The following is a 144,179-nucleotide window of genomic DNA, read 5'->3' on the forward strand; positions in this document are numbered from 1 at the left end:
GCTTATTTTGTTTGACTTGATAGCTATCTGTGCAAATATTGCCTCTACTTAGGTTTGTGTTTGTTTAAGGAATCACCTACTGCATCTTGTCAAGACTGCAGAAATGTATGCCACTGACCTGTGCTTAACTTGGGGATAAAATGAGAAGACTTGTGTTTAAGGTTAAATCCCTATGTAGGGTTGGGTTTGGTTGGTTTTGTTTTAGAATTGAGCAGAAACCATCTGGCAGAAAGTTAAAAAACCTTAGCAGCAAACCTTAGGCTGCTGATGGAAGTACACTTCTATCTTATGAGAAATTAATGATATGATGCAGGGAGAGGAATGACTAATGAAACTGGACACAAAATAACTGTATAATACATTAACATTCACTGGGCATTAAGCATGAAAAGTAGACTTCTTTTTGCCTTCTCAACACACACATATATCCCAACATGTGCAATGCCATGGACAAACCTAGTACCAGTTTGCTTGAAGAATCCTGTGGGTAAAAGCACTTATGTAAGGAACAAAGTTCTTTTCTTTTTTTTTTTTTAAAAAAAAAAAACTGAAACACTGTAATAGTTATGGAAGTTTGTACATAGCAAAATTTTGTAACTTTAAGTAAAATTAAGTAAGAGGCTGCTTTTCAGTAAAAGGGCTGAGAACCCAAGAGTTTTCAGTGAAAAAGACTGGCTGGGAAACACAGCTCTCAACTTCCTTCATGGGGCACAAAGCACACATATCTTCCTAAAGTACTGATATCTCTGGAAATGTAAATATCTATGAATGTTTGTACCATGCTGAAATCAGTAAGACTTCAGAGTTTCTAAAAACTACTGATTTCTGGTCGGGACTTGGTAACCTAACAACAACCTGTGAAAATCTTGACCATTGTGACTTGGTTGACATTTTAATGGCAGATAAAACTTCTAAAACATCATTAGCACATACACTTTCTAAAGTTGCCCACTGTAGAAATAGAATATGTACATATATGTACATGTACGACTTGTATTTCACAATCCGTATGTTGTGGGTTCACTGCTATTTAATTGCTTGAAAAGATTTTTATATTACAAGTCAAAACAGAAATTCTTGGCATCCATATGCTTCTTTCATGGTTCTGTTTCTAGCTCCTAGAATTTAAACCGCTAAAGAATACAGAATACATAAAGAACATAGTAGTAGAAGATACTGTTTGCAATTTTAGGGAGATGCAAAATAACACATAAACACAAGAACAAAATGAAAAATGGTATCAAATGAGATATCAAGCTTTTGCACTTGAATAATTGAAACTAATCTCCACAAAAAGCAGCAATTAAGGCTTTGATTTGAGGACTTCTGTGTGCAGAAAATGTGCAGGCCCTACATCATTCCTCTTTCTATGGCATAAAATATGTTTGATTTAAAGTGATTGTGTAGAACTGTCCCATCTCAAAGTCAGTTCTGTATAACATCTTCAAAAAAAAAAAAAAAATTCTGTTAAAGAATCACTTATTCCCCAAATGTTAAACCAAGTTAAACCATTTTTGAGAACCATGATTTTTAGTGATTTCTTCTGTTTCAGTTCTGGTAATGCTCTAACTCAGGAATAACAACTTTTACATAAGAATGTTTTATTTTTCACATGGGCTGAGAGAATCTCTAAGATTCTTTTAAGAACTCAGCTTGTATTATATTGATCTATTTCATTACTAACACAGATTAATTATATTTAAAATTAAAACAATTGGGTTTAATTGGAAAGCAGATTTCTACTCAGCCTTTAGAAGTAATAATTTCTGAACAGTACTAAATCAAGCATTTTTTGCTGGACCTGTAAGTTGACTACAAATCTTGCTATTTGAAATTTGGGTACGTAATGAAAAAGATGTTTCCCTGAAAATTAGATGATTATCTAGTGTCAAGTTCTGGCATATTGCTCTCCAGTAATTTAGTGTATTAATGTAATTAGTATCTGAGCTATTTGTTGCAGTCTTGCTGATTTAATGCTGCTAAAATGAAGAGAGGAACATGCAGTAATAGGTGCTACATTAAGGGCTCCATAAAATCTTCCATGCAATATAAAACCAACTTGCAACTTGCTCATGTATGTTTCTAAATGTAAGTTTTCAGTACCATTAGTCACAGCTTTCAAAAGGTTTCTCTGATAAACTAGCTGTTGCCTAGTCCTTTCTAAGTAGCAGTTTCCTGTGAGTATCATGAATGAGAAATCTTTCTCCAAAAATCCTCCTGTGCTAGGCAAGACCCAAGAACAGTTCCAGTTGTCAAACTATAGCAAGGACCTACCTGGAGGCTGCAGAATAGTCAAGGTACAATTTCTTATTTCCTCTGAAAAAAAGCAAAACAATAATTATCACAGGCTGTAAAAATATTAGATTATGTTTAAACATCAAATACGCATACCTTTCTACAGATATCGTGTATGAGATCTTACTGTCATTACAATTATTGATGACATAATTTTTATAAAGTGATGAGGCACCTAATTATGATACTTGAATAACTCTGGTATAATAATGCCTTCATTGTCAAAACCATATATGAATAACGGCAACTTAAAACCAATGCATTTTGACACTTCTGTGCTCTGTGCTACCCAGAATCATGAACCAAGATGTCCAAGTAGAGCGATCCTTGTCTAATGTCCTGTCAAATGATTTTCCAAAACTGCGTATTAAGTGAAAATCAAGATGGATGTCATATTCTTATGCAGTGATAAATATTAGTTCAGATCCCATGGCCTCGGGGACCCTCTGTAGCTGTGGTACCTGAAGCAAGCTCTTTGTTGCTTTAGCATCCGTTTTGAACAACTGGGCAAAACTACCCACACACAATACAAAATAGCTTTGTAACAGGGATTCAGAAGCAAGCCATACTGGAAATACTGTGGAGCCCACTGAAATTTGGGGATTTTTTTTTGTGTTAGGATGTTTTACCTACCTTTGAAGCACTGCGTATCTAGCTCCTTCTATGCCTTTAAGAATAAGGAAGCTTTACCAGGTAGCCCAAAGAGAATATTAGGAGAGTAATTATCAGAAACAAAGTGTCCTGGGTTCAGCAGTAGCAGTCATTTTTCCCCTTCTTGGTAGCTGGTGCAGTGCAATGTTTTGACTTTCAGCTCGGGAACAGAGCTGATAACAAGCGATGTTTTGGTTTGGCCAAGGACTTTGTGAGCCTCATGCTCTGCCAGGGAGGAGGGGAAGCCAGGAGGAAGCAGAGACAGGACACCTGACCCAAACTGACCAAAGAGGTATTCCATACCACAGCACGTCATGCCCAGGATGTAACTGGGAGTTAGCCGGAAGGGCTGGGAGACGGCAGGGTTGGAGGAAGTATCGGTCGGAGCTTGATCGGGCTTGGGGGGCGAGTTATCAGTCAGCTGGTGCTGAGGTGTTGTATTCTTTTCCCTTGTTATTTCCTTTATCATTATTATTATTGGTGGTAGCAGTAGTGATTTGTGTTATACCTTAGTTACTAAACTGTTCTTATCTCAACCCGTGGGAGTTGCATTCTTTTGATTCTCCTCTCCGTCCCTCCGGGAGCAGGGGGAGGGCAAGAAAAGGGGGGGAAGTGAGCGAACGAATTACCTGACTGGGTTTAAACCACGACACAAAGACATCTGCTGAAAGGAACTGTAATTTGGCTTCATGCTTCTGATCTATACTAAGACTAAATACTTACGAAATTCAAATTGTTAAATAATTTGCTTGACCTTGTTAAGAACATTTAACTTGTAAGTAAAAGTTCTTGACCATGTGATACTACATAAACAGTTTACTTTGAATACAGAAAGGTGCTAAGTACTACTCTCTTTAATTAAACTTATGAACACTGAATTTTAGTATTGTTTTATCATACTTGCATTCTTGAGAGGATTAAGTTTATAGCTATAGACGTTGTATTTTAAAACAAATTGTCATTAAATGGATTAAAAAGGGGTATATTCCTGCCTAGTCCTAAAACAGCTAGGTCCACAGCTGTGGATGTCAAGGTGTAAAGGGTGACTGGGCTGCCAGAACGGCACAGCTCAAGTGTCTTTCCCTGTGGCACTTCAAAGAAATAGTCCTGAGATGGATGGGCCACTGGTCTGGCTGAACAGAGCATTTCTTCCTTTCTTAACTGTAAATAAGAATAGCAACAACAATAATAATAAAAGATAAGTAAAAAAAAATATTACTTACCTATCTGTTCTTTTGTGCAAACTTGTCTTTCTCTTCTTACTGTAAAAATAGCTAAAGAAGAGGAATACTGAATAAGTATGTTTGTGACTAACACTGGTTCATAATGCAGGGTCAGAATTTAGCCCAAATGCTGCTTTTCTGTTTTCAAAAAAGCAGCAGCATTTTTTAAGGTGATTAGTAATTGCAGTGTCCTTTCACTTGACATTATGAATTATTCTTCACGTGGACAAATAAAGAGGAAAAATGCAACAGCAAAAAAGTAACACAATAGCTCTTTTGTGACCAGCACCATCTCACAAAAACATTATTTTCTTTTACTTCATTCATTTGCATATATATTTATTTGCAGAAGGCAAAACATGACTATGTAGAACATTTAAATTCCAAAAGATATGAAAGTTGGATGACTCAGTGGAAAATTCTCAGAAATAATCTTGATGAAGTGGTTTTATTCATCTCATTCTACTTTTCTTAAGGGCTGACATATGCATAAAAGGGGAACATGATCCCTTGCACATGTTCTCCATGAGGACTGAGTGTAGCACAGTCATTAACTTAAAACAAGCCTCGCTGACTCTTACTCAAAGGCATTGCTGAATCCAAGCCAAAGGAATTCAGGCTGGCATTTCTCCCTCTTCTCTGATCAGTGAATGGGGTGAAAGGACAATCCTTTTTCACTACCCAAGTACTACAGGGTTCCGGTGGACCTATGTGATCTGTCAGCGTGGGAAAGGAAGTGACCTTCCTTTCTTGTGCTGCTGCAGGCTGAGGATGCTCAAAGACAGAGGGATGGATGAGAAGGGGGACAGCTGGGACTGTGCTTCATTAGGCACTGCTAGCATGGTGAGGCCCTACCAACACCAACCACCAGCACTTGAGCAAGTCCCATTTTTTTTTGTTCATCCCTCAAACAGGAAACAACATTACAATTAGACCATATACAACATGTGCTATGTATGTGTGAAAGGCACTTGATTCTCTTCCTTGAGAAGCGGAAACCACAGGGTGGTCACATCAGCACTCAGAGCATCAGCATTATCTGAGAGCACAGAAATGTATCTGTGAGGAAAGCAGCTCTTGATAAAGAGAGGATTGACAGCAGAGGCCCTCACAATCATCCAGCTTTGCTCTAGTGCTCTCTCTGCTGCTTGAGTTTTCCAAGGGCTCTGCCTCCTATTCTTCCTTTAACCATTTTCCTCCTTTGTCAGTTCTACCATATGGTCCTAAACCTTTACAGGGAAGATCCACCTCCAGGTTGAAACAAGCCAAACATATGGAATGCTGTTTCAGAAGTCAGGGGTGTAAATCATCTTTAGATGATTAGTAACCCTGGTTACTGTGTTGTGCTCCTAGAGAAAGCCTTTTGCAGTGATCAATAAACTAACCTAACCAGCACATTTTGGGAAATGGAAAATACAAGCTCTACATAAAAGTTATTTCTGTAACAAAGCATGAGATTTGTTGATTCAAAACTAATTTGTCTGTTATAAAAATCATTTTGGGTCAAATCCAAGCCAAGCAGCTGATTTTTCAGAAAAGGAGTGTTTAGTTTTGAGTCAGTTCAACTTTCAGTAGCCACTGAAGCTTCCCATACTGTCCCATGGGAAGTGGACTGGAGTATTCTCCCTTAAGCTAGCTTTCCTTGGCTGATATTATCTCCCAAATGCTTCAATATGTTGCTTCAATATGTTGCCTCCAATTAAACCCCCAAAGTGAACTACAGAAGTAAATATAAAAATGGTACCTGATAGGATAAATGGAGTAAGGAGAGAGCCCAGCTTACTAGAAATGACAAATATTTTATAAAAACAAAAGAATAATTATACTGGGCAGATAAAATTTTTATTTAGTGTACATTTGTGGTTTTATAGTGGTCAGTAAAAGAGATAAGAAGATACAAGAAAATCAGAAATTAATTGATGCCTCTGACATATTGTCCCAGCTTTCAAAAATGTGCCATTTCTAAGACTTCCTGATCTGCAGACTGCACCCAAAGCATTGTAATATCAGCCTTATGCTTCTTCAAATGAATATCTCAATCTGTTTAAAGCCATCAACACTTCTGGCCTTCAGAAATTTCTGCAGCAATGAGAGCTTCAATTTAATTATGCATAGTAGTAAGAAAGGATTTCCTTGATTCATTTCAAAGCTTCTATTTTAAATTGGCATTGGGTGTCTTTCAGTCATTTCATTGAGACACAGTAAATAATGATTCGCTAGCTACCATGCCAATCATGATATTTCAAACATGTACCGTATCTTTTTCACTGCCTCTTCTGTCCACGTATCCTCTCTTACTGTGGAAATGGTCTCTATATGAGACCTCCTCAGTCCTCCCACATGCCACTTTAACTACAATTCCCATAAGTCTTTTGAAGCAGTTCAGGGTATGCAAAACACCACCAGATGAAAATTTCTAAGCAACGTTTGATTCTGTTCCTATGCATTCTGCATACTTTAGTACAGTCCCACAGAGGTAGGAAAATATTTATGTAGATATAATAATTTTTCAGGGAATTACTATTTCAATCAGTTTTATCAGACTTTTCCCTAACTTTTAAGGAGTTTAACCTTACACATATTTTTCTGATACATATTGACACCAAGATTAAAGCCCAGTTTGCCACAAAACATAAATAATCTCCATAAGAAACTCTCTGAATTAAGACACATCATGTTCTTTTTTTTTTAGGTTGAAATATTTTGTCACCAATCTGAAAGTCAAAGCGAGTGCAGGCAGATGTGGAACAGGCTTCCTTTTGAAGCCGAATGAAGTATAAGGCAGGAAAAATAACAAGAAGTAAATCTGACTTGTGTTTAATATTCTTTTTTAATAGAATAGGTCACCTTGGTAAAACAAAGCTATGACCTGCAAGTTTAAACAAACTCAATTGGTTTTAGTGAATTTGCTCTCACTGAAGAGAGAGAAGAATTTATCATCTGATGTTTTCCTTCAAACAATCCTTCTCCAAATGTCATGGTAGAGACAGATACTTTTTGGAGACTTCTAACATTGCCATACTAATACTTGACAGTTATGCACACATGGTAGGGCAGAGGTATTTTTTCTCAAAAGAAAAGTAAAATCACAAGCTGAAATGAAGTTGCTGAGGTCCAGTGCGGAGGCACTGGGGCTATAAGTCTTTCTCAGATAGCATTACTAAGATAACAAAAATGTGTATGCTTCTTTTCAAGCACTGCATCTGGAGAACAAGCACAGCACGGCTGTCATCTGAACAGCCTGCTCGCCTGCTCTGCAGACGGTTTTATATTCCAAGGCATCCCCCCCCTCTCTCCACCAGTCGTAGTCACTTGCCCCTTTTGCTCTGAAAATAAATCAATTTCATCTGCCGCAGTTCGATTTCTTTCTTCTCTCTGCCTCAGTTCCTAAGTCTCACTCTCTCTTTGAAAGCTTCTTTCCACTGCACCATATGGCAGCTGAGAGAAGGGCAGAGCCGTGATCTAGCTCATAACAAAGAGGCTGTGGTGTCAAAAAGCCTCATGAATGCATGAGACACATTCATGTACAGAGAAATGCCTCCAGCTCTGTCAGGGAGGACTAAAGAGGAGGCTGATAGGCCTGACATCGCTTTCGAGTTGAGAAAGGCAGCAGCTCTCTCTGCAGCTCATCCCTTCCTCCCCCCCATTTTGGTTTCATGCCAAAATCCTATTAGATCTATTAATGACATGAGACACAAAGTCAGAGTGTGTGGCAGAACAAGAAATTAAATCAGGCCACCTTATTTACACCCTATCACTGTTTCTGAGATAGAACCATACTACCAAAAGAAAAAAAAATAAAATAAAAGCTTTGATAGTGTGCCTAAGAATAAATAACCAAGCCCTATCCTCCAAAAAAAGGGGGATTTTGCATACTCCTGTATATTGCCTATGGCAGCAGATTTGCAGCAGAACTGCAAACTGAATGCTTGCAGGACAACCCTGAATACTGTTTAAAGTACGCTGTTGGGTTTATTTTGCTTTCTCAACTTTCTCAAGTTTCTGCTGTTGATACAAACAAAGGACTTAGAGGCTGGAAAATTAACTAGACCTCTTATCACATGTGCATGTTGAACTGTCACAGAACTACTCTTAATTTTTGAATATGAAAGAAGTGCAAACTGGCACTTACAAAGCATGCATTCCTTTGCCCTCCTCTCCCTTCTGTTTCGCTTCCTCTTTCTGTGTCTTGGCAATGTTTGGCATGCTTCAGGCCAGAAATGTCTACAAAATACATTCAGGACCTTTATACACAAAGTTAACAAACTGTACATTTATTACAAACTTTTGTCATGACTAGGGGAGAGGAAAAACCCACACTCTTGTGCAGCAGAATACAACAGTGTGCATTTTATGAATAACTTTGTTACTGAACTTAAATGGGGAAAATGTTGTTGCTTTATTTCTGTAAAATGAAGCACTAGTTAAACCATTAGAACTGCACTGCTATTGCTGTCTGTTCCCCAGAAAGACCTCAGAAATCACAAATCTCTGTGCCCCTGGGGTTATTTAAAGGTTATTTAAAGCTTCCAAATGCTGGTATCTGTGACCTTTACAAGTATTCAACAATAAGAGTCCCCTATGAAATAAATCCATTATTTATATATGTAATATATGGTAATTCAGTCATTCAGCAGTGGTGCGGATGTTTCAGGATGAACTTCTACCAGCACTGTTGAATCATGTCCCTACAATCTGTTTTGAAGATTTTAGTGAAGGCGTGGCATACATCCTTGTATATATACTTGTATATATACATGTATCCTTATAGAAAATATGTTTATAGTATCTCCCAAGTCTACCTTCTTGGAATGCGCTTAATGTAGCTATTGAACAGTAATATATATGTGTGTATATGTTAAAGATACTATTTATAGGTTCATTGTGAGTCACTCACTGAAAATGAGTTAGTTTCAAAAATAAGCTACAATTAATTGAGAAATGTAAAAATTCAAATGGAAATTATTTTGATGTTGTCTTTAAAATTAATTCTGCCATACACGGGGAAAGAGGCTGTTCTAAAAGCTGCTCTGGAATGCCTCTGAACCGGCTCTGGGGAGGTAAACTAGTGTTCAAGATATTTGATAGACTTAATAAAAACCCAGTGCACTCAGGGTTTCTTCAGTTGTAACACACAGAATTTAAGCTCTCATCTGTGAGTGCGACTTGCGCTTGGTCCCTGCTGGGAGGGCAGGAGGGGGGCCGAGAAGGGAAGGAACAATGCAACCATTCAGGCTCCCCCATTGAGCCCAGCCACATCTGTTTACATGGCCTGCACCCACCTCTGAAAAGGGTGGTCCTCCCACCTCCATTTCATCTCGCATGGCCCTGAATGGTGAAATGTCTGAACGCTTTTCTGCTGGAAATCTGCAGCTCCAAATTTATTTTGTGAGACCAGATCTGAAAGACAGGCTAACAATAATGTTTGCATGTTTCTGTAGTCTGGTTTGGATTTTATTGTAATCTGAGAACAACTGTAAAATTGTCCAAAACTACCCAGTTTCAAAATAAGTCTAGCACACAGGATATTCACACTGAACTTGTGGGCTGAATTTTGCATTTAGTCTTTCAGCTACATAGGTTTTTAAGGAGTTTTCCTGTAAAAATAATTTTATGGCTCAAACTTTTTTGAAACAACACTGACAGTGCTCAGAGAAGATCTAGAAGATAAATTTTACCCAAAACCATTTTTGCCTTACATGCAACCATGTTTAGAATCCACACCTTTACATTCTGCGCTTCACTAAATAGTTCATGTAGAAATACTGTGACTCCAATAAATTTCAATCTGTTTAGATACCCATTCTACAAATTTCAGACTGAACATTGCTTTGCACAGCAGATACTTCACAGAAAACAACATATTTAAGGAATTTTAAAATAGCTGAAGACCAACAAGCTGTCTCCGTGTTCTAATTTGAATTGAAATTTCAGCTGATAGTAAAATGGTGCATGTCCTTCAGAGAATCAGAGGAAGCCCATGTTAACCTGGGAAAGCAAGAGATGCTCAAAGCCCCTCAGGCCTACGGTTGGCAACTCTCAGTGTACCAGTTTTACACAGAAATGTATATGAACAAAAGGCAGACTTTGTGAATTCAATGTCAGCATGATTTGTCTCCATTGATTAACTGCATTCAATGAACTTACAGAAGTTTTGCCTGAATAAGATATGCAGGCTCATATGTCTGCCAAAGCCATCACAGTAATTGTACCGTAAAACTGCTAAGTCTGCAAGTGTCCTGAAATTCGTGTTGTAGCTGACGTGGTGGTATCACAATACATTGTATGTATAATACAGAGAAAATCTTGCAAGTTTCAAAGGAGATTACAGGGAGAAGTTAGTAAAGAAAAACAAGATGGTCTGATACTTACAAGGTATTAAATGACAGAAAATGAGATAGATAGAATATGAAAACCTGAAAGAGAGTCTCAGGAGAAGATTACTGAGATATGAACTCTTAGGTGAATTACTGTGAACTTGTGTAGTCGTTGGTGATGGGGTAGTGCTGCTGGGCAGACCTTGATGAACATCTAGTTCAGTTGGCATATCTCCTGCTTCCAGGTTCCAAACTGCATGCAAGACTAGCTTACACTATGTTATTTATTCTCCTGATATTATTCTTCTAGATTCAATCATTATCTTGATTAAGGAAAGATCTTGCAAGTGAGAAGATCTGAGCAAAACTTTGCCTATTCAACACTGAACTTGCTCAGTGATGGCTGTCACTGAGCCATCAAAACACTGTTTTGAACGTCTCTTCCATTAAGATATATAACCTAATGATTTCTTTATGCACAAAACAATAATTTATTGAAAGGTCCTGGCAGAACCAGGGACTTTTTTTTAAGTTGAGCATTCTCTTCTCTATTTTTGTTGAATACAAATATAAATGGAATTGCCTAAATATAAATGGACAAAGGAGAGAGAAATCCCATTTCTTGTTCTTCATGTTCCTATAGGGTACAAGAAAAGAGTAGCTCCTTCACTCTAGAGAATGCACTACAGTTAAGTAAGGAGAGACTGTCAAAGGGCCCCAGGGTTGCAGAGATTTGCCAGACTATGCCCATTTCACACTGTTTTTCTGCTCCAAATCTGCAACCACACCACCTACATCATGGGAAGTAAAGAAAGAGGGTGATGACCAGCACTAAGCTGTAAACTGAATCCTAATACTTTGTGACTTAATACAGTCAATATAGATCTACATCCCAAACTTTATCCTTCACATGTACAATTGTACCCAAACATCACAGCACAGCTGATGAATATATACTATTATCTGAGGTGCATCATTCCAGGAGAAGAGCATGTACTTGATCAAACTAAAAAACATACAGAGTGGAATCATAGGCAATATGAACCTAATCTGAATATAACCTAGAAGCATTACAGTTTTACCACAATGATACCCTTGAGGGTACCCTCCTCCCTGTTCAAGTTTGAAAAAGCTTTGCTAGTGACATCAGTGGGGCCAACATATTACCTTGAAGGGTAGAGATTTACAAAATAAACTGATATAATATTAGGAAAATGCCTGAACATACAAGAAAATAAATATTTTAGCATCTGAAGTATAAATCATGCACGGTACTGCAGCTGCCTGAAAGAAAAAAAAAGGCTACAAAAGGCAAGTAACTGAGCAAAAGGAGAAAAGTAGAGTTTTATCAAAGCTGCAGCATAAAATCAGGTCATTAAACTTAACTATTTTTTTTTCCCCTCTTCTGTATTTATCTTCCATAGAGGATAAAATGTTACTTCTACTGAAGAAAAGAGAGTAATTTAGGTCTATAGCTGAAAGTTAGCAGAGTATGACCAATTGAAAATTCAAGTTAAGACACATATTTTTTGAATAAATGAATTGCCACACAAGAATAAATGATACAGTATTCTGGATTACAGTTATACATAGGCTTCAGTGACCCCTCCCACTTTAGTTTGTTTTGGTTTGGCTTTTTTTACTGTATTCAATAGTGTTTATTTGAATGTAGATCAATACAATCAATGGTTTTGGTTACTGATTTTCATGATGTTGAAACATAGTTTATAGCCCTCATGACAAGGATTAAAGCCCTTTATCTATCTACAAAGCAAGCACTACAAATATAGGGGAAAAGATAACTCCTTGAAACATTTTACCCCACATTTCCTCATATGGTGACTTAAAAATTTGTTTTAAGTAGTATGTAGTCTACTAAAATTTCCTAAAGGATTTTCACTTATTAGCAGTCATGATCATACTTTGATGGTATTTGAATGTGTTCCCCTAAGAATATGACCAGAAGCAAACTTCAGAAACACTCTCTATACTGAAATGAAAAATCAGATCCCCCCTGCATGTTCACAGATTTATGGTTTACATCTATGGAACGAACATAAACATCATGATGTCTCTTGAAAGGACTTAAAAATAAACTGAAACTTTTCAAAGGGAAGATTTCAATTTAAACCAGATGAATGTTTTTCTTTTCATCAACAAAGAAATATTCACACAGCCCCAGCATATAATTCTTCTCACAGAGATAATGCTACTAGATAGCGACGACTTTCACCATGCTGCCTGTTGTAGATAAAGACCCTTTAAGCTGTGGCTGGCTGGATGCTTATGTTCCTTACTTGAACATTTGAACCTGTTGCTTGAAGGGGAGGGGACAGAGGAGGAAGGTGAAAGACTATATAGCATTGCTAATCCCTTGAGCCATCTGGTGACTCGAGGCCATGCTTTAGATTATGCTTATATTGAAAACCTATTCCTTTCATTCAGTTCCCTTCCCTGTGCCAATTTGTCATTGTTTTTTTTTGCTGTGTTAGGATTTCTTGCAGTTAATCATGGTGATAATCAACTGTCTTTTCATGCCACAGTAAATATTCACACTGGAAAGAGATTTTTACTCATTTCTTCCTCCCTTGCAGTGATTTGTAAAAGTTGTTGATACATTTTCACCAAACTGAGCTGAAAACAAGGATAAGCTTTAGAAAAGAAGAAAATAACTAATTCCATTGGTATTTCTGTTTAATCTGGAAGAGTTTCGCCAAATGGCAGGTACACTGACATGTCCATATTATGCAGGGTCTGAAACAACTGTACCTGGATACGACCTTATAATCCAGCTACCAGAGATAGCATTTGCATGTTTATCTAAGAACCAATCTGAATCTACACTTGTAAGTCTCTCAAACCTGCTAAATTTGCACCTATACCAATATATAGCATATTGCATATTAAGCCTGTCCAAAATGCTGATGACTTTTTAGACTGTAAATGAATTTTTGATCTATTGACAAGTGCAGTTCTGCATGAAGCCAAATCAATCATGTCTCTGCCATGAAGCAGATGTGAAATTTCACAGCTATTCAACTTTGTTAGCTTTCCTACACACTTGACAAAATTACTCTTCAGTACTTTGCAGTTAACTTTCAATAACGTGCAGCCTTTGCCACTGTTTCTCATTCTGCACGTAAGATTATTTTTTATATTGTGTTCCCTGAGGTAGCTGCAAAGCAATTCTGTCATAAATGTGCTGGTTCTGTGCACTCTAAATGAAATCATGTTCTGCTGCATGCTCTTTCCATATATTAATTAATTCTTTGCCTTCCTCTTCTGGCTAGATGGCAGATCTGATTTGTGAACCTTTCTTTCCCAGATAACCTTCTTTAAAAAAAAGGACCCTGTCCTTGTCACTGTTAGATCTATTTTTTGAAAAGCAAAATGAGAAAAGAAAGTCTTAAATCATAGAAAAGGTAGGAAAAAGCAGGCCAAAACATCTGAGAAATCAGCAGACTCTAAAAGACCTCTGAAAGCTAGGACCCTAAGTAATCTTTAAAAAGCGAGCCAAGGAAGTCAATAGCTCTTTGGGAAGGATACTCTAGTTTTTAAGCATTTATTGAGGGCTGACCCTGGTAGGGAGCTAAATTCCACACAGGTGCTCACTTAATCCCCTGTGGTGGGGTGAGGGAAAGGAATGAGAAGGGCAAAAGGGAAGAAACTCATGGGTTTAAATAAAGGCAGTTCAGCAGAGAAAGCAAATTAAAAAAAAAAAAAAGAAAAATTAATTCAGGACTTCCCATTGGTAGGCAAGTGTTTAGTTATTTTCATTATAAATAACAGTTACCTGGGAAGACAGACTCCAAAACGTCAAACATCCCCCTTTCCTTCCTTTTCCCCAAGCTTTTCTTGCTGAGCACGACATCATATGGTGTGGGATTTCCCTTGGGTCAGCTGGGGTCAGCTGTCCCACCTGTGTTCTCTCCCAACAACTTGTGCCCCCACAGCCTACTCGCTGATGGGGCAGAGTGAGAAGTAGTAAAGGCCTTGATGCTCTGGAAGTACTAGTGCACAACAGCTAAAACATCACTGCGTTATCAAAACAGCTTTCATTGCAAATCCAAACCATAATACCGGAAGAGCTGCTATGAAGAAAACAAGCCCTATGCCAGCCAAAACCAGTGCACCATTGTTTATGAACCTCATTCACACAGAGCCTGGTTGGAAAGGTGAAGTTGCACAGCCCTTGACTCTCCATCCCACACGTGTAATGGGAGCCTTAAACCAGAGACTCTGGTTTAAGGTTCTAGCTCAATCTTTCAGGTCTGAGACAACCAGTGAATCAAATTTCATCTTATGAGACACAAAGGTTCACCATTCTGGCATGAAATAGAAAACAAAGGATAAGTGATACACTTAAAAACTAAAAATAACCAGTTAAATATACAAACCATTACTGACTGAGAACTTCCCGCTACTTGGCCAACAACAGTGCATTGTATCTCATTAGTTGGAAGTAAGAGCCTGAAATAAACCCACTTTGTGCTTGTTGCTATTTATTAATGCAAAAACCTGCACACTAGAAACTATTATTAAACAGTTTGTACAGCAATACCTCCAAGAGACACTAATGAAGATAGCACTTTTGTGGCAAAGCCTGTAGGAGCGTGCAGTTAGACACAGATAAGATCAACAAAACTTTTGGGCTCTGAGGTACAAATTGGATTTAGTAAACCTGAATTACAAATTAGGATTAATTATTATTATGTCACGGTGCTCTTGTACACCCAGTTGTAGTATTTGTTCCAGTTTCTACTCTAATCAGTACAAATCTAAAATCCCACTGAACTAGGGTGTAACAAGTCAGAGCTGAAGAACAGGATGGCCACTGGAACAAATAACTATATTTCATTAACTTATCTGGCATGGCTATGCTGTGTTGAAAATTGCCTTTACATCATAAAATGTAAAATCCTTTGATCATCTATAGTCAATTTTAAAAGTGAAATAAATTTCTGAAAATGTGGAGGAGGATAAGAAATTTCCAGCATCAGTATTTCCAGAATACAAAACTAAAATTGTATTGAACAGTTATTGTTTAAGATTATTGGATAACAAAAAGTATAAGAAATAAAACATGCTCACTTTATAAAGCATGAGTGAGCCACTAATTGACAGAAGCTGAAAAAAACTTTCTCTTGTTGGCTGGTTATTCGGCTGTAGGTTCTGCTGCTCTGTCCTCTGAAGCATCTGGTACCGGCCATTACCAGAGATCAAATAGAGGACCAGATGGTCTGTTGGTTTCACTCATTACAATGGTATGACCGCTGAAATGTGAAAGCTCTTCACAGAACCAGAAGGAGAGCATTTACCTCTGAATGCCTGATCTCTTAAAAAAAAAAAGACTCGTCATACCTCTGTGAATGCAAGAGAATAGGAACCCAATTTACCTCAGTGACACTTTGGCGTGGAAGAAGTCAAATTACTTGGGAACCTTTCTCACTGAAGAGGAACTGGCCTTATAGCAAGCCTTTGTGGCTTCAGGCTTATATTATCACAAAATACTATACTGAGGATGATTTGGGAAGCTAAAGCTGAAGCAGAAAATATATGCTATACTGAGGATGATTTGGGAAGCTAAAGCTGAAGTGGTGTAGCCTGACAAGATGGCATTATATTAACCCTTTAGGGCTGTGCTGAATTCCTGTGTCCTAAGTCAAGGTGTCTGTAATTTAAAAGTGCTGCGTATGATCCTGTGCATTTGCTTCATACCAGAGGACTAAAGAATTAGTAGAGGTTAGATATTTGAAAATGTCATACTCAAGAGGGGGAAAAAAAAATCTCATCTTAGAGATAGGGAGTATGGGGAGTCTCAAAAAGAGCTGAATATGTGGTACTGTTTCCTCTGTGTTGGCTTCCAGAGTCTCTCTGATGTTGTAGGTATGTGGGCTCATCATTTTAATTTTCCGTCCTGAAAGTATAATCACAATAAAAAATGTGTACTTGATAGAAGCAGGATTGCTAAAATAAGTAAACCAGCCTCATATCTGGGCTGGCTTTATGACAATGAGCCTCCAGAACAGCATCTCCTCCTCTCCTAATCACAGTATCACAGTATGCTGGAGATTGGAAGGGACCTCAAAAGATCATCTAGTCCAATCCCCCTGCCAGAGCAGGAACACCTAGATAACGTTACACAGGAATGTGTCCAGGCGGGCTTTGAATGTCTCCAGGGAAGGAGACTCCACAACCTCCCTGGGCAGCCTGTTCCAGTGTTCCGTCACCCTCACTGAGAAGAAGTTCCTTCTCAAGTTTAAGTGGAACCTCTTGTGTTCCAGTTTGCACCCATTACCCCTTGTCCTATCATTGTTTGCCACTGAGTAGAGCCTGGCTCCATCCTCGTGACACTCCCCCTTTATATATTTATAGACACTATAAGGTCACCCCTCAGTCTCCTCTTCTCTAAACTATAAAGACCCAGCTCCCTCAGTCTTTCCTCATAAGGGAGATGCTCCACTCCCTTAATCATCTTGGTTGCCCTGCGCTGGACTCTCTCCAGCAGCTCCCTGTCCTTCTTGAACTGAGGGGCCCAGAACTGGACACAATATTCCAGATGGGGTCTCACCAGGGCAGAGTAGAGGGGAAGGAGGACCTCTCTCGACCTACTAACCACCGCCCTTCTAATACATCCCAGGATGCCATTGGCCTTCTTAGCCACAAGGGCACAGTGTTGGCTCATGGTCATCCTGTCGTCCACTAGGACCCCCAGGTACCTCTCCCCTACACTGCTCTCTAGCAGGTCGTTCCCCAACCTATACTGGAACCTGGGGTTGTTCCTGCCCAGATGCAGGACTCTACACTTTCCCTTGTTATATTTCATCCCGTTATTCCCTGCCCAACTCTCCAGCCTGTCCAGGTCTCGCTGGATGGCAGCACAGCCTTCTGGCGTGTCAGCCACCCCTCCCAGCTTAGTGTCATCAGCAAACTTGCTGATAGTACACTCAATTCCCTCATCTAAATCATTGATGAATATATTAAATAATACCGGTCCCAGTACTGACCCTTGAGGCACTCCACTAGTTACAGGCCTCCAACTAGACTCAGCCCCATAGACTACAACTCTCTGGCTTCTCTCCTTCAGCCAGTTCGCAGTCCACCTCACTACCTGGTCATCCAGTCCACACTTCCTCAATTTAGCCGTGAGGATGCTGTGGGAGACTGTGTCAAAGGCTTTGCTGAAGTCAAGGTAGACCACATCCACCGCTCTGCCATCATCCATCCGCCGTGTTATTTCCTCATAAAAGGCTAAGAGATTGGTCAAACATGATTTCCCCCTGGTGAAGCCATGTTGACTGCCCCTCATAACCCTCTTATCCTTGATATGCTTTAAGATGGCACCAAGGACAAGGTGTTCCATCACTTTCCCAGGGATGGAGGTGAGGCTGACCGGTCTATAGTTACCCGGGTCCTCCTTCTTGCCCTTTTTGAAGACCAGAGTGACATTTGCCTTCCTCCAGTCCTCAGGCACCTCTCCCGTTTCCCAGGACTTGGTAAAGATGATGGCGAGTGGTCTAGCAATGACTTCCGCCAGTTCCCTCAGCACCCGCGGGTGCATCCCATCTGGACCCATGGATTTATGGATGTCCAGATTGCTCAACTGGTCTCTAACCCATTCCTCATCGACTAAGGCAAGTCGCTCCGTCGACCTGACTTCATCTAAGGTCTCAGGGGTATAGGGCTCTTCAGGACTGCCTGCAGCAGAGTAGACAGAGACAAAGAAGGCATTCAGTAACTCTGCCATCTCTGCATCTTCTGTCACCAGGGCACCCATCCCGTTCATCAGTGGGTCTACATTGCCTCTGGTGTTAGTTTTGTCTGCCATGTACTTGAAAAAGCTCTTTTTGCTGTCCTTGACCCTTCTTGCCAGGTTTAATTCTAAGGAAGCCTTAGTCCTCCTAGCTGCCTTCCTACATCCCCTAGCAGCAGCCTTATATTCCTCCCAAGTGTCCAGCCCCTCCTTCCATGACCTGTAAACTCTCCTCTTCCACTTGAGCATACCCAGCAATTCCCTATTTAGCCACACAGGTCTCTTGGCCCTCTTCCTTGACTTCCTTAATGTCTCCATAAAGGTGGTTCTCAAGGAGCCTGGCCCTGGAAGCTTCACCCACCTTAGCAGCGGCAATGGCCGCTCTGACTTCTGCATGTTGGAGTTCAAACATATTCTTCTGAGGTTTTGCATTTTCATTTTTTAACCTCCTTTTTTTTTTTTAACTTCCTTCTTTAACCATCTCTTTGTAACCTCTATCTAAGAATTATTTGTGTTTTGGTTACTAATTTCTAAATTCATATACCAAAAGTTTTAAAAGTTTAAAAACAGAAGTTTGTTGAGGTCCATTTCAAGTTATTATATAGCCAGGGACTATGTATCTGGAAATATGTTTAGGGAAGAAAAAGAATTGTAGGTTTTCTTCCTTGAATTCAGGAACAGAACATGTGTTTTTCTTATCATCACAGTGATTCATAGTGGAGAGTTACTGTCCCATGCTATAAACCTTCGGTATGCCAAACATGCATAACTGGCTTGCCCCTTAACACTTTCTTCAGGGAGACATGCTGCCACCCTTGTCTTCCCTTACTCCCCTCTCCTTACTAACCCTAAACCCTCTGAGACCATTTTGTGTGCAAACCCAAAGCCTGAAAGCTACAGCATTGACTTACAGTGTAACTTCCACTGCGAGCTCCACAGATAACATCTTGTCTGTCTTGAGTCTTTTAGAAAGAGCTACATTCTAAAAATAGTATTGAAAAACACTGATTCTTACTAAAGAAAAGAAAATTACAAAATCACATCCTATCAACATAAGCAAAGGAAAATACACTCTTGCATATGACATCAACACTGATACTCCTAAGTTCAAACTAAACAAAACTGTGTAGAAAATAAAGTCTTCAGTAGTTGATTTATTTTCTTTTTCAAAATATTCCTGTGCAAGACAGGGTTTTCAGAACAGGAAAGCTGTTATTTAAATGGGAGGCAATAAGGACAGAGCTGTGAGGCTTGCCAACACTTGGAAAGTTGTAGTGATCCTGTGACAGGGTTGGAGCCAAATGTACTATGATGCATCCCATTTTCTTCAGGCAACAGAGGATGTTCATTTTTCCATTTCTGTTCAATTCGTACAAGGACGCTGGAGATTCACACTCAAATCCCATCACTCCATAATATGAGTTTAGGTGCCTAGTTTTCCACATGACCCAAGAAAAGCCTTAATCAAACACACAGCAAAGAGGATTTGTTCTGTGATTTTTCCTGTGGCTTCCCCTTCGCTTGTTTTTTCATTTATTAGATAGATCACATTTCCAATGCATGATTTGAAGATATAATCAGGACTGACTTGTGGAGTTCAAGCTTGAGCAAAGTGATAAAAGCAGTGAAATATGAAACAATAGATCTTAAAAATAGCTAGTACCTTGGATGGTAATGTTATCAAACTGCCTCGTACCGAATACCTTCTCACTGCATCATGTTTAATTTTCAGAAGGGATGAAAAGAGGAGAGACTGAGTTTAAAAAAAGGTTACCTAGGGAAAAATCTTTAGAAAAATCTCTGCTTGCATAATGGTGGGAAGGCAGAAGGCTATTTTAGAAATCTAAATAATACATAAATAAACAAATAAAGCCAGACACAGATTTTCCAATACATGAAAAATAAATCCCAAGAACTTAAGCTGGGATTGACAAGGAATTCAAATGTAGTGTCATATTCCTTATACAGAAAAATGAACCATCAAAAAGAAAGAAAAGGGAAAGCAGATAACATCTGCTTTTTCCAGGTAGCATTGAGAAGGAGACATGATTCTGCTTTTCATCATCAGTTTTCCATTTGTGGCTGAGTGCCAATCTACTAACAAATAGTAAGTGGTCTGAGTGCCAATCTATTTAGTCTATTTCAGTGATCCTGGGTTTAGCATTATATAAATAATGGGGAAACTGCATGAAGTTCCGTACTTCACATTCCACATCAGTTCCCAAGGCTTCTTCTTCAAGAACTTAGAAAGCCTAGCAGAAGACATACAAGGATACTTTGTGCCTTCCCAGTTACTCAGAGACAATTTTAAGAAGGAATATGTGCTGTGGAGATAACTCCTTCACCTCTTCAAATTAAGGAAGTTTACTTTCCCCCCCACCTAATAACAAAAGGGAGTATCTATCCCAAAGTTACTGTTTTGCTCGACTGCAATACCGTAGTGTTAAAATATCATCTGAGAAATAACATTACCAGCATGGGAGTTCAAAGACTGAAAGGTGTTTATATTCTTAACAAGATTTGTTTATTTTCACTAAGAAAATTAGTTCCATTGTATGTATTATAACATTTGCCACATTATTCTAAGTATTGTTTTCTGGTGTAGTCATGATTCCTTAATTAAGACATGATCAAAAAAACACTGGTTATTCACTCACATTCTTTGTGTATTCCTACTAACCTATATTTTGTGAGGCTTTATCTGGACACAGATTTTCTGTTTGTGCAGGAAAAACAATCACCCAAGATGTCTCACAGAGCAACCACAGAAAATATTTTCACTGCCAAATTTATCTGACAGCGCTCACTAGATTAAATAACAAAGTAAAACAAATCCCTACCCTTAACCAGTCCCTCTCTGTAGAAAGTATACGCTTCAAAAATGGCACATCAGATGCACAGTTGCTATTATTTGTATTCGGATCCAAGTGCATAATGTCTCGTGCAGAACCTGTATGTTTAATGTGCCCAGTTTTCCATGTGACTTAACATAAGGATCTTTCACTCGGTTTCCCTTTTACCTGTCTGTGCACTTCTGGAAAATGCCATGTTACTGGGACTGTGACTTTCAGAGGCAGTCAGTCAGATCAGCTTGTGAAATCCAGAGTTATAAGAGAAAAGAGAGGAAACTGAAGTTAAAAAACATAGCCGGTACTATACCATCATGCTGCTTCACACGGAGTTCTCCCAGTCAGTCAGGGTAATGCATTCAGAAGGCAGGAGGGAGTCATACATAGAATTCTTTTTAAAAAGGACTTCTCTTTCAATTATTAAAGTAGTGCTATCATAAAGAATGTCTATAGGGAATTGCATAATTTTATGCTTTTTCTTTGGTGATTGGGGACCACATTATAAAATATAAATGTGTTCTTTTATTTCTTGCGAGTGCCTTCTAAAGGACCCTTGAATTTCACATCTATTTCATTGTGCAGTCTTTTCTCTCTGTTTTTGTCCATGCTGGTAGGACTCGGGGGGGGGGGGGGGGGGGGGGAAATAATATTTTAATTATTTAGCGAGGCTTTTCTAGTATCCATTTCCTCAGAACTGTGCCAAATGTGTTATTAGTGGGGATCTCTCCTTTTTGAGTTCTCACAGGAAGATTCATAGGTAAGAAGCAACAATTCTGTTACCTGCCCTGATTCTGGGGGTCACAACAAATAGAGTTTTATAAAACTATATGTAATTTCCAGTTAAACTTCCTAATGGGATACATCTGCAGGCTGCTGTATTTTCTACACAACCTTTCAGAAACAGGAAATTTGTAAGATATCACATAAGAAAAGTGTCCCTACTTTTCTTATAACAATTTTAAGATTTATACAGTAGAAGCAATATAATTTTGTAGATTTCTCTGCCTAAAATACTGTTTCAACTTTCATCCATCTATAGCAATTCTTCCGGATTTGGGCAAAAGCTAGAAGGCTGAGATCATAAAGTTACTAATACTCTGACATCACTTAGCAACTGAAGCCCGCTTTTCAAAAGGGATCTGTGACATGCCTGGAGTATAGCATAAACTTGGATAATTGACACTGGGGCCAAAGCATCTGGGTTAGCTTAGCAGCAGATGTTCACAGACACTTTCTAAAGCCATCCTCGTGCTTCTGTGCTCTGCTGTTGCACTCCTGAGGGTATGCCACTAAATTTCTGAGGACATCTCCTGCATGTTGTAAAGCTCAGCTGCTCTCTGGTTAGTCCCTAAGCTATCCTTCTGGGGCTGCAGCAGGGAAGTGAGGATTTGCAGGAAGTGACTAGGGGATTATTAATACTTGCTATTTCAACATGCCTCAGCATTGCTGTGGGAGAAAGCACAAACAGGAGTGGAATCAAGGCAAGCTAGTCAGACCTGACATTATTATTTGTTGCTGACATGTACCTTGGTGTATGAGTGGGAACGTGGAAAGCAAGACAGAGAAAAAAAAAAAATGAGCCTGTTAATACTGTAGTGAGTATGTATCCCTAAGGATTTTTATCTTATTGAAAGTCAAAGTACTTTGGCTGCCATATCCTCTGAGGCAATGTCACCAATTACACTAAAATTCTCTAAAATTTAGAAAGGGTAGAAGCACTATTTATTCATTTGAGAAAATATAGCTGACAGGGCAGTAGAATGCTAAAGATGAGGTACAAGAACTAATTGCCTTCAGAGTTTTGGTTCAAACCAGAAGTGGGGACACGTGTATTTCCTTCTTACCCACCTTTTTTTATCTATGGAAGTCTCATTGCAGTAATTTTGTATCTCACTTGTGACAATCTCAGAGATATAACAAGAACAGGGAATTGAATCTACTCGTATTGTAAAATTCCACATCTGCTGACAGCTTGTTTCCTCCTCAGTCTCTGTGTTATCACTATTCAGGGGACCATCAAGTCAAAGATGCTCATACAGTAAAAATGCAACTTCTGTAATGTGTCAGTCATGAAACTATCTCAAAGGGAAAGCACAATTAAAAAACTAGAAATGTTTTAAAAGACAGTGACATTAAACAGAGATGACACCCAAAAGAATAAGGTGCAGAGCTACTGTGATTATTGACAAGGAAAACCATACCTCAGCTTCTGGGGGATGCTGCAGAACTGTGTGGTTTATAAAAACAACCGGATTTCTCCTGAAAGTCACCAACCATTAGGCCTGGCTATGTGAGCATGTCAGCTTATGAATGAACACAGATGCCACTGATTATGAAAGCTTCCAGCCAGCCATGAGCCTGTCTGCACGTAAAGCTGTGGGCAGTGCCTGTAAGACATCATGTGCTACCAAAAGCAATCGAGATAATTAAAAAAGAAAAAGATGAAAACTCAAAAAAAGGTCTCAATTAAGGCAGTATATTCTTTTTCAAAGGGATTTAGTTATAGCTTGACACATAGGCCCCTCCAAGTGATGGGACAGATACGTTTTGACAGCACAGTATTCAGAGAAAAAATAAAATATGCAGCCACATACAAGTTACTTGCTAGACTGCACATTTCTGTATGCACAGCAAGGACAAGGGGAACCCCCTTGGGTGACTGTATAATGTAACTTTGCAAGTCCATAGCTGGATTCATTACTTTGCACAGTATTCAGCAAAAATGAAATAGCCTCTGTCAGCACTGAAGACAGTGTGAGTTCATAACAAACTTACTTCAGAATAATGTATTTGTTGTGAGATTGTTGAGCCTACTAACTCTGCTATGCCTGGAATAATGTCTCTGCAGGTGAACATGGCATCAAGGCTAAAAGTTCAGAAAAGCTGGACCTACGTGTTTGGAGTGTTTTGGACATGTTCATAGGAGAAACCTGGACATCAACTACTTGTGATTCTCAATTATAGGGGGAAACTACTATCCTCAGCAACTAAGTATTTCCCCAAGCTGGAAAAAAAAAAAGTATAGAAAATCTCCAAGTTCCCTAAGAATTAATGTTGGGTTTAGTACTGAGTGGAGATCCTTAGATAAGATCTAAAGCTTTCATTTGCACCATGTGAAAGGGAAAAAAGAGAGCACCTTCTTGCGAATTAATCACTGTTTGAAGATAGGAAACAGGTTAAATATTCAGTTTTCACAACTGATGAAACACTTTTTCTGTCACAAATCCTACAGGGATCTGTTCTGACACCCACAGCGTTCAATAATGTCCTAAACCACAAAAAAAAAAAAAAAAAAAAATCAGCAAGGACAAGATAAAGTTTCGTGATAATACAAAACTGTTCAAGGCAGTCAACCTAAAAGTGAACTGTAAGACAGTCTCATGATTTTAAGCAGCTAGATAATAAAAATACATACATAGATAATACAAAAACCCCAAACACAAAACACACACACACCAAATACATATCAGCTCATAAACATATCAAATATGCAATTTGTGTGATGAGTTAACTCCTGCACAGGTGAACCACCTCCCTGCTCTGTGTGTATAGCTTCTGAAAGCACCCAATACTGGCTATTGTCAGTGGCAGAAAACTAGTACAGGATGGTTCAAGACAAAAAATAAAAGGTGATTCATACAGTATGTGTTTTAGAGAAAGAAGTAAGTTTCCTTACAAGTTTCTTTTTTAGCCTTCTATAATATGCAGTTTAGCAGAGTCTGACTGAAGAAGGGACTGTCAAAATCAACGATCTTATCTCTTCCAAGTGATCACTCGATAGTTGTCTTGCTGTCACACTTGGTCCTTCAGCAGGGTTTGAATCATCTTATGTTGTGGTACTCAGCTGTCATCACTCCACTTAAACGTGCCTACCTTTGAGTGCTGCTGGTCCAGATTACACATTACACTGGCACAGCACTTTGAGGTCTGGTAGAGTATCCAGTGTGATGTAAGAAAACATTTAATAAATATATCTACAATGAACTTAGTTGTGCCAAAGATGATGATTTCAGATTCTGCTATTCAGCCCACTATTCAGCTATGGAGGAAGTATTAGCTGTTTAAAATTTTTCTGTATTGCTATGGTAACCCTCATTCTCCAGCAGCCTCTTACAACAGGATCCAGAAATGCATTCACACTTTTCAGGCAAGCTGAATACCACTCCTGAGAACTGGAGATCTATCCCCCTAAGGAAATGCACACCTAACTCTCGTTACATTTGGCTCATGAGCACATACCAGTTTACTCCACAAAGTTTATTTAGGTCATTACCTCGCCTGTTGTTCAAGTCCACATCTCACAGACACATACACTCAAATCACATGGATTAAGTGCAGTTACAGACTGAGAAATAACTCTGGTAAGGACAGCACATAGGTGGTTGAGTGACTCCCACATCTGATTTTACTTAGTTTCATTGAAAATAATTTTCTCCTGCATCACAACCCTGGGGCAAGGTGCAGGGAGAAGGGAGGGGGGGAAATATCACACGTGCTGCTTTCACCAGTCATGCGGGGAACACTGGAAGAGAGAACTGGAAAGAATGCACCACCACTGCCCTTATCCTGCCACATTGATGGAGAGCAGAAAAATCTATACCCTTGAAATATCTGGGTATTTGCTAGGTGTGAATCCATGTGCAGAATTTAGGTATTTCAGGATCCCCAAAACTGGCCAGTGTCTAAATATAGCAAACTGCAAAGTGGCTCAATGTCAGTTAGCAGATTGTTTCTGCAACTGCCAGGTGTGCACCTCATCTGGGATCTGCAGGAAGCCAAGTTCTTGATGGCTGATGGTAAAGCATAAACCTAAATGTTTCTGCAAACCAAAAGTTGTCTCCCTGTTAAACTTGTGCCATTTCATGAAATGCTATGTAATAAATAGACAAAGATAAAACTCCTGTCTACATCTCAGGGATTTATATTCCTGCAGAGCATCATTCTTCATCTTTTCAGATACATGGAAAAGAGCTTGTGAAAACTGTTCTCCTAAGCAATTCCTATATCAATGAGGATATATCTTGACAAAAGAAATAATCCAATCTCTCTTACAAAGAAGAAAGAAGAAATGTTATTTACCAGTCACAGAAGGATGGAACTATTCCCCTACCATAACTATAATCATGTCTCCAAAGACACAATAATTGTTACTATTCTGTGGAGGTAAGGAATATCCATTTATCCACTGACTGCAACCTTTTTCTTAGGGACCTTATACATGCAATGAATTACAAAGCTGCTGTTTTCTGTGCCCTGCCCGAATTTTCTTCCCCACACTGAAGAGTTCTATGAGAACTTGTCTTTTAATAACCATAACCTGAAACAAATATTGTAGGTTCTTCCTCCTGCAACTCAAAAGGGAATGGCATATTCAGCCCATCATAAGCTTAGCTATTACACCTTCCTCCCTCCCGGCTGAAAATGTTTTGGTAGCTGTTTGAACTCAGTTTAAGCTCAGAACAATAAAGGCGAAGATAAAAAGCACTGCAAAAAGGTGTTGTTTGACATTAGGAAAATGTCATCAGTGAGCGTAGGCAGATGTGAGAAAGTATTCATCAGTTCATTCCCAGATATTGCTGAGTTAGTAAAAAAATCCCTCAATTTATATGGAACAAGCTGCTTAAAAAGACATCATCAAAACAGTTCTTGGAGATTAATAAAGTTAAATAGTTTTCCCCAGACCAGATTTTCATGCGCATTAAAAGCTATTGCATCCAGGGGTCTTGCTTGCCCTATGGATATCTGATCCTCTTCCCAAGCAAAGCTGTCTGTATAGTTTATTTCATTTTTTTGTTTGTTTTTTTTGTTCATAGTCATTTGAAAATGATCTATCTTCAATAATGGGAAAACATTGCAAGAAAAATGTGGGTTTTTTTCTTTCAAATGTTTTCATTATTGGCTATTTTGTAACCTAAAAAAAAATGCTCATAAAACATGCTTTTGAAAGGATTAGCTATTACAACAACTTTACTTCAATAAAAAATTGCTTTCAAAAAAAGAAAAACACTCCAGGACTATTAAAATAAATGATAAATGTGTCCCTTCTAAATACACCTTGATAAATACAAGCATATTTAGAAATCTGACTTGTTCTGTGTTAACACTTTAAAATTTCAGTGGCTGCATTTCCCAGGAGATCACTGTTAGCTATGATCCCTGAATCATGCTGCTGTCATCTTCTCTCTCCTAGGCTGAGATACCTAGAGTACCTATTAGCTGATGTCATGGGCAAGCTTTTTGCTGGTAACTGCAGTGGAACTGGCTGGAACTTGACTATGTCACAGAGAGAAGGTTTTCAACTTCTTGTCTTGATAGCACGAGGCCACTGTGGTGAGCAGCCTGCAAGGGGACCAGTTCTTGTTCTCGTGTACGTTGCTTCCTGCAAGAACCAAGCTACGAAATGCCAACATTGACAGCAACAGAAACAACAGTAAAGAGGAAGCATGAGGAAGGTTTAGCAGCAGCTTTACTCAGTGTCAATCTGCCTTTCCAGAGACCCTGACTTTCCCTTATAGTGATCACATAGCAAACACCTTTTCAACATACACATGTAAATACCCACCATATTCTCACCTGCATCTCATCTGCTCTAGTCGTATTTTCCAGTGTCTTGCCCACAGGCTGATGGGATTTGATCAAAGCAAATCATTAGAAATTATTATGCAAATTTACTCATCGGTGAATGTGTGTTGAATGATACTGAAAATTACACCAACCCTGGCAGCCAAGACACCTTGAACCCTGGCTAATGATGCACAACCCTGTTCACATTTCTCAAGTGAATGCACTCATTTTGAGTTTGAAAAGCTAAAATGGGACGAGAAGTTGGCATTGGACTTAAAGGGGGAGGTTACAAATTGCATCAGTCACAGGAAGCACTGAAGAAAAAAAGTGCCTCCCACTCAGAGCAAGGAATCTGATTCCCATTACTAAGAAGATTCATTTACTCCTTTTTGAACTGCAGAGATCATTCTTAAGTTACCCCATCCCCCTGTAAGACTAATGTACTGAGTTTATTACAGCACAAAGAGTTTTGCTGCAGAGATTTATTGGAGATGCAACAGCAGACAGGCAGACTCAAGACAGGAAATAGCATGCATCACCCACTCTTGAGTTTCCTCTCCACAGCTCCACTAAGTGTGGGTTTTGGCATGCACACTGGAAAAACAATATTTTCCATTAATAGTCTGGACTAGTGTATTAGACCAGTGAAGTGCCTTCCAAGAACTGTGAGATCCAAAGCATGTTTAATTTAGTGTAAATAGGGCCCCTATGATCCACAGTACTTCCTGGATATTTGTATATGCACGTCATTTTATAGAGACAGGTACAGACATATGGTTTACATTTTCCTTTAGCTAATTGTTTTTTCAGAGATTCAACACTAGAACTGATCAGAAAAACATTGACAGAGCCATGTTTTGTTGGGAAATGCAACTATCTTCAAATGGAAAAAAGTATTAAATTCATCATCAGAAAAATTTGCATCCAAACCTTCATTCTGATCCGGCGAGGGCGCAAACTCTGTGACCTGTGCTTCTAAAGGGAACAACTGGCATATCAAATACTTGTGACTGATGGAATGCTTGTGAACAAGCAAGAAACTGCAAATCATTCACAGAAGTTATTCAGCATGAGTGAATGAAGACATTGCCCAGCCCTATGATGTGATTGCAAGCAACTTGTGAACCAAAAGAAAGGCAAAAATCCTTAATAAATATCATCCCAGCCTATGAATATGGACTAAAGGAATGCACTGAGATTTGTATTCATTCCTCTCTTGCTTTTTGTTAGCTGAATATTGCCACAAGATGTATTTTCCTCTTTGGAGCTGTAGCCAGGTCTCACAGCATGCTTTTAGACTGCACATGAAACACAGCATGAAATAATCTGTCACCTTTCTTTAATAGGCATTATTTGCAGTCTTCTGGGCCAGCTTTGAGTCGGATCTGCCACTCTTGGCAAACTGAAATGTTAATATCCCTTTGATATTTAGCCGTGTTTTTGCCAGGCTGGATGAAATAAGTCATGCTGGAATCCCCGATAACAACTGTCTGCTGAGTATTAGAGTGTCCACATAAGACAGAAAAAAAGCTACAGCTGAAGAAGTTTCAGATCATTATAATCTCTAAATGGGAAAAACATAAAATTACATACTGTGCAGTTTTGTAATTTAGCTGACAAAAAAGCACAGCAATTCTTTAGACAGATGGGAAGAAATAAGTCTTAGGATGCAATCACTGAAATACAGTAGAAAACTGAGCCGAAAAGTGGCAATGCATTTTCTAATAAAAAAAAAAAAGTAGGAATGGTAAGTCTAAGCAATTCCTCACAAAAATATGGATATGCTTATTGGCCAGATTGAGTTTTATTGAATGAGAAAGAGCCATTCCCTGGGAGAAGACACAGAATAATCCTTTTAATATTTGAATACACAAGCAATATATATTGACATTTTCCCTCATTACATAGCTGGGGTATTTTTGTAATTGTTATGATGCTGAAGTATTAAAAATCATGCTGATTAGAATAGTTGAAAGTCTGTTGTTTGATGCCTTTTTTTTCCTGTTCAAGCCTGATTCAGATATCTCTTTATAGAGAGAAAAACTCTGACAACATAGCCCTGCTGGTGTGTTTTGCATGAAAGAAAAGAAAAAACTTCACTTCTCTGAAAAAAAAAATTCTATTTCCCAGCAAGCCCATCTACAAATGACTTTGCATTTACAATAACAAATAAATTATATAAGAGCCCAAGAGTGTTATCTAAAAAATCTTTTTATTCTACTTGTGTATGGCTAGAAGAGGCCAAATACAGGATCCCACAATTAACATTAGGACAAATTTTCTTTAACATACATACACCAGTTTTAAAATCTCAGCTATGTTTTTACAGCCACCTTTTTTTGTCTCTTTTGAAATATATTTAAAGAAAAAGGCATTATCTTCTTGCCTGTACTGAAAACTATGCAGAGATTTGCAGTTCAGGTTAGATGGTGGATTTTAAAGCACAGAAGCTATGTGGTTCAAAATAAGGCAAAAGTATCAAGCAAATTTAGAATTAAGTTATTAATCTTCAGAGCAGTAAGATCACACAGATCTCACCTATTTCTGTACTCCCAGCTGAGACCTAAACCATTGGTTCTGAAGGGTGGAGTTACATTCTGCAAAATGGTAGCAGAATGGCTTGAAGTATCTGATTTATTACTTATTGTTTGGATTAACTGGGCTGTAGTAAGGCATTAGCATAAAGTGGCTTGGAAGTCTGGGGAAGTTTTGCTCTTGGATCTCATAACAGTCCCACATGAGCCATGTGTAAATGATTAAAAGGCGTCAAGTAGCTGAAAGCAAGAGAAGCCTTCAGGAATTTGTTTAGCTCTTTGACTAAACAAAACTTTATCAAACTTGGAGTTCTCTTTTTCTTTAGATCTCCAAGACCTTTCTTCCTGCAATGAACAACTCACATTCCAGATCTGGTTATATGGACAACTGTAAACATCCGTCACATCCAGTCTGGCTCTGAATATGCAGCTAAGTTCTAAAAATGCATTTATAAACAAATATTTTCCAACATTCTCTAGACATTTAGAACTGAAGGCTTTCTGAGCAGGAAATGCTGGGAGGTCGATCCCTCTCCTTTCAAGATACTAATAAGGAACACATGGAAAGGATGTAAAATAATTCCTGCATTGTTTGAAGTAAAAGATTAAATACTGATGTGTACCAGCATAGAAGCTATACGTAGGGATAACTGCCAAGTCAAGGGGTAAAATATTAAGGGTAAAGGTAGATGAACAGAGAGTTTGATTTGAATAAGGCTACAAAATCCTGATGCTTTTTAAAAGATTATCCAATTTTGTCTGAACTTCCTGATGTCCTTGTGCCTTCCTCTATGCCAAGCTCGTCTCTGCTCATATTCAACTTTATCCATCCATTTTTAGAGGCTCACATCATCTGCCACTGACCAAATTTCAACAAAAAGAAATAAATAACAGACTTCTGGATTCTACTGTCCCACACTCCCTAGTTAGGATGCACAATTCAGTCATACTACTTTGTGCTTAATTTGGAAGTTAAAATTTCATCAGCAGATAAAGATGTGGGGTTTTTTCCTCCAATAATTCCCATTATGCTTTGTGTCTTTACAAATGAATGCCATACCCAGGGCTTTCAAAGCTATGATGACCATGTCTTGTACTTCTCAAGTAGTCTGAAATACACACATTCACTAAAACACAACAGAGAAATTCTAACATGGAAGGATCTGATCACACTTTCAGTTTTTAATCTGTCCCAGGTGAATTCCTGCTAGAATTACCACTGAATTAATGCACTGCTGAATCAAGATCATGACAGGAAGATTTGGGGTAAAAATTCTCTTTGAATAGGTGTTTTTATCCTTTCTGGACAGACAGCATAACAAGAGTAAATAGGGTAGAGATGACGGGAGCTTTTATAATTCTGTAAGGTTTTCATTATTCTCCCAAAGAATTTTGCCATTACCCTGGGCTTCTCATGAAATTGCTTCATCCAATGTCAGGAATGCTGGGAGTTTTGCATCATTGATTCAAATGAAATGCAATTATTAGCTAGAGAAAATGTGCTCTGGAAAAGGCAGAAAATATGCACATGAACACACAGTCTTCCCAACATGCATGAACATTTCCTCCCAGCCTGAATGTGTTACCATATGTGCAGAGAGCATGCAAAAGAGTAGTTAGGAAGGAAAGCATGAAAGGGGTAAAGTTGGTGTGAAATAGCAAAACTTATCTAAATAAGCTCATTCCTCTTACTTCCCCCTCAGGCTAAGCCTGTTACTTATTGTGACAGCCCAGCATAAGCTGAACTAGCCTAAAGAAGCCTTCTAGTGGTCACTCCTGCAAGACCATGAATACCTGACTCAGGAATCTGATCATTCAGCATCAGAAGACACTAAGTATCCTACAGGATCAGTGTAAGTTCCATCTCTCTGATCTAATGTAAATTCACTTATTTTCTAAAAAAAAAAAAAAATAAAAGACAACCTTTCAGGTAATGATATTGATCCTACTTAGCTTCCGGCTGCTATTGCTATATTAAGTACTTAAAAATATAAGATACGTAGCAAAAACTTTAGAATTATGAAGTTTCATAAACTGACTATAATTATCACATAATTGTCATTTTTTCCAACTGTATCCATTGAGATTTACCAATTTGTATTGTTTTGTTGCATTACAGACAGCACTTACTGACTTCACGTCAAGACATTTTACCTAAGAACACAGTGATGCACACCCAGACTGTTGAAAGCACAGTTTAAAGTAAAGAAGAAAATAAAGAAAGACTTCTTTCCCTAGCTTTTGGTAGGTGTTCAGAGATATTGCAGTTAATGTCTGTTATTTCTGTGCAAAGAATATTTAAGCCCCTTTTTCACTTCAGCTTTCTAAAAGCAGCAATTAAGAGCAGAGAAGCAAAAGAAAGTAGGAAATCAGAAGTGCAGCTGAAGGCAAGACGAAAAGGAAAGGGCAAAAATTGAGAGAGGCATAAGACATAAGAAGAAGAGAAAGAAAAGTGTAATATCAAATGGAAAAACTTTTCATTTCAAGAAAGTCAAGGCCTTTGAGAGCACAGAAGAAATTTATAAAAGTCTCTAACAAGAACATCACAAAAAAAAAAGCTCCCCCATTTCAAAAATAAATAAGAAAAAAATGCCTGGAATGAGAAAGGTAAGTAGGGAAAGTCTATTAGATCAGGTGTCCAACCATGGTGAAGTGCTTGTGCTTACAGACCTAATCCATGAATCAAATTAGTCCTATCTCTGTAAAAGAAGTTCCCTTCTGAAGCTTCTTTCCTTTGTTTCTTGCTTTTCCCTGCTTATCATTCTCAAATAAGACACATATATCTGGGAATTTTTGCACTGAGGAAGACCTAAATCTAATCTGGCAATTTCATTCTTTAATCCTCTTCTATGCTGGAGTTTGTGCACTCCACAGACATTCATATACAAGTAAGCAAGGGTCATCAGACCCATATAGCAAATGTCAAATTCTTCCATGCTAAGGAAATGGAAATATAGTATTCTGCTTCTGAAAGAATAGGGCTGAGGGCTAAGCACCATAATTTTATTTCAGATACTGACATTTTCCCAGGAAGTGAGATGTCTGAAAGAGTCATCAATTCTGACTGGTTACTGAAGAGGCAGTTGTGAAGACATTCAAAGCCTTTCAATAGTACGGCATTCCTTTTCTGTCATCAAGTAAGCTTTAGAAGCAATTTGGTCTAGATAGATACTTCTGTCCATTGACCTCTTAGGATAAGACAGCCCCTAGTTCCTCTCAGAAATATGTTTGAAATGTGAATTCCTCACTGAAGAAAAGCATATACAGACTTACAATAGAAAGAGTTCTTCAGAGCCTGAAAGGCCTTTTCACAGACTTGAAACATTGTAAAGGGAAATGCATTCCTGGTTAGGTCTATTAACAGGGCTTCTACAAAGAAACCTGATGTAAAAATTTCCTGTGAAGAAGTCTCAGAAGAACTACAAACAGTAGATTATTTCTACTCCAGGGATAAGGATGGGCCCAGACTGTAAAGTCTGTTGAGTGAAGAATGTCCTATTATTTGTTTTTGTCATTAATTACACAGAGAATTTATAATCGAACCACCTCTCCTAACATGTAGGTTTGCCAGATCACAGTGGTCCAGTTTCAAAGACCACTATTTTTACGAATGTCAGATGTCTGCCCAATCCTGTTTATGTATTGACCTTAGAACAAATTAAAAAACACTTTTTCCTATGAGTATCACAGCCGGGCAAGATTTCCTATAAATTGGTAACTCAAAGAGCAAGGTGCATATCAAAAATAGAAAGCAGGAGCCAGAGTGCCAGGAGCAAGAAAGACATCTTACCATGCTGACATACCTGTTGTTCTCAGCTTGTTAATTAACTCAGTAAACTAATTTCACTCCCCTCCCTCATTCTGGAGTTCACTTCCTCAGAATTAATTTGCACCCCTCTGTAAACCTTTTCAGCTTATGATCAGTTGTACATTTTTTGTCTGGAAGTTGAAATAAAACTCTGCAACCTCTCAGTTAGAGATACAGACAGTAGGGCCTTGCTATGTACTTTAAGCCCCTACTTGTGGTTTTGTTCTTTTATGCTTTGTTTTTTCTCAAGAGCCAATGCTATTTCTAGGTTTTCTGTCTGTCTTACAGCTTTCACCCTCTCATGCCACAGCCTCAAACCACTCTAGAGGACAATTAGTGCAAATTCTGACTTACTGTCAAAGCACACTTAGGCACTCATAAAGCAAGCCACACTCAGAAAGTGTGGAAATGAAGTCTGAGGGTGCTTTGAACTGGCAAGTGTTGAGCAGTTCCTGAGCAGCATGTGGGTGGTGAGAGATTAGTTCATGGAGGCTGACTGTTCTCAGCACAGCATGGTGTAAGCTTTGCCAATGTTATTGGAAACCCATAGGAATTAATGCAAGGAAAACTGAAATGATAACAAAAGTCACTTTTCCTCTCTTAATGACTTAGATGGTGAAGTATAATCATTCTCAAAATCTCAGACCTGTAGTTCCACACCACAGGAGTGTTCTTGTCAAAGTTAGTTACCTGTCAAAGTACAGGCCAGGCAAAGTGGGGAAAAAAGCTAAACTGAGGCATGCTATTTGAGAAGTGCCCTGGTTTCCACTTGTGTTTCCACTGAAGTTATTTACAGAATTGTGCTACTGCTCTGCTATAGGAAAAATAACTGAGTTTTCACTGTTCAATCTCTACGATCATTACTTTCTCATGGATCTCCTACCTTTAATTAAAAAATGTCAGAAAATTAAAGCAACCTGCTGTAAATGTACAATGCTTAAACCATGTGCAGTAATAAGGCGTCGTATCAGTACTGGCAGAGTCCCAGGTAAACACTTAACTGTTGGACAGAGAGAAATACACCTTATATGCGTTAATTTTCACACAGTCCTGCTAGTCCCATTGATGCTTTACTAAAAGCTGTGATTTTTTTTCCTTGAACCATACAGTAGGCTCCTGCATCATGTAGAATAGATATATAACATATGCATTCACATGAGCTCTCCAAGTTACCCTAACCGTTAGAGTCTTCAGGGCAACTGGAACTGAAATTGTGTATCAGTTTAAGCCTTACCTAATGCACTCCTCACTTCAACATATTTCTGTCTCTCTTTGGAAGCTGATTTAGAGGATTCACTCCAGGAACTAAAATTGTTTATCAAAAAATTCCAGTACTCTTCACTGCTTCTTTTACGAATCAAACATTCTTTTAATAAAAATAAAAAATAATAAAATAAATTAAAATAATTGTAATAAAAAATTATTTTATTGACTCAAACATTCAATAAACCTGTGTAAAAGAATATGCTGTATATGAGTGCTTCTTATAATGTCAGATAATAGTATATGGCTGCAGTTAATTTACCAGATTTGAATTGTATAAGTCATTTCTCAGCACATATGAAAGGAAAACTGTTGTTGAAATCAGTGGAAGTTTTATTTAAGAAAAACTTGCTGGGATTCAAAATCCCTTATGTCACTGATTCCATAGGACTTGGCTTCAAACCTTGTGTTCCTTTCAGATTAAAATTCCACTCTCTCTGAATAAGGTTGAGACAGCTAATATGCAAGACACAGCACTTGACTATGCCAAAAGATATCTAATACCATGGAGAAAATAGGTAGCTGGAGCAAAAGGAGATATGGGCCGAGCAGAAAAAGAAATACTGAAGTGTGCTCTAAAGGTATAATTCTCTCACAAAGGTGTAATTCTTTCAAAGCTCTCTCAGCAAAGTATTGAAACAAAAACAATGGAAGCAAAAAGAAACCCAGCAAACAAAACCAAGCCAAGAAGGTTTTGTTCTGTTTTTTGTTTGGTTTGTTTTCCCAAAAATGACTAATTAATTTTAGATGCCACCTCAGTTTTTCATCAGCCATCACTCACTAACCCTGCAAACCAAACAAACTCTTTCCTACCCGCTAGTCCAGTTCCCAGAGCCCCAAAGCTATGATGTTAACTAGGCACATCTTCAGGTAGGTCTCAAATCACCATGTCTTCTTTTCTACCTTTCATTTGCAGAAGAGACAAGTTAACTTTCAAGGCTTTCAGTTTAATGACTGAGCATATCCTTAACTAAATGAAAAACAGAGAACAGCAGTTGGGTCTGCTGGCACATACCACCCAAATCTGGTCTTTTTTAAGTAAGTCCACACCAACGTTGATGGCTCATGAAATAGTATATATTGTCTGACCTTGTAGAATAGCAGAAATTACAGTATTTTTAAAATACCAACAAAACAATAGAGATTGTAAAAATAAACTGAACTCAGGTTTAGATTTGGATTTTGGAAGTTGACATCCATTGGTATGAAGGCCTAGATATTGTCTGGATAAAGAGGCCATGAGGTTAGCCTATCTATAGCATTTTAGGTCCAGCCTTCATCTTCTCGCAAGAAAGGGTCACATTTGTTGGTTACCAATATTGTGTCATAGAATCGCTTAAATTGGATGGGTCCTCCTCAGGTCCTCTAGGCCAACGCTTCTGTGCAAGCAGGGTCAACTAGAACAGGTCACCAGGACCTCCAGCTTTCAAATAACTCTACAAGCAAGAGACTTCACAACCTCTCTGTCAGTTGTCTCCATCTTTTTTCCCACCAAATGTCTTCAAAAAGATGTAGAGTGAGCAACATGTAGCAATCCAGTAGCATATCAGTTGCTTTCGTTACCAGCATATATGATTATCTGTGAAGATTGTTATACATTTGATTCCAATTCCAGAACCTTTCCTGAAGAACAAAACTCAGATATGTACAATATCTCACAATATCTATATCCTGTTTGATGTTAAACTATAATTTCTGATGAAGCTCTGAGAATAAAATGTAAGAACCTTTAAAAACCACCCATATTTTGACCCTTCTTTCCCTTCCCTCTCTCTGCAGTGATTTTCTCAGTGCCCAGATAAACACTTTCAGATCAGGTACAGTTTTTCATACAGATTTTAAGGAAGTGTTAGTAGACCAGAGAAAAAATGGTGAAAAGAGGGAATAATTTGAGCTGCCCTGAAGGATATGATGATAACTTCCAGCGTGACCTCCTACAATGCCAAATTCTCTGCATTCCAGAAACTTTTCACAGAAAGAAAGGGTATACTTTGGATTTTGCTGTCTTCATGGGGGTAGTAACTAACCATTCTCAGTGCTTTTTTTTTTTTTCGATCTATACAGAATAACAAACCCACCAAAAGATACCCAGAGTCTGAAGCAGGAGAACCAGCTCATAAAGTGAAGAATTCATTCAAGAAATAGGAGACTTTCTTTTAGGCTTGGACTTGGCAAAACAAACATTTGTATTTATAACAGAGGAAGGTTTACATTTATAACTGAGGAAAATGTGAAAACCATAAAGAAATTTACTACTACAAATACTATATAATCCAATCTTGCTCCCAGTTGAAGATAACTGGAGTTTTGTCATTAGAAGCAGGACCAAGTTATTTCCAAAACAAGTGTCACAGGTCCTACTTTCCAATTCATTCAGTAGGAGAAATGTCACAAATACATACTTTATTGTCTGAAAATCATTTCTAAATATGTTTTGGACCACTGACTGGTCAATTTGAGGACTTCAGTGTAAGTTACTTCTTGTTGACAAGGAACTGCCATCACAGAGGCAAGATATCTATAATTCATTGACTTTAAACTATGTAGGTATTCTAACCTATGCCATATGTGTTTCTTGTTATTCTTAAATCTATAATCAACTGGGAACACATAATTCTGGAAACCATTAAATCATCCTGCATATTTTTCAGGAATAGTTGTCCTAGCATTCTGGCCAGAAGACCTCAATTGACGTATCTTGGTAGATTCATCACAAAACTATTTTTTTATGCAACTACAAAACTAGGGGTATGTGCTAATGTTCTGATAACGAACAAATGTGTGTGTAGGGTAATTTTCTGATTTCTTTTAATTTACAGACTGACTAACCAGAATAAATATTTATTAAGCTTATTTTCTAGAAAAAGGAAATAGCATTGGATGTCCATGCCGAATTAAGCACTATGGCATATAGGAAGTTTAGGAAATATGCAAAGTACTTAGAAGAATTATAAGATGAGTAAAGAACTATGTGACGTGGATGTAATAAAGGTTGTATTAAAAGCTGGGGTTAGAGGCATGTTTCTGATATGGCTCTGCAAGGATCAGTCTTGTGAACAATCTTCTGCATTATTTTCATTAGTCATCCTGACAGAAAATGTAGAAATATGGTGATAAATTTCCTACCAATGCAAACATAAGATGCACAGTAAATTCTAGGAGTATTATGCAAGGCAAAGGGGTATTTTGAGATGTGAAATTATAGAAAACAGATGAATGCTACAGTAAAAAGCACAAGGTCATGCAGTTAGGGACTAGCAATAGTGCCTGGTTTATACTGTGTATTTTTCAGCTAGATATAACAAAAGATATAGATATCTATCAACAAACCACCAATGCAGGGAAGCTATAAAAAGAGCTAAATAGCTTTCTCAAGGCAGCAGAACTACATTTCAACAAAAATAAGAAAGTTTTTATGTCCTGTATAAAACACTGCAGCATCTCTGACTGCAATGCCCTATGTTTCTTATGACAAATGTTATGAACTCATATTGAAACAGAGACATTTTTTCAGTAAGGTGTCTTACCATCTAATGAAGGTTAGGACTCTAGGATAGTTTGGGTAGTGAATCTATCTGTAAATACAAAAGAAAAGATTTTATCTTGCTTATCCATAGGTACTAGGCTCAGCAACAGCCATTTGTCCTCAGGAAATTCATTATGCTGTTAGCACAAAACTAAAATCTGATATTTACTGGCCACTAACACAAATAAGGTTAGGAATAAGAAATGTTTCCTTGAAACTGAACAGTGTGATACTGAAGCTGTGTTCCTTTATCAGCAGGGGAAGGCAATCCTCCTGCTTCCATGGAGTTTCATGGAAGTATGAAAAAGGCCTTAGGACAAATTAGCTTGTAATTACAGAAAGTGGGAATTACATCTGCAAATAAATGTCTAATGTACCTTTTTCATCCATACCATTACACTACACACTTCTTTCTACTTACAAATACACACTACTTCCTCGTTTTTCTCCAATTTAGTACTTATTAATACTAATGTAAGGCTACAAAGGGAAAAAATACATTCTTACTTCCTCTTTTCATTTGGGGAATTATCCAAATAAACCACAAAGACTATGTTTACAGAACAACTTTGATTCTGAATATCAGAGTTACTTTTTGACACCCTTGAACGCAGTTATTGCTAAGCTGTGGAGCAACAACTGGATGGCACTAGGTACACCATAAAAGAGAATAAGATCTTACTCAGTTTTATTAGAGTGCCCAAGGAAAATAATTTTTATGGAGCTCCTTATTCCTCCACATGTTGATAAAGAGTTCCAGTTTCTAAGAAACCTAACAAAACTTTCTGCATTGCCTGTAATCTTAAGAGATATATATTCCTACCTATCTGTAGCTCAGAGAAATTAGTAAGTTGCTTTGAAACCTCTAGGATACAATTCTGTGGTTCTTGGCATTCTGGATAATTTAAATCTGATGCAAACACATTAAATCTGAGCCATCTATTACCTTGCATTTTTAATTACTTTCTTGCATATGTTAAAATGATTGACACTTTAGGGACTATTTAAAATTGGCCACTTCATTTGTAATGTATTGTAGAATAATGCATTTTAAAAGCCTATTAGTATGTCAAGGTCTAGTCATACACAGAACATGCATTTAAATAACAGGTACGTTTTTCTAAAAATCAATATCTGTCCCACAGCCCAATATTAAAAATAGCTAGTTAATAATTAACTTTATTCATGTCAGATTACTATTTTTTTTTAGTATATTTTTCCAGCTCATATACCAGCTGAAATTACCAACAGAACTATTAATGCTGTGCTTAGTAACAACAGTATTAGAACTTTCAGGAACAGGCATTTGATTAGTCATTAATGAGAACCTCATAATAGCCTTCATCGTTGACCTCTAAAGATGCTGTGAGGTTTAAAAACAGAGAAGGACTTCCAAAAAGCATTAAATGTGAGCAAAAGTTTTGACCTTGCAACAGTGAAACCCTTAGTGCACTGTTAAGTATTACTATGCAAGTGACACTGATAAGTCTAACAAAAGCTGTTGATGTGCATGTAGTTAAGCACATACTTAAAAACACTGACTCACAGCCGATTGTGGAGTCCGCCTGTGTGCTGCTACTTGACAAACTATACTGTCAACATTTCAAGAAGACTTCTTTTTTTCTTTTTTCAACAGTCTTCATTGGAAAAAAAAAAGAAAATCCACTAGTCTGAATTTATCTCCCATACCCCACCAGACTACATGACTGCAGGTTTTCTATACATTATAGAACTATAAAAATATAATAGGATGTATACTTACACCAATCTTCTTTGCTCTAAACTATCAGTGTTCCTATATATTAAACTGCATTAAAAAAAAATCCTTCTTTTTGATACAATGTTATATACCTGTATGTATGTCAGCAGAAGTTGTTTGAAATTACGAAAACTTAAACTTTAACCTTCTCAATCAATATTCCTTTCTAAATATTTTCATAGATGAAGCAAAATAAATTGAATTGCATTGAAATGAATACTCTTTAAAGCAGACATCATATCAAGCATTCTTCAGAATAGGATCACATTATTACCTGGAGATACTTTTTCCTGTTATTACCACTGCTATTTAATTTCTGCCCTCCATCCCGTTCAATTGTTTCAGAGTTTGAATACAAGTCTGAAGAAAAATGGAGGATTTTAATCCTTTCTGAGGCAGCCCATTGTTTCAAAACTTTCTTAGATGCAACACTTTAAGAACCATTGTGAAAGCCAAGAATTTTCTGAGCCCTGCCAAAATGAGTATTATGAAAAAGGAAGAAAGAAGAGATGACTGAGACTCAGCCAGAAGTAATATTATTAAAGAAATCTTTATAGACCTGACTGGTCAATTCATCCTGTTCTGGAGACTATAGCCTTGTTCCACTCTGGCAGAGCCTCCTACCTGACCACACATTGTTCTTTGGTCCTCATCCAAACCCCACTGATGGACAGGGGAGCCTCTCCGGGGAGCTGAGTGCACTTTGGATTGTAGCATAAAAGCACCAGTCAGACAATTTTAAGGGCTTGCTGAATAAGGCATTAACTTCAGAAATGAATTTGTGACTGAAGTTTTCAGATGCTAATGAACAATTCTTTTATACTTTAAGTCAGTAAGAACATGGTTTGTCCTGTCCCAAGTTTAACATTTGATGTATTTTGACCTTTTATTTTATTTACTTGAAGAACTGAAGCTCAAGATGAAAACGTTTCTGGAAAATGGGAATAGTTGTATCCAAAATGAACTCAGCAAATAGATCACATTCTTGAAACAGGAAGCAGTGAGGGGTGGGAAATGGTGATTCATGAAATACTCAAGTGAATTAGGAGAAAATGTCTCATTTTTTGAATGGAACAGAGACAGTAAGAGATAGTTTTGAAGCTGTCATGGTTTAAACCCAGCCAGCCAGCTCATTCACTCACTCCTCCCCTTTTCCTCCCTCTTTCTTTCCTTCCCCCCTCCCCCCTTCCCCGCTCCCAGAGGGATGGAGAGGAGAATCGAAAGAATGCAACTCCCACGGGTTGAGACAAGAACAGTCCAGCAACCAATGTACAACACAAATCACCACCGCTACCACCAACGACAACAATGATAAGGGAAAATAACAAGGGAAGAGAATACGATACCACCTGCCAAAAAACGAATCCCACCCAGAAGACCCCGTGTCCTTCCGAGTAACTCCCAGTTACACCGCTGGGCATGACACGCTGTGGTATGGAATACCTTTTTGGCTAGTTTGGGTCAGGCGCCCCGTCTCTGCTTCTTCACGGGTTCCCCTCCTCCCTGGCTGAGCATGAGACTCACAAATTCCTTGGTCAGGGTAAACATTACTTAGCAACAACTGAAAACATCAGTGTTATCAGCACTGTTCCCCAGGCTGAAAGTCAAAACACAGCGCTGCACCAGCTACCAAGAAGGAGAAAAATTGACTGCTATTGCTAAACCCAGGACAGAAGCTATTGCCAATATTTCAAAATGAAAATACTCAAAATAGCATAGGTGTGAAACAACAGTTACTAAAGTAGCTCATAGCAAAAGTAGGAGATACAAAATGAATACATCATTTAAGTTACTCTCTGGGTTATACTGGAGGATAGGTGGAATTTCCAAAAGCATTCAGCCCTACTTGATTACACTGACTGGAATCTGTAACAAACCACTTATTGTCTCTGGTAGGAATAAAGCTGGTCACCATGAAGATCTTTTGAAAAAAAAAAAAATCCTTAAAAGCCAGAAGTGCAAATAAGTTTGTTACTTTGCCTTAAAATGCAGACCATATGCCTGAAAAAATTAATCATCTTTCTTGTTATTATTAAATATAACTTCTCTGTGAATATACTTCTTGATGTCACTGAAAAGCTATCTTTGATACCATATCTGAAAGCAGTAAATTGAAAATATATTCTTTACTTTAGTGATCTATTTCTAAAGTAGGAAGTGTACAGTGATATCTGATTGTGTTATTTATAATTCTGGAAGTGCTGCTGCTTTAGTGTTTTGAAATATGGAACAGACAACTCAAGAGATTATTAAATACTTGAATTTGAGATATTCCTGGGAACTTTGGGCAGCCAGTCAGAACTACTGCATGCAAATAGTAAAATGATAGGCACCTGTAAATTGCCTTAAAAACATTTGCAACCACATAGTTAAAGAAGAAACAATGTTCACTGTCTTGTGTTATTAAAGAATTTTCTGTAGCAGAGGCATCCTGATGGAAAGCTGCCCTGGAAGATACACAAAGGTCTTTTGTATAAACTTTTCTTTTTTTCTTTCTTTTTTGTAAGCAAGTTACTTGTCATATAGTAGCTTCCTTTGATATCACACAAAATGCTGCCATGGACCTGGTTTATGTAACAAAAATCCCCTCTTATATTCACAAAGACTAACATATTTATTCAGTGGTTCAGCTAGCCTCTGCCTGAGGGTTAGACAATCTCAGCCCAATTCCCAACAAGATTTCTACCCCAGTGAGTGACAAGTTACCAGGATCACTTTTTTCCACAGACAGGCTGTCATAAATGGAGAGTAAAAGGAGGAAGTCACATCCTGTTGCAAGAGGGAAAAGGAAGCTTGTAGAGTATGTTATTTTTTTCTAATGAGAAAGCCTCCCACAGTCTGTCTAGTGTAATCTGCTCAGATAGTACATAAGCATCCAGACCTCTTCTCTTAGCTGATATAATCAAACTGGATGTGGTCAGTAGCTCCTCCAAAAGCATAAATATTGTTTAAATACGAGTCCATTTACTTGCAGATGTAGTTTTTGTCTTGTCTTGTCTCAAAATACCAGAATATGGGTATTACAGGCTCTTGTAACCTTTTTTCTTTCATTGTATTCTGCAGTCATGAGATTTATCAGATATTGTGACTTTATAAAATTCTATATGCCATCATTTCAAAGGTGGGTGAATGCAAATAAAGTGTAAATAAAGTGTAAAACCATGAGTGCACTATTAGCCTATTCTAAATGCTTGACTTATTTGGCAACAGAAGGGGTGGATTTGAGTGAACAGCTTGCTCTGTGATCCTCCCTTACTCTTTTGAAGCAAACAAGATTTCTATTTATTCTCTATAATAAATCTATACAATATGCTTTCAGGACAGCATTTTCAAATGCAGCTTGAATGAGTCCAGTGCTAACCTAACTGAAGCAAAACCAGCCATTAGCATTGATTAAATTGGAACTGAATTAGATTAGTAGCAACCAATTTCAATAGTTCTGGCTTCAACATTAAGTATTTTATACTGAATTATCATGTAGGTACTAATTATTTTTTTTTTTTTTTACGTTAGGCAGAACTCAAGAATAACAGAAATAAACATGTTGTAAAAAAAAATAAGAGAAACTATATGAAACATGATTAAAAAAACCCAAATCATTTCTCCAGGCAAGTTACTAACAATATTCAAAATTCATTCTAGTTTTCTTAGATTACATTCCTGTCCTGGGTTCAGCAGTAGCAGTCATTTTTCCCCTTCTTGGTAGCTGGTGCAGTGCAGTGTTTTGACTTTCAGCTCGGGAACAGAGCTGATAACAAGCGATGTTTTGGTTTGGCCAAGGACTTTGTGAGCCTCATGCTCTGCCAGGGAGGAGGGGAAGCCAGGAGGAAGCAGAGACAGGACACCTGACCCAAACTGACCAAAGAGGTATTCCATACCACAGCACATCATGCCCAGGATGTAACTGGGAGTTAGCCGGAAGGGCTGGGAGACTGAAGGGTTGGAGGAGGTATCGGTCAGAGCTTGGTCGGGCTGGGGGGGCGAGTTATCGGTCGGCTGGTGGTGAGATGATGTATTCTCTTCCCTTGTTATTTCCTTTATCATTATTATCATTGGTGGTAGCAGTAGTGATTTGTGTTATACCTTAGTTACTAAACTGTTCTTATCTCAAGCCGTGGGAGTTGCATTCTTTTTGATTCTCCTCTCCGTCCCTCCAAGAGCAGGGGGAGGGCAAGAAAAGGGGGGGGAAGTGAGCGAACGAGTTACCTGACTGGGTTTAAACCACGGAAACAGTTTACACCCACCTAGAGATTTTATTCATGGATATTTCATAATTATGGTATAGATTTTAATAGAGGACACACTTTGCACATCAGAATACGAGAACTGCCAGATACATTCCTAAATCAGGTAGCAAATGAGCCCAAGTTCAGGCTCAGATGAAATGAAATGCATAAAACAGATATCCTAACATCTTGCAAATCCAGATTAAGTATATCCCCAGTCAAGCCTGAACAGGATCTCTCCTAAGGACAGAGTTAGTGAGGGAATCAGTGAGAAAAAAGGGAAAGGGAGAAAAAGATGAGCTGACAGGGGAGGCCATCAGGAAAAATTAATCTTCCTTCTGCATGAACACAACTGTTACCCGGAACTTGCCTGGACAGAGCAAAGTGAAGCTTTCCCTCTCTTCTCCATACTGACTGCAAAATGTTGCAGGAAGTTTATAATGTAGAACCAGACAAGAATTTACCCTTTCCTCCTCGTTCCACAGTTGCAGTTTTCCTGCCCTGTTATTCAGCTGAAGCTGAAAGTCTTACCAGGAAACCATAGCATCTCATCTACTACCCTGGAGGTGGCCAGTTCTACCATAAATTCCTGTTACCTTCTAAAACCTCACGTGGTCCTCAAGGCCCTGCTATAGCACAGCACCTGTCCATCAGAGAGCTACACTGAAAGATTTTCTAGGCTTTTCCAAGTTACAAAGCTGGAAGTTTTTGACTGCTATAGTACCCACACTGACAAGGTTGCATCTCTGCGGTTCTCCATAGAGAACACCCAGATCTTGGCAATTTCTGAGACTGCGACCTGGCCAGAACCACTTATAATGCTAAATAAATTATTTGTACTTAGATAAAAAATAAGGAATTCTTTAGAAAAATGTTTTGAACATTGGCTCAAAGAAGAGGCCACACAAATGTGTTCGCTAACCCCAAGGTGTGGGGGTTGGAATGTATCAAAACTGTCAGAGACCATGGGAAGGAGGAGCTACAGCAGGCAATTAGGAGTGACCCGTTCCTGACTGGTACTTGGAAGATGTTGGAACTGGCAAGGAACAAGGAAACAAGGACATCAGAACTGGAAAGAGGATTTCTAGACCTTTTAGCTGATGTAACCACAAGGCAAACACAGATGTGCTTAGCTAATTGCTTGGAAGCATATAAATATCGTGTAACCTTTGCAATAAACAATCCAGCTTGCACTCTACCTCTGGGTCCGTGCCTTCCATCCTCACACCAAGGCATGCTCTTCCCCTAAATCTCCAACCCAGCTATTGACAAGCAGTGGCTAGAGAACTGAGCACAGTCTGTTCCAGCTCAGTTGCCAGGCAGACTGTAGTTAAGCTCTTATGAAACCAGTGAGGGCAACTAGGCAGAGGAGGGCGTGTCTGGTGAGAGGAATGGTCTCTGTGCAGGGCCATTGTAAGCATCACATGCGAGAGGAAACCAGCCTCTGGTTAAAACTATTTAGAGAGCACAAGCTGAAAAAGCACAGGCTATATGTTAACAACATACTACTTCCTGTAGTTTCTGGGTGTCTGACTTTCTCCTGGAGCTTTCTGTTTTGTTCTCACCTGACTGCTAAAAGGGCAAGGTGAGTCCTGAACAGGGGCAGACAAACAGCCTGACTTTAATGCATGAAGCGGGTGCTCCAGGGTGCTCCCTGTTCCAGACTCAGGTTCTCATTTGTTACAAACCAACACAAAACTCCTCTGGGCACACTGGACCCAAATAATTCCTTAAAATACTAAATGAATCAAGACAGCTTTAGTACATAAAATTGTGTTTTTACTTGAGGTGAAGAGATGGAAAAGGTCTGACATTTAGTCTCACGTGACCTTTATCAAGGACAGTACAGAACATAACAGGTTTAGCCTTAATAACTCGCTGTAGCCAGGAGTCTTTGACTTTGATAAAGGTCACTTGGGCCCAAAATGTTGGGTCATTTTCAGTTACCCTTATCTGAAATAAAAAAAAAAAGGCATTCTTAATAGTACAGTTTTCCTTATTTGTAGCATTACTAAAAGAAATGTCACTTGGTTCCAGGAGGAACTTTCTATGTTATTCTGTATAAAACATAGTCTTTTCTACTGTGCCTGTTTAATTCTGCAAAGCTCTCTTCTCTGATCAAACATGCTGGCCTCTGACCAGAGAGATCATGTGAACTGAGCTCCAGTGATGTGAGTAAACAGAAACAAATGGCAGAGCAGAGTACAAACATCACAGTTTTCTTTCTTTCTTTTTTTTTTTTTTTTTTTAAGAACTTGTTCATTAAGCAATGGAACTAAATGGGACACATTTATGCATGTAGTCACACTGTAGTTAGGATAATTGGGACCAGCTGTTAGGCTCTTTTTTTCTGTAAGAACGTTACATTGCACAAAGCTAGCACAGCAAGATGACAGGCACAAGGAAGATGCTGAAACATGTACTTGAAAGCCTCAATAATTTTCCATGTTGTTCTTCGAAAAGTTTCTCATTCTGGCTGTGAAAGCCATATTTTCAAGCTTACATTCAGATTTTCGTTTTCATCATGTAAATTCCATACACTCTAACTTAATTCCTCTTCCCTCCTTCCCTTCCCCCAGTTCCCCCCCCCCCCCCCCCCCCCCCGACTTGAGCATTTACCCAAGACAGGCCACCTTGAATCAATTACATACATAAGGGGCAGAGACAGAGTTTACTTTATTGTCTGCAGAGGAAAATCCTGTCTGGATACCATTTCTTTCTAGAACTGCCTAGTATTGCACATTCTTCTTTTCAAAATTCATCTCAAGAGTAACTTGACAGAGTTTTGCTTATACAAGTTGCTGTACCACAGGAGAAATGCTCATTTGGAGACAGACTGCATCGGCTGTCTGTTGTGACTGAGTAAAGGTAAGTAAATTAATTCAGACTGCTTCTTCTGTCCCTGTCTTGGGCTTACAGCAAGTTGTGTCAAAAAGGGGAGATAACAGTGTAAAGGGGTCTGTTTTCCCTTGTGATGGTGATGAAAAGAAAGAGGAGGAGAAAGAGGTGAGCTGTGACTATCAGGCAGGACAGCACAGCCAACTTAGAGCAAAATCCTGTTACTGGTAAAGGAGAAAGTGAGAAACAAGTTACAGACTATACTTTACTGCAACCTATTCCTAAGTTCTTGGGTCATATACAGCGTTCACAGACTGCGATCAATTCTTAAAGTAGCCCACAGTGACTTACCTTAGAAGCTCTGTAGAGTTATATATATTACATTAAAAGATTCTTGCCCCTACTGAATAATATACATACAAAACCAAACCTTTGTTTATGTCTAACTTGAGGGATGTATGCTTCATTGAACTTCTTTGATGCCATCCTCTCAAGTCACAAATAAAACCAGTCCTGATACTACTATGGTCTTTACTGTCCTGTCTTGTCACTACTAGAGACAGTGAACTAGCCTGAAGGTGGCTGCACATGTCTACCAGCACTAATGAAAGAAAGTAATTTGGCCTTCAAAGTTTTTAGGCTGCACTACATGCTAGAACAAAAATCAGAACAATCTGCAGAAGATTTCCTACCCAAGACATCTGGACAGAAGTTCAGACTCATTTGAAAAAACAAACCTGTTTTTCTGTAGAGATTCTGGGCAATTTAAGCTGGATCAAACCCCTGAGGTTATAATGAACAGGAAACATGATAAACAGTCCTTATTAGCAATCTTAAATTCACAAAATGGTTACTTTATATACCTTTAGATAAAATAGCTTTGAGACTAATTTAATAGCAGTGGTTTGGAAGATAGTTTCAAATCTAACAGAATTCTAGTATTTTCCAAGAAAAATAACACGATTTCTGTAAAGAGAAGAATCTAGTATAGCCATGTTCATTTGTGAACAAAGGATCAATGACAAAGTTAAGTCTGAAGTTAAGGTATCCTCAGCCATCTTGTATTCTAGTTCCACGTGAGCTGACTCCATGATTCTATCAGGAATCAGGAAAACTTCCAAGCTTCTACATGTAAAACTATGGTCAGGTCCAGAAATAGCATGTTGAAGAAGTATGCTTTCAACTGAGGTTGTTTTATTTCTTAGAAAGAGCCTCATATGACTGTACTTACATTAGAATCATAGAATCATAGAATAGTTAGGGTTGGAAAGGACCTTAAGATCATCTAGTTCCAACCCCCCTGCCGTGGGCAGGGACACCTTACACTAAATCATATCATCCAAGGCCTCGTCCAACCTGGTCTTGAACACTGCCAGGGATGGAGCATTCACAATCTCCCTGGGCAACCGATTCCAGTGCCTCACCACCCTCACAGTAAAGAATTTCCTTCTTATATCCAATCTAAACTCCCCCTGTTTAAATTTTAACCCGTTACCCCTTGTCCTGTCACTACAGTCTCTAATGAAGAGTCCCTCCCCAGCATCCCTATAGGTCCCCTTCAGATACTGGAAGGCTGCTATGAGGTCTCCACGCAGCCTTCTCTTCTCCAGGCTGAACAGCCCCAACTTCCTCAGCCTGTCTTCATACGGGAGGTGCTCCAGTCCCCTGATCATCCTTTTGGCCCTTCTCTGGACTTGTTCCAACAGTTCCATGTCCTTTTTATGTTGAGGACACCAGAACTGCACACAATACTCCAGGTGAGGTCTCACAAGAGCAGAGTAGAGGGGCAGGATCACCTCCTTCGACCTGCTGGTCACAATCCTTTTGATGCAGCCCAGGGTACGGTTGGCTTTCTGGGCTGCAAGTGCACACTGCTGGCCCCTGTTCATTTTCTCATCAATGAACACCCCCAAGTCCTTCTCCGCAGGGCTGCTCTGAATCTCTTCTCTGCCCAACCTGTAGCTGTGCCTGGGATTGCTCCGACCCAGGTGTAGGACCTTGCACTTGGCATGGTTAAACTTCATGAGGTTGGCCCACCTCACAATGTGTCAGCCCACCTCACAAGTGTGTCCTTTGTGTTAACTGGTACAGTGCTGTGTTTTGACTTCAGTTTGGAACATGGCATTCCTTCCCTGACCAAGGACTCTGTGAGGCTCATGCTCTGCCAGGGAGGAGGGGAGGCTGTGAGGAAGCAGAACCACACAGTATTCCATACCACAGCACGTCATGCCCGGGGTGAGGGGTCACTGGGAGTGACCCGGAAGGACAGGGGTTTCCGGGTGGAGCTCGTTTCTCTTGGCCGGTGGTATCGTATTCTCTTCCCTTGTTATTTTCCCTTATCATTGTTGTAGCTGATAGTAGCGGTGTGTTGCTGGACTGTTTTTGTCTCAACCCGTAGGAGTTGCACTCTCTCGATCCTCCTCCCCGTTCCTCCAGGAGCGGGGAAGGGGAGAGCCCCGGTGCGGGGAGGCAGGGGGGGGAGACGGACACGGACCTCGATTGTTGTCAGCTCGGCACCACTCACTGGGAGTGAGTGAACAAGCTACCTGACTGGGTTTAAACCACGACACAACCGAACCACACAGCTTGGTGTCATCGGCAAACTTGCTGAGGGCGCACTCAATCCCACTGTCCATGTCAGCGACAAAGATGTTAAACAAGACCGGTCCCAACACCGATCCCTGAGGGACGCCACTTGTTACTGGTCTCCAGCCAGACATTAATTATGTGAAGGTCATAATTTTGACCAGAATAATATATATTGCATTACATATGCTTAGAAGAAATACCTGGAATGGAAGTTTTTCCTTCGTCTTTTACCAGAAAGGATTTGGGCTTATTCACCTCTGGCAGGCATCTCATCTGCATCATCCAGTGAGGCTTTTGACGTTATGGTCCTTTATATCTCTAGAGCCAAATTCAAACTCTACATTGGCTTTGCAGTCCCAGCCCTAATGATCCTCTGTTTTGTTTCTCTTGGATTGTTCAGGGAAACAGAGATTCGCTTTGGAAAATTAATTAGATTTTAACACTACCATGTGCTTTATATAATCCTACCAGTAGGTGGAATGGCATTAGAGGGGAAACAAAAAATACTTGGGGGCTGAAAAAGTAAGTCTCTGGAAGATCTCCTATGGATGCTCACTATTGATCACACAGCATACGCCTACTCCCACAACAGAAAGAATAAAAACCCTTGCTATTTATTCCATAGAACTATTATTACTGTCCTAGGGGAACAGCAAAAAATAGCATTCCACTTTGCATGTGACTTCCAGCTTTATGTTAGCAGAAATGGATGACATGTAGAAAACAAAACAGGTCACACAAACAAGGAGACAAAGTCCATCTCATTTTGTGGCTTTGATTCACTGATTCTCAGGTCTCTTCAGCTTTGAGGAACAGGAGCCCTGAGAGAAAAAGTGCAGCTAACTTGAGTGCACCCAGCTTGAGTGGTTAACAGACTTGTTACAGGGCTACTCCATACCTCATCATTGCCTCAACATTTAGTGAATCAAATGCATTATATTTGGCCAGTTGATGACTATTCATTTAACAGTAACTATCAAGTGATCTCTCTTGACCTTTGTGGGAGCAATATCTGTATTTAAATGAGCCTACACCAGTACAGCTTTAAGGTAAGATAATAAGCTCAGTCAGTGACATACTAGAAAGCAAGCAGACTAAATCCTGTAATGACGTGAACTGTGCATACATGTACGCCTGCATACAGAAGTTGAAGTACACATTCTGAATGTTCTTATTAAAAAAAAAGGAAAGAAAGAAAACAAATCTACACACCCTTCTCTTTCCACAGATCATACCTAGCATTCAAAAGAGACACTGAGCTGCCACAGACTAATTAAGAGGAAAGGGAAGGATTATATTTATGTGTAAATGATAACTCTAAAAAGGAAACTATATCAATAATGTAGCAAAAAAATAATTGAAAGGAAATGGATTTTGGATGAAATCAGTTTTTCATAATCTTCCTCCAGAAAAGAGAATAATGCTTTTAAATTGCTATTCATGCTGACCGCTGCTACTTGTTAACATTTTGCCCTGGGGAGAAAATACAGCTTAGCAGTACAAGGGCTCTATAATAAGCATCTTCATCTCCTTGGGATTCTCAGGCATGTTGTTATTTTTTTTCCTCCAGAGCCGTACTGTAAACTACATACCACTTGGGCTGACTCACACAGTCCCCAGGAGGAGGATGCGGAAGAGCAGGCTGTTTTCTCATGAGAAGTTCAACATAGTGAAATTCCTCTTCCATTTCAGCAGGTCCAAAGCCATTTTGCACCCAGCTTGACCTGGCAGATGTAACTCTTCTGCTCTCACTCCTTAATTTGTCTGCATTTGGCTCAGGTTCATAGCTTTTTAGAGTGCCCGATGGCTTTCCTGGTTGGAGCTGTAAAAAAAGTCTGGGCCTACTCAAGTATCAGCATGAGAGCAACAGCGTAGGCGCTCCTTGGAAGCGGCAGAAGGAAGGGGGCAGATGAGCTGACAGCAAGCATTCCTGTCTTGCCAGCTTGAAGGATGTTGCCCGCAGCCGGTCACCATATGTTTGACTCCAAACTAGGGAGCAGAGAGGCCAGAATGATTCAGAGAGTTCGCATGATTTGTTATCTGTCTTTCAAGAGAGATGGGGAGCCTTGAAGCTTACAAGCATCACCTGCATTCCCTGCCTTTCCTTTCCAAAGAGGCATGTCAAAGAACTAGCAACAGGAATCTTCCTCTTAAACCCTCTTAAAGGTTCTTGGTGGACAAACACAATGATTTCTGAAAGGGTCTTTTTTCTGGGGTGTCTTCAGATATATTGCCACTCTTTGAATTTGCTCCAGGTTGTTTTAATCAGGTGAAGAATTTAAGCTGCCCGGTTAAAGAAAAATAGAGGAGAAGACACTTCCCAACTGTATTTACAGCACATGCATTTTTGCAGCATGTAATGGAATACACTTCAGAAATCCTCGATCTAATTTTGACCCAGCAAATCTCTACAGTCCAACGAAGTGATCACTATGAAAACAAGTAAGATCAGAAAGCACCAAAACAACTGTGTGCAGCACCATATTAAATATTTATACTGTTTCAGACATGAACTGGACTATGACCAGAGATAATAGGCATGCCTTCATGCCTCCACTGTTCTTCCTTTTCAGGTGTTGGAGACTGCTGGGAGAAGTCTCTAACAACAAAGAAGCTTAAGCTATTAAAATTAAAGACCCAGCTAAGTTATGAACTTAAATGCCCATGCCACAAGAGCCATGACATTATATAAACCTACAAGTGAACAGATCAGCCACTGTTACAAATGCTACTTCAGGGTTTTTTTCTTTGGTCTCTACATCAGTTTGCACATCACCTCATCTTCCACACCAGGCGAACACAAACCTAAGTGGCAAGGCAAAAATTTTGCATGTGTAGAGATGAATTAAGGAAAGGTAAGAAAAATGAAAGATGGGTTACAGGTCACCCATGATCTTCCAGTATCTGCTGTGAAAGAAGGGGGGACTTGTAGGCAGCCTGAGCATGGGCTGCTTTGGAACAACATCACTTGAGCCACTGACATACTGAATGCAGATGCTCAGAGCAAGGTTAGGCCATGCTCCCAGAGAAGAGCACTCATCTAAATTGGATTCACACAAGAAATATTATTTCTAAGCCAATATTCACAAACAAGTCATCACCTCATGCTGTTTCTGGCAGGCTGTAGTTCTGTGTACGAGTGCTGCCATCACACCAATGTCTTAATGGCATGTGCTCCTCTAAAGCACTTCTGCAGCACTGCTGGTTGCTACAAACATACATATATTTTTGTTACTAACGTGTGACCTTAGAGAATTTATTAATGGAAAACGTTGCAGTTTGCAGAGGAAAGGAGTTTTAGCCTGAAGCAGGCTGTCATTGGATGACTGTTCCATTTCAGAGGTCACTGAGTAAAGCAGCATGAAGTTAGCTGAAGGTGACCTAGAAAAGAAGAGAAAAACCTTGGGATTTTTGCTCTGTATGGCTTCGTGATGGCACAAAAGAACTTAATGAAAGGCTTTTTTCTATTTTTGAAGGGGTGTATGCCTGTGCAATTACTCATAGTACAAATCTAGGTATTAGATGTGGGTGTCCAGAACATTCTCAACATAAATAATGTCCACCTAAATAATTTTAAGCATTTTATATAGTTAATCTAACAAGCATCTGGACCTCAGAGTTGACAGCTTACTATTTCATTATTGTTTTTTAACAACTAGATATTGTTAAAATTTCCAGTTCTAAAGCTGTAACACACAGACTACACAGAATTATTAAGGTTATACAAAGATATTAGTTTAGAAAGTGTCTGTGGCAACAGAACACAGCCTTTTCACAGTAAAGCGGCCATGATTTTTTGAAGGGGATTTGATAGTAAACATAAAATATTCAAGTTTGGTTTATTTGTGAGCCTGTAATTTCTCTGTATGTACTTTCTCCTGAATGGGTATCAGGCTTTCTGCCTGTCACCGTGTTCAGTGGGGCTGAGGTATGATACTGGGCTATGACATAATTCCATGCATTAGGAAGTTCTTCAGGCCCCACAGGTGGTTACATTTAGCCACTATTTCTGTCTCCTTCAGTAAAAAGACAAACTTGTACAGGCTGCAAAACATCAAGGAACAACACAGAAGACTTAATCGCAATAAAGAATGTGAAGGAAATGGACAGGCCTGTTCCTAGCTTGGCTTTACTACCATTGACACTAATGACTTCAAGCAGCAAGTAAAACCCAAATCTAGGTTTCAAAAGTAGCACAAATTTGTAATCCTTTTGAAGTTACAGAAACAATGTGCTAATACTAAGGGAAAGGACAACAATCAAAATATTCCCAAAGTAAAAATCAAGTATTCTGGAATTGTGAATAAATAAAAAGCAAAAAAGGAAGCTGCAAAAGTCATCTTAAAAATAGGACAAAGACCTTTGACAAACAACTGTTAAAATATGGAAAAGAAATAAATCTTGAGTGTGCCACATTCTGTGATCTAGAAGACTAAAATAAAATTTGGAGAGTCATGAATCAATACGAAATATTTCAGAATTGTTGGCTTTCCCCCAGGCATATCCCCAAAGACATATTGTGGGAACATTCTTTACACAAAGTATTCTAGCTGTGATACAGTTGGTAGCTTCCCATGAAGTTGTAGTTCCAAAATTACTGTAAATACAGTATGTTAAACAAAGATCCTTCAGTATGGTAAAAGATCCTTCAAAAACACAAAGAGAATACAATGTAAGAGTACTCAAATCCAGATGTCCCTGTTTTTTTTGAGGTTTAAAAGACCAGATGTTCAAATATACACATATACAATGGCACCTCCAGCTTGAATGAATATACAACTGCTACAGCCAGCATCAAATGCATTGACTTACACTTAACCATGTAATCTAGTGCTTTCTGGGGGGTAAGTGCCATTTAAGAGAAAGACTCCATGACCAGCAGACCACACTAACATGAGATGTTGTGTTTTATATTACGTGAAATACATATTTTTTGAAAGCTTCTCTCCTCCCTTTTTGTTTCAGCACACATCTCATATCTCCCACCCCACCCTATTTTTAAGCCTAGTTTTAGTTATTTCTCTCTAATCTTTCTCCTCCCCACTAACCACCCAATGCAGTATCCAAATCCACTACAGTGGATGCTTGTCAGGAATTCATCAGCATTGAATATTTAAAAGCAGGCAAAATTAGTAAGTCTGGAGCCAGAGGTCAGAAAAACAGTTGTGGGAGTAAACTCTATTCACAAAAATAGTCTAAAACAATGCAGAATAGTTTCTAGTCCAGCAAGGCAAAACATATGTTCCTGCTGCTTCTGTCCATCATTTCATGAGCGTGGCTGCCACTTTGGCTTATGCTCAGTAATACCTTACTCCCCAGGTAGTCCTATTGAAAACTGTGAGAGGTGGGGAATAGCATTCTCAGTGTTAGCAGCAGCATTGAAGCTGTCCCTTTATCAATCACCTATAATCTGTGCTTTTATTAAAAGTAGTTTGAAGAGTTGATATCTGCACTGACAGTGTCCAGCCCCAGTGCAGCAAACCATTCGGTTTTAAAGGGATTTAGTGCTCCGAATGCTGCAACAAATCATGTAACTGCCCAATTATCACTTGATGGCCACTACTCTCCGGCACCCTAGGGGCCCTGTCATTGAAGATAAACTCTGTTTATGTTAACTTAGTGTCAGGATGTACAGCATATGTCTATGAAGCTGGATGAGTGCCCTTTTGCAGGATGTTGCGTACATTCACATTGTGCAGCCAAGAGCCCTGAAGGTGTTGAAAAAGAAAAAAAGGCCTTTCACAGAGCTTAATCCAATTAAAGCACATTAATGAAGGTTAGGATCATCTGTCACATTATCCAGACACATCCTTTCATGCATCATCGTCTGATTACAAAGTCTGATATTCTTTTAAGGCTTTTCATCTTCACAAGGAAAATGTGATGAGAAATTCAACACTTAAGATACTGGAGGCTTAGATGGGATTTCTGTTTCTTTCCCTTTTAATCCATTCTCTCTCTCTGAAAGAAAATATGTTTATTTTAAAACAGTGGTCTGTCTCATCAGGTGATACAAACTGGCATGTACTCAGTACAGCCTAGAGAGCCACCCCAAGTAACACCTCCTAACCTTTTTTTTTTTCCCCCCCAGGGAATGTAAAATCTTATTACAGATAAGGGAAAAAAAAAAGAAAAAGAAGGCAGGGAGACTGAAACACCACACAATACAAATGAATAAAGGATTTCAGACTCTGATGCTGCTAAAATGGTATCAAGCTAGATTTCCACGATAGCATTAAATGCTTTGAGCAGTCATCCAAGAAAGATCTGCCATCCTTGATCAGAAAAGAGGCAAAGGCACATTCTCATTTCCACACAACATTCTAGAAGCCACTTCAACGAGGCAGAGGTGATGAGAGGAAAGTTTACATAGCCAGGTGAGCATTTTCTCTCTGCAGGAGAGTCTGCAGGTAAAATGAAACTGCCCTACTCTTCTGCCTTGCTCTTCAGAGCAGACGGAGAGTACAAGTCCCCCCGCTAAAAGGGCTAATGCTACAACTCAAGCAACAGGTGAATACATTAAAGATCAATGTGATGACCATTAGGCACAAGTATGACAATTTGTCACTGTATCAGTCCCCAGTTGGTTACCGCTACCTCCCTACAGAAAGCTACTGCTCTCATATCACAAGTTGATAAGAAAATATCATTGTCCTCCTTATGCACGTCAGTGCAAATACCAGTTACTTGTGTCACCTGGCAGTGAAGGCTGCTTACATTAACTTTGCTCAGTAGTCCTACAAGAACGCCCAAGCAGTCATCCTCAGGATAAGTCCCACTTGCTCACATTCCCTCTCAGTCAACTGAAAAATAGGGATTATTGTAACTATCCTACCGCTGTCCCTTAACATTTGGTCAGCCTTTGTGTTTTCTCAGAACTAGTGTTTCGGGCTGCATGGAGACTCAGGCAGGCAGCATAGATGTATTTTTGCTTTTCCTCACAGCCAACAGGGCTAACATTTTAGTTTCTGAAGAAATCACAAAATGCTGTGTGATGTGTAGTGCCCAGTGTTGGCTCAGTCCGACTGCTGTCATCAGGCTCCAGGCACTTGAGCAGTCTGTACTCTGATATTTGCAATACGGGGTCCAACACAAAAAGGCAAGCAGCCAGACCTGCTGGGCCTCTTCAAAGAATTACTGAGAGGAGGAAAGGATTAGAGGAATATGTAGGGGAAGAACTGCTTATTAGCATTCAAGGAGAAACCAGAGCCTGCAAAGAATGTTAGGTTTTTAACAGATATCTTCTTTGGGGTTTATTAATTTCACTGAGTACATTAAGCAAAGAAAGCCACATAGCATGCATGACCACCGTGCTTAATTTCTCAGTTGCATTTTAGGTGTTACTGAGGAGCAGACCCTGCTGAGGACTACATGCATTTCTGAAAATTCAGTGCAGACTTTGACAGGTCATGCCTTATCTTTCATTGCTTTGCTATCTCTCGCACACTGAAATTAACGTTATTTAAAATCAAAGGCAAAACAACTTGTCTCAACCTTCCTCCGGGGAAGGGTGCAGGGACCTATACTCAATTTCAGAACTTAAAATACATGTGAGGACTTACAACTAGGAAGATACAGCAGTAGTTGATGGATAGCTAAAATGCAGTGAAAAGGCATAGAGTATATCGTGCTGTTTTCATCTTCTTGCTATTTCTCTATTTTTCAAGCTAGCACAGCCATAAGACCACTCCCCGTATATTTGTGCTTAGGACACTGCCAACATCATCTTGTTGAAACCACTATCCATCAACCTACCATGGACAGGCATTTCCTTGTAAGCAGATGCAACTACTAAAGCTCATTCAGCATCAGGGTCACTGTATGCAGCTTTACCCACTTTTCCTGAGCACCGTCTGCCTTCTTCTCCAAGCTTCACGCAATGTAAGAGATCAAAACCACTGTGAACTTAATCCCAAAGCTTTTAGGGATGGACAAAGTACAAATACTTTGCTGATCAAGGTCAGTCTAATCTAACATTCAATACTAAGTACATATGACAAACACCTGGGAATCTAAGAAACTTGTTCTATACATTCCATCTATTGGCTATATGTTGACAGTTGAAATCAATGGCAATTGCACAGCAATATCCTGTGAAGGAATTTCTTTATTAACAGTTACTTATTCTGCAGTGATTTATTTGTACTTTCTTCTTGCCATCAGTGATAAGTTAGTGTCCTGATACACAAGATTTCATTAGCATTCATTTAGCAAATACAGATTTGGCACAAATGTTACACCATGAACGTGCAGATTCACATAGCCTTAAACTTCAGAGAAGTTTGCATCCCATTATAAGCCCTTCCTGGTTTTAACCTGTTGCCAGTTGTCACTGGTCACATTAATCATTGTATGAATGTAACTGTTAAATCAACGTTTTAGAAAGGAAAAGGGTGTTCTGTGACAGGCTTACATTTCTGTGTGCCCTGTTTTATATACCAGTAGTAGCAGACTAACAAAGAGTATGTGACCTGATTTCCCAGATGTCTGTAAATGTACTTGGCATTGAATTTTAAATCTGACTGAATTCAAAGCTCTTCATATAAAACACAACTCAAGTTAACTTTTATCTCTCTTTTTTCCTTTCTGTCTCTCAGCAGCTGTTCCTCTTTTATTATTTCATGTGCTTATATTCAATATGCAAAGTTGCCTTGTTTGTTAGAGTGCATTACACTTTCTAATGCATCTGTCATGTTGGAAAACAGGAAAGTAGCATAAAGCCTCTCTTGTGATATCCCCCTCTCCCCCAAGTTAAAGGAAAGCTTAGTTAGAATTAAAAAAGAAAGGAAATTTGCCTCTGAGCATATAGAGAGCTTTAGAAAAGGGTTCTTCAGTTTTATGAAAGTTTAAAAATTAAAATACCAGTGAATTCAATGCTTAGAAATGACAAAACATGACTGGTCTTGGGATTTCTCCTTAAAAGGATGATGATTTTGGAGCCAAGACACAAGACAGATAGGAGACCTGGATTCTGCTCTACATCTACCAGCAGCTTTCTGGTTAACCTCTCAGGCTGTGTCAGTCCTGACGATATTTAGAAAAATAATCCACTTCCTCATCTGAACCAATGCAGCACACTATGGAAGTAGCTGTTTAGATAAAACAGACAGAACTGCTTTCACACTTACTTAAGTTAATTCGGTCAATATTGAGCCAAAGCTAAAGCTTCCCAGAATATAGGCCACTAGAGCCTTGTTGTTAAATTTATTTGGAGCAGACAGATCACCAGGGTTGGATCTGGGTATTTCTTTGCAGCAGTCAGGATTACTAAGAGAATCCTAGCCCAGGCAATGTTAAACTGTAACTTGGACTAATTCTTCCACCCTCAGTCCCAGCAGCAAGAGATTACTTCTGCAGAATTCTGGGTTGGACACTACATCCCTCCTTACCGTATCCTTCAGTATACCCACAGCACTGAGCAGAACTATGCCCACTACAGGGCATTCTCAGTAGTAAATAAAAATCAAGCAACATAATTAATGGACATTTAAATAAACATTAGGTATATCACTGGTTGCTGCAGAACGTATGAACTATGTCCATATATGAATATGAATGTATAAAGTGCATATATATAGACAGCTATGAACCAGAAAAATGAACCCTACACTTTTATACATTTTTTTAAAAAGCTAGACTCAATATAACCAACCAATACTTTTTTTCCTTTCACAGCAGTGTTTTACAGAGTTAAATGTATTCTTTTTTGCTGTCACTCGCTTGGTAGGAGCAAAGTAACAGCAGAAGGCATAATTATTTGAAGCCAGAGAGCATGGAAAGCCAACTCACTTAAAAATATCCTAGCACTATCACTGGAATTAAACTTGAACATGTTAAAACTCGGTTCCAAGAGCACATCTGTGGCTGAAGTGCACTATAATTCCTAAAGCATGTGGTCACAAAAAAAAATTGCACATCCCTGACCAATGTTTTGGCAGGTTTTGCTGGTTCCTTCTGGTTTAAATAAAGTTTCAGCAGGGCAAATTCCCTGCAGCTCCCTGTCTGGCACCCAAGTTAGAGGCTGGAGGGCATCCCCAGCACCAGGCCAGGCAGCATGCTGCAAAGCACATACGTAGTCTTTCATGGTGAATTTTCAAAGACTGAAAGGTCATCATTTTGCAGCACAGCAGTATCAGATCTAACGTTATCAGCTGTAAAACAGAATAATCTTTTTCCAACCACCACTTCCTCACCAAATATCCCAACCATTTTCCATATTATGTGTCGATTTTCCTCAGGTTTCTGGGCATCAACAACTAGTTACCAGGCAAGGTTACAATGCAGATGTTGTCTGAGTTCATTCAAAGTTTACTGTTGACAGTACCTAGGTACCCTGAGCAACTCACTACGACTCTAGAGAGCCTCTGCAGCCTGGTCTGACCTAGCAAATTCTAACCCTGTCCAAATTGGGTCAGCATGGGCTGTGTTGTAACCCACCCATGTGGCTCGCTTGATTTAAAAGCTCATATTATTTTCATCTCTGGACCCAGTCAGACCATGTTCCCTGGAGAACGTTCCAAAAGTTGAATGTTCTCACATAGGCCAAACGGAGGACACAGCCATTAAACACATAATAACAATAATGGCCAATAAAAATGGGAACTTGATACTCACCTTATAGATTCTTTGTGTCTTGATACAAGGCTGTTTGGTCTTTCCTAATGCTATCTTAACATTGTAAATACTACCTCCCAATCTATCTGCGCACTAATGTTTTCAAACAATCTGAAGCCACAAGCTGAAAAGGTATCTTAATGCCTAAAATCCTTTAAAACTTCTAATTGCCTTTTAAATACAGGTCTGCATAACTGTGAACTAGAGCTACAATCAGGAATAAAGTGCTAAACATGTTCCTAATTTTAACTGTACAGCTGCCTAGCCAACATCACGACTTGTAGTCCTATGAAGCTACAGTTATGATCAGATTTCAGAGAGGAAACTGAGTTGGAAAATACCCATTTAAAATAATGCCTGGGAAATTTGGATGGACATATTAAAAAAAAAAAAAAAGGAAAGGCTGAAATGATTGTCTCTGGTCTAAAGTGCAAAAGGTCTTGTTCTGTACTACAGAGAAAGTGCATATTCTCTTGGTAGAAAGACTCTTCATATGACTCTTCTCATTCAGATATATCATAAATATTAGACCTATGTAAAGTGAGTGGCCTGTCCTTAATCCAACAAATATTTAATTATTCATGTGAAAGAGTAATCATTTCAACAGAAGCGGTTTAGAAGCTCTAAGCTAATGGCCATGAATGGCCTGATACCCAAGTCACTCTAGACAAGGTGGGAGCCCAAATCCCCCCAGAGTAGTCTAACCAGCTCTGCATAAAAGGGATGTTTTTTTGTGTTGAGTCTCTCCACTCAGACACTATTAATACATCTAAATGCCTTCTGGACCAGGTCTGCCTTGGCGTGGTACTGGAGGTAGAACAAAATTACCTAAGCCAGACCACAGTCTTCTATCCAGGCCAGGCTAAACTAAGACTTAAGAGCTTTAAAGCATCATAATGATAACTCTTTACTTCTTCCCGCAGGTGCTTCTACCTCCTGTTACAGGAGTAGGTGATAGAGCAGATGGACAAAGTTGAGGCTGAAGCTTTTCTGAAAAGATCTCATCCTAGGCCAGCCCTGATGTGACTGCAAATCACAGTGTGGCTCTCTGTTCTGATCCCAGTGTTTTCCTTTTTGTTCCTAACCATGTAAGAGGGAAAAACCCAGTCTTCACTCCCTGTGATAGATCAGCACCAAGAGCACCAGAGTGTGGAGATGAATACCCATACCGTTACATTTCTGAGGCTGTTTAGGTTCTTGAAAAGCTGCAGTCAGTACTGTGCAAGCATTCAGTTTGCAGCTCATATCCTGCACTTCAGAGAGTGTAATGGATCCACTAAAAATGATAGATCAGAGCACTGCCTGGTGCTCAGTTTCATAGGTTCTTCTGTATCTATTAGTTGCTAGTTATTTGGCAGGAATAGTTTATCCCTGCTAATGCCCCAAACATAGCAGTTTGTATCTGATAAAAATTGGAAAGAGGAAAACAAAATGCAAGACTTTTAGTAAAACGGAAGAAAGCGTAAAAATTAAGCATTTTATAAGCATGTAGGGTAACAGAAATTCAAAGATTGGTGTGAAGAGCAGGAGGAAGGGCTGCAGGAGCAAAGAAGTAAGGAGGATACTTTAGAGGTAGGAGAGGGGGAGTATCTTATTTCAGGCATCTGTCTAGAAAGTGATCAGCAGATGGAAGGTTCATAACATCTGGCATTTAAAGAAAACGTCAATATTTAACAGGATTTCCTCTGCCTTTCAAAATATTGATTTTTGAAAATAAACAGCCTCTAAAGAGCACGTACATACATAAGAAAAACCCTCAAAAGCAAGCTAGCTACAGTGCTGGGTCTTGGTACAACACACAGCTGTCTCTAATGTGGCTACCACCTGCCCCAAGGGTAGATTTAAACCTTAAAGACTAGAAATTGAGAAACAGTTGTCCTCAGCTGATCAGGTCATATGACTTCCATGATTCAATCTATCCCTTAAAGTCCATCTGTAATTCCCATGGGCCATGGGCAGAATATGCGTTACATGCATCAGAAAATCCAGTACGGGGCTTGTCTGTCAGGGCTACAAGCAGAAAGCAGCCTCTCACATTCTCCACTTTGGATTTTAACGCAGCTGAAATGAGCAGGATGTCCTACATTTGCATGCACCTGCTACAAACACATCATGCCTCCTGCTCCTGTCACAAGCAACAGGGCAGAAATGGAGCACATGCTGCTGCTGCTCCATAGCGCTCATGGGCCTGTGTTTCCTGCCTTTCCCTGGTCAGGCAGAAAGGAACAGAACGGCAAAAACCTGTTTTGCTGAAAAAGACATATTTAGTGTGGTCCATAGCTCACCTGTGCTTACACGAGCTCTCTAGGCTGGGTTGGTTACTCTCCTGAAACTACTATATACTTAGATACATAAAAATATTTATCAGATCAGGGACCAGAAAAAAAATCCCAGCAGGGTATATTTATCTATTCTTATAGTAATTATATGTTTCTACATATGTTTCTACATGTACATGTTTCTCCTATCTCAGTGATTCTGTAATATAGAGAGATATTTTAGAAAAAAGTTGCACTCTTTTAGCAGAATACAACAACGAATCTGATCTCTCCAGTTTCCAAACAAGACAAAATCTCCATCCACTCAAGCCTGTTAAATCAGTTATGACTATGACCAGAACTGGCACTTTATTCCTAAAAACAAGGTTCTAATGATCTATGCTGCTGTCTTGGAAATTAATCATAAATACCTTTTAAAACAGAGTAGAGACATTTTAGTTCTATTCTTTTTCCATAGCAACTTCTAAATCAAGTGTTGCTTCCACATGTTAAGTCAGTGTGGCCAAAACCACCACATGTGGATTAATGTGGATGTTAAAGAGAGAACAATATCTGAGGAAAATGCTTTCTCTTTCAGAAGGGGAATTTCTTTTTCTGTTCCTTTCATTAATCAGAAGTATATGCTTCTTCCAAATTGAAAAAACATGTGCATAGAAAAAATATAACAGGAAACTTGGAGGAAAGAGCCACAACAGGAGGTCATCATTAAAAAATTCTAAGTTTAGAGCTGTAGAAGGCCGGGAAGTGTCATTCACCCCTTAGGCCCTGGTAACAAAGCTACAGTTGGGCTGGAAAAATCTCAGTCATAAACAAATTTCTGTACATGCCTGAAGGGACAGTTAAATGAAATCTGTACCATGTAGCCAAAACTGTAAATTAAATTCTAAACAATCATGCCCCAAAAGAGTCAACAACCTTAGTCCAGAGAAAAGCCAGTTTATTCTATGCACTCTGAGAGCTACTCAGATGTCCCAAATTCCATCTAAGCCCCCGAGCCTAGTGTTTCCTTTTCACTAAATGTTTTTGAAAGCCTGAAGCTAGCCAAGAGAAAACACCAAGCACAAAGACTCATGTGCAATTCTGGCCACATTAATAAGCCCTAAATGAAAACTCTTTTCCCTTCCAAATTTTTTCCCCTGAGTTTTTTTACCCAAAGCTTTACCAACAGGGGAACAGGGGCTTTGATATCTCTGCCTAGAAATTAATTATTAAAAATTAAGAGATAGACACTGTCATCCCTCAAGGTCTCAGGCTTTCCTTGTAAGCAAAAAAAAAAAAAAAGGAAACAAATCCTTGCAGAGTACAGTGTACAAAAGCCCCAGTTCACTGGAGCAAGGGTAGTTTATTCACAGGTTGCAAGCTTGTATCCCCAGAAGAACACGCGATGAGTAAATGAACATGGGCCAGCTGAACTGTTTCTTTCTACTTAGCAACTTATCTTCTATGTAATTTCTTTCATTTCAAAAATCTTTCTTTGAAAAGTGATGTGGAACTAACGCAGCAGCTGCAGAACACTGCTGCTGCATACCTGGTTGATTGCACTGGCAGCTCTAGAAAGCAACTGAGGAAGACCAGAGAGCCTGTCTCCTCTCCTAAAAAAAATTGCCAGAATATGTCTGAATGAATAGCTGACCACTAGGAATGGTCGAGTACTGGAGATCACTTTTGAAGATGATTTGAGTAATTTACAAAACCTCACTGCTGCAGCCAAACAAGCTATTTGTAAAAGGTTAGACAAAGAATTTCTTTTGGATTTCTTTCAAAGTTTCTCAGCAGCTGGCCATATACAGAGCTGCTTACACTGAAGATGTATGATTTCTTTCTATGCATTATCTAACACGGTTCTCTAAATTCCAATGTTAGGCAATTTATTCTAATTTATTATCTAATTTTACAGCATTAAAACCAACGACATCATCTTCAGGTTTATTAATTTGACTACATGTTCTGCTCTCCCCCTTCTCTCTTAATGACCTGGAGCTGTGAATAGGCTGTTGTTCTGCCACTACTGGCTATGAATGGCCTGTTAGCATTCAAAGTTAGTGCAGGCACTGGTTGTTTGGCATCCCTGAATTTATGCCCATCTGTCAAAGTGGTTTTGTTCCCACTCAAACAGTCATATGTCGGCTGCAAGAGAGTATGGGCACCAGGTGTAAGTTTAGAGTAGATGCAGCTAGAGTGTTAAAAAGAAAAAAAAAAAGGAGCAAAAAAAAGTTTTGCTTTGCAAGAAGCCTCTTCTGATAGGAAGTAATCAAAACATATGGAGATTACAGACTCAGATTTGTTGACACTTTGAGGCATTTGCCACAAACAAACGCTTTTATCCTTAAAATGTTTCATTGCTTGGAATTTACATTTGAAAAGCCTAATTAAAGGACAATATCGTCCCCCACAGAAAATAAGCAACCTCCACAAATTCAGTGGATATCCTTTGAAGTAAACTGAAAAAGCTTACCCTTACATAAGACTTCATTTTGTTAGTGGTGGGCTGGTGTTTCTTGTTCCTTTAAGCGAGTTACAGGCATTCAAACAAGCAGAGGCTAGGGAAAGTTGTCCCATGAAGAAAAGAAAAAACAAGTTCTGCTTTTTGGGAACGCCATATTCTTTATTCTGATCACATTTTCTGTTCAGAAGAAGAAAAAAAAAAAACGTTTACTCCTTTGACAATAAGCAAAGAGAGACTTCTCTAAAACTGTGGGCCACATTTAGAGATTAAGGGCATGGGCATATGTGGTTAGACACTCAGTATCTTGTTTAGTTCTAAGGATTTCTAGGAGATTAAACCTAATAGGAAGTACCCGAGTCTGAGCTCTGACAGAAAACTCTAAATTTTCTCCCTCTTTAGTTATTTCAATAGGAAAAACTTCCTTCCGTATCCTACATTCAGGATACCCTCTAATAAGAGAAGGCTCACCTGTTAAACATGCTGAGAGAAGTTGGAGGAGAAACAGAAGGGCAATGGGACTTAGCTGAATAGGATGGGGGAAAAAAAACTGGCAAGTGTAAGGGTAGCACCCTTCAGTTGTACCTTTGGTATGCAGAAAGGAGAAGGTCCTTTATTGTTCCAAAAGGACACAGGAGTTAAAAACATTACCAGGTAATTTAGCTCCAGCATCTGGACCCTTCATGATTGATAATGCCCTGAAGCATGAGAGTGATATCCTTCAGAGTTCATATTATGTCCAGCAAACATTGGGTAGTGATAATTTAGGCAGCTGGCCTCACAACTGGTTTAATCTTTCTTCCCATCTGTGCTTACTGGAATCTCCAGTTTTCTCTTATTCTGTTACAGCAAGCGGCAGTGAAAATGATGTGAAGATGACAGCACCTCAATAGGTCAGGTGCTGTGCATCAGGCAGTTTGGAAGGTGATCAGGCTCCTCACTGAGCAGCCAGGCATGACACAGAAGTGTTAGAAAAGCCTCCTAAGACAACTCTGCACAGGTCTGTGAAACAGGTCTGGCACAAAGCTCCTATCTGGTGTGCAACATAGACATAACTCTAGGAGTCTGGGTGCACCCTTGGGGCTTACAGGCCAAACAGAGCCTGAGTGTCTTCACCAAGACAGCCCTTAGGGACAATCTGTCTGATGTAGCATGTGTTACTTGGATAACATATGTCATGGTTCTTTGTCCTGCAATAAATTGATCTAGAACTCTGCCATTAAATTTTGGAAAAGGGAAAGGAGTACTAAAGGAGTGCCCTCTTTGACTTCAGGGTGAAGAATGGGTGAAAGCATCACTGAGATACTGGACCATACTCCCATTAAGGCAGCAGATCCAGATACAAAACGTCAGATTTGCAAGACAGCTTTGTGTATAAATAGGTATCAAGCATAAAAAAGGAATCTCAATAAAACCTTGTGGTAAAGCTGTAAGGAAAAATACAACAAGCAAACATTTTTCTCCCCACATAGAGGTAACTTACAAGCTAATGAGCCAGAAACAGATGTTTGGTATCTTACTTTCAGAATCAGCAGCTCCCTAAAATGATTCCTGAGTTTTGTCATCTTTGGTGCTCTGCTCAAAGCCAACCATTTAGAGGCAGAAATAGTTCTGACAGTACTATGCTGGCTGGTGCTTCCAGCTATGCTCTCTTGCCTGCAATTAAAACACTATGCTTTATATCCTTGTGATAAACAGGAATACAATTTTTTTCTGGGCATCCAAACAGTTACTTGCTTCAGACTTTTATGAGAGTTTTAGATATTGCTTAAGAAAACAGGAAATGGAAAAAAGGTAAATAAAATAGAGGTGTTGGAACAATCCCATACTGTCCTCCTTTCATTCTCATGATGGTCAGCTGCTGAGGGGTGCCAAACACTTTCAGTTATGTTAATACAAATCAGAATCATATTAAGGTGCAATTCCCAACTGTAGCTCACACATTAAGATTCCTGAACAAAAACGTGGACAGATGACTCTGAAGTTTGTTGGAAAAAGAGGGGGAGAGAGAGGGGCCAGAGAATGTAATTCTTTCACAGTAAGTGGAAGCATTTCTGGATGAAATAGTACTAGCAGTACTTATTAAATTTCATAACAGGATGTTCTCAGCTCAAATATCTTCCTTAGTTCTTGATTTTGTAACTGGCAGTGGCAGAGCAAAACCACTATGAGACCAGATAAATGTCAAAGTTTTACTTACTTTAAATTGCTTTTTCCCTCTAGCATTGCTGCCCCAGACTCTTCGTATTCCTGAGGTTCAGGCACACTCCTACATATCTCACCTCAAGTCACTTCTACTTGCCAGATTCCTGCGTTAGCAGTTCTTAAAATAGCCTTGCAATTTAAATGTAGTTATCTTGTGGGTGTCTGTCCATCTATCCTTGGTCCCTGCCCCTCCCCCGTGCAAAAAAAACCTCTTCCATCCTCTGAGTTTACAGAGAAGGTAGGAGAATCACCTCCACTTTGCACATCAATTAGCTCTAATAAACTGGCATACAATTCTCAGCTTTGTGATAAACCCTTCACAGACAGAGGTTCAGGGCTAGACCTTTTATCTTTTATTGACCAAATCCGCCTTTGAGACTACTCAGGTGCAAACACCAGATGGGTCCCCACCTTCTCTCCAGCACACACTAACCCAGTTAGGAAGGGTTGGAGCCTTCCTTTACTAAAGCAACAGAGCACTATTGCTTGCTTTGGATATGCTAATATTTCCTGGGCCTCCTCCAAACTGTCTCCCTGCCCAGACAGATTGTTAATGACTATTCCCAGAACTGCCTAAGCCTTTAACAGGTTGGCAACTCATTAGGAGGAACAATGTCCCTTTTCCAAGGCAAGGAATAGTTCCAACATCAAAGTTCTGCCTTTCCATACATTAATCCTTGTGTTTCATACAATCTGTTTGTTGGTGATCACACTTATGCATACCTACATGACTAATGCATATGACTCACTGATGAACATTGATTAAGATCAGACAGAGAGATAGTCAGACATTTCAGAGTGATAAGGGGTTTGGAATGACAACTGCCTAAATAAGGGAACAGGATCAGATCATTAGTCTGCTACGATTTACAACAGATATTGTTGTGACCACCTGCAGTGTGCTATTAGATTTTAATAAGGTTTTTTTTCAGGTTTTTCTTTTTCCTGCATTATCAATCCTGCACCGAGGTAATGCTACTTTACTCTCATTTTGGTCATTTTTTGTAGAGAAGCTTTCCTCACATTTGTTAGATGCACCAAAATAAAACGAAACAAAAAAAAAAAGAAAAAAAAAAAACACCAGAAAACATACAGTTTGATATTTAGCCTGAAAATTAGTAACACATATTAACATATGGGCACAAACAATATAAATATATGTCCAAACAAGTACACTTTACAATATAAGCCATATGTGCATGTTTATACGTATACACACATGCAAAATCAAAGGCTGTTGTATTGTGAGAAGAAGTAAAGACCATCTTTTACATCTTTTACATCAATAAGTTGGCACAACTTGGAATACTATTTGTTAAGTGTCCATCTTAAAGGGTATAACATTCTTCCCCTCTACTCTGCTCTGGTGAGAACCCACCTGGAATACTGCATCCAGCTCTGGAGTCCTCAGCATAGGAAAGGCATCAGCCTATTGGAGCAGGTGCAGAGGAGAGCCACAGAAATGATCAGAGGGATGGAACACCTCCGCTATGAGGAAAGGCTGAGAGAATTTGGGTTATTCAGCCTGGAGAAGGAAGGCTCTGGGGGGAACTTATTGTGGCATTTCAATACTTAAAGGGGGCTTATAGGAAAGATAGAGAGAGACATGCAGAAATAGTACAAGGGGTAATGGTTTTAACTAAAAGAGGATAGGTTCAGACTAGATACAAGAGGGGAGGTTTTAACAATGAGAGTGGTGAAACACTGGAACAGGTTGCCCAGAGAGATAATAGATGCCCCATCCTTGGAAACATTCCAGGTCAGGCTAAACAGCTCTCTGAACAACCTGATCCAGTGGAAGATGTCCACTGGACATCTGGTCATTGTAGGGTCTTTTTGGACTAGATGACCTATAAAGGTCCCTTGCAACCCAAACTATTCTATGATTCCATGATTCTGACACCGGGCCCTACTGGCTGTGGCAGTTTAGCTTCCTACACTCAGTGCCAGTTCATTGCTAAGACCTGGTAAGAAGGAAGAGCTGGAAGGAGTCTTAGTGCAGGCTCCTCTCTCCTCTCCTTGGAAGCAGCATTTAAGCTGAAGGTCTTGCTCTTTACCATTGTAAGTGGCTGGTCTTGCACCTCCTTAATCCTTGACCCTTGCCCAGTGACTTCACTTTCTGGCTTTTCCTGGGACCTACCTTATCACCACGGACTTGCTAAGCAATCACTGAACAGAGGCTGATCTGAGTCATCATCTCTGATCATGGCCCTGATAGTGCTGACTCAACTTCAGGCCCCTGATTGATGTAGTAATTGCTCCTCACCTGTCACCCTCAGCACCCAGCTCATCTGCCTTCATGGAGCTGCCAGCTGTCCTTGCTCCCCACACTATTCAGCCAAAACATTCATTTGTTTTTAAATAGCAGCTGCTCCCAGGATCTGTCCAGGATCCTAAGCATACAGAGCTCTGCATTACCACTGCCGGTAGCAATGGCATGCTGGACAATCCTACAATTAGTTGCCAAATTAGGATGTCTATTTGAGGACCTCTCTACCTCTGACTTGTTCTGTGCTCACTCCACCTATTGCTTTTCCTTGGGAAGATCAAAGATTACTACATGATTTGGAGCACAAGCAGAACCTTAATTGTATTCCTGGCTCCTCATAATATTAAAAGTTTAAAGAAGATGTTAATTCTACAGCCCTTGCATACATTAGCTGCAGAAGTTCCTTCAATGCAATTACAGAGAAAGCAGGTGTTTGGTGGTGAGCAGTTTTTCTCTTGTGTCCACTCAAGAAGGTATAATGGCAGCACATATCAAGCCTATTGATTGCAAATGCCAGCTACAGGCCTTACATGGAAACACATCTCAGCTCCCAACAGGTTAGGAGGAGCGTTATACAGCTGAAAGCCAACTGTGAGTCAAGTAGACTCATAGACAAGTAAAAGAGGCTTTGTTGTGTTTTTCTTCCCTTGAAACAGAATTACATTTCATGGATGGTGACATAGAGAAGAGCCTCTACAGAGCTCCTGTGGATGCCATCTACAGAATTCTAAGTTAAATCATTAATATTCATAGATCAGTGTTACTGCCAAAAGAAATAATTTTTACAACAAATTGAGCTTACTGCATGCTGAGCTGTCAAATCTCTACAGGATTTTGAAGCTCACAAGCTCCCTTTAAGCTCAAACTGAATCCAGAAAACAAAACTATCTTTTAACTTTAATGAACTTCCAGTGTTCTACCTTTTTTGCTCCTTTTCCAGACACACTAATCCTGTGGATTCAGCTTCTCAATTACTCTAGCTCACCATGAGTTTGAAGAGGATAGCCACTACTAAAACAATCAGGGACTATTCTGAAACAGTCCTTTCATATTTTCAAAGGTTTTAAACAGGTTTTTGGCAGACAGAAGACACAGAGATTACTTTGAGAATATACCGGTTTGTTCACTGCTCTTCATTTTTCATATAAAAAAAAAAAAGTCTTCTTGTTTTTTACTAGCAGAATTGTCTTGAACTAGGTAATCATTTCAGTAAAAAGACTTAAATCAGCTTTAGCCTAAGACAGCATGTATTTATTAAGTTTTACTTCAGTGAATTGCTTTTTGAGGCTTTGTTCTGTCCAGATGCAACTGTGATTTATTAGGCTGTTGTTCAAACCTGAGCAGTAAATGCTATAAAATATCACAGCGTAAGTCACATGGTGGATTCCCTATATGTCAATTACCTGATCTTATCCAATAATACCAGAGCAATCCAGCTCTGAAGAAGCCATACTTCACTTTTCTCTAAGAAAGAGATGAACTGCAGAAATATGTTATTTGTTACACTGGAGGAAGAAGAATAACAAAAAAGGGAGTAATTACCTATTACAGTTGATGTCTCAAATCAGGTTAGGTAAATTCTTTTTTCTTTCACCCAGAACTTTTTATTCTGTCTTTATACCTTAAAAATTAAGATTTTCCTTAGATGGAAATATTGTCATAGTCTCAAAGCTATGGCAAATTGCACTTCATGGTTATGGAAATCTGTGAAAACATGCCTAAAATTCAATCCTTGCATGTGGATGTCTTTAGAACTACATTATAGGAAAGCTATTTTCTGAAAATATGAATATACTTCAAAGAAAAACTTCGATGCTAGTTCTCACACAGAAAATAATCTTTCAAAATAACCTGAGGTTCAAACACTTTGATGGATAAGACAGAATTTGAAGATGAACAATCTTTGAGCACAACAGTCCCCTGAAACCAGAGATCCTTTATTCATGTTCATCATCTGTATCAGACTTACTAGTGTGGGAGGGTAAGAATGTGGCCTTAAGTCAAAGCAGCTTCACTGACATGGCAACATTTTCATAATTGATCTGGCTGTGAAACTAAACTGGAATGCCACTGATCTATTTTCTTTGCAGGCTTACAAACCAGAGGGACAGGATTCCATGAAAGCTCACTGCCTAATTTGCTTTTGAACCAAATTGCAATTTGTAACAAAAGATTCTGGAGAACATCACAGGCATATTTGTGGCAGAGATTCATACTGTTGTAAATTAACGTGTTATTTGTTCTGTAAACCAAACATGAATCAAGTAGTGGTAGGTCACATTAATACTACTTTAAAAACAAATTGTGAATAGTCATCAAAAAACCTCCAAGTGTGTAGACCTGGATTTGTTCACTGCTTTATACCATCATTTCCAACAGCGGAGCAGCTCTCTGAAAGCTGCTATGACTCTCCATCAATAGCAGAGCTATGCTTTTCCTAGTCAAAACATACTAATTCTGTCTGCCTGGAATAAGTTTCTGCATCCTGCTGAGATCGACAGAGAAAAAGGTGTGTGGGATAAAGACATACTGCATATTTTTGTGCTTTGACTGCTTCTGTCTGATTCTCTTCTATGAATCAACCTCTGTGTGTATCCCACACCATTCCTCAGCACAAAGTGTGGAATTTGTGCTGCCCAGCACAGTTCGATATATTCCTGAGTATTAAAACAGGGCCACAGAACACATCTATTCAAGCACAGCACTGCATCCCCAAAAGAGTCATAATCTCAAGTAGTGCTATGCAGATTCAGATGTACTACCCCACAGGCTGGAGGATTGCCAGGCCTTGAGTGTGCATCCCCTTCTGGATGTGACTGATAAAACCATGACCCCCCTAAAGCAGTCCCTGTTCCATGTCACACTGAAAGGACACTTATCAACGGCGTCCTTTCAATCAAAGTTGGATCTGTAATGCACACTGGTTAATTTATCAGGTTATTCTATCCTCTTTTTTCAATAGAAAATGGTTGTGAAGAACCACATCCAGCACACCCTAAAGGGTGAAGGACAAGAGGGGGGAAAAAAAGGAAAGTAGATAAGGCAGAAACATTTTCAGCTAACAGAGCTGTATCTGCAAGGGGGTACATGAACTATAGCATGAGTCTCAGTAGAGTGGCTACATTGCACGATGCAGATATAGCTACATTACCTATTTTGTTACAATAAAATAAACTCCTGCATGCAAATATGCACATCTGTCTATATTATGTTCCCCAGGAATTAAATATTCTTTACTGTTCTTCATTATAATAGCACTGCATGTAAAAGCCAGGACTTCTACAAACAGAGAAATAATTGTCATTAATGATAATTTACTGGCTGGCCTGCATTCTCTTTCTGATTAGACCGAGAACTTTAATGTAAATGTCTATTTGTATTCTGCAAAGAATATTTTTATATTTGTGTTGTTTACAGCTAGGATAGGGAAACAGTTTATGGAAAGCAATTTGTTTAATTTAATTCTTCAGTTGCCCATGAATACACCACATTTGTCACTGAATTTATTTTGTATTAAAAATCATTGCCAAAAAATATTAGACTATAAATTCATTTCCAAGCACTTGATTGCAGACAACTCAAATTCTACAGTCTAGAATTATGTACTGATCACATGGTATTACTTCTGAATATATTTCTACAGCTATTTATTACCAATCCAGAAGTTACACAAGCATTTTTCTGGACAAATGCACTCATCAGAACACATACGTAAAGTGAACTCAAGAACACTCAAACACAAACTTTTTAGAAAATACTCTCCTAAATGCACACATACTGACCAGTTCTCCTGAGAAAATCTTGCACCATTTCCTGCTGCACATTCAGTGATTTATTTTTACATATACTGCACACCATCAAATGAAAAGGACAGACACAGGAATACATCGCTCAAGAGACGGGACAGAGATCAAGTTATGTTGAGTGGAAAAACTTATTTATGCATACTGTCACCCTTAATGAGAGCAGAAAGACTCCACTGATGTCTTTCAAAAAAAGAAAGTAAATGGCTCCACAAATAGAACAGTTTAGAGCCACTCTTCGGGATAATACAGAAGGGCAAGAGTTTACACAGTATTTGCTCAGTGCCTAACCTTTCCTTCTGCCCTCAAAGTGAAAGTGATTTCAAAAAACATGAGAGCTAGAATGATGCAGCTAACAAAGACCAAATTCCTAAAACCAAAAAAAAAAACCATGCAGTATAACTGAAAATTATTTCCATAGGTTAAAAAATGTTAATTAAAATAATAGACTAATCTTCCCATTAATGGGACTCACATGGGAGGATCTATCAGATCAGAAATCAGAAGCCTACATCTGAGATACTTTCCCTAGGGTTTCATCATACTCCGTGGAGATAAGTAGGCACTACAATGAGCTATGCATCTCACCCTAAAGAGTGATGCACCCTAAAGTGAGATGCATGTATAACATATCAGATAATTTATGCCCATTAGATATGAGCACTTAGACTGTAGACATTGTAGATAAGATGAATTCTACCCCATGTTAATAAGGAAAGTTGTGACTGCAAAAGCCCCACTATTAAGTACTCTTCAGCAAGTAGAAACACATTTCCTGGATCATTTTAAGGGGTTCTTTTTGCCTGCAAATGGGAACCTCCATGCCAGATAAAAGTAGATTCTTGTAAAATATTCAAATGGACTCAATAGGAAGAAGGCTTCTGATTTTTCTCAGAGTATAATCAACCTAATTAAAATTCAGAGGGACCTTTTTTAACTTCTTCTCTATGAAATGATACAAACTTCTCCATTTATGGAAAAAGAGTTAATCCTCTAATGTAAAAAATGTGAAACAAGATGGTTTGGCACACATCTAATTTTGCTTGCATGCATTTCTTAACTCTGTTTCATCAGGCTTCTATTCTTTGTATAAATACTCAAGTTGCTACATAAGCAAATCTTGCACAAATAATGACTGTCATTAAACTGCTCATTTAAACAGTTGATTCAAGTGAAATATCAGGGTTCTCTAGTCTGCTAGATAAGCACTTGGGAAGTATTGCACTGTTATTTGACATGCTTCCTTTTTTAAAAAATCCTAAAGAATTCCACGACTTGCATGATAAGCAGCTTTACATTTTAAACTGGATGAGCATAGATACTGAAGTAAAGAAGAAATCTGTCTTTGAAAGAATAAACAACTCTGTTGATGCTTCATTGTCAACAGGCTTTCTTGAACAGAATGAAAATATTTTCTTGCTCTGGGGCACAAACAGATTTAAAATCTCACAGCGGTCAAAGCACAAAAAGAATGCAAGTTCAAGAAGCATGGAGTACCTTTGTAAAAGGAAAATCTATGAAGAAAGAATACTGTCTCAAAGTATTATTGCAAAGAAAATGATAGACTTGCATTTTTATCCACATGAATTCCCATCTAAGTCAATCCATAAATACTTTCATTGCTTAATTAAATAAAAGGACACATAACATTCATCAGTTGACAATCAAGATCTTCTCCCTCACTGGTAGTGTGACCATGGTACTCAGGCACCCCTGTTTTGAAAGATGTGGAGACTGCAAAGGACTGCCTGTGATTAAATATTACGAAGAAATTCTTCACTATGAGGGTGGTGAGGCACTGGCACAAGTTACCCAGAGAAGCTGTGGCTGCCCCATCCCTGACAGTGTTCAAGGCCAGGATGGATGGGTCTTGAAGCAATCTCCTCTAGTGAAGGTGTCTCTGCCCATGGCAAGTGGTTGGAACTGGGTGAGGTTTAAGGTCCCTTCCAACCCCAAAAACCATTTTATGGTTCGATGATTTACTGAGGTCTCATCTAAAATGCATACACTGAACAGAACATAGCATTTCTAAAGTCAAGCTCATAGGCCTAGAGCAGAGTTTATATGCTGCCTTTCTTGGCAGGCCTCTCCATGACTAGGCAAAACAAACTCCGATTGCTTTGCTGGTGGTCTGGACTCCAGCAGGATTTTCTCATCAGCTGGGAGGCTTTGGCCTCATGCCAGAGGTATCTCCACCCTTCCTTGGCTATCCTTCAAAGTAATCACTACCCAGAGACTCCCTGTGTGATAAAAGGTGTTAAATGACAGCAAAGTGGAGCTGGATGAAGACTTTATGAGCAAATGGTAGGTAACACTGTCTATTAAACAAGATACTACCATTTATGTTTGGAGGACAGTGGTCTTCAGCATTTGTTTCAGCAATAGAAAAAGTGAGAATAAGCCTAAAGAGAAAGAAGTGTTTGCACGGGAACAGTATGAACTGAGAGAAGACTCCAAAAGGACAAACTTAAAAATCAATCTCAGATTTCGGTTACTTTTGTTCATTTGCACACTGCAGGGTCACTGTAACTTGTTATCCTTTGCATATATTTAGATCACCAAGCAAGAGTTAAATGAGAAAGATGCAAATTTCAGCTAATTCTTAGCATGGAATGATCTTACTCTCACCTTTCATTAATTTACACCTGCAAATTGAGACAGGAGTTGCCCAACAAAAATTGAAGGAACCAGCCACGACTGTAACATCAGGAGTCCTACAAAACACAAGCAAAAAACCACCTGTAATGGTTGCAATAGTTAACAAACAAACCTTGAAGGGAAGAGCTCTTGTAGCTGGAAGGGAGCATTTGTGACTCACTACAAAAAAAAAAAAAAAAAACAAAACAAAAAGAGTGTTTCTCAGTCCTCCACAATCCCCATTGTGTCAATCACTGAACATTCTTTGTGAAAATAATTCCTCCCTCAAGTTTGTTGCAGACTTTCTCTGCAAGATATCAATGATTTGGAGCAAAATAGTGAGACACAAAACATTGTTTGAAAAATATTAGTTCTAAATTAAAAAGCAGCTTGTCTGCCTCTTTTTGCCATTTCTCCTTTACAATCTGGGCTTTATGGCTGTACAACTGGACCAAAGACAGTGACATAAAGGTAACAATCTCAGAGTCCTTATGTAGGCTTCAACTGCATTTTAAAGTAAAGAGTAACAGTACAAGTTATGATGAGGAAATACTGCCTGTGGTGAAGACTTCAAAGTTTTTGTCTTGCAAAACTAAATTTTTTTCCTCACGTAGCAAGCAGCTTTGTTCGGAAGGAAAACAATACTGACCTTTAGATGTGCTTATAAGCTGATTATGCATGAAGGAGGTATGGAGGTATTATCAGTGGGCGAGTAACAAACTTGTACACAGCTGTACTGCTGTGTAGGACTAAATATCTGCATTTTGTATCTGAAAAAAAAGAAAAAAAAAAGCTTATTGAACATATTGAAGATCCCTAAAACATTGTTCAGCTTGGAGAACTGGAGGAAAAAGAGTAGGAAGGACTTTATATATCCTTTATGCATAACTTTTATGTGCAAAGTAGGACAGATGAAAGGATTTCAAGGAACACCACGTGCTGAGCACTTACATACAGAGGTGGTGAAATGTAGCCATTATTCACCCTCCAAGTAAATCATGTTAAGTACTAGCTATAATCCAGTACTGGTATCATTTAAGCATCAAGGAAAAGATTCATTATTCTTTCTTTGGGTTTCACTCATATAAATTTTAGAAGTCATTTGCTATATATAACCAACTCTAGTAAAGCATCTCCTGCAGAGGTAAGTAAGCTCATCCTTCAAAGCAGAAAAATTCCCAAGTTTCTTTGCATTTGAATGGAATAGCTTTTTAAGATTTACTTAAATTCATTCCCCACTTTCCTTCTTCCCCAGCAAGTAATTTCTCAGAATTTGGCTGACTTAATTGGTCTCACCCTTGATTCTAGAGAAGCTCTGTTCAAGAGCGTTTATCCAGCAGTTGCAATATATAGACCACGATCCAGGCTCCACCTGATAGCTAGCCCAACTTCTAAGAGGCCTCAGTTGATTTCTGTTTCAAAGCAGAGATCAAATATTGTGGTATAGCTTGAAGAAAATTTCTTGATTAAAGCTTGGGAAGTGCGTAATGCCAAGGAGGCCACAAAGGCATGATAAGATCAAAATCAAGTTTACACAAAGAAGAATTGATAAAATTGCTGCAAACTAAAATTCAAAAGATGAAGTAGGTGTAAAACAATGTAAGTTCATATTTTGCTTCTTTGGAAGCATTCCTTTTAATGAATAAGTTCACACAGTGCAGTGTAAATTCAAACATTTCAAAACAGTAAAATGTCATTTTTATCACTGTGCATACACAATGCCAAACAAAAGTCACTTTACATATCCTTGAATGCTCTGTTCAGTTGTGTAAAATACTCAGGTTAAGGGAACACAGGTACTGGAAGTTCTCATTTTGCTACTAGATGAAGGTGTCAATATTTAGAAAAAATTGATTAAACAAAACGCATTTCTCTTTACCAGCAAAAAAACCAATCTGTTCTGAGATTGGATAAATGAAGCATTTTAAAAATAAGAAAAATAAGTGAGAAGTCTCTTACACTAACCAAATAAGAGCAGGGCTTTAATATTAAGGATTAATGTACATCCCTGTGTGTATGACTTACAGACAGTACAATTCAAGGCACAACTTTATTACAGTTAAATGGTAAAATAAATCTTGTTTATGAGAGTTTGTTGGAACCCTATTCTGAGTCATATATTGAGATATGCAAGTACTTCCATGAAAGATTACCTTGCAGTAAGTATTCATCCTCCTGAAACATAAATTCTGCAAATTATTTTTAGATATGCTAAAATGTAGCTCATTCAGCAAAGAATGAGCAGTTTGAATAATGGAAAGGAACGATGTGAAGAAAAAAAGTAGTGGGCCTTGCAAATTTGCAGATCATATGATTACAGTGAATCTGACTGGTACTGTCTGTTCATACATTCTCTTGGCAAGACTATATCCTTGAAACACCACTTGTGAGCTTGAGGGGACAAGGCTGCATCTCCATGGCAGCTGCTAAAACAATGCTTCTACATAGAGAGACTATAGAACTTTTACTGGGTAAGTACATCCTTGACAATGATGGAAAGGTGTACCAATCAAAACCAAATAGTCAGTTCGTAACACGACACACAAAGTAGGAAGCTGCAGCACCACTGGAGTTTTTATGAGAGTTCTCCAAACTGCAGTTTACTCCAAGTATCATTTGCAAACACTGAGCAAGGTACCATCCATAGCCAAGCAGGGTAGGCGGTTGCCCAGGGCTAATAATCTGTACTGATTTGGGCTAGGATAGGACTGACTTTCTTCATGGAGCTTTTATGTGTTATCTGTTGGATTTGTGACCAAAACAGTGAAGTTTTTGCTATTACTGAGCAGTACTTGCAGAGCATCAAGGCCTTTCCTGCTTCTCACTCTGCCCCACCAGCATTTGACTGGGGGTGCACAAGAAGTTGTGAGAAGATAAAACCAGGACAGCTGACTCCAGGGATATCCAACACCCTCTGATGTGCTGCTTGGCAATAAAAGCTATAAGGGAGAGGAGGAAGAAGGGGGAAACTTAGGATTTATGTAACCTGTTGCCCCAAGTAGCCCGAGGAGCCCTGCTTTCCTGGAAATGGCTAAAGCACCTGCCTGCCACTGGGAAGTACTGAATAAATTCCTTTTTTTTGCTTACTTGCATGCATAACTTTTTGAACTGTCTTTATCTCAATCCACAGGTTTCCTCCGTTTTGCCTTTCCCATTCTTTTCCCCAACCCACTGTGTGGGGAGTTGAGCAAGCAGCTATGTGGGGCTTAGTTCCCCACCAGGGTTAAATCACATCATATAAGACTGAAGTCAATGAGATAACTGATAGTGGTTTTAAACAAAAGGGTAATACAATACAATCCTTTCAGTGCACCTCTTCTGGCATGCTTCAAAAAAATAAGCCCCTTGTAACAACTTTGATCAACAAATATCGTTAGAGCATCCAAGCCAGAGCAACATGAATAGCAAACCATGTAAAACAGAAGGCAAAGGTACACTGATTACAACAGTCAAGGAGGAGGGAACAATAAAAATAAAAAGTAGCTGTGACAGTAGTCTGACATACAACCCAGAATTAGCTTTCATTGTACTGGCCTCTCTATAAACATTGCAGAAGAATTTTTCTACCTCATTTAAAATTGTCCAATGACGAAGAGAAGAAACAAGCACAAGAGAAAGAAGCAAATAAATATTACAATTACATAGAAGCACAGAACATTTTTGTTATGCTAGTCAAGAAAGCCAAGCATGGAGATCAGGGTGGTAATTTCTAACTACTGAAAGGGAACGTATAGTGCCTCTCCTCAGAGTACCAGCACTACAACACCAATGTTAATGACTAGTCTGCAATTGCAAAGTAACAGTGTTTCAGTACCATGGCTGTTGCCACCTCATATTTAAGAATTCCTGATAAACATGAGTTACAGCTGTACATTCCCACTCCTAACCACAGTTCTTGCCCGGAAAAGGCACCACTTCCAAATGTAAAGTGTCCGTAAATCAGAGATAATCCTTTTCAGACACAGGTATACCTTAACACCTAGGAGACAAATATACCAAGAACATAATATTAGAATGTGAACCCAAGCAACTTCTTTGGAAAGCCTTTAGCTTCCTATGAAACCTGTAGGAACTTCCTGACTTCTGCAGCCTTTGAGAGCCAGAGGATAAAACATGAAAGTAAATGGTACCTACATCTAATAGACTTTTTTAACTCTCCAACCTTTAATTAGCAGTACAGCCAATTTGAAGGTCGCTTCATATGTTCAGTTATCTGCTTTGCCCCACTGTCAGGCCCTACTCCTCTGAAATGTAGGAGAGTAGTAGAATACTTCACAGCCATACTACTGAGCAGTTCTGGCTTCCAGAAGGAGGAGACTGAACACAGAAGTACTTAGAAGAAATTGTTCGTACCGCAGGCTGACCATTAAACCCAACCAGGAGGATAGTAGCTGGCCTGATGCAAAACAACAGCAAAGACCATCTGAAAACCAGAGACAGCTGAGTGTCTGTGCCTACGAAAGTCCCTGAACATGCTGAGTTCACTGGTCACTAATCACGCTGTGTTTCAAGTCTGACTTGCCTGAGAGGTCATGGTGACCTTGAGATCTAAGTCCTGACATGGTTTCTACACTGCAGCGTCAGACAGTCAGTGCACATAGCTCCCTCACTGGCCAGGAAGAGCACAGATCTCAGCCCAGCAGGCCCCTACAAAGCATGGGAACTCCCTGCAGTGTCTACTGTCATAGGCATCAATGCTAACACCTTAATCTACACTTCCCTTTCTCCAAAAAGACACTGGCAGAAAGTGAAGTTCCTACAAATGCCCTACAGCTCTCACTGCCCAGTCACTGATAATTCCAGACACAGCAGAACATCATAGAATCATAGAATAGTTAGGGTCAGAAAGGACCTTAAGATCATCTAGTTCCAACCCCCCTGCCATGGGCAGAGACACCTCACACTAAACCGTGTCACCCAAGGCTCTGTCCAATCCTTTCTGTGTTTCCAAAGGGTTGTATGATTAGCGGCAATTCTGCAATCCTACTATGTGGGACACAGTTTAGCCAACAAGCAGGAAATGTTGTAAAAGTAAAGTAAGAGAATTATAATCATTGGGGTCTACAGGGAAACAGAGGAACTGCTCCATTTGAAGGCGGAAGCCAACACAAAAAGTCTTGCAGCACAGTCAGCCAAACTTAGTGAGGTGAGCATGTGTTTTCCACACTCTTTCCTCAAAGTACATGGAGATCCTGCCAGTAAAGCTCTAAACTGGTGCTGCATTTAAATACTACTGCAGCCTTTACTTCACCATAAACTTACCTCATCAAAGCTTTTTATATTAACGGGAATAAGGCCAGGTCTTACTGATGCAAATCCAGAAAAAGCACCACTGAAACCTATAGATACGCTGTTTCTGTTTGCACATGTAAATCGCATACTTGGTTAATAATCACCTGCTTACTTAAATAAAGACTTTAAGTCCACACAAAAGGAGGGCCAATTAAAAACTCCTCATAAGGAAAAAGAGGAAAAGGTAACACCTACGTAAAATAAATTATATAGGAGCACTGCTATTAATTTGTAGAGTCAAACTAGAGATAGGATTTAAATGCTCATTGAAATACATAGCCAAGATATTTTTTTGTGTCCCATGTGTACTATAAAGGACATAAAATTAGTATGACATTTGGGATTGCAGCTTTGCTCTTACAGCTTTTAAAATGTATAAGCAAAAGTACTTGCACAGCTATTTTAGTCATTCATTGGGGAAAATTATTTGAATTTTGAAGTCTGACAGCACATCTGCATTCATTTTGTGTTATTTAGAACATGTTTCATGAAACAATTTCAATTAAAGAGCTGCTATACATTTAAATTTGACCATTTGTATTTTTTTTTTAAAGGCTGAGTGTATGTGTTCAAGTTAAAATCATAGAAAATAAGAGGATTTAAATGTATTGAGTGTGGTATTATCATTGCAACTGGTTTCTGTTTCTACAGGAGTTTTTATTCTGGGATTGCAACAAGTTAATTAAGCTTCTGTTCAGAAGAGCCTTCATCTCCAGAAAGGCTTTTCAGCACATGCTTAGTGAGACTCATGCATAAGCTTAAATTTAAGCTTATTTTAATGTAACTTCCTGAAGAGCAATGTGGCTTTAGCACATAGGTAAGGGAGTTTTTTCTCTTTACAATTAACTAAATTTCGTACTATCCCTCAGGTCTTCTGAACCCACATAGTGTCTACTGTACTCCAGAAATATGAAACATAGACTGACTGAGATCCACATTTTTCCAATCTGGTCCTTAATTTTGGGGAGATTTTCTTTTCCAGACCAGCCTAGAATCGTAGGGATTTTTCCAAAAATGAAGACCTAAAACTGTGTAAAATGGAGAACTCAAACCCAGGCTACTCCGATTTACTGGTTCTTTCATATTTGGCTCTAAAATTGCAGAAAATTAGCTTGTTGCAGGAACATTAAATCTCTGGTCACCATTAATGTCAAGAGTCATTAAAGAATGCAAAACATTTGAAGAACATGAAGAAAAGCAAAAATGTGCTCACATTTGATCACTGTTACATGTGCTTCAAGAGTTTCTCTTTAGGATATATTTTATGAGTTCTTTGTAGAGTGATTTAAGCAAGTAGCATGTTGAAAACAATCCCATTCCCAGCACTGGGAGCCCAGTAGACACAAACCTGATCTCCTCTAGAGGCATGCAACCACATGAATGCAACAATGAACTCAAGTTAACTTCCTAAATCACATAAAGATGACATTTCTTTTCCCGTTTCAAGTTGTAACATGAAGAATATTGTAATGCACTGTAGGAAGGGTTAGAGAATGAGCAATGGGGATAAAAAGTCCACTTTCTATTAGCTCATAGGAAAGGTGAAACACATCTGACCCAGTCTCACCCACCCTGAACTGTCCTGGCACATTCAAGAAAGCAAGCAAGACCATATGACCAAGAGCAAACAGTTAATATATTGCATTCTTCTTGTATATGTGTACATAACATTTAATATTTTTCCTCTTTCTCTAGAGCAATCAGCTTTGTGGTGTGTAGCCCACTTGCCAAACCAAGTTGCTTATTTGGTTTTGGTCATTGCCAAATCCCAGCAGTGCTCACCAGACTCCTCTTGAAAACCAAACTGCAACTGCCAAGCTCAAATAAGCTTTTTGGTCTCCTTTACGCTATGTCTGGCCCTAAGAGGTAGGAAAGATAGCAACATTTTATGTGGCCCAGCTGAAGTCTTAACCTGCACCTGCTGTTTGTAGATGAGCTCCAGAAAGACAGATGTTTTAATAAGGTGTTGATAATACATCTCTCAACTCTGTGGTCTTAAGCACATCTTTGGAAGTTATACTTAGCAGTACTTCAATACTGATGATCTTAAGTCCCTGCAGACATAAGTTCCTTTAGAATTTTATGCCAGTAAGATTTCTCAAAGGAAAATCCACTCTGAAAAATTCCTGCTGATCTCACAAATTGGCAATGTAATAGTAACTAACATATGGCAGTTAAGTGCTTTGGAATAGGTATATTTATACATCCACTTCCCGAACACATAGGAAAAGTGGTCACCTTTGCTATTTACTCAGAGATTAACAAGCACTATGAGGTAGGAATCCTAAAACCAGGCTGAAGAGAAGAGAGGGATTTCTGATGAATTCTGCCAACAGCTCTTTCCTACTGCAGCCCCTGGGAGCTCCCAAGCAAGCACGGTGAAGCACTCGCTCAGTGCAACACATTATGCATAAGATTGCTGAAAAACACTGAAGGTTTTGTCATTTCAAACCGCAACATGTCCCAGAAACACCAAGCCTCTGTGTGAAGCAGAGAGCTAGCAGCACAGTGCAATGCTTATTAAACCAACAGCTGGATTCTGTCCTGACTTCAATCTCTAATTTCAGTTTAGCCTCAAGCAATGTGTCATTACTTGTCTCATACTGAAGTAACAGCAACACAGATAATCACAATAACACAATTTCTGCAGAAAATCTCATTTCCAAATGCAGAACACAAGACACCTTGCCTGGTCCCCGCTAACATTCGCTGTTTGAAGTTCCATCTGCCCTAGATATAAAAACATGGACTTTCTGTGTAGCTGGCATGCACTTTTCTCCACTCAAAAAGTTAACATGTTCTTGAACTCTAAGAGTTACTTTTTCTAAGTATGACTTTCAAAGGGGGTACTTCAGAGTTACTCACAGTTTGGGCTTACAGTTCTGGTGCACCTGGAGTGAGAGGTAAACTAGAGACCAGCACTAACTCTGGTTTGTCACTAACATCTGTTAAATGATACAGATTTGATACTTCCCATGACCTGAGCACACAAGTCTACATGTTCTCAGAGATGGCAGCCTCTCTTCTTGAAGGTCTCAAACAGCTTTGGATCTGAAAGGAAAAGATACAAGATCATTCTCCTCTTTCAATGCTTTGAAAGACAGACCTACCAGGACAAGCTGAAGATCACTCCCAAATGACAACTGGAGAGACCTGTAGACTGATGAAATTACTCTCCTGAATATGGGCTTTTTCCAGGGGCCTAGTGTACTGCTTAAGTTCACTAAAAAACAGTCCAAATACACAGGCACCCCGAACTCATATGCTGTCATGCAACTCATGCTATGTTGCAGATAATTCAGCTGGCTACAGAAAGTCAGATGCTCTGATGTGTCATGCCAGCAAAACATTATTTTGGAATAAAGCTAATAATAGCATGATAAAAACATTATTACAACATTAATTATAATTATATTATTAATAGTAAAAGAATTAGCATTGCATGTTGTTTCTTATTTCATTATCAATAACAAATATTTTGCATTATAAAGCTGCACGCTGGCAAAGGCACTTTCTTAAATATTTATTCTGCTTGACATCAGAAGCGGGAAGCCTGAACTGTTTACCACCAAGAACGTCCTGGAAAACCTCTCTGGGAACTGCAACCCCCTCAGAAACACCACACACTTATATAAAACTCTTGGAAGAACATGAGGCTGACACAGTGTGTGAGGTCGCACTTTCAGTCTGTCCCCCTTGCTCTTTTGTATGGCATTTGCCATCTTGCGGGGACATTTATTCCACCTTTCAGACCATAATTCTTAATAAGAAGATTTGTTTTATTTGTTTGAAGACTGTGATCAGCATCATTTTGCAGACTACACACTGATATCTTCAGATTTATGTTTATTGAAATGTATCAAGATACCGTAAACCGGTGGATGTTGCCCTCAGTGACCAGGAGCTTGTCCCAAACACTGTAATCAAATATTAGGTCTGATTACAATGTTGCATGCATGCTTTTTTTCTAAATTGGATTAGGTCTATTGAAATATTGGAATTTTCCCAAACCAACCCCAAAGACAAGAAGGTCCCTTAGCAGCAGAAAGATCCCCATGGAATTCTAGCAGACCACAAAAGGAAATGTGTTAAGGGCTAAATTAAATCCATCATTTACATGGGCAGAAAAGGGTAAAAAGAATACAATGATAGTTCTTTCTTTCCATGCCCTAAGCACCACAAGCTGTAAACAGATGAGGGGAAGCAGCATTGTGCCATCTGGCACTGCGCTGGGAGCTAATTCAATCCCACTACCCCAAAAAGTGGTAGAGCCTGTTATGGAGACACCTCTTCTGAAGCAAGACATCTCTGAGCTGCACATTTCTGAAGGACTGGGGAGTATTCAGGGGAAATACTGCTACAAGTTCACTTTGGTGTTATCCTTCCTCCCCTTCCACAAATCTGCTACTGGCCACCTGCATGAGATGCAACACTAACTACGCAGACCTTTGGTCTGCTCTGGTGTGTCCATTCTTATGTTCAACCTCACACAACCTCAAACCATTTTTAGGAGGGATTTTGTTTTCCTGACACAAGTTTTTTTCCTCTTTTTGAATAGCAAGGCTCATCAGACCTGCCATGTCAGCTAACGTTTTTCTCTCTATGACCTATCAGCTCATATTCTCCTCCCAAAGCATTTCAAAATATCTGAAAGATATATCTAAGTTTCACAGGCATTTCATCTTTCAGTTCTGGCTTCTGTATTGCCTATAGCTTTTGAAAAGCACAGCTACATCCTACTATTGTTTCTTCTGTTATTTCTTCATAGAGGCTGCTTCTGTTCAGCATGCTTTTGAAATCATGGTAATTACACAGTTATCCTCTGGCATATCTGCGCAGATGTATGCATAAAGACCTCCCTAGAAGTTTTAAGATGTACTCACTCACCACTGATATTTCATCTGTTTCAGTATATAGTGGGCTATTCTGGAATGGAAACTAGGAAGATTGTTTCAGCCAGACACTGCTGCAGCAGAGAAGCTGCATCTCCTTCCTCAGGCAGCAGGGGCCCTAAATCCCTCCAGAAGGGAAAGGTAAGACCTTAAACTGTAGCGGCTAAAGCCACCCAGGCTTTAAGTCAGAGCCCTCCTTTAGGAAGTCTCGCTCTTAGATCCCTGAAAAGGTCAAGCATTTAAAGAGATATGAAGCAAAAATGTTGTTGCTGCCTAATTTTCAAGGCCATAAGCAAAAGGTTTCTCAGGGGCCTTGAAGCAAATGCCAAGGTACAGAGAATTTTTTTCATGAAAACCTTTGCTGCCCAAATGAAAGTTTACAACTCAACTTGCAGAGGAAACAAAGGAAAAACAAAAAATGTACATACTATAACTGCCGCAAGGCAACAAAAATTCAGAAAGAAATAATTCACAGCAAAGTTAAAGAAACAGAAGAGAAGAATTACAATAATGTAACATAACAGGTGTAAGAAAGCAAAATGAATGTATTAGGTAGGGCTGGATCAACATAAGACACTAGCATGGCCTGACCTTCAGAGCAAAGGTATACAAAGAGTAAATTACTGTCAAAAGCAATGTGTGATCTACTGCCAGTAGCAGCTAATTTGCTACAGTGTGAGAGGAGGGGTGACGTGGGATTACAGCTGTCGTTTATACATGGGAAAAAACAATGCAATGGAGGTTTGTAGGCACCACAGCACTGGCCAAACTGAGCTGGCAGGTGACTTTCTGGTGCATTCCTCATCAGGATTCAGGGAAGTTTCAATGGCCCAGAGGATGTCTGAGGCATGTAAGAGAAAGGAAAATAAATCCAAAAGTTGCTGCACACAGATATGAATAAAAGAGCCTGTGCTTGGAATGGTGCAAACGTAATGACTGTGAAATGGTACAGACTAGGTGAGGTAAGTGGTTTTTGCATGCACAGTGTGTGTGGGCAAATTCCCATGGGAACAAGAAAAAGTTGAAACGTCCCATCCTTACTGTGTATGCTAAATATTCAACATTGGATAAAAGGCCAGAGAGCCTGATATCACATCTGAGAAGAGAAAGCTACCTATAACAATAAATTTAAAACCATTTTGGGTTGGACAGTGGATGGATGTAAAAGTGCCTGTCCTGTACAGAGAAACAGCAGATGATCCAAGGTCAGCAGATTGACAAAGACTTACTTCAGATATGTCTGCCAGAAGGTAATTTGGAAAGACAGCCATTATCTGCAGGTCATGCTAAAGGATTGTGCTGTATCCCAAAGTGAAGAGAGCAAAGAGGACCCCTAAGGAGATCTCAAAGAGCATTCATGCTTGAGCTTTATTCATCTGGTCTGATGTCATAAATTTATGATCCCCATAAATGTATCTCTCTCCCCAGTTGGTCTTTATAGCTGCCAACAAGGTAATACACTGACAGTACAGTTCAGTGTTCACATCACTGCCTTCTGAGATGGATGCAAATCATAAATATAAATTATATATTTGCATATGAGAAGGACCCTTACTCAAATTATCGTTTTAAACATTAGGAGACAGCCAATTTAAATATGGCTTTTCTTGTGTGTTTAACTTTTAATTAATTGTATTTCTCTATCATGAAGCTACTATAGTCAAACACATCGGAATGCCACCATGCTCAGCAGAATAAGAATTCACTTCCCCAACGAGCTGACAAGCAAGTCCTCCTGCAAGTCAAGTTAGTCAAGAATAAATTTAAACTTATCAGATGCCATAAGAGTTTGCAGTTTTACTAGCAAGTAAGAAATCTCCTTGATTTTATGATCTTATGAACCTAATTGCAAACTGAATGAAATTATAAAACTGTATATTATAGAGTGGCATTAGATACTCTCCAGTTACATATCAACAACATTTCCATTACAATATTATTTCATTCTACCTTCTTGGGCTTTAAAATTGATTTTGGTTATAGCAGCCATATAATTTCTCTTCTACATTAAGATGTGAGACTCTAAACTGTGACATCCTATAAATAAACCTGGGAAAGACAAACTTCTGATATTTTGTTGCCACTTAATAAAGGAGGAGAAAAATGGACAGAGAAAAAAGAACTTCTTTTGGTGAGGTAATCTAGTTGACTTTCTAGTACAGAAGAATGAGACTAACTGATTACCTTTGACACTTGGGTCATCTTGTAATAAAGCAAGAACAAATGTCTTTAGAATCTGAATTCAGTACTTGTGAAAACCTGTTCCTCTGGTAGAAACAGTAAGATGAAATCACAGGTACAGCAAATGCCCATCATCTTTCCTAGTATTTGTGCCAACAGTGGTTAATAGGATTCAAATATATTCTTACTGGGAGGTGTTTCAACACTGTATTTTCAAGGGATGGTACCTTCTGCTTTTAGCTACCAAATTTTTCTCCTCTTTCATTTTTTTTTCCCGCAGAACTTAACTCCTTGTAGGATGATTTTTAACAAATGATGTTTGCTACCTAAAGCAGCTGGCAGAAGCATATCCTCCTCACAGCATGAAAGCACATTATACTGATGTGCTATAGAGAGCCAGGAGCTAAATTAAAATTTTCTCCCACAGCCTATGGAGTCTGACAATGATAATACTTTAATTACAAAACTGAAATTCAGGCTATGTTGGCTGAAAGGCTTCCCAGAGCTTACCAGTCATTCTGAGCTCATTTCTTTTTTGAAGGAGAAGCCACAGAAACCAGAAGAAACTTCTGAGGCTGTTCAGTTTTGACCCCATGCCAAGCTCAGCTTGAGGGCACAAGTTAGTTAGGGGTTTTAGTCTTGGTTTCCACTCAAATACCCCAGTACCAAGCAAAATTCAGACAAAATGGGAAGCCTCCCACCACTGTCATATCCCATCTCAGCAATTCACTGGGAAAGCTCATTCTGTGACTCCTCTATAAAACTGCACGATAAACCTCAAAGCAGCTAATTGACTGAAATATATCTCTGCATCTTTGCCTAACGTGGCCACCCAAGATGCTGTGATATTACCAAATATGTAACAGAGAAGAAAGCAACTAAACTCAAGCCAGAAGCATGGTCATTACTGAAGATACAGGCTTCTCAGAAATGTTAGTTTACAGACAGAAGTGGAAAAATTATTTCAAAGTATGGAGAAATGGGACAAAAATTACAGTAGAGTATATATACTGCATAGCTGAAGGGAAGTTGTGTGTGGGAAAAGGAACTTCTCTGAACATGGGTCAACAGCAGAGAGGGGCAGCCTCTCTGCAGATCAAATTCACATCTGGAAAACCAATCCACTATGTCCTTGTGGGGCCCAGGCATATACTCCTCCTCCCCTCTGGGGGGGGGCAGCTGACTCCTAGGATCCGTAAATTCACTCACCTGAAGCTGTTGTACACATATTTTATCTTACTTCTTTTGCCTCCCTAGAAAACTAATGAGATTCTTTTCCAGGGTAATATTAACAGATTTTTCACAGTAATTTGCTTTCAGCTTCCTATAGTCAAAATAAGAAAGTTCTTAAGCACTGTTTAAACCTGAAATTAAGTTTATTGTTTTATGCATGGCTTTGTAGTAGGTTCATAAAGCAAAAGAAGGTTTACACATAACAGAAATTAATGTTGTTTAGGCTTTCGGTCAGCTTTTATTAAAGAGATAGGGAACTTTGTCTATTCTGAGTGCTTGCTGCATGCCTAGGTTCATTCATGCCTATTCAGGTAAGCCAAAAAAAAGTAAAAGAAACCTCTCCAGAACTGCAGTCAAAGGCAGGGTTAGAATATACATTAGAAGAATGGAGGAGAGGAGAGACTGAGTCTCACTGATTCGCTGTGCTGGCCTTCTGCTGTTACTCGCCAGAAATTTGGAACAGATTTTCCTTTAGGTTCAAGCTCAGCTTAGTGTATGAGAATAGAGATTGGCACTAGTTATATGTTCCTGACTCTTACAGACAGTCTACACCTCTGACAAAGGCTTAATCCAGCAGAAGAAATTTATCAGAAAGTACATTCAATAGCCAGAGACTACTGATCTTTCTAGCTCAAGCTGACCCCTATTCTGCAACAGTCTAAGGTGGCTTTGGCTCATGCAGATTACAAAATCTTCTGCCTTCTCTCTCGTTCCATTCTGAAACTCTTAGTTAAGCATACTATAGCTGAGAATCAAGGGCAGGCTATAATTTATAAATTACAGTGATAAATTATAATAATCACTGAGGTTTTTCGCAGCAGGATTTGCTGAAGCACATACACAGTTAACCAGTACAACCACTGAAAACTTCACTGTTTCTTTTGATTGTGATTTTGTAGTTTAATGCCATGAAAAACCATGGACTATTTTTTTTTTTACACAGTATTTACACAGTATGCTAGAGATTGGAAGGGACCTCAAAAGATCATCTGGTCCAATCCCCCTGCCGGAGCAGGAACACCTAGATAATGTTACACAGGAATGTGTCCAGGCGGGTTTTGAATGTCTCCAGGGAAGGAGACTCCACAACCTCCCTGGGCAGCCTGTTCCAGTGTTCCGTCACCCTCACTGAGAAGAAGTTTCTTCTCAAGTTTAAGTGGAACCTCTTGTGTTCCAGTTTGTACCCATTACCCCTTGTCCTATCATTGTTTGCCACTGAGTAGAGCCTGGCTCCATCCTCGTCACACTCCCCCTTTATATATTTATAGATACTAATAAGGTCACCCCTCAGTCTCCTCTTCTCTAAACTATAGAGACCCAGCTCCCTCAGTCTTTCCTCATAAGGGAGATGCTCCACTCCCTTAATCATCTTAGTTGCCCTGCGCTGGACTCTCTCCAGCAGCTCCCTGTCCTTCTTGAACTGAGGGGCCCAGAACTGGACACAATATTCCAGATGCGGTCTCACCAGGGCAGAGTAGAGGGGAAGGAGGACCTCTCTCGACCTACTAACCACCCCCCTTCTAATACACCCCAGGATGCCATTGGCCTTCTTGGCCACAAGGGCACAGTGTTGGCTCATGGTCATCCTGTCGTCCACTAGGACCCCCAGGTCCCTCTCCCCTACACTGCTCTCTAACAGGTCGTTTCCCAACCTATACTGGAACCTGGGGTTGTTCCTGCCCAGATGTAGGACTCTACACTTTCCCTTGTTATATTTCATCAAGTTATTCCCTGCCCAACTCTCCAGCCTGTCCAGGTCTCGCTGGATGGCAGCACAGCCTTCTGGCGTGTCAGCCACTCCTCCCAGCTTAGTGTCATCAGCAAACTTGCTGATAGTACACTCAATTCCCTCATCTAAATCGTTGATGAATATATTAAATAATACCGGTCCCAGTACTGACCCTTGAGGCACTCCACTAGTTACAGGCCTCCAACTAGACTCAGCCCCATAGACTACAACTCTCTGGCTTCTCTCCTTCAGCCAGTTCACAGTCCACCTCACTACCTGATCATCCAGTCCACAGTTCCTCAATTTAGCTGTGAGGATGCTGTGGGAGACTGTGTCAAATGCTTTGCTGAAGTCAAGGTAGACCACATCCACCGCTCTGCCATCATCCATCCATCGTGTTATTTCCTCATAAAAGGCTAAGAGATTGGTCAAACATGATTTCCCCTTGGTGAAGCCATGTTGACTGCCCCTCATAACCCTCTTATCCTTGATATGCCTTAAGATGGCACCAAGGATAAGGTGTTCCATCACTTTCCCAGGGATGGAGGTGAGGCTGACCGGTCTATAGTTACCCGGGTCCTCCTTCTTGCCCTTTTTGAAGACTGGAGTGACATTTGCTTTCCTCCAGTCCTCAGGCACCTCTCCCGTTTCCCAAGACTTGGTAAAGATGATGGAGAGCGGTCTAGCAATGACTTCCGCCAGTTCCCTCAGCACCCGCGGGTGCATCCCATCTGGACCCATGGATTTATGGATGTCCAGATTGCTCAACTGGTCTCTAACCCATTCCTCATCGACTAAGGCAAACCGCTCTGTTGACCTGACTTCATCTAAGGTCTCAGGGGTACAGGGCTCTTCAGGATTGCCTGCAGCAGAGTAGACAAAGACAAAGAAGGCATTCAGTAACTCTGCCATCTCTGTATCTTCTGTCACCAGGGCACCCATCCCGTTCATCAGTGGGCCTACATTGCCTCTGGTGTTAGTTTTATCTGCCATGTATTTGAAAAGGCTCTTTTTGCTGTCCTTGACCCTTCTCGCCAGGTTTAATTCTAAGGATGCCTTAGTCCTCCTAGCTGTCTTCCTACATCCTCTAGCAGCAGCCTTATATTCCTCCCAAGTGGCCAGCCCCTCCTTCCATGACCTGTAAACTCTCCTCTTCCACTTGAGCATACCCAGCAATTCCCTATTTAGCCACGCAGGTCTCCTGGCCCTCTTACTTGACTTCCTACCTGTCGGGATGCTCCAATCTTGAGCTCAGAAAAAGCAATCCTTGAATGCCAACCAACTATCTTGGGTCCCTTTACCTTCAAGCAGCCTTGCCCATGGGATTTCCGCTAGCAATTGCTTGAAAAGGCCAAAGTTTGCCCTGCTAAAGTCCAGGGTTGCAATTCTACTTGCTATTCTACTAGTCCTACCACACAAGATCCTGAACTCCACCATCTCGTGGTCGCTGTAACCAAGGCAGCCCTCAACCCTTACTGCTTCGACCAGACCCTCCTTGTTAGTGAGGATGAGATCCAGCAGCGCTCCTCTCCTGGTCGGCTCATCCACCATTTGCAGGAGGAAGTTATCATCCATACACTGGAGGAACCTCCTGGACTGTGGCTGGGCTGCTGAGTGGTCCTTCCAGCAAACATCAGGGAAGTTAAAATCCCCCATGACGACCACGGCCTGTGACTGTGAGGCCGCTCTCAGCTGCCTGTAGAAGGCCTCGTCAACTTCCTCACCCTGATCTGGTGGTCTGTAACAGACACCCACAACAGTATCGCCCCGGACAGCCTGCCCCTTAATTCTCACCCACAGACTCTCAACTCGCTCGTCATCTGTCCCCAGACAGAACTCGGTGCATTGTAGTTCCTCCCGCACATAAAGAGCAACCCCACCACCCCTCCTGGCTGGCCTGTCTTTCCTGAAAAGGACATAGCCCTCCATGACTATATTCCAGTCATGTGAGCTGTCCCACCACGTCTCTGTAACTGCCACCAGATCATAGTCTCCTGACTTAACACAGGTTTCCAACTCCTCCTGTTTATTTCCCATGCTGCGCGCATTGGTGTACAGACATTCCAGGGAGCGAGCTGAGCACACTGATTTCACCTTAGGATTATAGGAGGCCTCCCAGTCTTCATCAGTTCTGGAGTGCTGCCCCACTGGGGCAAGCCCAGCTACAACCCCATCCCCCTTCGAATCTAGTTTAAAGCTCTCCAAATGAGCCCTGCTAATTCGTGCCCCAGCATCCTTTTGCCTCTGTGAGATAAACCTTTCCCACTTGTCATTGTCCAGACTGGTGCCCTATAAAACCAGCCATTATCAGAGAATCCAAAGCCCTGCCTGTAGCACCAGTCTCGAAGCCAGTTGTTTATGGACTGAATCTTCCCATTCCTTCCCACATCATCAGTGGAAGATGGAAGGAGTGAGGAGAAGATCACTTGAGCCCCAGACTCTTTCACCATCCGCCCCATTTCACCATCTCCCCAGACTCTTTCACCATCCTTTCCATTAAGGAGATTTGTAACGTTACACATTGTTCTATTAGTGACTGAGGGACTGCTTTGTCAAAGAACCAATGGAAAGAAAGAGTTCAGAGATGAAAAGAATAAAAGGATGAACAAAGAATATGGTGACTTTTTAGGTGATGCGAATGTCTTTCTTAAGTGCTTTTGAGCTGAACTTCACACATGCCTGTTCCATTCTCCTTTCTAAGGCAACTCTAATGGCTCTTTTAGCATTGTGATGACACATGCATATGGATGGGAAGCTCTCCTGAGCTCCCTGAATGCTTTACAAGCCCAAGAGACTGCATTTTAAGTATTTAACCAGAGCACTTGCCTTCAATGTATATATTACCTTGCAAATTGCCAGTGCTACAGAATATTCATACCAGCTCATAGGGGACCGAAATTATACTAAACCTGACAGCAGCCACACTGCCATCACATATGTTCTTGATCAAAGCCTCTGAACTACAACTGTATAGGCTTTCATGTAACCAATCCATCTTTTATTTTGTTTGTGATACAGCGCTCAGACTTCCAAACCATGTCTAACTTTTCCTCCAATGTGATTACTTGCTGACATTGTGCCAAGTTCAGACTAATGGTTTTCGCGCATCATTAATCATAGAATCATAGAATCAACTAGATTGGAAAAGACATTTAGGATCACCAAGTCCAACAACTGAACATATTCAGAATGGGGATCCTACAACAGGTTTCAAAGTAACTTGAACAGATTTTGTTATTAAGTTTTTCCCAAATGGCCCATTTCTCAGCTTGTGGCTCTGTCCTCATAAACATTTAAAATATATAGTTAATACCTCCACTTCCCAGGAAGTGTCGTATTAGCTCTTGAGTTTTTTTCAAGATGAAATTTATAAATCAAGTGCCTTGTAATGGCCTTCCAAATGAAATAAAGATCTCATTTTCTGCCTTCTATTAGTATTGTCTGGCTTATTTCTCCACAGTGGCCTGTTGTATGTGTTTATATAGGTCCATAGGGTTTTTTCGTATGAAGGAAAATAACAGACCATTGCAATTCTGTATAAGCTGTCACTAAGGAATCGAAATGATGCTCTAGCCTTTTCTAGCCTTTCCTCGCCTGACCATTTCCTACTGCACAAAAGTAATAAAAAACTCTGTAATAAACATCTTTTACACAAGATCCCCATTATATGCATTTAGCAAAATAGCAGGGTTTAGTGGAGGGATGACATATACTCCAAAAGACAGACAGAAGCCTAGCATAAATAATGAGGCTATGACATATGTCTTTCCTATGATGACAAAATGAAAGCCTGTATTTTGACTAAGTCTTACTTGAAACTCTTAAGTCCAGATTCCACACACACAGCAATATATAAGCATCTTAAACCTGGAGTGGGCTAGTGAGCTGGTTGAAAGCATGGTTCCTGCTCCAGTTCAGGCTCCAACCTTCCTACTGTTTGAGGGTTTAGGGGAAGAACCTGGGACTGAGAGAATAGGCTGGCTAATCTTTCCTTTCCAAAGTCCATTTATTAACATAAGTTACATCTTTATTGCTCAGTTGTTTCCTAAGCACTTGAGTATAACAAAAGCTGAGAAACTAACATTTATGCACACCTTTGCTTTGAATCATTAACAAAGATTACTATTCGATTTTATTTTCTAGCTCAATGAAAGCTGTCATACTGGGTGGGAAGGAAGGAGTATATTTTTACTTCCTTTAGTGCATAAACCATGAAGATTAACATTTTTATATAGATATAACTGCATCCACATCTGAGAGTATTAAAGAAGGTAAACCTTCTTTTTAACCTATGCCAGAATAATCAAAAAGTTTTGAACCACATGGAGAGAAACTGTGAAAGCAGAGATAACTGGTAATAAGCTGTTTTCCATGGTTGTATTCTGCCTGGAACAAGTTTCCTCCTAATCTGAAATAGCCCAAGTCTACTAACTGACAGGGCACATTGCAAGGTGCCTGTATTCATGTAGAGTGTGGTAGAAGATAGCTATTGCATCTGTGTGGGAGAAGCATTTCTGTTTCTGGCAGAAGGCTGATTCCTGGTTGTTGCTAGGGTAAGCTGCTATTTAATTTCATGGTGAATTGTGTGAGAGATCTGTTTTTCTTTGCAGTATAAATCCTCGTAAATTGCCAAACACAATATGTGTTTGCTTTAAACAACCTATTCTTATTGTCCATTGATGGACAAAATTCTAACCTACTAAAACGAAAATAATCCACAAAAATCATTTTACCCTGTGGAGGCAGCTGCACATCAAAAGCTTATGTAAAGCATCAACCTCTCTCTTTCATAGTTAAATGGTCCAAGTTTCACATGAACTGACAATCTCTTTTTTTAACACACATATCCCCATAGAGCCCTGTACAGCAGAGAACATATATAGTGACACTTATTTTAAAGATGAAAAACTCTAACACAGACAAGCTATGGGCCAAATAAACTGCACCTAATAGGATTTTCAAGAAGTCTTGCACGCCTCGTCAGAGGCTTCAAGCACTGTGACAACCTGGCTTCTTTCTGCTAAGTCACTCTTGTTTTGTCCTGCATGCGTTTCACTGCAGTAGGTGGAGAGATCTGAAGTTTCCAGACAGTTTCCAGATTGAAAGTACACCTTACACTTCAGAAACAAGGTATTCTGTAAGAAACATCACCATACAAAGAACCAAGAAACATCACCATACCAAGAAAGTATACCAAGTCTTTAAGTCAAGTATAATGTATTGGTAGCTTGAGGTTATTAATTCAACCAAGTTATTCACCCAAGGAGAGATAATAGCAGACAGAAGTATCGTTATATAGAGATTACAAGAAGTCGAGATGCACAAAAAGGTGCCAAAGCTGTAAGAAAACTTCATCCCACTTGTCCTACCACAGGTGGATGCTGTATCTGCTGAGGCAGAGGAGGATGATCATTTATCAAAGTTTCTTCTTACTATGAGTTTTCCACTACACAAGCTGGTTTTCACAATACCGTTTTTCCTATCAGCTGTAAAATTTCTCTTTAAAAATGTCTCTCTATATATTCCACTGACAAATAGTGGCATGTGAACATCTACTTAAGTGCTTAAAATGCACCATGTTTGGTTATCCCAGCAGCATGGACTAGGTGTTTCTGGTACTCTAGGGTCCATTATTGTTATTTATCAAATTTTAGAAATCATTTTGAAATGGGACAATGAGAACTACCTGCATACCACAACTTTAAACAGTCACATAATACTGCTCTGCTTCACTCTCATTTCTACTGCTTGTTAGTCTTAAAACTGAGTTTGATTTTTTGACCACCAAGCAGCACTTTTTCCTGTGAAATGCTTCATTAAAGGACCTGAAATATTTTCACAGGAAGGCTTCCTGACCTTAGGATTTATTTTTTTTTTTCATGTCTGTGGTTGCAACACCATGATAATTTTGGTGCTCCAAATTGAGGATGCCATAGTCCCACCCTTCATCTCCCTCCAGTCCCCTTTCACAGCATCCTGTGACAGCTCTAGTCCTTGTGCAAATGCAAAGTGAGCACTTCAGGACTTTTAGGATTGCTAGGGACCTTGAACCTTCCCCTTAGGGGCCAAGTGAGCACAACAAGTTGAGATTTGGAGGTGGAAATACATCCCTACATTGCCTGGCTTGGTACAAGACAGTGCTCTTCAGCCAAATCCAGTTCAGATTATAATGCTTCAACACTGAACTGACATTACTTTTTAAGACACAAAAAAAAAAAAAAAATCCAATAGAAGGACTTGATTCAGTGGTGTTTTGACTGAGCAGAAAATACGTGACCTGTTAAAAAATTATAATTTCTTTCTAAAAGAAAAGATCCCTTCATAGTTCCATTAGAGTACACAACATTCACAGACATAGGTACCTCCTACATAAATTACTGATGGTCCAAACAACATATGGTTTAGTTTGAATATTTTATTCAGCTCTGTCATGGGATTTAACTTTAAGTGAACTCTTAATTCCATCTGAAAGGCCCCCAAGACTACTTCCCTAAAAACAAACCAAAATCAAAGAATGACTTGGACTGAATCCAGGCAAGCCATTATAATTCAGAATTCAAAAGGCAATGTCACAAGGAATGATCTAAAGTCACAGGAAAGGACAGAAATAGCACAAGAAAGCTTTCTCACACTCTGTCTAGTGTATTTCATTTGTGTGAGAAATTGTAATGGAAACAGTAGACATAGGGAAACAACTTATACTGTTCTAGAGTATCCTCTTGAAAAATCGCTAGCAGGCTTTGTCTGCATTTAGGAAAATGAAACAACATATTGTCATTGTCCTCATCAGAAGATGCAGGAATGAACTTAAGTACTCCCTTAAGGTAGGCTGGAACTAAGAAACAGGATATGGAAAACTCATGTACCCATTAGCAAAGCATCTTTTGAAAATACCGTACAAATAAGCAACACCTACGAAAGATTTCATCTGCATTTCAGCTCCTGCAGGGAACTTGCATGTATACAAATTCTGTGAAAGCCTGTCCACGTATCTCTCTGAAATGGTTAATAGGAAAACAAATTTATATGACGAATTTTACATTTTCATTGTACAGCTGCCATTCTGAAGATGCATGAAAGAATCCCACATTGTTGAGCTACCCGATTATCACCAAGTTTGACTGATCTTTCCATGTATCTTTATTTAGCTAACCTGGTTTTGTCTTGCTTAATGAAACCTGGATTAGCATTCAAGAAAGCGGTTAAGGACATGCCTAACTTGAAACACATGAGCCCTGACCTCTGGTCTCATTTAGAGTCACAGAATCACAGAACAGTTTGAGTTAGAAGGGATCTTAAAGATCATCTAGTTCCAACCCGTGTGCCTTGGGTAGGGACACCTTCCAATATACCAGGCTGCTCAAAGCCCCATCCAACCTGGACTTGAACATTTCTAGGGATGGGGCAGCCATTGCTTCTCTGGACAACCTGTGCCAGTGTCTCACCAAATTCACACTGAAGAACTTCTTAATATCTAATCTAAATCTACCCTTTTTCACTTTAAAGCCGTTACTCCTTGTCTTATCAGATGCTTGTTCCACTAGCAACTCGTTTTGGTGCTCTGCTACAGCAGCATAAGTGAGTCCTCAGGGAGCCTACAGCAACCCAAATGTGAGATTTATCATTGATTTCAGCAGGCTAAAGAAGGGATCCCATTTTTTTGTTTTTTGCTCACCTCAAACATCCATTTATAAACCTATAATAAAGCACAAAAAGGTTGCAGCTTTAGGTGCTGACCAAAACATCCTAAATCCCAATACTACAATTAAACTTCTTCTTCAAGATTTGTCTTGTATGCTAGCTGCTATGGCCTTTTTGATGTAATTTTTGTTGCCGCCACTTGTTAGGGGCCTACATTTGATTCTTTTCTTATCCATGTTGCCTAGCAGGGGAAAAAATGTATAGGTGCCTAATAATGAACGCAAAATAAGATTCAAATCATCTAGGCTTCATTTTTAGCTCTGCAAACACAGGGCCCCAGAGCATTCTAGTTTTGCCATTAATTTTGTTTTTGTAAATCCTACTCTGAGTGTAAAGGGATTATGAGAACTGCTGGGGACAAGGGAATAATAATCCTTACCAATATTTCCTTTGAAATGCAGACCTTGAGTTCCCTAACGGTAAATCTTTCCAGTGGATTAGTCACAGAGACTCACTGCGAGAACGTATCTCTGCTAAAGTTAAAAGTCTCTTCTAAACATTTAAAGCCATTTATTTAATTTATAAACCAGCTATTTTTCAATTGATGTTCTGCTTACTGATTACTGAGAAAACTTACTAAATTTTCATTTAAGATGTTCAAGGTTAAAAAAGCTTTTCTTTCATTCATTCATGAACTATATATAGGAAAATGGCTTTTTCTACATACATTTACACTAGAATAAATACTAAAATATTTCACTGTAAATAGCATTAGAGGAGAACTCAAGAAAGGTCTGATGTGGGGTACTTTGCCTAAATTATATATATGAGAGAAACAGAAGAGGATTCTTCAAACAATGAGAATCAGATATCATCAAACACTTGGTTTAGGTATGGTATTGACAGGCTAAAGGACAATGCCCTAATTAGAGGCAGAATATATATTCTCTCAGTGTCCGAAAGTCTGTTCTTAAAGGCAGTCTTTCTTGTAAGACTAAACCACAAATAGTTCCTTTTTGCCACTAGTGTTTCAGTTAGCTGCCACCATCATGAATTAATAATATTTATTCATTTAACTGAAGTATAAATTTTTTATTTATGGAATTATTTCAGTCCAGTGCTGATGAGAAGTAAAACAGTCACTTATGAAAAAGAAAACAAGTCCATTTTTTTAAAGGATGGCCTGAATCACATGGAAGAAGGTGCAGGAAACCCACCACACCTAAAAGGCATCTTCAGACCAAGGCTATTAGATATTAGATGGGCTTTGCAAACCAGCTATCTAAATCAAGATATTCCAAATTTAAAACAGGAGGGAAAGGACTGAGATCCTTCCCCCCCCCCCCCCCCCCCAACTGCTTATGAGAATGTGAGAAAGAGGAGATGTACTAGCGCTTGTTAAATCAAGCATGGCTGGAAAAAGAAAGGAATTACTCCCAAATACAGAAAATTCAGATACATCAATTGCAGTATTAAGAAACAAAAGAGAGGGTTAATCCCAACCATAATGTTCATGTTATTTTCATCAGCCCTTATAGCAAACTAAGTGGCATAAAATCCATTGTTCGGCAGCCAAATGTTGTCAAACCAACCTGACAGCAAATTGTAAAAGCACTTTAAAGATGCTTCCAGTGTGGAGACAACCCAGGGAACACATGCAGTCAGAAAGGCTGAAATGTTATTACTATGCATAAACTGTACTATCACCACTCCTAGCTCTTGATTTTGTTGTATGTACATTGTTTTAATTTTATGAAAGCACCATCCTGTTCTTCCTTAATCTCACCTCTGTTTATACATACCACCAGTGAGCATCTTACTGAGACTTCTAATTTTTGTGAGATCTATCTCCCTATCTCTCTTGCTTTCTCTCTGTCTCATTATTTTCAAATGAAATGGCATTAACATTACCCTTAATAAAAATATTATTCTCAGATGCAGCTTTTACAAGTCCTGCTCTAATACCTTCATGAAATCTATTTCTGAGCAAAGACATCATGGTAGCAATTTAAGGCTCAGAATGCTAACTGTGCTTGAATTCCTTCCAATCCAAGCACAGCTGGCTGAGAATTGATTTTCCATTGCAATGTGGTGTTGGCATGCTTGCACTGTAGAAACTGGGTTGCCTGCCAGCCTTACCACTGCCATGCAGGAGTAATAACATAAGATTATATAGACTTACACATTTATTTCTTTGCAAGCTACGAGAAAAAGAACTCAAAGTTTTTTAGAGTAGGAGCTATATTGCTATTTGATTGACAGACTTTCCAAGGGAAGCTGAATCATTATAAACCTCTGACTCTGAAATATAACTTTAATTGACTACATAGTGGAGAAATTCTCCTACAGAGTTTCTCTAGTAGTCTGATCTAGGTTCTCCACAATGGTTTGTAAGGCAGCAGTGGTGCATTTGCTACCTGCTCATAAATCCCAGTCTGATACCGCTTGGTTTTAGTATTCTAAGACAAACACTGAAATTCTGCACTTGAAATCAGTGACTGTTTTCCCAACACAATCTTATGGGTTATACACAGGGCAGGTGTTGATCCAAAGCAACAGTTTCAGGAGTACTTTAAGCAGGAACAAGGTAGGAATTTCACTTAAAGACAAAGATTTGTACTCCACCGAGCTACCGGTCCCTCACCTACAACCAAAATGCTGCCTTTGTACCATTAAAAGTGATGGAGGTACAGCAAATAGGATCAGAAAACCAATTGGGTCTAAAAGGGATTGATAAGCCTCCTGGATTCACTTAAGCTACAAACTGCTCCACAGGATGACTCTACTGGCACAAACAAGGGATTGGGAAGAAAGAGAGGAAAAGACGGGTTGCTTCTTTTGATGATATGCCAGCAGAAAGCACTCGAATCTACCACCTAAGGGTCATTTTGGTGCTTTTGCTGCCAAGTGAGGCTGTGGTTCCACAGACATTTTTCATTTCACATTCATTCTTACTGCACCACCACCTTTTATAATCCCTGTGGTGGTACAGGTAAAAAATAGCGAGGAATGTATGTAAAAGAGCACTCTTGGGGTAAGGAAGTGAATATGTAACAAACATCATAACTTCTAGTGTACAGATGAATTTTAAGGGTGTAATTCAGGTCCCAGCCTGTTCAGAAATTCAGTGGATTTTCTTATTCTTTTATTTTTGATCCAAAGCCTTCCTCTCAACACAGCATTGAAGAGCAGATCTAGAAAACTAAAAGGGAAAAAGAGAGAGAGGGAAGAACAGGACAGAGAATAAAGCTCTATGGAGTCTGAGTTATCAAAATCCAAACTTGTAATTCTGAACTCTCTCATTCAATCCCCATCTAGCTCATAGTGTGGGAGAATCAATCCTGTATATCTTCTGTATGTCTGAATTCAGCTTTTCCTAACTGCCTAGAGATGTATCCTTGCTGAGCCCAGAACTGCGGAATATGTTAATGTCAACAAATCTGAGAATACGTCCTCCTAGTGAGTACCCTTTACCTAAGTTACTCAAGGATTTGCAGACTTTCTCAGGGCATAACTGCACTTTGGGATTACTCTCAAGACTTTCTTGTATTTTACGCAAGTAGGTATGAAAAGCCATTCTATGAACTGTAGGCAGGTATAATAACAACACTGTTCTCTCACAAAGCAGAGAAATGGGAATTCACTCCTCTTCCCCACTGAGCTCCATAATCATTTAAATACCCTAGCCACTGGGCAATGATTATATAGTCACAGTCTTTCTTGTACTCTCTTTCTGACCACATGTTCCTAGGGGTGATCAAAGACTAACCAAACAGTATTATTTCCTGGTGTTATGGAACTATCTTGGGAGGAAGGAACTGAATTCATGTCCTGATCTCCTATGTCAGTGTTCTAAAATAATTAAACTACTACCTAATGAGAAAACACCTTGCAGATAGCTTTTAAAACAATAACTGATAACTTCCTTAGATTATTGAGAAAAAAAAAAAGGTAGGGGGCACTTATCTTCCCCAGCTTAAAAGACACAAACAGAATTTAAGGCATATATATGGTCAGAAATATTTAAGTACATCCACAGTGGAACATCTACCTGCAACTGGATTTTGAACCACTTTGAGTGATTCCTTGCACAGGGTTCATGCTATTCTGGATTTCATTCTGAGGGGACAAATTTCCCTGTATCCACTCACAGCTGCAGAATTAAAGAAATTTAGATTTCACTGTGGGTATTGGGGGTGATACTCATACTCTCTACCATAGTACCCAAAACAAACTTTCTGTGCACTTAAAGACTTCCAGGTTGTATGTGATGGGTAAATCTGAACTATCAGAAGTTCATTCTTTGTTGCAGTATCTTGCACACACCTGCCAAGTCACCAAAGACCCAAATTTCAAGCTGTATCATTCCCTCTTAAGCCTTGTGTTATAGCAATAGGAATCACTTTCTTATTTAGAAATAAGAGCAGTTAAGCTGAATGAGGCGTAAAAACTTTAAAATAGAATTGAACACAGATCTAAGTACTAAACTTAAGTGACATAAAGGGGACTGCCTGTATGCTTAAAATTTTAGTGGATGCTAGAGTTATCTGTGGAAGTTATAGCTTAGTGTGGGTTTGCAGAATTAATCCTGATTTTCCTAATTTTAATAATTTTAAATATTTGTTTATTTTCAAGGATATCCCAAAACTTCCCATCACATATTTACTGAAAATAGGATCAAGGTAAAAAGAATTTATATATTAGTAGTTTGCACAAAAATAATATAGTGCCCCCTTTCAACTTCATCAGCACATACCAAAGAGTATCCTCAGAACTGCGCTAATATCATTCAAAGATGCTGCTGCAGGAAGATATTAAAGTCCTATTTAAATTGAAGCTGCTAAATAAAAACAGTCTTGCCTGGATTCTGTTACATTTAAGAGACAGGAAAACAAATCAGTGTCGCCAAATGGGAAAGAATGAGATCAATAGGGGAAGAAAGTACATTTCCAAGGCATTAAAAATCTGAAAAGTAAAACTAAAAGTTTAAAAACTCTGAACAATTACCTGGTTGCACCCTTTTAAATCAAAGTTTATGGCATTTATAGAATGCTAGACATAAGATAATACCTAGCATCTGAGAGCTTAGCATTGCAATTTTCTGATAATGTACCTCTAAAGGCCTAGGCCTTAAACAGAGCTTTGTAATCATCAGCCATGATTTACGGAAGCAGTAATCCCCCTTCTCCCTATATTTCTTACCATTAAAAAGAAAGATTGGTTTGTCAGATGAAATTCTTTTTCTTCAGGTAGAGTTAAAAGAACAGTAAAAACTATAGGTGACCCATATTTCAGCAAAGTTATTTTCTAAAGATTAACTACGTTGCTACTGAATAAAAGCCTGAGTCTTCTTGAGCATTATTCACAACTCTTATTTTTCTGTGCAAACTTCCAAAAGGTACATGGAGCGATGCCACTGGAGCTGGAGGGAGGAAAGTATACCAAAGCTCTAGAAAGGCATACGGTTTTATAAAAAAAACCACATATTTCATAAAAATATGGTTATTGTCATATAGCCCTACTTTCCATTACACCACTGTATCACGTCTTAGTCCATACATGGACCCCAAGTAAAATGAATCACAGAATCACAGGTTGAAAGGGCCCTCAAGGATCATCTGGTCCAACCTTTCTTAGCAAAAATGGAAATGTTTGGGTGAAGAAGTAGTTTTTCTTATTTGTATAGAGAGACAAATCACAGTTTCAGGATCTTCTTTCAAGTCCATTTTGGGTGATACACGTATAATTCTGTTTTCTTCTTAGTACGGGTAGCCACAGCACTAAATGCAATTGCAAAGCTTAACAGAGCTTCAGAGAAAACACATCTGCTAACGCTTAGAGCAGAAACTCACTCCCTGGCTCCCAAATGCCAGGCAGACATTTTCCATGCATCTTCATAAACATGTGAAAGTGCCTTTCTGCAACCACTAAAATTTGGGATGCCACTGAAGTTAATCCCTGCTCTCTTCAGAAGTTCTGTGCCACTTGACTTGAGGCAAAAACATCACATTCAAGCTTTGCTCACCCTCCCTGTTTTCCATGTAAATCAGCATCTGATTTGTACTGCAGATGTGTGCAGCAGTTACGCATGTGTTCTGTTTCCTCCAGCTCTTTCCCACAGGCATGGTCAGCTGCTCAGCAGGAAGAGAGAAAGCCCTGAAAGAGGAGGGCTCTAAGAGAAACATCCCAGGGATGCCAGTAGAAAAGTAGGGACTGGTTTTGCTGGGCTGAGAGCATATGCTGTCACCTTAACCTAGAAATGAGCTGGGTGATTGAACATAACTTGGATATTTCTGCTTAAAATGATTTTGGTGTTTATACATAGATACAACTGACACTCACGGGCTACACACCACCAATCTCAAAAAGGCAGTGTAAGAACATACAAGAGCATGCCGTATTTCTGTGTGTGGAGTCATTTTACACATCTTTACATCTGTCACACCTCCCTGCTACAAGGTTATTTTCCTTGGATCACAAATAGCAATTTTGCCATTTTACTGAACAATTTCTACCAGTATATATTGGATTTTGAGGATTTTATAATATGTAATGCACATCTACATTTATTTCACTCTCAAGCTTTGGCCTTTAACTTCATATCAGCAAATTATAGCTATCACTCTTATTCAAACAGCTTGGTTATCTGAGTGAACATTAGGTCAGTGAGATGGGTGTTTCTATGGTGCTATTAACCTTAGCCTTTAATTTTTCATTTATTTTGGAGCCTTGTCAGTACTAAACCTTTCACGCTATTCCTCTGAGTCATAAAGGAAGGAGAAACCTTTAATGACTGCCAAATAATTTTCAAATCAGAGCATGGTTCTTGCTAAGGAACTTGTAGATTTGTGAATGGAAGCAGAGGTAATGTTTTAGCAGCTGTGGACACTAGCACTAAACCTACAGAGTCTGTTAAAGCTAAAATCAACCATATGTTCTTATATACTGCTGTGTCAGTGAAGTCATTCAAATATTACATTAGATTTATTAAAAATTTTCCAATATAAAGGGAAGAAAGAAAAAAAGACAGCCTGTCTAGACTGCATTGAGAGAATGTTCTTATTAGGTTTTGACAGAAGTCAAAAGCTGTCACTTTAGCAATATGGGAGAACAACAAATGATATTACAGCCATCAAGAGGCTGAATAGAAACATACAGCTGATCGATTGAGAGCTAAGACCCTTGAAGTTACTTGTTAACCAATGTCTGAAACAGCACTTCATTCTTCCTTTTTAATTACTTCATTTGTGTGTCACCCAGAGCCCTTTCTCCATAAAAAAACTAATTCTGGGAAATGGTTTCCGTGAATGTCTTCTGACTGTGCTCTATAGCCAGTAGAGAGGGACGACCTAGTTACAACAGTCGATAAGCCACATTTCCTAACACCTTGAGACCAAGTCCTGTGGAAGCACCACCTACTTGGAAATGCCTGCTGAAGAGTTCATAGACTCTGAATTACTAGACACACAGGTACATCACCTGCTCTAATGGCAGAGTTCTGCATTCACAGTCATTTAGATCTGATGGCAACATTAGAATTATCACCAGAAGCTAATCAGAGAACTTCTGTCAGGTAAGACTTAAGCAGCTTTGCAGAACCATTAAATACCTAAGGCAGTACTTCAGAGCATGTAAGAGAGGATTGTTTTTCTTTTAAAGGGTTTTAAATTGTGTTACTGTGGTTTTATACATTATTTAATGACTGCTAAAAGAGTAATACAATTCTCAGCCCTCCAGTTACACATCCCACCACTTCTTTGTTTTTTCAGTAATTGGTGGTAGAAAGCATTCTAAAAACCTTTTTAATCATGCAGTTAAAAATATAAACCACATTATTTCAAAGCCTAATGAACAAGTCTCCTTTGCTTTCATTCATTCACCTATCCATTATCCAATCCACCTTCCTACAAAGTCTTGCAAGCTACCACAAAAGTAAGGGGAAAAGAAAGGGACAAACTTGGCTTGACTTTCAGAAGTTCCAGAGCCAGACAACAGACTGTTTTTCAGATTTCCTTGCACAAACCATCCACAGAGAAAACTCATTTTTTGCCTTTTCCACTGCAGTCTCCCAGCCCTGTGCACCTGTGCCCTGTCACATTCATTCTCCATCATCACCTGCCATGTGAAAGTAATACTAAGTGCACCACATGCAATCAAAGGGGAGTTTTCATTACGCAGCCATCCAGGTTTTTGTGGGTCACCACTTAATGTGCTAGAGACCCTGCAACAGGATTTCATAGCCCACAGGGGCAAAGACCTGACAGAAACAAAGTTTGTGCATATCTCTTTCTGTAGGGAAAGGCACTCATCTCAACTCTAATTTAAGAGGCAGCAGTACCAAACTCCTAAGCATTACTGAGCTTCTCACTCAGCAGGAGCCATCTTCTCCCATTCCTAGAGTGAGGATTTTGCAGGAGCAAGCCTTTCCCATATCTTGGATCTTGCTGAACTCAGAGGTGTAACATTACTTCTCCTCCTTTCACTAACTTATAGTAGTACATGCCAGGAAAAAAAAAGGCCAGCAGGTATTAGCCTACTGATAATAATGCAGGGCATGTTAATAGGGTTGGAGAAAAGCTACCATAAAAGCCATCTAAAATGGATGTTCTAGACAGGTGCTCAGTTTTCTGCACCAAACACTTTCCTACACATTTCCAAGATAAAAAAATGCTCACTTCAGTTAAAAGTGCAGATTCTGTTTTCTGAGACATTGACAAATAATTTTGATAGAGCTAGACAATTTCACAGTCTCTGTAGAAGCCTGACAGTTTTATAGCATCTGTCCATCTTGCAAAGCTTACGGTATCATTGCATTGTTTTGAAAATGTTCAATATACATCAATAGACATAGATGTGTGCTCTCTTGCTCAGAGACCAGTTTTGTTCCTGTAGAAATCAGGCTTTTTGTCTTCAGATTATAAGAAGCAGTCAGGGCTGACTGACACCAATTTCCAAATACATAAAAATAAACTAAAAGAAATACAATAATGACTTTAAATTAGTAGCTACAAGGGAGGTATTCCATGAAATTAGAGGCAATATATGGGTTCACTAATTCTACGTACTATTGGCTTCAACAGATAAGAGACTTTAGTCACATAACATCAGATGCAGGGCAGTAAGAAGAGGCATGTAATAAAACATACAGCTTGGAAAGGACTTAAGAAAAACCCAGAAACCACAGATAAAGCAAATTTTGTGGTCTTTATGCAATCTGTCAACTTCAGCCTGTATACTTAAGTCTATATGGAGTCTTCACTTTCATTTTACAGCTAATTCCCTTTATACTTACTAGGGAGAGCCCCTTTACTAGGTAAGATTTGTGAAATTTTGTCCTGGGACATAGGTACACATGAAATTCCCTGTGACCTTCTTGCCTTAATTCACCATGCCTCAAGATTACTGTGCTTGAGACCTCACTTGGAGTACTGTGTACAGTACTGGTGTCCCCAGCATAAAAACGACATGGAGCAAGTCCAGAAGAGGGACATGAGGATGATAAAAGAGGGTGGAGCACCTCCCATATGAAGACAGGCTGAGAAACTTGGGGCTGTTCAGCCTAGAGAAGAGAAGGCTGCATGGAAACCTCATAGCAGCCTTCCAGTATCTGTAGGGGGCCTACAAGGATGCTGGGGAGTGCCTCTTCATTAGGCACTGTAGTGATAGGACAAGGGGTAATGGGTTTAAACTTAAACAGGGAAATTTAGGTTAGATATAAGGAAGAAATTCTTTACTGTGAGAGTGGTGAGGCACTGGAATGGGCTGCCCAAGGAAGTTGTGAATGCTCCATCCCTGGCACTGTTCAAAGCCAGGTTGGATGGAGTCTTGGATGACAGTTTAGTGTGAGTTATCCCTGCGTATGGCAGGGGGGTTGGAACTTGATGATCTTAAGGTCCTTTCCAACCCTAACTATTCTATGATTCTATGATTATGGACAGAAAAAGTTTTATTGGTTAATCTTCACCAGTCTCAGTTATGCTATCCCAAACCAAAGAACTAGAGGCTCAACTTTTCTGAAAAGGCCCATGCCCAAAAAGCTATCAGAATGTCATCAGCTGGAAATTTGAGAGAATTGCCATTCACTTAGCTATGGGAAGGCAAGAAAGATGAGAACTAAAGTAGCATTTCTAAGAAGATCTTTTTGAAATATTTCTACTGAAGAACATTATAAATATTTTATTAGAAGAATAGAAATTTCACTTGTCCCTTGAAGAGCTATTGTGCCAAATTTAGAGATTAAATTCAACTATTAAAGTATCAGATGAAGAGATTTTAGTCCTGCTTTTATTGGAAATCAAAATGCAATTTTAAATTGTGGCGCCCCTCGTGATGCCTCTATAATAGAAGCATTTTGGTGCTGGACTCGAATGCTTTATTCCACTCATCAAACTGACACTGAAGAGATTTAGTCTTGGAATAAAATAGTAATTTTTCCAGACAAAAAGATTGCTGTGAAGATTCCATTTTATTACAGATACAGAAGGGGGCAGCTGTTGTCTTTGATTATATTTACAAACTATGAATCAGTTTTAACATGCAAAGATAGCAAACCAGAATAAATTAATGCTCACCATGTGGGGACATATGCAGATGATAAGGATGATCACAGCTCCACATTTCGATTATAATTTCAGCATGTTGCTGCTACAAATGTCTTCCAGGCTTAAGGAAACAATTTCAGACTATCATTAAAAACTTTACTTAGGAAGGGAGAAAAGAATCCAAGATGAAAATAAGAGGGCTTGTACACAAATAAATTGAAGGATGAATCAAATGCTCCATATCTGAATTCACACTATTTACCAAATGACACTTGGGCTTTCTCCTGACACTGAAAATCTCATGTAGTTAAATTTTTAGTATGTGCAGCACAAAGAAACATTTTATCCCTTACAGTGACAAATAACTACCGCAGTACTTAGGTCACAGCACCCAGACAGAGCATCCCAATGCAACCTGTGCTGTGTATTAGTCAAGTGACCATTTTTCCAGATGCAGAAATGAGGCCACTAAACTGAACTATACATTTGGTTTAAGGCCATAGAGAATAAGTGTCTTTAAAGTTGCTACAAATAAGGAAAAAACTACTTCTCTCCAAGTTAAGTAATGCATGCAGATTGTTACAATATTCTAAAGATTACTGGTTGGATTGCATTCATCCAGTTATTTGAAATGGTACCATAACTTTTAACCTCTCCCATGACAAAAAGTATAAACAGCAAACCAATGTTATTTCCAAATTTATCTATGATTTTGGATTAAGGCTTAATATAATAGAAGAGGAAGTTAGGAAGTGCTTTGTGCTGTATAGAAACTGAAGAGTTTGAATTTGTGTGAATAAGAAAAGACAAAGTTAAACACAGAATAAGTCTTTGACTTTCTGAATACATTCTGCAGGGTATAGACTTACGTAATAAGAGAAATGTATATCTGACTACTTGTCTTTTCACTGTCCAGTTGAACATTGATACTCTAGAGACCATCACAGGAAATCCTACATAAGTCTATGAATTTCATTACAAATTTGCAATACTGTGGTAAAGCCAAATACTGTGAAGGAGAAAACAGTGATCTCTAAAGAGAACGGTTAGATGCCACATAAAAAATAATTTACCTATGAATTAGTAAATTGATCCACCTGGTTGCAAACTGATTTGCAACAAACTTAAGGATCTAGCCCTGCCTGTCCATGTGAAGAAGCAATGTTTTTTGAGAGTATATCTGGAAAGGAAAGACTGGCATTGTGTAAATCTGTCTGAATAACTCTACTCCCCTTTGTAGTAAACTGTGTATAAATACTGTATAGACATATACACACACATACATGTAGCATGTACTTCCACTATACAATGTAATGCTTTCATTTGCCTTATCAGTTACTACTAAATATGAAATTAAGACTGGTGTACTATCATCACACTCAGGTTTACTTTTGCAGTGATAAAAATATAATAGATAGACAGTATTAAAGAAACACTTTGTTAAAAGGATGGATCTCAAAACTATGTGGCAGAGTAATCTTTACTATATTGGCAAGTATCTATTGGAATGTCCTGGGAATGCAACAGCAGAATGGATAAGGGAAAGAGTCAGATGCAAGCTTTCCCTCAGATTGTCCCAAATAAGTATGTCAGTAATTCATTCAATAACTCATGTATGCATTGTGCGTTTAAATGAAGAAATCACTAGCACACTCTCCTCCTTTGGCTAAAACAGCCTCCTCTCTGTTGTGCCTTACCTTCACACCCTCAGCATTTTGCCCAGTGTGTTGTAAGAAGTGTATGCTCATCCTTTTCTCCCTTCTTAACCTTCTGTTAAGACATCTTTCCTTTTCAACCCCCAGGTCACAGTTGCAGCATGCGACCAGGGTAAGCACAACACACTGAAGCCCCAGCTACATTATAATGCTCCTTCACACAGGTGAGGCCAGGCAGCCCTTTGTCTCCCTCCCTGGTTGTGACAGGTATATGCAGAAATCCTGCCAGACACACGCGTTGTGCAAAACACCCAAGGGTTCCCCAGGTTTGGGTTATTTTGGATCAATTTATTATCCTTGTCAGACCCTGAAACTCATCATCATTGGTCTTGACTTCTCTGGGGAATGTGGCCGGAGGCTGTCATTCAAAGAACAATTTCCTCCTTCCTCTCCAAGTGGATTTATTTTGGCAGCTATCTATAAGCAATCCATACTGGAGAGTATAACCTGATCATTTCAGAGGAAGATTTCATTCTATCAACGACTTCAGTTTCAATCTACCAAGGTGTCACTTTTATACAGTTTCTGTGCAGGGTATGCCAACATTTTCAGTTTAGATTTCTGCTACAGACCATTTTTGGAGAAAACGTGAAATAATAAAAGGGGCTCCTACCAATAGTGTATGAAGACTATGCACACATAACTGTTTCTAAGACAACTAATTTCTCTTTGCTACTGCATAGTTTAATTAAGGAGAAACAGTCTCATAGCAAAACAAAATTTATCATAAATTTGTATTAAAGCAGAGTGTGTATGGATTTCACATGTGGTTAAAATCACAATAATTAACAATAACAATACTGCATGATAGCTCATTAACTAGAAGCAACTGTAAGCTCAGTACCAATAGTAAGTGCCATAGGCCAGCAAAGGTGATATTCATGTGAAAAATCATTAACATCAGGGCATGCAGCTCAAATACTGTTGATGGCGAGAGTGAAGCTTGGAGCATCTGGTTCTGTGTCACTACTATGTAGCAGCAAGATTTGTCAGACATTGCTGAGTGTGAAGTTGTTCATAGGGCAATTAAACCACAGCCCTCAGGGACAAAAGCAATAGCAGTGGAAAAACAATTTTTTTCTGATGTACCCCTTGTTATGAGAACAACTGTGACATAGCATCGTACACACACTGAACACTTAAACCAGCATAGCAAAATACTAGATAAACCAGTCATGAGACTTAGAAAATAAGGGGAGTGTCAAACCACACTGACATCCTGCTCTCCCTGGTCAGAAGAATACCTAACAAAATCTTCACTTTGAATAGTCTTTTCTAAGCCCAGAGGCTATAAAATCACATATTTAATCTCAGATTTATGTTTAAATATCTGCTAAAGTAAGGCATTTTGTACCCTGTGTTGATTGATTAAGAGTTATATAGGTACATGGTTCAAAGCACTTCAACTATTCCATCAGTAATCAAAATATATCCATTTGTATTTAATAATTTCTACTCTTATTCTTCTATATTACTGTAGTCACTATTAATAACCATAATTTATCTTCTGATACAACCAAGCCATTAGGAAATATATCTATAGATTCATTTTTTAAATAACATTAGGACATTACTCTTATCCATTTGAGCTAATCAAAAAGATGATCCTAACCTCTGTGCTTAACGAAGAAAAGTATATTGCAGAAACATGACCACTGGTGCAAAGCCAGGGAAAACACAGACAAATGATCCTGTCTGTTAGACACATTACAAGAATTTCATTCCAGCAATACCAGAGCCAATGAATTTAGGAAGAAATATCCATTGAATCCAAAATCTTTTTTTAATTCAAGACTATATAATCAAAACAACATCTTTCCCCCTCAAAATTCTGAAACATATGGATATTCCAGTTCTTCACACTACCTGAATTTAAAGTTACTCTTGCAGATTGTCATCTGTAATGCTCCCAGAGTACCACAAAATTTCTAACACTGTCTTTCATGTTCTCTGGTATGGAAGTGTCTAAAGAAGTTTTTGTGATTTTGAATGTCAGTTTTAGTAAGTCTGGTTACCTCCCTGTGCAAGCATTTTAGATTTAACATTACTAGAGTGCCCATGACTTCCACTCCAGATACATTTCTTAGCACTGATTTTTATCCTAACCGAGCAGTCTAAGAAATAAGGCACTTCCAAGCCTGTGACAAAAGGGTTTCTAAATGTGATTCTGTGTTCTTCTGTGTTAGCTGTGATTTGAAATGGCATCTCCCTTTTGTTCTATCATGGCAAACCTTCTCTCTTGCACTAGTCTTAGCTTGGCCCATTTACGATGCATAAATGCAGCAACTTTACACTTACTCATTTAAACTGAAGATAATCAGTACTTAAAATAATATAGCATATCCACTAAAATATCCAGTACTGACCATACATTTTACAGCAAAAGCGATTGAGTCTTTAGGAGGTTTCCTCAACTTTCTTCTGTAGTCTTCGTCCAATCATTCACTATATCATTGCTCGTTTTACTGGTAATTATTACATAGAATGGCAATAGTTTAGACCTGAGAGAGGTTGATTTAACATAATTTTGGAAAAAATTAATACTATAAGATGTTTTTGTGCTATCTGATTGGGAGAGTAAAGGAAAACTTCAAAGAGCTCAAACTTCCTTAGGGTTTACATGCTTTACAATAACAGTATCTTTGTATTGCCAAGGAGGAGAAGGGAGTGGGGTGGGAGTGGAATGGGGGAACCGATAGACCTTCAAATTAATATTACACTGGCAGCAGGTTTTTACAGACTACTTTCAGGGCTGTGTTCTGACTCCATCCCTTAATGAACAGTTTGATTTAGAACTTAAAATTATTAAGTGTTCTAAGTGTTCTACCAGAGTCATAAATAATGCAGTTTATAATATTCCTATTGAGCATATAAAACTACATTTGTCTTCCATTAACAACACACTTTTTTTAAGTAGCCTGACCTCTTCAGATATATGTGAACATGCAATTAGTGCAATTTGTCACAGGTCCTTTACATTTTAATAAGATGTAATTAATTGTCTGTTTAGCCTAATTAACTTAGAAACCTTGACAGTTCTTGTACTATGGTATAAAGCACAGCTCTTTATTTGAATTGCTAATACTGGACAGAGTACCTCTATACAACAATAAATTTAAATCTGTATACCTTTGCAGACTAAAAGACACTGGGCTAACCTACCAATATTTGCATTAACTTTTCCAAAGCTTTTTTTAGCAATCTGTGCCAATATTTGCGAGTCAATGATATGCAGAAGTCAACATGTTTATGAAACTGCTGGAGTTACCATATAGTACTATCGGAATTCTATTAATGACACCACAACTGAATAACTCTGTTTCAATCATACGACTCATGTTTCATACATGTTTTAACAAATGAGTTACAGACTCAGGCCAACAGAGATTTAAATCCTTTTCATTCTTTGAAGTTAACCTGCAGCTCATGAAGAATGTAGTGAGGCATTAAACAGATGACCCTGGAAATATGACATTTTCCTGATCAGAGAAGGGTATCAGCTGCATGGAAGTAACATTGAACAGAGTTAACTGTTCAGAGCTCTTGAACTCTGATTTTAGGCTTTTTTTTTTCCCAGATGTATGAGATTATGACAATTTATCTTGATTATAATGCAAATCATTACTTTAAATATGACAGATTTATTTTATATTCTCTCCATGATGATTTGAAGTACTTAGAGGATTGAATTTGCAGATCAGTGACACTTAATTCAACTGAATAGTAAATAAAGGGCAGATTCAGGCATCTTGTCCTCTCCTGAATAAAGTCATTCTATGTAAAAAATGCAGCAAAAGTTAATGAACTTCAGAACCGTAGAAACAGGATAATGTGAGAATCTGCACAGAAAAAAGCATATGGAGAACAGAAACCGTTCAATGAAGTGTTGATTTATGGTCAAAAAGAGCATATATTATACATTCAATGGAAGTTTTTGCAAGTTGATTCCCCCCCACCCCAAATCCAGGAATAATTTCACAGTCTTGGGTTCTGTGCATGGCCCTTACAGAATGCTAAACAAGGGGATGTATAAATCTTGCCTGCTATAACGTATAGACACTGACAGGGACAGAATGAGCACCAAAGCAAATATGAGGTAGAAATGATTTTTTATTACTTTAGGTATTTCTAGATGTCAGATAAAAATGAGAGCATTGCTAAAAATTTTACAGAATGACAGCTGTACCTTATGGATAGCATTCTATAGTTTGATGTATGAGGCAGAAAATGTGAAAAATATTGTGAAGCACTACATTGACATGATGATGGAATGCCACAGGAAGCGAGCTAGCTCCAGAGGAATGTAATAGACTACTGTTAAATAAAAGAAGGAGACTTCAGGTCCAGCCAAAAAAATAAAAGAAACATCAAATACTGCCTTTAGAAGAACAAAAGTTGCAAAACTTTGTTTCTTTTTTACACAGCTGCCCAAGTTCTGATGCTCTTTTTTGAGCAGGATTACCCCTCAGAGTTTCCATAGGTACAGAAGATTTTGCAAACATTTATACTACACCTTTGACAAAATACCAGAGGATGCAGCACCTCCAGAATACAGAATTTACAGTATGGGCTATTACAAGAGATTATGTATTTTTTAAAAGTATTTAAATAGAGCACATGAAGTCTCAATAGGCAGTACTTATGTACTGTTATATTTTCATTTTTTTAAAGTCTGCTCCAAGCCTGACTAAACATGGTTTAGCCAGGGGATGTTTAGGTTAGATATAAGGAGGAAGTTCTTTACTGTGAGGCTGTTAAGATACTGGACCAGGTTGCCAAAAGAAGTGGTAACGCTCCATCCCTGGCAGTGTTCAAGGTCAGATTGGACAGAGCCTTGGGTGACATGGTTTAGTGTGAGGCAACCCTGCCCGTAGCAAGGGGTTGGAACTAGATGATCTTAAGGTCCTTTCCAACCCAGACCATTCTATGATTCTGTAAGTCAAAAATGAGTAAGTACCAAATCTACTTAACACCCACTTAAATGTCCACTTAAGATCACAGATACATACCATAGATGCATCTGTATGTTTCATACATTATATAGAGCATTATCCTGTTCTCTCACACTAAAGCAAGTGCTACATGTTAAACCTCGGTAGAGCAAGAATGGCAGGGTCTGCCCTGCAAGGTGAGTTCACATGCAAACCCCATTCCCTGTTTAACATCAGGCTTGGATGAAACCTGCATAAGCAGTTTTCACTTACCTGGCTGACTTCAGGAGGAGACCAGGCCTGCAAGCAGAAAGGGGTGATGGATGGCATGGCAGGTCCCTGATGCAGCAGGTCTGGTCGGGGCTGCAGAGCCTGCTTCATGCTCTGTACTCACCCTGCAGTGATCCTAATTATAGAGCCCCATCCTCACCACGGAGTGCAGATGTGATACAACTGGTGGTGATTAATAACAGTATTAGTTAATAGCATCATCAAGCAATGTACATGAAGAAATGAAATGCATGAAAATAATGAAAACAGGTCAAGATACTACTATGCACAAGACTCCACCTACTGAATACTTAGACCCAACAAACCTCAGCCAAAATGTTGCATCTAGCATTGAGCACAACAATTTAATGAGTAAAGATTAATTAAAAGAAGCTTAGAGAGTACTGATAGGAATAAGGCCTCCAAAACCTGATCCAAGCAGGAAGGCAGAAGAAATCCATTTACTAACCTTGGAAAAAAGTTGTAATGCCAAGTCACATGACAACAGATTCCCAAATACATAAGATTTGCTCTAAACTGATAGTAATAGATCTCTACTGGGGAAGAAAGGAGTTATTACATATTTGGGAGGTGAGAAAAAATCCTTAGTTTAGACATTAGAAAACCTGATTTTTAACCCCAGTATTTCAAATACACCTGTCAGGGATGCTTTTGGTACATTTGTTTCAGTACACGTAAGCAAATAAGTTTGTCTTTTGAGGTCCATTCTAGGCTCAACTTTTCAAATAGTTCTAAAAATAGAAAGAAAAAGTCATTCCTAATACGCAGCAACATTTGAATGGAAGCAAACTTGTATCAGTAGTGACTTACAGATATCCTTTAGTTTCATAGCATGCATCTGAGGTGAAATAATTTTTGTCTGCCTATGAAGAAAAATCACTGCATGAGTTCTTACATTAATATATTCTAAATTAATGTGTGCCAGAGGAGAAAATACACTGAAAAAGTTTAGCATTGTTGACAGTAGTTGACATGCAGGTATGATTGATGTCTGCCTTCCCTGCAAGGATAAATGGGATGCTGGCAAATGCCACATATACATAATGCGGTGAATTTTAAGCCAAATTGGTTTTCAGACATCATGCTTGACATTTTCCCCTCATACTTCAAATTATTCTTTGGTACAAATTGCATGTTTATGTAATGTGCTTTGCTGTACAGTCTGGTTTGATCACATCTCCTTTAGGCTTTCTCCAGGCAGCTGCAGTTATAAATAGGCCAAAAGCACAGCTTGTAGTAGAGATGAAATAGAGATTACCCCTCTTCAAAAAAAAGCAAAGCCAGGGAAGAGCTGAGGCCTTTGTGTCGAGCGATTAACAAGTACACTGAGTTATTACATTGAATTCCACTTACCCTGAACTGCCATCCAGTCTACTGCATCTTGCTTCTATTAAGAGGTGGTAAAATTAAAAAGGGGAACTTTGGCCTCTCCAATATGTGTTATGAAGTTAAAATAGCAAAACCACAGAGAGGCATTTCAAAGGGCTCATTGGCATATGGAGCGTCCTGGTGTAGCGGTTTAATAAGGTTTCAGGGAAGATACAGTCTTGTGATCTCAGGAACACGGATCCAATCTCTGGACATGAAAGATGTCAGTGGAAGTTTTACCCAGTGTCACCTATGACACTGCCACGCTGCTGACTCTGGTTTGTCATGCTCCATGCCGGCTACTGAATAAGATAACCTGATCTATGCTTGAGGGCTTCCTTCTGTTGCTGTTTCTGTTTCATCAAAATAGTGGGTGAAGCAGACTTTATAAGCTTACAGGTTATATATTTATTCTTGGAAGAAATACACAAAACCTCAGGCAATAAATGAGTGAGTGGTATTTGCTATTACAGTTCAAGACTCCAACTGCAATTCTCAAGTGTGTGCTACAAGGACTTGGTGCGCTAAGGTCTAGCTATGGAGTAGAAAACTAGTAACTGCAGCAGTAGCTGGTGATCAGCAGACTGTTGTTTGCTTTAACACTTTTAAGCACAGCACATTGATTTGCACTCTGCCAATTTCACACATAACTAAAATAGACAAAATCCTGAGTAAAGAAGGTGGAACCCTGATACTGATCCCTAGACTCATATTGACAAGTGAAAGTTCAAATGTAAATATAAACAGCCCGAGTTTCACCTCAAGTTAAACCCCCAGGCATGCTGAGAAAATGTGAAGATTTGCCTACAGGCAAAACAGTTTGCTGAAACTGTAGCACTCCAGTTAGAGACAAGTATGTGTGAACAGCTGTAAACCACTCAGTTCAACAGGCCTTGGCCCTGCTTTTCTCCTCCAAAAACCCCACCACCCATCTGCCCTCAAACCCCAAAAGGCAGCTATCTAGCTGTGTTAGGTTTGCATTTGCGATTCCTGCGCCCTTGAAGAATAAAACACCAAATCCAATCTGGAAATGCATACAGCTTCTTTCAAAATTTGGAGACAGAAAAATTAGTGCTGCACAAGTTATCCATTTTAAGATCAAGATAGCCTGCATCAACTTGTTTTATATTAATCCAGTTAAATATTATATTAGAGGTGAATGCTTCATGATCTACTCTAAAGTATTTAATTGAATCAAATGGCAATCTTTTCTCCCTCACCATTTTTTAAAATTATATTCACTGCGCTCATCATGATGCAAACCGTCTACATCCTAGAGTTATGCTTTTGACATACATCCGGTTAACTCCCTATTAAGAATACAAAAGGAGAGATAATGAAGTTGCTAATTCCCACCTCTGGCAACTGTTCAAATGTATGCAAGTTGATCGATGCATTGAACTCCTATTTATTTTAGATCAATTCTGGTTGTGAAGAGCTGATAGGACTGCTCCCTATGCTACACTCTGCATGCTAACTATTCAATGTAAGAGGAAAAAATGCCAAGGAGCACTCAGGGGATTGAAGTAGCATCATATCAGATAGTGTGAAACCAGTTGAAACAAACCTGCCCTAAGCTACAGTATCCAACCATTAAAGTTTCATCTATGTCAACATTGAATGCTATTAACTTTCGTATCTATTTATCAATCTTTCATATCTCTTTAGCAAAGAAACATCCTGATGGAAAGAAGACACATAGTTTAGCTATTATTGTCATCTTATTTCTCAAAACTGGATGAAAGCTTTAAAGGTTGATCACACTGGATACTTTCCATCTTCTGATATCATATTAAGCTTTCTAAAAGTACAGCAATGGAGCCTTGCTCAATATCTCAACTCAATGCACAATTAACACATACTAGAAAATACAAAATAGCCTGCATTTAGATTAAACAAATGCTGCATAATAATAATTTTAATAAATACGTACACTTGTGTCAGTTAAGCAGTAATTTGCCTCCTTGATTGCCATTGATTTCCCTGCATTTCACAAAATTCCTTAAACTTAGGTAGCAGGTTTTGATGTCGCCACTCAATGACCCTGCAACAACTGCATCCTCAGCCTGGGTCAGAAGTACGTCTCTCCCTCAGAGAAAGTACTTTCATGGTGTGTAGCCACATCAGATTTCAGTCTGAGTGAGTGTATCTACACAAATTCAAGGAAGTCTGTGTAACCCTATGTTCATCATTAGCTTATAATGAAACTCATCTTAATCTAGGACTCTTGCTGTCACAGCAAGAGTTAGCTAGCAAAAAGTACTAATCAAACCAGCTATCAGAGGTCCTAAAAGAAACATCAGACAAAAGCACAAAACACAGGAAGCTCTTTAAATCTCTTGCTTTTTCTGCCACCAGATTTCTGGCAGATTTGCATTCAGACTTTGGAGAAGAAAAAGAAAATACACATCCTTTCCAAAACATTCAAATTCAAACCATCAGTAACATCAGAAAGGTCAAGAAGAGAACTGCTGCTAACTGGTATCATAGACTATACAGCAATCATTCCTGCAATTCTAAAAAATTAAACCAGGTCAAACCGACATTGTCCTAAATTTGTTTAATAACCAAGTTCAAAATTGCTGCTCGACACTGACTCAGCGTCTGAAAGTGGTAGTATGCACGGTTCAGTTTATACTTACCAATAAAATGATTTAGAAAACACACATTTAAGACTTTGGATTTTGATTTTAGAGCTTCTAAAAATAAGCAAAATAATAATTTTATCTTATTGGAGCTATCGCTGGGTTATATGAGAATTTATTAGTTCATACATGAGTGAAATGTGTGATCCCCTCCCCCCCAAAAAAAGCATAGCCATTACAGAAATAAAAAGTACTATTAAAAACGTTTATCTGCATTTCTCAGGGGAGTTTTAATGGATCAGAGATAGATGGTTTTGGACTTATTTTGAATTACACACACTGAATTTTTAATATATGGAAATCTTAATATTTGCTCTCTGTGGAAAAGCTTGGCTGATCAGCAATCCAATAGTCATTTCCTTGCCCCAGAACAAAACCTAAGGCATTTATTTAGTTTTTATTTGTTCTTTATTTAGGCAGACTTGCTGACTTCAGTGGGAGTTTAGCAGAGCAAGAACTGGAAATAAAAATTGAATTAAGACATTAGCATCTGTTCACCTGGAAACAGTATGTGGGTTTTTCTTTGCTTACTTTATATACCTGCAGCTGAATAAAACAATAGCATAGTTCTTCACAAAATATTGTAAAATGGATAATTTTATATAATTCTCTAGAGACATTAAGGATAGGGGAGATACCCGATTTTTTTTCTGGACTATACATTGAAATTCCATCATCAGGCAGCAGCATCTAGCAGAACTTCAGCTCTGTCAAAGGAGACTACACAAACACTTCTGGCATACTCAAAAACCATTTTGGTATACTGCAGAGACACTCAGGTAAATAGAAACTATACCATGAAACTCATTATATATTGCTGAGTTCCCTACTAAAACAGTGTCTTGACAGTAACTTACAAGCACTGACTGTTGTGTGGACTGAGCGCACTGCTTATGCTCTCATTCCTCCTGTCTTCCTGTAATACTAAGAATTATATGTTTTGGCACTTTATCTCTTGTACTACATGTTTCATTTTTCTCTTCAGTTCTCAGGAGAGTACTTTGGACTTGTATTTTGCAGGGACATATGGTACAGAAGTTCCGTGGATCTTCTAGATTAAGTGTCTATTTATATCAGTTGTCTTTTGCATTAAATGAGTAGACTAAATGGCTTCTTGTCCTTGTTAATCTGTGTTACTTAGCAAAAACTTTTAGCGTTAATTGCTCCGCCTGTTGGTTTCTACTTTGCATGTTCCAATTTCTTCTCACTGCAATTCCTGTTGTTTCAGGAACACTGCAACGACAGCAATGCATAAAATGTAATGTAGATGTCCTTTATGATGCAATTCTCAAAAAAAAAATTTAAACAAAACCATAAATTCAAACCTCTCACAGAATTTCACTCTACACCAGAAGGTATCACACTGTCAGCTGCCTCAGATCTCCAAGTGGTACTCTTTTACTCCTGACTGACTGAAGCACTGACTGCCCGCACAAGCTGAGTATACACAGCAAGTTGGCAGAAGGTTTCCAAATCTACATGAGCTAACGTCTGGATTTTGAAACACAAATGCATCACAAACCAGGGATCCTGTACCTTGGACTCTTGTCAGTAAGCCTATAGGTCTGAGATATTTCTGTATCTGCTTTTGTTTCTTGAATTGACCAGTTATCTCCATTATTTTGAAAGCATCAAGCATCTATGCAACAGAGCAATGGTTGCCTTTGCAACACAGAAATTGTGTTTCTTTTCTTCCCATTCCCATTATTGCTTTCTTGTTCATGCATGTGTTTTCTCCCATGCAAAAAACTCCACCATAATATAAAGCTTACTAGGTAATTTCAGTCAGCTTCTTTGTAACGTATTTATGTTTTATATCATGCTCCATCCACTGATTCTGTCCAGCAAACCACAGATGACCAATTATTCATTTTCTCAACCATTAATTCTAGATCATGCATTAAGTCTCTTTGAGAGATCACCAAGCCCTTGAAATTTCAGAGTTTGGCAGTCTGAGCTTCCCATGTCAAATGGTTGCAAACACACTTCCGTGTCTCCATGGATTTTACAGCATCACTGCTGTGCATTCTTAATCTGAAATCGCTTTCTGCCTGAGGCTGGAATGCAAACCTATCTTCCAAACAGATGCAGAACCTAGTAGTTATCTAACTCACATTAAATGCCATTGAAGTTATATTATGTTTGTATCTCTCTGGAAATTAGCTTATAGATAAGAAAAAACTGAAATAGTACATTTGGTCTATTTGGTTTAGCCAGGAATTTGGCCAATAAACAGAGATAAAAACCAGAATATCCCAACTGCTAATTGCTCAGGCTGCTAACAGGATCCGGTCCTTTATGATAATAATAACCCAATACATTCCCAGGACTACAAACTGTCCAAACAAAAAAAAAGATGATCTATCATGGATCAAGGAGAATATTTTATGCATTTCAGAGCTGTAAGGATGGAATATAATTGAAGTAAGACTCTAATGAATTCAAATTTAACTAAATAGAAGGGCATCTGTGGATGTAGGGAAGGAATTATAGAACAACTGTGAAAATGTTTGATGTGCAGAATTTTCTGTAAATATGCCTAGCTATTTCTTCAAACTCTACATTAACTGTTTGCCAGTGTAAGCAAGCAGTTTGCCAGGGAGATTCAAGATTGACCCAAAAGGTACGGCAGCAGCTGGAAGAGACAACACTGAAGCTGCTACTTATAGTTACTCTTTACTCCCTGTGTTTGAGAACTGGTACGTTTGCTGTAGTTCATGTTCTTTTACCAGTAGTAAGAATCATTTTTAAAAAAGATCATAAATTGCATTTCCATTACCATTTCAAGAGACAGAACTGAATTCCTCCTGATTTACCTGTGTCACACACGTAAACAGTATCTGCTATATATAATTGTAGAAAAAGAAGTCTGAAAGGGAACTCAAAAGGCCCTGTCATCCATCTGTACATACCTCTGATTGAATGAATCCTAATACAGTGAAGTAGAGCAGGGTATTCTTGCTCCCTTTCTCTGAACTTTAAGAATATAAGCTAGATAAATCAAAGTATTAATTTATAGTCAAAATGGACATCTGTGCTCCAGCACTGAAAAGATAACAAGTGACAATGTTCTGTCAACAAAGCCAGGAGGGCTGTCTTTGCACAGTAATATAGCATTGCATGTCCTGTCCCTAACTTATGACAAACCTGAATTAAGAAAAACAGCCACCCTCCCGCCCCCCCCCCCCCCCAAAATCACAGAACCACAACTATTGCCTGTGCCAAGTTAATGCATTTGCCTGCTTCTGCCTAGATCTAGAAGAGAGCTTTTGTCCTTGTTGAACTGCATCCCTTATTTATCACTTGAATCTGTCAAGTTCAGTCTAATTCCTTCCTCAATAGAGATGGAAGAACAGAGAGTAGTTTCCACCTGATCCATTTATTGACTTGGTAGAGAGGAGTTGATTTCAGTCTTAAATTTCAAATTTCAAGTCAAGCTTTCCTCTCTTCAAAATACCTTTTAACAAACCTCAATATCATGAGCTTACCATGTGACATTTTGTCTACATGATAAAATAATGTCATACGATATACATGTAGCAGACCATGAAGCAGGGGTAGGAAGCTGCTACTTGGAGCACTGCACAGAAGTATGATGCCCTTACTTTAAAATTACTATTTGTCGTGGGAAAAATTTGAAACTCATTCACATCACTGCAGCAGAAATCCATGACACTCCCAGGCCTAGTTTCTCACACTCTAGCCCCAGTGGAAATATTCACTACCACTCTTGTTTTGCTTCAGCTTTTTACTTTCAAAGTTTTAAAATCCAATTGCAATAACCCATTGAGTCACTTGTGCACCTGGAGGGCCAGCCCCTCATCTTTCTTGTGATGTGTTCTTCCACTTCTGTATAACCCTGCTAAAGTCTGAAGTGAGAATCCATGTGATGACTGGATTCTAAGGATTTATCAGCACTTCCTTCTTACAAATCATTGCCCTTTTGCCAATATATATAAAAATAGAAAAAGTACAAAGCTGAATTGCAATAGTGAGCTTAACTCAGAGTATAGGATGACAGTAACTGCTGGTTTATATTGTATAAGCTCCTAGTGCATCACTCACATGGAGTATACCTTGGGATGTAGGTGCATCCAAGAGAATAATGACCCCAGGAAATCTCAAGTTCTCAGCACTTCATCAAGGTGTTGCAGAATTAGATTCCAAAAAGTACTCAACCAATATTCAAATATTTATGCAGTCTTTTACTTCAGTCTTTTAAACTACTTAGCAAATTAAGATCATATGTAAGAATTTAAGTATTATTATTATTAAAAATATAATGCATTTTATTGGTTTGATTTTTGCCAGAAAAGCAATTATTATACATTACCATTCCTGGCACTGTTACAGGAACTGAAAATGGAATATGCCAGAGTTATTTGATTTCTGCATTAGGCAGAGACACATTTTCAGTGCCAAGTGATTTCTGACATTTAATTTGAAACCCATGATACCTTAAACTTAACTATCTAGAAGTAATACTGATAAAGCACCAGAACATTCCATTTCTAGGAAGGGATTTTTCTGGTTGTTTTAAGTAAATGAAAATACATCTTATGGTCAGTACCTCATGCTTTGAAACCGTCTCTTTTTCAGCAAAGTATTCAGTCTGTTCAAGTACTGACTTTGGGTTGAATCCTCTGCGCATTCTGTTTTGGATTGGGGTTTGATTTTGTTTAAGGGAGAGGTAGCTAAAATGTTAAGTTTTAGATACATGTTCCAGTTACTTTAGGGGACTGGATGGGGCAGGAGGAGAGCGGATGGTGGTGTGTGAGGATTAGCAGTGGAAAAAGCCTTCCAAACAAAACTTTTCACAAAGTATTTTTAAAGCTAAAGTAATTTGTGACCTCGTGCAGAGTGTGACTTGTGTCAGAGAAAACTCCAATCATGTTCAAGTTATATTTCTTGCCTTAATCTACCATTATACTGGGGGTGCATAGACTGATATTTTTGCTTTCTTCAAAAGTTATATTAAATAACTGAAGTTATTTAATTTCTTTAAATTCAGATTTCCCTTTTGTCTTTTTTTTTATGCTGGTCTGAACCCTACAGTATTTGTGGTACTTTAAATAAACAATTGGCAAAGAATCAACAAGAGTTGAAGCAAGACCACAGTCTAATTTAGACAGAATTATTTAAAGGCAGCAGTAATATGCGTACAGAGATGTGACATTATGTATGCACACCACTGTAGCAGCTCTTAAAGAATTAATTTTACATAAGTGTTGAAGCTTCTTTAATGACAGATTAGGCAACAATTTTGCATCTCACACGAAAAGTGTCATCATATGAGCTACATTAGTACTGAGATCAGTCGCATGCGCAAGAAAGTTCCTTTGTCTAAGAGAGGTCAAATGAAGAAGCTGAACACTTAGAATAAAAGGGATGTAAATTAACTGTGTAACATTTGCATGCAAGTCTCTTCAACAATAAAGGCAATATTTATAGTTTTAAAAGAAAATTTAATATCCATCCTATTTATTTCTTCCATTAGTGTTTATTGAGGCCACAAAACAGATTAGATGAATTTAATGCTTAAGCAGCATAAGAACAATCAATTACAAGATATCTGTTTGCTATATCTCACAAACAAGCAGTTCGCATTGGCACAGTTATTTCAGATGAAATTTGTTCCTCAAGCAGCTTGGAAGTTCACTAGGGCTGTGCAAGAAGATCAATACAACATCTTTCACAGGCTTGCAAATACAAATTTAGGTTATCTCTTCTGTTAACAATAATCCATTTCTGACCCAGTCTGTGTTGCTTTCTCAGTCAACAGTTGTCGTCTTAATTAATCATTGCTTTTTCAGAGTTTTAGTTTGTTCTCTGCTTTCTCTTTACAAATCAGAGGTGGCATATAGTCTAACTAACCAAACCACTGAAGCATAGGCAAAAGGAAGCAACTATATGTGTTTATGTTAATCTCTTTAGAGACCAGGATTATTTGGATTAAAAGGAGCAGCCATTCAAATAGTCTTTTCCTTACCCAGAGACAACTAATAATCTGACTAGAAATCCTAGAGCACTAAAAAGAAAGCCAAAACAACTCTTCACTAACAAAGAATGTGTTTCAACTGCATGAAATCCTTTCCCATGTGGAAAACAAATAATTTTATCAGTTTAGAGCAAGATTTAAAGTGTGAATAACAAATTAAAATACAGCAAATTAGGTCACATTTAAAATATACTTCATTTATCCAGTAAAAATTCTTGCTGCAAAAGAAATTCTAAGCAGGACAAACAAAAGCTGATGGAAAATGCGTCAACTAGAATGAGATCTGTCAAAACTGCAGTCAAATAATTTAAAATCTATCTGTAAAAATTATGTATATGTATGTCCAAGTATTCACAATTTTAAATTTTAAGTATTAAACAAAAGTGCTTTTCTTATTAATGAGTAGTTAAGTTTAAAAGTCTGAACTCCAGCAGAAACTAGAGCAATATAAACAGCTCCTAAATAGGCACATTACAATTACATTTCTGCTTCAAGTCCTAATAACCAGAGAGGGGTGGCATTTTTAAAAAGCTTCGTCATCCAAGTCAAGGTAATTTATGTTATTAATTTATGTTAAAAAGCTGTTTAACTTTCAGCAACTGCAGCATTTGACCCTCCCGTTTCTTCCCATTCATCCTTGGGTGCAGGAGTACATTCACTCAGGGCTACCACCTAACCAAAAACATAGTCTGAGTTGAGAATTTGCAGTCCATTTGAACTGGCAGCGAATGTGGAAGAAGTCAAAGTCAGTAGTCCTCCATAAAATATGTTGAAGACTTTTCCACAGATATGTGCCTCTTTCAAGCATAAAATCCAAGCATCTAAGCAAAGGGTGTTAGGTTTCTTGACAAGTCCATATTTTTTCACTGGAATGAGTTTTCAGCTAAACAAATAGCTAACATTGTATTTGCCTTTGAAAATCAGTTCTGATGAACATTCATTACTGTTATTTGAACCATTTCCATTCAGCTATCAGAGTAAACACCGGGTCTGGGTTTATTCCATGACCTGGCCACATATATACTTCCTAATTACAACTTTCAGGGCCTAATTCAAAATTTGGATCCAAAAATGAAGTATAATATGAAATTAGAAGGTATGAATCAAGCTAAGGTTTCACTGATTGTGATGAGTTTTTTTGTCATAACCCCCTAATTAACAAAAAGTCATAAGATATCCTGAGCTAGAAAGGACCCACGAGGGATTCTTTTCACAGCACCATAATCCTAAATCATACCGAAGCACTTTCATTGCTGTACACTTCCAAGGTTGAGTAAAATGCAAGCTGCATACACAACTTGTGAAAATATTGATTCACACAAACAAACCTCAGCTTTTTGCATTTAAGAACCTAAATTTAACGTCTGGAGGTTTCTAGGGATTTATGTTGCTTTCTCTAGGGTTCAAATACCTATACTTACATATATCCACATAAATGGATTTAGATAGGTAAAAGTAGAAGATAACTATTCAGTAGTTTACTTTCATACTAAGCAATCCAATTTCTAACTATTATCAAAATTATGATCAAACAGTATTTAACTGTAGCAAAACAAGAGAACAGGCACAAATTTGAAGGGGAAAAAACTAAGCCTAATACTATGCTTCACTGGAAATGGAATTTCATGTTATGCACAGAAGAAACTGGCAAAACAGTTGTCTGACTCAATTCAACATTTCACACTACAGTTTCCCAGTTTCTCCTTCATGAAAATGGGATTTTTCCAAATACCAATGGCAATTTCAAAATTAAATACTAAGATAGCAACTGTGACACTTCTTTTCAGGATCAAATTAGCCATTTCCGTAGCTTTTTTAATTTCCAATTATTTTTAGATGTCTTCTTATATATGAAACACCACATTTCTGCATTAAAACTGATGAAAGGCTGAGAAACATGTTTGCTTCCTGCCCAATGCATTTTATAACTGGTTCAGAACTACTCAGGCATAACAAGACCTTTAACTAGGGTTTGGAGGGAAAAACAGCTAGATGAGCTGAAGAAATGACTTCTTGTTGGGGGCAGGGAGTGAGAGGAGCTGCCTCTATACACATTACAAAGATTATAGAAAGCAAAAAACATAGACAAGGGCAATTCCACTGATGAAATAAGAATAGTTTAGGGGTTACTACTTATGGTAGATATAAATCAAATCAGTGAGAAGTACAGATAGTGCTATAGGAAACCATCAGAATTAGAAATACAGATAGTGATGTATGCCAAAAAATATTAAGATATTGAAGCATTAAAAATACATACATACCAGAGTTCCATTCAAATTAATGGCTATAATAGCCAGAGCACCTATCCAGCTGGGCAATACCCAATTGTTGACACAAGAAAACCAGCAAAAACATCACACAAGACAAACAAATCATGTAGAACTGTGCCTTGAGTAAATACCTACAAAATAAACCTCACACTATTAAAAACATCAGCATACTCTACAACTCTGGCATTTATTGTTGCATAGATAAAAAAAGAAATAGCAACAATAAGACAGAGGAAAATGTAGAAATATTTTCTTCGTTTGGAGTCTATTTAAAAGAACTGAAAATTCCAGATGCACTGAGGCTTTAGTGGCTATAAATACATTTCTAGGAAAAGCGTTCCCTTTCTAAAGTCTTAATGCATTTAGCACTGAACACTTAGGAACTTTACTGTACACTTCTACAAGAGGCTGAAATCCCAACACAGAACTAACATGAGGTATGTATATCAACTATGGCTGATAGATAGTTCAAAATTTTTCAAGTTCACACTCTTCTCATAGTTATTCAGTGAGAAGACAAGAGGCAAGAGCTACAAGATGCAAAATGGAAAATTCCCTTTGAACACAAGGAAAAAGAAATCTTCACTGGAGTGGTCCAAACACTGGAGCAGATTACCAGGAGGACATGGGGAGATCCCAACCCTTGAAATTTTTGAAGTTTAGACTGCAAAAATTTCCTTCCAACTGCAAGATTTCTCCAATTCTGAAATAGCAAATAGCATACAGCACATTCCAATCAGCTCTGAGAAAATAGGGCAATGACATTTCAAAAGTAAGAGAAAACAGTAAAAATCTCTTTCTCCAGCTGATGTGACTTAATTTGCCCTGGAGATCTTTGCTATCTGGTACAAGAGGCCCACCTTTTGCTTGACTTTATGGGAACTGCTGCAGCAGAACATCATCTTTCACCTTTCTCCTTTCTGTAACCCGCATATTTCTTACATGGAACAGATTGAGGCTAGGTTTTGCTGGGGATGGTAGGGACATGTAACAGTAGAACAAATCCATGGCAGGTTGAGCATGAGGCTACTGCCAAAGCATGTTTGGTTGGTACATGCATCTGCAATCACAGTAGTGATGTGGCACTCCCATACTACTGCAGCATTAACCTATCACAACTTCTGAACATCACATGGCGTGGTTCAGATTTCTCTAATTACTTGTCTCCATTACTTGCTACCTCACAGACCTTTAAGTCATCTGAAAATTCCACCACTAAGGATTTTACATCAGTGTCTGGATCAATGATAAATATATAAAGTAGCCTTGGCCCCCAGGAGGCCATCACAAAAATGGAATTTTTTATTGATCTCTCCCCATTAGCAACTTTATTTTGATACCTGTCAGTGAGCCAGTTCTAATCCATCTGCTGTGTAGCCTGTTAATGCTACACAATGTGGTGTTTTTTAAATTGAAATGTTATGTGGTACTAAATTAAATGCCTCAGGGAAATCAAAATATCTAATATTGACACAACTGTCTATCAGCCAGACCTCAAACTCTGCTGAAGACAAAACAAATGCAGATTTGTCTGAGAAGCTCCATACTGAAAAGCCTAATTATATTTTTAGTTTCTAATTCTTACTTAACAGCCAGAGTAGCCATTTCATTATTCTATCTTGGGTTAAGCATCTGGCTAACGGTTTACAGTTCTACTGATTCATTCTTTTTAACCAGCAAGACTATCTTGCACATCCCTTACATCTTTTGTCAGCTTTCCAAGGAGCACAGATAAATACCAGGGCATGACTGCACTCCTCAATTCCTCAAGAGTCCCACATGACTTATTCTTAACATTCACAACATGCTTTGCCAACATGCTGTTCTTGTGGCGTATGTTCACAGCTACGTAAAAAGTCATGTTTAATAGGGATGAGAAGGTTACCCACAACCCACAGGACTAAACAGAAGCAATCATTTGATATAACTTCTAAAGCCAATTCAAATAAATGGGGTAGAGCTGATTCTTCTACTCAGGAACTAGTTTCAAAGTGATGGACTGATTTCTCCTTGAGACTTGTCATCTGGGCGGCAGTAACAGCTCAAGTATGGAAAACCTGGAAAACTCTTCCTTCTAATCTCTGAGAGAGTCCTTTCAAACTCCCAGAGTATCCTGCCAAAACAGTGCCAGACTTGATGTGTGGGTCTCCAAGGAGTTCCAGGGTTGGGTTTTTTTTTCTCCATTTTGTTCCAAGAGAACTAAGGTGTTCATTCCAAATTCTCTAAAAGAACGTGAAAACTTTAAAGTCCTTTACAAATGAAAATTACTATTCTCCTGACACTTCTAGAATAATTTCCAGTTTCTTTCTCACTTAGTTCCCTTTAATGTTTTAAAAACATTAAAGCTCTGCTCCCAACTTGTAAGTTATTTTGAAATTCAAATCCTGTGACTTCTGAAGTAGAATTGTTTCACAGCTGTCAGGAAACACAGAGAGGCAGAAGTCTTTTTCCCAAGTCACACAATGGCTTAGTATCTTACCAAGAATAAATATTTGTTTATAGGTCAGATCATGAAGTATTTATTCTTTCATACAGTTACAGACGTAAGCCGTTATGTCTAATAGAAGGGGTGTTTAACCTGAAGAGGGACTACATAAAAATGGATTAAGTGCTTCAAAATCTGATCAACACTAAAAATATTCATATAATGCAGCTTCATAGACAGCAGTGTGGTATTCGTGCTTAAAGCTGATATTAGAGTAGAAATATCCCAATACTTTCTTTGCATCCTTTATTGCATCTCTTATGTATTTAAGATGCAGAAAGAGAGAAACTCAAGATGATGATGACAGAATTCAGACATTTATGCAAAAGGAAAAATTAAATTTCAGTGTTCAGTTTGCCTCAGGTACACTTCAGGGACACATATGGACGTATTTGTTCAAATAGGCATAAACCCCACGCAATCATTTTACATTGCAGCTTTCATTTAAAAATGTGGAGAAGCAAGACAAATATCTCTTCTCCATTCCCTTTTTCTGTACCACCAGATATGGCATTTGCTTTTAAAAGTTATTGGACTCTCAAACAACTGCAATATCCTAATTTAACTATGCTGTGGAAGCCATCAAAATACTGTCATCAGCCAGCTTGGTAGCTTTACACCCTGCCTTATAGTGGCAAGAAGTTCAGGTCTCCACTGACTGACTGTGACAGGTCTCTGCACTGCAGCTCCAGACACCTTTCTAAGCCCATCATGGCAAGAAACAAGGTCTGAGGTGAGAGCTTTCTCCTAATATAAAAAATAATACTCTGTAGTTAGCAGTGAAACTGCTTTATATAGTGGTGGAACCACACTGAGAAGGAGAGAACAGCATACAGTTAGGTGGACATTTCTATTTTACATACAAACAGTAGTCAATTAGCCAAAGGAAGTTTTCAGTAGAGGAAAAGTCAGGTGGCACATGTCCATATAGCATGACACTGTTCCAGTGCAGGTTTACAGGTTCCTTTTTTCCCCATTAGGACATTATGCACCAAACTGGGTTCTGAAATCAGCCTTGCTTTACTGCACATCCAGTGGAAGCACAGACACTGGAGACATCTCTTTCAGACACCTAGGTGTGCTAAGCAGTAAGTTTGAGGACGATGGAATACTTCAGTCTAAACCTCAAATGTTTATTTAAGTGAGTCAAACAGTGAGACAATTGAGGTGTTAGAGGACTGGACTATGAATAGTTAAATGATCTTTCTTGTAAGTAAAAATATATTTAACATACAAGTTTCAGGTTTTGAGAAACTAATTCAGTGTCTATTTTATAAGGGTTCAGGCTCACAAGTTACTACATATTGCTGAAAGAAAATTTCTTTCTTTTTTTTAATCTTGCAAAGTATTTCTGAAGTGTATTCTGTGCCCAAAAAAAAAGAAGTGATTATCTTTAAAATTTTTGCTTCTTCTATTGATAAAGATCCAGCACAGAAATGAATGAACCTCTAACAGTCATCTCTGAACAAGGGATACTGAAATCTACACATCCAGCACCTCAGTTTTAAGTCAATTTAATTAAGTCCCACCTGCTGGGGGAATAGTGGTTTTCTGATTGCAGTTTTACCTAAAATATCTGCTGAGCACCTCTCACAGAAGTCAGTATCTTACAGCAACTGCTGAGTAACTTATAAAATTAAATATGACACACACTATAAACTGAGCTTCTGTGCTTTCAACAAAACCACTGTTACTTCTGCCATGGGTATAATATCACCCTGAAGTTCAAACCATACATGGACTTGCCAGACCTTTCTCACCACTCAGATCAAATACAACCAAATAAAGCAAGCAAAGATATTTTCCTTCTGACATTTGAACTGAAACTCCTCACTTTCTTCTGTTCATTCAATTAAGAAAAACAACATTTATTAAAAAAAGAAATCTTACCTCTAGATTGAGGATTTTTTTATATATAATGCTGATTCTTAAAAATATATTCCTGCAGTTGAAATATATGCTCTTAAATGTTTGAAAGCCAGTTTAAAAATCCACCAGCCTTGGAAGTAATGCTATAAGACCTTCAAAACAATTTTCCATTATGTTCAGATCATATTTGAAATGCAAATGACATTTCTAGAAAGCTGGATGACTTTTTTTTTTTTTTACCTGATGTGTGCACAAAGCTCAAGAAAAGCCAATTAGGTGGTTTCTGAAAACTTCTGCTGGGTCCAGCATATCAGAAGCATTCTGAAGCCAGAATTTCAATGTATACATAGCTTCCATGAACATTTTTATTGAGAGTAAAACCCAACTTTACTGTGGGAAACAAAGGCAAGAAAAAACCCAACTCTTCCAACCTGCTTTTACCCCTTTAAATGTTAGGAGCTTGGCACAGATTTAGAATTGCATTTGAAGCTAATTAAAACCACTCAGTTTTTCCTGAAGGTAGCATTTAATAGAGCACTCCTCTGTGGTTATTTGTTATCTTCTGAAACAAGCAGCAGCTAGAAAATCAGTTCCACTAGGGATAGAAAGAGCCACCAGAAATGAAGCAGTAGGTTTTGACTGTGAATTTAGGTCACACTAGTAAGTTCATCCTGCTATCATGACATATTTTTTGGAGTTATGCTACAAATAAATTTAATTTTTCATAACATGTACAGCAGAGACTAAACTTTTTCTACTTTGCAAACAAATCTAATTACTTACATTCTCTGTATACACTGGCTTTCAATCACATCTTAAAACTTGTTATTCTTTCATAAGAGACAGGATAACATTTCAAATACCACATTTGTATACACTCTAGTTCGTTTCCTTACTATGTTATAAAGCTCCGGCTCCTGAATATCTCATCACACATCAGTGCACGGCTTTTAACAAGCCCTTCCCAACTATTGAGTCCAGTACCCTGCTACAACCATGTAGTTCAAAAAGAACAAAATCCACTAGCTCTGCAATTGGTCTAATTGATACACTAGATCATAACCCTCCCATATTCCACAATTGGATCCACATGTTCACTTACATCTGAGTCAGTAGAGCAGCATTACAGAGAAAGTTTTGGCTGTGAATTCAGAGACAGATGTAAGAGAATGGAAATACCATCATTTTCTACTATCTACTGATGATTTGGGATTCAGCTCTCAGGCTGCCTTATTCATCTGTAGGTCTGCACAAAGTTTCCCACACTCTCTAATGCAGGAAAGGGTGAAGGAACCCACAAGAGCATAGAGCATTCTGATTTCAAGCAGTTGCTCTTGCAGTCAGACACAAAAAGTAGTATGCTAATTTAACAGGTCATAGGAATAAATATTTTTACCAACTCATTCCCCACCATATATCCATTTACTTGAAATTTCAAAAAAGATGTACCCTATTTAAAAGCTCTGATACCCAAACAAGTTCTACAAAAAACCCACTTGCCAACACAAGTGAAATTCACATCAGCTTCATGCTGGAATTTGGGCATTCCCTCAAAACATGTTAAATTATTGCAGAATTATACACTTCCAGAGGCCAACATTGTTCCAAGATACCATTCTTAGAAATTGGTTTAAAAGGAAAAATGTGAAGTCTTAAAACTTTCCTGTAACGATAAAATGGTCTCACTGCCGCCTCCTCCCCTGGCCTTACTTAAATACACACATTATATTTTTTTTTCCTGATTTTAGCCGATTAACATTTTTTACTTTTGTCTAAGTCTCTAGGCAAACTCTATTATGATTTATGAGCATTTAAAGGATTCCAGCCTTCAGTCAAAAGAACTGATTCAATATATCTGACCTAAGCCTAAAGTAACTTAATCATTCAGAAGAATTTTATTAAGCTCCCTATACTTTCTTCAGTAACTTAGTTAACTATCATAATTTTGGATGGCATTATTTCTAAACTCCAGCTCTCTTCCAAAAGCTCTAAAGTTCAGCTTTTCAGATACTGGAATTTCCTTTGTTCTCCAAAATACAATTTTTTTTATATGTTATTTTAATCATTGAAAGGAAAATACTACTTTCAGTGTGCACTTCTGTTTCATTTTTACAACCATTCAAAACCAAGCAAACAAAAAAAAAAACCCTAACCAAACAAAACAAACAAACAAACAAACAGAAAAACAACAACAAAAAAATTTCCAAATTGTACTTAGTCACTACTAAGTTGTAAATGAGTAAGAAACTTGTTGTGAGACATCTTCTGCCCATGGAGTTGTAGAATCTTCTCTTATTCATGCATCTATTTGTTTATATTACTTTCAAGGCTTTTTTTTCTGAAGACTCCTCAACTAACTCTGTATTCTAAACATACAGGATGTCAAGTATAATAGATAAGAACAGCAGTACAGGTTTCCTCCACATATCAGGACTGCCAGGACTACTATAAAAAGATCAAGCATTTATGCATGATGGTCAGAATGTTTATTTTTAAATTCTGGAAAAAAAGACAAGAAATATTCTGATATGATTTTTCCTTTCTTTTTCTGAAGAGAGCTAATTTCTTCTGATGTCATTGTGCACCAGTTCTACTGATGATTTATAAAAGATGAAGTTCTTTAATACTTCTACAAGGAGCCACACAAATTCATATTTATTTGGACAATTCCAGAGATCAGGGAGACAACACACCTTAAAGGCAGATATGACAGTAAAGCCAAGATGTAGAATTAATGTTCAGGTCCAAAGTGTTGGCAGAATTAGTGCCATTAGATCCAGTAAAAAATATTTAGATCAATTGCTGGATGACGAACAAGCATTTGGATGACCGACAAGCATTTAGGGAATTGAAGATCTAAACGCAATGAGAATACAGAATCTTTCTAGGTAAAATTACTTCCTTCTCCACAATTCTCTGTTACATCTCCTGTTACACCACTTGCCATTCGCTCCTCTTAAAAAGAGTGAAGGCCGTTAAGTGGTGTCTAAGTTACTGAGTCATGCAGTAGCATTGCTCCTTCTCATGACAGCAACACAAGAGCAGGATAACTCAAGACCTAGGCATACATCCTCCTCTTAAAATCACATTCTGCCTTTTGTGGGAAGAAATCTGGCTATGCAGACTAACTAAGAAGCTGCTGGTCATTCCAGCAGAATAACTGAATGACAGAGAAAGCACACAGTGAGACATAAACTTGACGTATATTTCATATGAATGTTTACACAAATATCACTTCTGCACCAGGAAATAAATTCTCCTTGGATGCTTGAACATTTACAGGAACCTTGCAGATTGTTTCTTGCTCTGGCTAATCCCAATTTCATAACACAGCTTGTTAGCTGGCTGTGTTACGAAATGAAGTCAGCTAGCTAGCTGACTTTATTTACTAATTTCTTTAGTAAAAAAACCTAGTAGGCACAAACCCAAGATTTCCTTATGTTTCCCCAACCCCCAACACAAACTTTAATTGCCTGAAACAACTTTTTTTTTTTTTTACTACAAAGCAAAAGCAGTATGCTCCTGACTAATGTTTTTAACTTCACACTTCTTGCTGTGAAGATCTATTGGCTTTTCCTTCACTACATTAGTTTTTCTTCATAGTGATAATTTGGGGTAAGCTCTGGAAATCAGCAAGCTCTGGAAAGCTACAGATGCTGAAGAGTTTGAGAGATATCCTGTGCCTCCTGTGATAACTCATATTTATAGGGCTTGAATCCCCTTGGTTCTGGATACCCCTTTATGCCTTGTTGCACAGTAGTGTTTGTCAGCATTTCTCAGCTGAGTATATTTTCCACTTTCACAGAGCAATGGGGGTGGACAGAGTCAGTGTAGACCTGATAGTAATTTACCTGATAAGGAACTGGGTGGTATTACATCTTGTCTGCCACTGGAGTCTACTATTATACTTGTTATGGATGCACAGTTCAACTCTGGCCTTTGCTTTCATTGCATGTTTTAAAAGCATATTTTAAAAGACACACTGTGGAACTCAGGCATATGTTGTGCAATTGCAGGCTTTTCTACAAAGTCTATGACCTTATGAATGTTGAAATGAATAGACACTTTCATATTTACTTCAGTCAGGTTTGTATTCAGGAGATGTTTAATAATTTCCTATATTTTTGATCAGTGTTTTCCAGCAAAGACTTCTCACCTGTGGAATTCTTACAGAGAAATTTGAAGGAAAAATAAAAGGACTTTCAGCTGGGCAAGTCAAGTAACTTTTCAATATTGTCTATATCTTTGACCATAACATTGTGTAAATTTCTATTATTTCTGTAAAAGCTCCTGATCTACAAATCCTATAGACACCACCTGAACCAATTTTGAGCTTTATCTACCTATATTGAAGATAGGCAAGTTAAAAAAGACACAACATTTCTGAAGACCTTGATGGAATCGACCTATCGGCTTTGTGCAAGTTCGCAAGAGAAGGAAAAGGCTGTGGTTTTTTGTTTTGGTTTTGATTGCCTTTACTCCATGGAGACATGTGAGTTCCCAAATTTTTTTTCCTATATTTTTCAAAGAGTGAAGGGCCGAAGCTACTCTACAGGTCAGGAGGCAAAGAACAGCCTTTGTTGGAGTTAAAAGGGTAACAGTTTTGATTAGACCTGAACTAGGGTATGAAAGGTGAGAAGCTCAGTCAAGCAGCCACAGGATTAGCAGAGATAAAAGTGTGTCTATACCCCTACAACAGTTCCCTGAATCAACACACAAATTCTTCTCAAGTAAGAATTGCCATCAAATGAAAGAAATGTTAAATCTGTGAACAGTTAACAACATTGTGAGGATGGACGTCACTAACCATCTGCTACTTCTTCACAGTAAATAGGTTTATGCCATGTATTTGATACTAACTTTCTCATCCACCTGAAAGTAAACTCAGTATAAATCTGGTGAGGCAAACAAATGGCATATTTGAATCACACTTATTATGCTTATAAAAGTAGATCACAAATTCTACCCACCCAATCTTTTGCTCAAATGTTTTAGTTTCCATCAAATCTGGGCAACATTTGTAGAAACACAGATGCAAGCATGCTTTTTTTCTTATTGACTGGCCCAAACTTGAACTTAGCAGACCTTAATTAAAAGTAAACCAAGACACTTTCTGTTACTGTGGCTTAAACCCTAGCTAAAGCAGTCATTTTGCTGACCCCGTAACTCCCAGGAATATCTGTCTGCCCTCACAATAAAAAAAAAAAAGAGAAGCTACCTGAAATATACGTGCTATATATATATGTGTGTGTTGGGGGAGGGGGGCATCATTCCATCCCAACACACCCAGTCAGTTGCCAGAACCTATAATAAATGCTCGGAGCAATGTAGAGATATCCCAGCCGCTCCAGCCAGTGAGCCGGTTTCAGCTGGAGCTCGGCTCAGATGCCCCTATACAAATGCCCATAGCATGGGGAACAAACAAGGGGAATTAGAGATGTGTGCACGTCTACCGGGATATGATATAATAGGCATCACAGAAACATGGTGGGATGGCTCCTATGACTGGAGTGTTGGAATGGAAGGTTACAGGCTCTTTGGGAAAGACAGGCCTGGCAGGCGGGGAGGGGGAGTTGCCCTTTATGTTAGGGATAGGCTGGAGAGTATGGACCTCTGTCTGGGGACAGGTGAGCAGTCCACAGAGAGTTTGTGGGTCAGGGTTAAAGGGAATATAGCTATGGGAGACATTACTGTGGGGATCTGTTACAGACCACCTGATCAAGGAGAACCTGAAGATGAAGCACTCCATAGACAGATAGGAAAAGCCTCACGCTCGCAGGCCCTTGTTCTCATGGGTGACTTCAACCACCCTGACATCTGTTGGAAGGACGGTACGGCCCAGCACAAGCAATCCAGGAGGTTCCTCAATGGTGGTGGAAGACAACTTCCTTCTGCAAGTAATAGAGGAGCTGACAAGGAGAGATGCCATGCTTGACCTCATGCTCACCAGCAGGGAAGGGCTCGTTGGAAATGTGATGCTCCAGGGCAGCCTTGGATGCAGCGATCATGAGATGTTCAAACTTGAGATCCTCAGGACAGTGAGAAGAGCGTGCAGCAAGCTCACTGCCCTGGACTTCAAAAGAGCAGACTTTGGCCTCTTCAGGAACCTGCTTTGGAAGGTTCCATGGGATACAGCCCTAGAGGGCAAAGGGGCCCAAGGCTGTTGGTTGATATTCAAGGATCACCTGCTGCAAGCTCAGGAGTGCTGCATCCCAACCAGAAGGAAGTGCAGCAGGAGGGCCAGGAGAACTCCTTGGATGGATAAGGAGCTCCTGCGGAAAATTCAATTGAAAAAAGAGGCTTATAATAAGTGGAAGCACGGACAGATGGCATGGGAAGAGTACGGGGATGTTGTCTGAGAAGCTAGGGACCAGGTTAGGAAAGCTAAGGCTCAGTTAGAATTAAACTTAGCTAGAGGTATTAAAGATAACAGGAAGGGATTCTACAGGTACATAGCAAATAAAAAACAGACTAGGGAGAATGTAGGCCCCCTCAGGAAGCTCTCAGGGGAACTGGCTATATGGGATTTGGAGAAGGCTGAGGTTCTGAATGACTTCTTTGCCTCGGTCTTCACTGCCAAAGGCTCTGACCAAACCACCCAAGTCTTGGAAGGCAGACGCAGGGACTGTGAGAATGAAGACCTTGTGCCCACTGTAGGAGAGGAACTGGTTCGAGACCATCTTAAAAATCTGAACATGCACAAGTCCATGGGTCCTGATGAGATCCATCCGCGGGTCCTGAAGATGCTGGCAAATGAAGTTGCTAAGCCACTGTCCATTATATTTGAAAAATCATGGCAGTCAGGTGAAGTTCCCGATGACTGGAAAAAAGGGAAATATAACCCCCATTTTCAAGAAGGGGAAAATGGATGACCCGGGGAATTACAGACCAGTCAGTCTCACCTCTGTGCCTGGCAAAATCTGGGAGCAGATTCTCCTGGAAGGCATGCAAAGGCACATGAAAAACAGCAACGTGCTTGGTGACAGCCAGCATGGCTTCACTAAGGGGAAATCCTGCCTGACCAATTTGGTGGCCTTCTATGATGGGGCTACAGAACTGATGGACAGGGGTAGAGCAGTTGATATCATCTACCTGGACTGGTGTAAAGCGTTCGACACTATCCCACATGACATCCTGGTCTCTAAATTGGAGCGACATCAATTTGATGGATGGACCACTCAGTGGATAAAGAACCGGCTGGATGGCCGCACGCAAAGAGTTGTGGTCAATGGCTCAATGTCTGGCTGGAGACCAGTAACGAGTGGTGTCCCTCAGGGATTGGTGTTGTGACCGGTCTTGTTTAACATCTTTGTCGATGACATGGACAGTGGGATTGAGTGCGCCCTCAGCAAGTTTGCCGGTGACACCAAGCTGTGTGGTTTGGTTGATACCCTGGAGGGAAGGAATGCCATCCAGAGGGACCTTGACACACTTGTGAGGTGGGCTGATGCCAACCTCATGAAGTTTGACCATGACAAGTGCAAGGTCCTACACCTGGGTTGGAGCAATCCCAGGCACAGCTACAGGTTGGGCAGAGAAGAGATTCAGAGCATCCCTGCAGAGAAGGACTTGGGGGTGTTCACTGATGAGAAAATGAACATGAGCCGGCTTCAGTGTGCGCTTGCAGCCCAGAAAGCCAACTGTATCCTGGGCTGCATCAAAAGGAGCATGACCAGCAGGTCGAAGGAGGTGATCCTGCCCCTCTACTCTGCTCTTGCAAGACCTCACCTGGAGTATTGTGTGCAGTTCTGGTGTCCTCAACATAAAAAGGACATGGAACTGTTGGAACAAGTCCAGAGGAGGGTCATGAGGATGATCAGGGGACTGGAGCAGCTCCCGTATGAAGACAGGCTGAGAAAGTTGGGGCTGTTCAGCCTGGAGAAGAGAAGGCTGCGTGGAGACCTCCTAGCAGCCTTCCAGTATCTGAAGGGGGCCTATAGGGATGCTGGGGAGGGACTCTTCATTAGGGACTGTAGTGACAGGACAAGGGGTAACGGGTTAAAACTTAAACAGGGGAAGTTTAGGTTGGATATAAGAAGGAAATTCTTTACTGTTAGGGTGGTGAGGCACTGGAATAGGTTGCCCAGGAAGGTTGTGAATGCTCCATCCCTGGCAGTGTTCAAGACCAGGTTGGACGAGGCCTTGGGTGAGATGGTTTAGTGTGAGGTGTCCCTGCCCACGGCAGGGGGGTTGGAACTAGATGATCTTGAGGTCCTTTCCAACCCTAACTATTCTATGATTCTATGATTATATATATATATATGACCTAATTAGAAATATGTGTGCAATTGTAAATTAGCTTCACAAAAAAATCCATAAGGAACTTAGTATTGAATATATATATATGTATGAACATGAAATGCCTTTTATTGCCTTGCATCAAGGAAAATAAAAATACTCTTAGGAAGCAGTTTTGCTACAGACAAGAAAAAAACAGAACAGTGCTTCCTGTGATTAACAGCTTCCATTTCATTTTGAAACACTTTTACATTTTTATATAGCAAGTACAAATGATACTTAGTAAGAAAGCATACCCAAATAAAACCTATATGGGTTAGTAAAACAGTATCTCTATATAGAGCATTATAAATATATATATATATATATAATTTTTAAAGACTAAATGGTACAGAAATTCTAAACCCTAAGTTAGTGTAACTGCCACCTTCTCCTCACTATCTGGTAGCTACATGTCTCGCTAACAATGCTAATTCTGAACCTTTTCCTAAAACACTTCAGTGAAGGATTTTCCCCAAAGGCGAGGTGCTCTAGAGCTTACACATTTGTACTAAAGAATGGCAAATGTCACAGCTGCTCATTAATTGCCAGTTTTCTGAGGGTAAGTTTATTAAATACCAAATTGAAGTGCTCCTGTGAAGTTACACTGGACCAAACTCATCCTATTGTTGTCAGATAAGACAGCAAGTAGCAACATTCTGAAACAGACTATAGCCTTTGTCCTACCACTGTGCCACTTATTTTTACCCACAGAAATTCTATGCAAGTGCATATGAACTCAGCTTGAAGCTGCCACTGGTCTTGTGCATGGCAAGATGCTTCACACCAGCCTGTTTTCTGCGGAATTCTGCAAACTGACCTTAAACATGCTAGGTCCAATACACAAACCATACTTGTTTTACTGAAGGTTATTTTTCCCTGCTATGAGTAAATATTATATAGTAAGTTAGTTCACAGAAAGCTGTGAAAATTAAGCCACTTATGGTTCTTGGAGATACAGCGTTTAAATTGCTGTGTAGATTGGATGTTCTCTGGTGGTATCTAAAGTTTCTTGCCCACTGAAATCCTTAAAATAGGATCAAAGTCCTCTAAACTTGTAATGATTTTCAAATGCCCAACAAATTGCTTTTTTTGATTAATGACTAATTTGAATACTCAGGGGTAAACTTTGCAAGCACTTTGCATTAAAGAAGAAAAACTGTATTCTCCATACAGTTCTGTAATTATGTAGTTTAGAAGTTTACCCATCAGAATTCAGGGATATTCAGAATTTGGCTCAGAACCAGTGTGGAAGCTCTAATGACTTCCTACGATTTACTTTCCCAGGAAAAGTAGGGGAGTTTGTCTGTTTCAGGAAAAAAGCCCAAACACGCCAAGTACTGAATTACTAAGGTTTACTTAGTCATGGACTCCAGATAAGTACCTACTGAACAGATTTATTGATTCTCAAGATATTTATTCATCACTCTGCTCTTTAGCAGAAAAAGATCAGAAAACATTACAGGATCGGTTAACAATGTTTGTACAGGAACACTCCTGGGGAATCTTCTTGTCTTTTTGGTGTACACATTGACATTTATTTAGATTATAGTAACAAAGTATCGGTCCAGCAAAACTTCCAGTGTCAAACATGTTTGTCCTGAATGTCCATCATATATGTGCCTGCTGGGCACTTGGTCCTCTGGCTTACCCCCATGCTGTTTTAATTCACATGCTTTTCTTTTTCAAATCATGGCCTTCACTCTGAGGTTCTAGGAGTATGCCTTTGATGCACAACCTCCTCCCACCAACCTCCCAGAGCTGAGACTGTTACCCAGCTGCCTCAGCTGCCAGTTGCACAGATTCAGTATCAGCAAGTTGAAAGCATCAGAAACAAGAACACAGGGTATATTCTGGTTCTCAACCTCCATTTCCACACCTGCTGCACCACATTGCTGTTCCTAGGCTTTGTCCAAAGACAGTCTAAAACATGCTTTAAAAAAAGAGGCAACATTACCATGAGATTTAAAGTTCTTGGCTATATTATAACAAGTAATAGTGGCTGCAGCTGAAGACAAGCAGACTTTTTTCATTATAATCTCAAGTAAAAGGACCTGTTTTTACATTATTTTCTGCCAAATAAATCCTAAGTTATCTAGGAAAATAGTAGCAAAAATAAGTTACCCAAAAGACCATAGGTTTGACTGAGCCCTCTCACCACATCAAATTTAGTGTAAATATCCTGGTTAGCTTGGCAACAATAGACTGTCATTTTAAAAAGAAACTGTCTAGGTTTAGAATTTAAGTCAACACTAATTCTATGCTGTTTGCTAATTTTGTTACACTATGCTTTAACACAAAATATTACTTTACTACTAATGCAGCCTATTTTATCCTTCTGTATATTTTCCATTCTGGTGTAACAGCATGGCA

The 144,179-nt window shown here is 38.9% G+C and overlaps 1 long non-coding RNA gene across 2 annotated transcripts; it reads right to left on the bottom strand.

The window, feature by feature from the left end:
• Positions 1-346: 346 nt before the first annotated feature.
• On the bottom strand, positions 347-116,020 carry LOC134173330 (uncharacterized). 2 transcript variants are annotated; one of them, XR_009968208.1, is made up of 5 exons: positions 115,923-116,020; positions 65,544-65,711; positions 4,170-4,220; positions 2,275-2,316; positions 347-481 (listed from the first exon to the last, which is right to left on the bottom strand). It is a non-coding gene; the product is annotated as an uncharacterized LOC134173330 (long non-coding RNA). The 2 variants fall into 2 exon arrangements; XR_009968207.1 differs by lacking the exons at positions 347-481; positions 2,275-2,316; positions 4,170-4,220 and adding an exon at positions 46,554-46,721.
• Positions 116,021-144,179: the final 28,159 nt, after the last annotated feature.

This window comes from Pezoporus occidentalis, unplaced genomic scaffold, assembly GCF_034315485.1.
Source record: "Pezoporus occidentalis ecotype Australia unplaced genomic scaffold, CSIRO_AGI_Poc_V1 ctg51, whole genome shotgun sequence".
Lineage (NCBI taxonomy): Eukaryota > Metazoa > Chordata > Aves > Psittaciformes > Psittacidae > Pezoporus > Pezoporus occidentalis.